This window comes from Lampetra fluviatilis, chromosome 46 (assembly GCF_964198595.1).
Source record: "Lampetra fluviatilis chromosome 46, kcLamFluv1.1, whole genome shotgun sequence".
Classification (NCBI taxonomy): Eukaryota; Metazoa; Chordata; class Hyperoartia; order Petromyzontiformes; family Petromyzontidae; genus Lampetra; species Lampetra fluviatilis.
The window spans coordinates 472,319-616,497 of NC_136320.1; the positions used below are offsets into that span (position 1 = coordinate 472,319).

The window sequence follows — 144,179 nt, forward strand, 5'->3', positions numbered from 1 at the left end:
AACTTAATTATAATTGCAATGAAACGAAAAACAAAAAAATAGCAATTACGCGATTACGAGTGCGGTGGGATTAAGCCGATTCTCGAGGGAGAAGGATCCCGGGATCGCTCCGAACGCTTCCCAATCGACCGCGCGGACGTCCGGGGGGGGGGGGGGGGTGTAGTGGCAGCGGGGGGCGACACCCGCGCGTGCGATGAGCCGTGAATGGTCCCAGGAGCCACGTGCAATCTGTAATTATTTTTCATTTGAACTGTCAAACGGCGGCTCAGAAAATACAATCGGTGTGGGGGGGAGGGTTAGCGAGACATAAGCCGTCATTGTCCATCCCCCCCCCCCCCTCTTCGGCGGTGGTGCCTTTTGTCTCAGAATCCACCTCCTGGCGTGCGCTTCATCGGTGGTCGCTAGTGGCCCACGTCCCCCCCACCCCAACAGTCTGTTAAGGCTGCGTCGGGGGAGACAAAGGCGCGCGGGCGTGGTGATGACCACGCCAACACTTCGTGTGCCGTGTCGGCCTTCATCGGTGTCCGCTAGTGGCCCACTTGCCGCCCCCAACAGTCTGTTAGGACCACGTGGGTGATCTTTTTTTTGTTAGCATACAAATGACGATCTTGTTGAAGGATGGATGGACTGGGCCCTGTCATAGGCAAGTGGATTTCCCCACCCACCGCTGGCTCAGGGGCGCCTACGGAGATCAACGCTGCCGCCGCTGCTCTTCCTTCAAGCAGGGAGACGAATCGTCATTAACAGCAGCCACGATGTATCCACAGCTGGGGCGAAGGCCTCCGTCGACAGAGTTCCCACCTGTCCCGGATGTAACCGGGACGGGCGGGTTAATTCGTCTCGTGTGTGTACGGGTGTCGGTGACGTGGATATCGTGTTGAACCTCATCGCGGAATCCTGCACCAGCTTTGATGATTGGTCCGGACAGATTGTGAAATAACGCCGTTTTTTTACTGGACATCTGCCCCCCAACAAAAAGAGCTTCATAGCTCATCGGACCCCCCCCCCTCCGGTATAAAAATAACGACTCTGTTTGGCCTATATTAGAAAATAATATGGCAATCTTCCTGCTAATGCAGACGGAGTATGGGTCCGCCTCCCCTTCCCACTGAGCCGAAGTTGACTGAAGGCTTCCACACTCTCAAACTAGCCGCTATGAAGGGACCCAACAACAACCCACTTCATCTTCTTGGTTCTTTCGGTAAAGTCACGTAGAAGGAAAATAATAAAACATAATAAAATAATTCTCACGACGTTTCGGCCACAACGCAAGCAGCCGTCCTCAGGTGGAGAACAGACCTGTTCTCCACCTGAGGACGGCTGCTTTATTATGTTTTATTTGTATTATTTTATTATTTTCCTTCTACGTGACTTTACCGAAAGAAGAAAGAAGATGAACCCCTGCAGTCACGAAAGAAGCTTTACATCGAAATAAAACAACCCACTTGCTGCGCTGTGCCGTCTCGTGGTCATCTCAACGGAAACATCGGCGCAATGTCTGTGCGATCCGCCAACCCCCACCATGACGGGGGTGAAATGCACCACCCCCCCCCAAGCCCCACCCCCGCCCCCAACGAGATGCAGCAGGAACACGAGAATCAGAGGAGCATTAGCAAGAGCGGCACCGTCGTCATCATTGAGATCGTGAGAGTCTTCTCCACCATCTGTTTCCGTATAATTAGCAGATTGAATCAGCTGTAGCCCTTTCAGCAAAAGCTTCGGTAACAACACAATGATCATCATCGGCAGCTTCAGTGACGGAAGCATCGTCGTCACCATCAGCAGCAGCACCAAAGGGACGAATTTTGACTGAACCAAGAATACCATCGGGACGGTGAACTTTCCGAGCCGTCTGTTTTAAACCTTTTATTTTTGTTGCCAGTTCTAATCGGGGTGAACCTTGCTGGCCACTGGTCAACATGTGAGTGGGTTTCCAGGTCTCCTCCGCTGCGGTGGAGTACGATGAATTATCACATGGCTCTCGCACGGTGGGAATAAAGGGGAGGAAAACAATGAGCATGATGGTGGGGGTGGCACGAGTGTTTTTCTCTCGGTGCCAGTTGCACATCTCCGCCGCCAGGGGGGGGCGAGACCAGTCTTCTCGCTGTGAAAAAAAACATTTGAATGCTGTCGGCATTGTGCCCTTGCTGGTCGAGTTGTGGTAAGATGTTCAAACACCAAATAGACACGAGAATAGATTTTCCCCTTTTTTCTAGTAACAAAACAGCTGTGAATTTAAATTTAAAGCTTTTCGTGACTGCAGGGATTCATATTATTGGTTCTTTCGGTAAAGTCACGTAGAAGGGAAATAATAAAAATGAAACAAAATAAAATTCTCACGACGTTTCGGCCACAACGCAAGCAGCCGTCCTCATGTGAAGAAACAGCTTAGCAGTGTTCATTCGGACGCTGTCTGTCCGACAGCTCTGTTTCTTCACCTGAGGACGGCTGCTTGCGTTGTGGCCGAAACGTCGTGAGAATTTTATTTTATTATGTTTTATTTTCATTATTTTTATTATACGTGACTTTACCGAAAGAAGCAAGAATATAGAAAAACAGCTGTGTTAAGATGTTAAAACAAACTGAAATCTTTTACAAGGAATCATGTCTGCATTAACCACAATACTTGTGGTCAGAATGCAAACAAAAAAACATCCTCTGATAATATATGCATTGTCTTTGAAACTGATTGGTCCACACCAGAGACAGCTTTCTTTTGAGCCTCGTCTCAATCGGTGTTAGACCAGAGGACGCCAAAAGGCGGACAGCACAAAGACAATGCCACCATCAGAGTAACGAGAGCTCGGGGTGAGCAGCGACATCGCGGGACCTTCTTTAACACAGCTGTTTTGTTTCCAGAAAAAAGGGGAAAACCTATTCTAATATTTTGGGCCTGGCAAAGGAGGTCCCATGAGGTCCCATTTTGTATCCTTCTCACTGCCCATAACAGAGGGGGGGGGGGGGGGTATATCGCGTGAATACAAATGTGTCGTTAAACCCGCCACCACCCGGGCACAGCCAATTAGTAATGCCTTTGTGTCGAGGCCTTAGAGAGAGAGGGGGGGGGCAGAGAGAGGTGGGTCTGCTGAATGTGTCGTTGAACCCGCCACCACTCTTCGCACCTGATTGACTCACGGGTGACGCCATCACACGTGACCCTCTGTGCACGAAGCAGGAGGATTTCTCCACGACTCTTGGCTGCCCGCCTGATGATGCCGGTTGTTGTAATTACTGGCGAAACGTCACGGCACTCGAATTGTCAACGTTGTGGGTTAGCTCTCCAACACACAACCGGTGTAGTGCTGTGCTAGTAACGAATTGGCACGTTCTGTTTACGTGACAAACCTTACTAACACTAATTGTTATAACAACACTCCTACAACATCAGTGCAGCGCCACATTAAATACGCACTACAACGACAATAGTTTAAAGCGATTTGAAGCATGTTTTATTTTCAAAATGGAAATATGGTTTGGGGGGGGGGGCAGAACTTTGTGACGTCATATTTGAGGGGGATCTGACTTTTTGTGACGTCATATATGGACGGCCCCGAATGCCGGCACAGCGTACGAGAGGGTGGCGTGTGATACGCAGCACGGCCGGGCCGCCTTTGTCTCACCAGCGCCGATGTTTACACACACACAACCGCACACTCGCTACTCATTTTAGGCCGAGTCGGACTAGAGGAGGACCCCAACATCAGGTAAGATTTACACTGAGATCTCCTTTACCAGTGGCAAAATATAGTAATAGGTGTTTACCCTTTCAACTGGTACAACAACTGACACCTTTATACAAGGGATCATGTTTGCAATAACCACAACACAAGTAGTCAAAATGCAGACAAAAAGAAACAGCTCTGATAATGATAAGCACTGTCCTTGAACTCTGCTCGCCAGGTTCGTTGTGGCAGTAATCTGCGCCTCCCACGGTCCCACCTCCACCCTTCCAGGCTTTGCTGCACACAGGAGGCCCGACACCTCGTCGCGGGGTCGAACTCGGCCCCACTCTGTTGAGCGGGGGGTCAAATGTCACGGCACCGGAGGTCAACAAACCCGGGCGAGGCGGGCGGGCGGATCGACCACGGGCGACGAGGGCCACCAACTACCCCCAACGCCCTGGCCGTGGCACGTTCCCACTAAACAGTCCTGCGGAGGGAGCTGGTAGGAACGTTGGGTTGCTCGGTCAATGGCCAGGGTCAACGGCGGCGTGGTGTATTCCGCAAATATGCCCGACTGTGAGGGCGGGCACAAGCCGGCGTGAGTAGGTTAAACGTTGAGTTTTATAAGGGCACCACGGGGTGACCAGCCCCTCCCCAACCAGCCCCACCCCTCTCCACCCAGCCACTCCCTGCACGACGGAAGGACGGACACAATAATCCCCTGTGGGCTGGTGTAACCAGGTTCCTAACAGTAATATGCCAACCGTAGGCTCAACGTTGGGACCGTTAGGCCCGCTAACTTTGGCCAAGCGTTCATCGTTTACCGGCTTGGGCCACGGTGATTTTGCGAAATGCGATTTTGGTTGTTTACGATCCGTAAAATATCGTGCACCTTCATTCCCGTGTTTGCGCAAACACGCTCTAAGGGGCCGTCCATAAATGACGTCACGCGATTTTGGACGATTTTTGGCCCCTCCCCCCTCGTCACACGACGTCACAAAGCTCTGCCTCCCCCCCCAAAAAAAACATGCTTCAAATCGCTTTAAACTATTGTAATTGTAGTGCGTTGTTAATGTGGCGCTGCACTCTTGATGTTGTAGGAGAAAACATTTATTAACAAGTCTACTTAATCAAGTAGAACGTGTTTATATTTATTTAAAGTTGCGCATTTTTATGTGACGTCACATTTCCCAACCCCCCCCCCCCCTCGTCACACATCGTCACAAATGTCTGACCCCCCCCCCCCCCGGTGCGTGACGTCATTTATGGACGGCCCCTAAAGCCGTGGACAAAGCAGTTGTTTTTCCCCAAGCTCCGTTGTGCACCGGCTTAATCCACGCACGAGGATGGTCACCGCCCTGAACCATCCCAAAGGTCACGATACAGAGAGAACACACAGAATCCACAACCGCAATACATTATCAAACTTTTTTTTTATTTACCATACCATGGCCGCAGTAATCGGCTAAACAACATTTATACTTTATAAAACTGTAACTGTTACATAAATAAAATTAATATCACAGTGTCGCCTTTCCTTCTCCTAAGTTATTTTTTTAATGTGGGGGTTCTTTTTTTTCTTTCTCCATTTAAGAATTTTTATCGATCTTTTTTTTCTCAACTTTTTTTCTCGTTTTACTCTGGAGAACATTTATACAGAGTGGCGGGGGGCCGGTGGGAGGGGAAGGCGGGGGGGGGGGGGGAGTGCGTGATTGAATTAAAATGATAATAAATAACACATATTTGTTTTTTTTTAGATACAAAGTGAGAGAGAGACAGATTTTGTACAACTTACAGCGACAAACATCACCTAACCCATGCTGCTGCTGCGGCTGTTCTGCGTGTTGGTCAGCCCTCCCAAACCCTCGCGTCATTTTAAACCTCTCCCCCTTTACAACTTTCAAACAAAGAATTAAGACGACAACCCAATTCCACTTCTTAATTTGTAAGCATAAAAAAAACACTGACGTTATTATTCGTATTCACTATCGTTTTGTAATATATATCCTTATATAATTTTGCTTCCCTTCCTGTTTAATACAGGGCGCGAGCACGCACGCACGCACGCACGCGCCAATTTCTGTCCAACACGGATCGCGTCGCAAACGCTCTGCCAGCTGCCCCCGCGTCAAACAGAACGGCGCGACCGCTGAGAGACCGGAGAAGAAAACAAATGAAACGTGCGTTGAGGAAAGGAACGCGGGGAAGGAAGGAGGGGTAGGAAATGAATAACCGTCAAATTTCAACCAACCGTACAGCAAATTTTAAATAACGAGTTGTCCCAATTCTCTTAAGTCCTGAACTTTCTCTTCAACCCTTTCCCGTTCTGAGACGTTTGCAAGTCGCAGGGTGTGGGGCATCTCGTTCACCGCTCAATCTCAGAACGCGCGAGTGGTTCAGCGTTCATGTTATTTAGAGAAGCGTAGCGCCGATTTTTCTAAGAAAGACACTGCACTCACCGCAGACAACCGTAGCAACACGACCGCTCCTCCTCCCTGCGATAGCTGGCGCCGAACTGTTCCACACGCCCTCTCGCGCGTGGCCTTGTGGGAGCCTCGCTAACCGATAAGGTTATTTTAAATTTCAATTTAAAGCTTTCGTGACTGCAGGGATTCATTTTCTTGGTTCTTTCGGTAAAGTCACGTAGAAGGGAAATAATAAAATAATAAAAATAAAACATTTAAATAATTCTCAAGACGTTTCGGTCACAGCTGCTTGCGTTGTGGCCTAAACGTCGTGCGAATTATTGTATTGTTTAATTTTTATTATTTTATTATTTCCCTTCTACGTGACTTTACCGAAAGAACCAAGAAGAAAAAAAGTTATTTACTTTAGTTTTTCTTCCGGTGCCTTTCCGATGACGCGTGTACGTCATCGTAATGGGAAAGGGTTCAAATTGACAGCCCCTGACGATAGCAGGCTCCAGTCAGTCGTGGCCTGAATCGGCGTAAATTTGGACAGCAATTGGTTGCCGATTAATCGAAGTCGCCGAGTCTGTAGGAGTGGCTCCCACCCTGGCAGTCCGCGCGTGGTGCGTGCCTGGTCTGCGGACCCCGTTGCAGACGCTGTCACGAGTTGGGAGTTAGTTTTAACATTTTTGAACAAACAAAAAAAACGCAAACGATTGGTGCAACACAGCGGGTCGCGCGGTGGTCCGTCACAAAATGAAAAAAAAGTTGAGGGTTTTAGCCTTGGTCCAGATACAACGTTGGGTTACCGCTGGTTCCAGTCGATGACAATCTGCGGGATTTCAGTCAAGTTTGACGCGCCCCTGTGGATTTCAGTCAGATCGACTGAAGCAAGTCAAATAAAAATGACAACACTGCGTTGACTAAATATCTTAAACACTGTGCCGCTGATGCCACCGAAAGAGGCAACAGACGGGCAATCATGGGATGAAACTCAAGGAACCCGGGAGGGAGAATACGGCGGTGGGGGGGGCGGGGGAGGGAGGGGGGTGGGGGGCGCCCCCCATTCCCACTTTCCTATTTTGAAATCTGACAACCAGAACCGAATGTTATAAGAGGAGCTGCCCACAAAGCAGCCTCTGTGCAATCTGCAACGCGTAGGGGGGAAAGGAATGGGGGGGGGGGGCGGCGAAGGAACGATACAGCATTGTTAAAAAAAAAAACTACCCCACGACTAAATAAATAAAAATAAAACAATCAAGTGATGTCCAGCTGCGGGAAGGAAAATAAAATAACAAACCGCACTTAACGAAAACTGCTGATGGATCGCTGGGGGGGGGGGGTCAAAGGTCGTGGTTTAGCCCCTTCGTGAGTTCAGCAGCACAGCTGGGATCTCCTTCCTCTTCTCGTCCTGGATGGTGATTGGCCGAGCACCGATGGCGCAAACGTCGTTCTCCAGCACGCCTCATCAGACGGTGTTGTTCAGGGTGAGAGAGGGGCATGGGGGGGGGGTTCCACGTAGATTCTGGAGTGGAACCACTGCGGTTTTCACAAAAATCACAGAAACGGAATCGACAGACGCTGCCCACGGAGGCTCGTCTTGAAACGCAATGCAGACGTGGGGTGATGGTTGTGGTGGTTGTGGCTGGCGGGGGGGGGGGGGCGAGCTTTGCCACGAAAATAAATCCAGAGGTCGAAGGCGTCAAACGCGTAACTCGCACGACGCGTCTCTTGCGTTCTCTTATTTACTTATAGTCAACTTCGTCTTCTTAATATCTTCACACGCAAAAAATAAAAATAAATTTCAGTCCCGCCCCCCCCCCCCCCAAAACTATCGTGAAAAATAAAATCACTCCGACGTATAAAACCGGCCGCGGCATTGAGGTTGTCAGATTATTATTTGGAACGAGGAAATGAAAATTAAACGTTATAATATCATCATCATCATCACAACAATCACCGTGAGCGAGGCGTGTGGCTGGGGGTTGGCGTCGCGGTGTTCGTCGCGATGCGGGACAGACTTTCGTGTCCGAGGAGTCGGAGTCGAGTACCCAATTACCGACCACCCCCCCCCCCCCCCCAGGGTCTCGTTTTTACGAAGGACAATACTGTACTGTAGAGGCTGTGTAACAGTCTGTGCGATCAACGTCCCCCACACACACCTGGATACAAGATGCCACGCGATTACAAACAAACACACCAACTGAGGAACACAATTTAAACAAAAAACATAGAGGGGGGTGGGGGGGAAACAAAGACGCGGAGAAATCTCCAACCTGCGACGACGAGAGACACAGGACGTAATCATGATAATAATTACTTTCATTATTTTCTCACGGTGGTTTTTTTTTCGTGTCCTTCGTCATAATCCCATGTGTTACCATCATTATCATTTCATTTAATTTTTTTAAAGTCACAATTCTAATTTACAGGTCCCGCCGCCTTTCTCTCGGAAGCGGGCCGATCATAAATACAAGTTGACACGCTCGCCGCGTGCCCACGTCCCCACGACGTCCACACGACGTCCACACGACGTCCACACGACGTTCCTACGGACGTGCCCACGACGTCTCCGGCACTACCGTGCCCCCCCCCCCAAATTTCCGCGCACATAACCGGCTCAACGTTCCTAAAGCCCCCCCCCCCCCCCATGGCAGCCAATCATAATTATTCTGCATAGTTACATCTTCTGGCTTTTTAATTATTGGCTGACTTGCTTCTACTGTCGTATTCGACAAGACAAGGAGAGAGGGGGGGGGGTAGAGAATGGAGGGGGGGGGTAGAGAATGGGGGGGGCAGAGGAGGGAGAGGGGGGGCACAGAGATAATTGAACAAGTCGGCCACCCCCCACAACCGACCCCCCCCCCCAACCCCGCCTTGCCCCCCTCTCGATAAACTGAACCCCAATTAGGAGATGGCCCCCCAAACTAAATCCTAAAATCCTGCTAACCCTAACAGTGCCCCCCACCCCCCACTGCTGCCACCCCCCCCCCCAACCCAGAAACCCGACAGAACTGTAGTCATTCTGATATGTGCCATGTGCCCAGCCCCAACGGATTCAAGTATGTTATTCTCTTTATTATAAATTAATATACTTTTTACATTAATTACTTCAAACCTTTAATTGTTTGTTTTACGTGTATCAGCTTCCTAGGGTTATATATATACAGTATATGGTAATGCACATTATGCACACTGGTTTTCCCTGAGAGTGTACATTCTCAATGACCGCCCTACTTGGTGTGTTATAACGGTTCGTGGTGTCACGTGCGTTGTCGTTTAGATTTGAAGATTACATTTTTGTGAGTGTTTTTTGTATTTTTTTTTCCGACAGTTTTTTTCGTGTTTTTTCGCCGTTTTCTTTTTTGCGTTAATCACCGTTCAAAGATTACAACTTTGCGCGTGTGACCGATATTTCTGTTTTTTTGTTTTTGTTTTTTTCTCTATATATGTTGTTGTTGTTGTCCGGCGCCGTAGCACACGCATCACCGTCGTACGCCATCTCTCCGGGAGGTAACATATCTTACTTTTGTTTGTTACGCATTGCTGCTGTAAGCTTCAAGTCAGGCAAATGGAGATAGGAATCATTCTCTTTTCTTTTTAAAGCCTTCTATAATGTTAACAGGAGGTATTTTGCTTATTAAATCATCATCATCATCATCGTCGTCATCGTCGTCATAATCATCATCATCACCGCCGCCGCTGACGCACGCACATTTTGGTTTGTGTTATAAAGTCGATCAATCGACCGCGCCGTCGGTCACGACCCCATGGCGCTCGCCCGCTGTGCCCCGTGGGTAGGGATCTTCGACGCGAACGCCACGCAACGCCCGCGGAGACTTGTGCCGGCGAACGAGGGTGGGTGGTGGTGGGGAGGGGGGGGGCTGGGGGGGCTCCTACTACCCCCCACACCCCTGCCTCCCCCCCCGGGAGGTAAACAGGAACGAGAGCGAGAGAGAGCTTCGCGGCCGGACGCGTTTGCGATGCGGACGCGGGACCGCCGAACGGAACGGGGGAGCAGCGCGGATGAAACGAAGGTCGCTTCTCTGTCGCGAGACAAAAGAGCGACGAGGCGGAGAGAACTTCTGCGGGGGAGACCGTGGGAGGTCCTCCTTGTATCTTCGCGAGTCCCGGTGCTGCGGGCTGAGGTGGAGGGGGTATAAAGCGTGTTCGCGCGCGCGGAAGTTCACAAAACGACAAGTGAGAAGTCGCGGAGGCGGACAGGAGGAATGACGAGGTGGGGGGGGGGGGGGGGCAGAACGAGGTGGACGAAGTTAAACGACAAGGGTGAAGCGTTGGACAGGCACGCGAACGCCGGCGGTCGGTTTTGAAAGACCCCAACGCGCAACGCAAAAAATAAAAACCTGTTAACGATAAGCGCGAAAGTATCTATGAACGCAGATGAAGAGGTACAATGAGGGGGCGAAGAAAGTAAGGAAACGATGAAACGGGGATGGGGGGGGACGTCCATAGCGAAGAGAGCAGCAATGCTCGTGGTGACAGCAGCAGCAGCAACAACCATGGTGCGTGACGACGATAACAACGATAAATTATGAAAAGCAGCGGCGAAGGAGACGAGTAGAACGTAATGAAGATGACGGCACGGACGAAAGGCCGAGCGACCATCGGCTTGGTCCTCTCTGCGGAGTCGGGTGGGAGGGGGGGGTGGCAGTCGTGGTCAGAATTGGCGGAACGATTCTCACTCCCTCTCGAGCGGAGCCCAGTGCCCGCGTGAAAAGGTGAAAGGTCAAAAGCGTCGTTTTCGTCTTTGACGGCGGCCTCCCCGGGAGAGGGGGGGTAAATCAGCGCTGGAAATTCCACATTCCCATGGCCGGGGGCCCGTATATCCAAAAACCAATCGCTGTCGACTTCCCGCACAGGGCGGTTCTTTATTTCATTGACCCAGGCGTGTCATGATGGGCCGAGTTGGGGGGTGGGGGGTGATTGAACTTGCGACCTCCAAAAAGCGACGGGGCCGAGCGACTCCGGGCGAAGTGGAAGTAGAGTGGCGAGGGACGGAGTTTCACCTCCACAGTCCTCTGAGATTTCGAAAAGATCAGAATTATCTTTGCGGTTTGAGTCACCGTCCGTCGGAGTCACCGGCCGAGGGTCGTCATCATTATTATTGTCATCGTCATCGTCGTCGCGTTCATCAACATCATTCAAATACTGTGTTTCCGCGGACCGTTACCGCGGCCGAATCATTCACGCGGAGCGATCCATTTACAGGAACCCCGCCGACGCAAATCGGGAGACGCCGACGGGGAAAACCGTCACCCTCGCTCGAAGACTCGACGCGTCTCCCACCGAACCTCAATATCCGCTTGCCAGAAATCTCCCGACGCTTGCCCGCCCTCCCCCCAATGATGCGGAACCATCTCGCTTCCATGGTATCCATCGCAAATAAAGTCGGGGGGGGGGGAGGGGGTGTTCCGTGAAAAGGAAATCAGCGGGGTGTCTAGAAATGGATCGCCCAGTAGTGTTTCCTATGATCTACGCTCGGCGCCTTGCCACCATCATCGGCGTCATCGCCGCACGTCATCGCGGTGGGGTAACGCCGCGTCACCACCATCGTCATCGTCGCGGTGCGGTACCGCCACGACGCGGAGCGGCGGTAGCCCCGCGCGCGCCGCTCTCTCTCTCGTGTTGCCGCCGTGCTTCTCTCTCTCAGTGGTGTGCGACGTCGCGATTTTGAACCGGAGCGTAAGGAGAGCGACGGACGGTTAACAATCCGCTGTGAAGTCACGACACACACCTGCACTTGTAAACAAAGCAGCGTGGTTAAGGTTTGCATCCTATGCAGGTAGGAGGACGGGTGGGGGGGGCGGGGTTTCGTTTTTTGAGTTCGTACGTTCGTTTCGTCACGCTTTTTTCTTTTTAAAACGATTCCGCTGCCTCGCGATTTATACGCCAAGAGGCCTGGTCCGGTTAGGGCCGCACCGTTTGCTCCAAATCCTCGCGCACGTTGAGCGGGCGGGCGGGCGAGCCAAACAAGCGAGCGCGGTACGGTGATCGGCGCCCACCGCCGCCGTCTATGCCATCGTCATCATCGGAGGGGTCCGGACTTGCGCTCGGAAATCAGGAATGTCGCCTGGGCCCCCCGTGTCGGCACGTGATTCCAGTGCCAGAGGGGAGGAAGGAAGAACAAAAATAACGTGGACAAAACGTGAGGGCGGAAACACAAAAACCAAGAAGAGGTAACGGCGGTGGACCGTCGTTACGGCGACGGTGGCGTCGACGACAGCCCCGGCGGGTTTGGCGCCGGCGTTGACGCCGTCGAGTTTGTTTCGCCGTGTCCCGGGAGAGAACGGCAACCAACAACAACAAAAAACATGAACGAAAAGTAAAAAATACTTTACCGGAGCGTGCAAGCTACGTGTGGGGGTATATATAACATTTATATATATATGTATAGGCTTCAGAGTTGCTCCGCCAAACACCATCGCCGGTGCGTCATCATTGATCTGTACATGTAAACAGTGAGTCGTCAGGTCGTCCCACACGCACGATCATCGCCCTCCTCCTCGCAGCACGGACGTCGCCCCCCGGCCGCTCCGACACGGCGGAGGGGGGGGGGGGGCCGAGGGGTCAAGGAAGGAACCCGGCTGCCGCCGATCGCCGCCAATAGACGCCAAACGCCGGCGTCAGCCGAAGCGCTCGCGCACCAGCAGCATGAGCTTCTTCTTGCCCTTGTACGTCTGTTTGAGGCCGTCGAGGAACTGCGCAAACTGCGCGTGGCCGTCGGGCGCCAGCAGGAACGCCTCCCGCGCCTTGCCCAGGAACTCGACGAACTCCCCGTAGTGGCGCGGCGAGATGTGCGTGAGCCGCGAGTGCGCCGTGCTCACGTACGCCGCCAGCGTCGCGTCCAGCAGCTGCCGCAACGGGCCGCCCTTGTCCGCCGCCGCCGCGGCCGCCACCGACGCCGCCGCGGCCGCCGTCGACGACGCCGAAGCGCCGCCCCCGCCCGCCCCGCCGCCCCCGGACTTTCCCGCGGCCGAAGCGGCGGCCGCAGCGGCCGCGGCGGCCGCCGCGGCCGCTGCCCGCCCCCGCATGGCGGCGCCGAGGCCTCCCGGCGAGGGCAAGCCGGGGAGGCTGGCTGCGCAGCGGCGCAGGATGTCGGAGAGCACGGTGGCGCACTGCACGCCCTTGACCACGAGCGGGATCATGGCGGCGAGCTCCTGCTTGCCCAGCGAGTGGCTGAGCGCGCAGGCCCACAGCACGTCGTTGATGGCCGGGTGCGTGTCCTGGTTGTACGCCAGGCTCAGCTGCGCCATGGCGAGGCTGGCGAGCTTGTAGGCGCGCAGCGGGTACCCGCGGTGCTCCATGTAGCGCGCCACCGTGAAGAGCTGCGCGTGGCCCATGCCGGAGCCGCCGCCGCCGGCACCGCCGCCGATCCCCACGCCGATGCCGATGCCGCCGCCGCCGCCCACGGTGCCGGCGCTGGCGGCGTCGAGGACGATCTGGTAGGCGGTCTCGAAGGCGACGGGGTCCTTCTCGCACAGCGTGAGCGCGGAGAGCGCGCAACTCTGCGGGTCCTTCATGGCGCACTGCAGCGCCAGAGTGCGGGCGCACTGCGCCAGCTCCTCGCGCTGCCCGTAGTCCAGGCTGAGGCGCAGCGCCGTGGGCGGCGAGAGCACGCTGGTGGCCACCAGGCTGGTGGCCTCCGTCGGGGTGAAGAGGGTGTACCAGCTCTGCATGATGCTCACCAGCGCGCACACGCCTGCACCACCCCCCACCGGTGACAGAGAGAGAGCGAAGACGGATAGGGAAGAACATCAGCACAGGGGAGACAAAGGCGGCCACACCGCCGGCATCGTCGTCGTGCCGGCTGACCTCGCGAACTTAGCGACCCAACTGTGCATCATCGTCGTCACCGTCGCCATTATCCGGCATCATCATCATCGCTGTCGTTAGTCACCTGTCCATCATCGCTGTACAATGACAGTGTAGTCATCGTAATCATTTACAGCCCTTAGTCAATCCACTGATGGACGAGGGGCCTCCACACGGCGTGCGAGTCGGGGGGTGGGTCATTGTCTGACCGTTACCTTCACCCAGGCTGCTCCGTTGTGAATCGGTGACACAGCGTCCCAGAACCGGCCTGGATGTCACTTCGCCACTGACGGGAAATGGAACTCGGGTGTCCGCTGCTACCTGCCCCGTGAAGGCGAAGCAGCCAGCGGAGTGAGCTCGCCAAGCGGGGAATCTCTCTAAGAGAGGCCCAGCGATGGGAAACGACGGCTCGGGGGAGAGGCCTTCACCCCAGCACCGGGTAGATCACGGTGATGACATGGAGGCGGCGGCGACGACGATTCGCAAACGGGTTTGGCGAAGGATGAGGTGGGGGGAACGGTGGGGGGGGGGGGGCAGAACCGGCGACGGCACAAAACTCACCGACTTCCGTGGCGCAAGTCACGAGCCATCGCACCATCTCCCTCCGGCGCCAGTTCAGTGTGGACAGCGTCATCCGCATCACCTGCGCACACGCGGCGTGGCAATCCCTGCGTCACGGGCGACTCACGAGTTCGCATGGTTACAGTCACACCGCCGTGCCTTGGCTTTAATGTATCTCTGTGTATCTCTATGGGTCTCTGTGTATCTCCATGCGTTCACGATGTGGTCTATAGTTTGGCTTGCATGTCCACAATCGCACTGCTGTGGCTTGGCTTTTGATTTTCCGCTGTGACCATATATGGGTGCTGGGTGCTTTGGACATTCGCCGATATCAAAGAGGCTCAAGTGACCCTGACAGGGCCCGTTACAATCTTCTTGTTTCGTGCGGCTGCTGATGTAGACGCAGAGCAACAATTACGATTTCACATTCAGCCGGTCAAGCCAGACAACCCCGTCAGTAGCAGCGGAGTCGATCATCGCCGCGATGTCTCCTTAGTATTTGCCGATCGGGGCATTGCGTCGTTATATATGTTGTACTGTCGGTTCTGGATGACGACGGTCGCATACCGGAGAGTTTTCCAAATTTTTTATTTTAATTTTACCAGGTAATCGCAGGGCTGCACCTTTACCCCTTAGGTTCGTGTGACAATTTTCGTGATACTTTAGCCACCTATTTGCGCAGTCTGCTTCTGCCTCTGCGACTTGCCCACGGAAGTCGCGTTTGTAAACTAAACTATAAAAATATACTTTACCAGGTAAGGCCCACTGAGCTATTAGCTTCATATTCAGAAGCGACCTGGCCACAAACGATAGCTCAACAAAGCTGTGTGGGGGCGGAGGGGGTGACGGGGGTTGGTGGGTCACGGGGGTGATGGGCGAGACCTGTAGGCCCAGTTCGAGTGCCACGTTGAGCAGCGTGATGTCGGGCAGCCCGTCGGCCGGAGTTCCGATCTTGAACGCGTCCTGGGCCAGCTTGAAGAGGTGGGACGACGATGTGGACGTGCTTCTGTATGGAGTCCAGCACGGCCCGCAGTCTAATCACGTCCCCTGCGGCGGGCGAGGAGACGAGGAGAGGAAGGAGGGGGGGGAAGAGGAGGCGGTGAAATGCGAAAACGAGATCCAGGGGTCGGCAAACCTGCGGCTCCGGAGGCAACATTGCGGATGTTTGGCTGCCCCCCCCCCCCTTGCGCTCTTTGGCTGCCCCCCCCTTGGGGCTCTTTGGCTGCCCCCCCCCCTTGCGCTCTTTGGCTGCCCCCCCCTTGGGGCTCTTTGGCTGCCCCCTCCCCTTGCGCTCTTTGGCTGCCCCCCCCTTGGGGCTCTTTGGCTGCCCCCCCCCCCTTGCGCTCTTTGGCTGCCCCCCCCCCCTTGCGCTCTTTGGCTGCCCCCCCCCCCCCTTGGGGCTCTTTGGATGCCCCCCCCCCCTTGGGGCTCTTTGGATGCCCCCCCCCCCCTTTGCGGGCAGCCGCTGAATAAAAAATAAATATAAAAGTAAACCTTAAACGTAATTTAACGTAAAGATAATTGATTAAATATGGCAGGGAACGGGGTTGCTGTGGATGTCTTTGGCGACAACAAAATCGACAATAGTCGAACTGTTATTCTTAAAGATTAACTGAAGCGGGGGGGGGGGACTAAATAGCCGCAGTTTATTCCATCACCTGCTTTGTTGATTTAAGTCAGATTGCGTTTGTCGTCCGCCGTATACCAGCGGTGTTTTGTGTACAAGTAGCTCTGCCGCGTGCAATGCGGCTCTCATAACGAGATTGGTCAAAGACAAATGGCTCTACTTCTTCTTCCTCTTCTACTCTGAGAGGTTGCCGACCCCTGAGCTAGACAAACTCTCTCCGCAAGCCCTCTCGTGGCTAGCAGACATCACTGGCGTCTCAGCTCGTGGGCACATTGCCGCTGCTGTCATCAGCCTGCTGGATGAAGGCCCCCCCCCCCACCCTCCGTGCCGCTGTCGCCAAAAGGAACTCGGGAAGAGAGCGAACGAAGTGGAAAAATAACAAAACCAAGGACAACAAACAAGCCCCAATGCGTGGAACGCGTCTCTCGTAAAAGCGATTGCCAAACTGAGTGTGCTCGTGCGTGCTTCTGTTAGAGCGTGCGTGTGTGTGCGAGAGCGTGCGTGTGTGTGCGAGAGCGTGCCTCAGCGCGTGTGTGTGCGAGAGCGTGCGTGCGCGAGAGCGTGCGTCAGCGCATGTGTGCGTGCGTGCGTCCGTCCGCGTGAGCGCGTGTGCGTGCGGATTTGAGCTGCGGAGAGCGGGTGGTACCACGGGCTGGCACACTGCGCCAGTGTGTGGCGCAGCATTGCGAGGGTGTATCGTGCCCCAGTAAATCTCCATTTAAAACGAATTTCCTTCGAACTGCTTTGTGTGTGTTAGTTCGTTGTCCCTTCCCCCCCGCACATCTGATCAGCACGGCGAAATAAGCTCAACGCACATGCGGCGCATGCCATACTGGCGGCTGTGCCGGTGCGCCGGTGCTGCGTGGGTGCCGTACCCTTGGCGGCGGTGAGCATGGTGGAGGCGAGCTCGCACTGCTGCGACTCGATGTGCGCCAGCGTGAACCAGCGCGGGTAGCGGTTGGGCACCACCGAAGGGATGTGGTACGGGTGAGACGCCTCGCCGGGGCCCGCCGATGACTCCAGCACTGGCAGCCTGAGGGGGCAGCGCCACAGCGTCACCGCGGTGATCGTGGTGGCCATGACGACGTTGGCGGTGACGGCAGTGGTGGTGGTGGTGATGACGACGTTGGCGGTGACGGCAGTAGTGGTGGTGGTGGTGGTGATGACGAAGTTGGCGGTGACGGCAGTAGTGGTGGTGGTGGTGATGACGTTGGCGGTGACGGCAGTGGTTGGTGGTGGTGATGACGTTGGCGGTGACGGCAGTAGTAGTGGTGGTGGTGATGACGTTGGCGGTGACGGCAGTAGTAGTGGTGGTGGTGATGACGACGTTGGCGGTGACGGCAGTAGTGGTAGTGGTGGTGGTGATGACGTTGGCAGTGACGGCAGTAGTAGTGGTGGTGGTGATGACGACGTTGGCGGTGACGGCAGTAGTGGTAGTGGTGGTGGTGATGACGTTGGCAGTGACGGCAGTAGTAGTGGTGGTGGTGATGACGACGTTGGCGGTGACGGCAGTAGTGGTAGTGGTGGTGGTGATGACGTTGGCGGTGACGGCAGTAGTGGTGGTGGTGGTGATGACGACGTTGGCGGTGAGGGCAGTAGTGGTGGTGGTGGTGGCGATGACGACGTTGGCGGTGACGGCAGTAGTGGTGGTGGTGGTGGTGATGACGTTGGCGGTGACGGCAGTAGTGGTGGTGGTGGCGATGACGACTTTGGCGGTGACGGCAGTAGTGGTGATGACGATGTTGGCGGTGACGGCAGTAGTGGTGGTGGTGGTGGTGATGACGTTGGCGGTGACGGCAGTAGTGGTGATGACGATGTTGGCGGTGACGGCAGTAGTGGTGGTGGTGATGACGTTGGCGGTGACGGCAGTAGTGGTGGTGGTGGCGATGACGACGTTGGCGGTGACAGCAGTAGTGGTGATGACGATGTTGGCGGTGACGGCAGTAGTGGTGGTGGTGGTGGTGATGACGTTGGCGGTGACGGCAGTAGTGGTGGTGGTGGTGATGACGACGTTGGCGGTGACAGCAGTAGTGGTGATGACGATGTTGGCGGTGACGGCAGTAGTGGTGGTGGTGGTGGTGATGACGTTGGCGGTGACGGCAGTAGTGGTGGTGGCGATGACGATGTTGGCGGTGACGGCAGTAGTGGTGGTGGTGGTGGCGATGATGACGTTGGCGGTGACGGCAGTAGTGGTGGTGGTGGTGATGACGACGTTGGCGGTGACGGCAGTAGTGGTGGTGGTGGTGGTGGTGATGACGACGTTGGCGGTGACGGCAGTAGTGGTGGTGGTGATGACGTTGGCGGTGACGGCAGTAGTGGTGGTGGTGGCGATGATGACGTTGGCGGTGACGGCAGTAGTAGTGGTGGTGGTGATGACGACGTTGGCGGTGACGGCAGTAGTGGTGGTGGTGGTGATGACGACGTTGGCGGTGACGGCAGTGGTGGTGGTGGTGTAAAGGTTGGCGCACCGCGCTAGAAACCGGTGTTACCCGAGTTAGATTCCCGCCATCGCCCAACACCAGTGATGATTACCGGTCATGGGCCTCCCCTAGGTCGACTCAGCCTTAAATTAGTACCTAGTGCGGTGTGTAAACATCGCCACTAGGGAGACAAAGGCGGTCGGGGGCGTGGTGCCGGCCACCCACCCCTCGTGTGCCTTGCCGGCCTTCATAGGTGCTCGCTAACAGCACTTGCCCCAACAGTCTGTTAAGGCTATACGAGGGGTCTTTGTCTTTGGTGGTGGTGGTGATGATGATGATGGTGGTGGTAGTAGTGTTGCGAATGTTGGTAACAGTTGTGATGGTGGCAATGTTAGTAGTGGCGGTGATGGTGATGACGTTTGCGGTGATGGTGTCGATGTTAGCGGCGATTGAGTTTTGACGCTTGTGGCAATGTTTTGGCGCTGTCGACGGTCGCTGCGTTCGACGGCGGCGGCGTCTCACCGCATGGCGCGCAGGGCGACGCGGTAGGTGAGCTCTGAGTCGTGCGGCAGCAGCGCGGTGAAGAGGAACTTGGCGAAGGTGTGCATGGGCACGCTCTCGCGGTGCACCACCTCGCCCAGCCCGCTGTACGGGCCGCCTGCTCGCGCGCGGTCGTCGCCAAAACGTCATCGTCAGCGTCGTCATCGTCGTCATCGTCGGTTTCCGACATCGTCGTGGACAATATCATCGTTGTCGTTGTTATCGTCGCTGTCGTCATTACTGACAGCACAATAGATGTCGTAATCGTATGGGGTGGTCACTGAAATCATTGTCATCCCTGTCACGATCGCTGCCATTACCCCGGGGCATCGTCATCGTTGGCAACACTCTCATCACTCATGATCATCATCACCGAAGTCGGCATAATCATCGTCGGCACCATCATTGCCAGCAATATCATCAACACTGCTGACATCTTTGCCATCATCATCATCTTCGTCGTCGAACAATCAACATCATCAACAATGACATCGTCGTCATCATCACTCCGTGGGACGAGGTCCGTGTCTGTGGGCAGCACGAACCCTGCAGCAGCAGTGTGGCCTGGCGGCGCAGCACGCCGATGAGCGCCGGCGTGAGCTGCAGGTCGCCCAGTCGAGCCAGCAGCTGCTCCTCCTGCCGCCCCACCTGCACGGGGTCAGGGGAAGCGGTGAGGTGAGCGGTCGGCAAACTACAAGTCCTAGGCCAGGGGCGGGAATTGCAAGGGTAAGCAATCTTGTAAGATATGAACGTTGGTGTAGTTCAAGGGTCGTCAGGCTTGGAGCTGTGATGTCAGGGGCGGTAGTTCAAGGGTCATTCGGCTGGAGCTGTGATGTCAGGGGTGGTAGTTCAAGGGTGGTCAGGCTGGAGCTGTGATGTCAGGGTTGGTAGTTCAAGGGTCATTCGGCTGGAGCTGTGATGTCAGGGGCGGTAGTTCAAGGGTCATTCGGCTGGAGCTGTGATGTCAGGGGCGGTAGTTCAAGGGTCATTCGGCTGGAGCTGTGATGTCGGGGGCGGTAGTTCAAGGGTCATTCGGCTGGAACTGTGATGTCGGGGTTGGTAGTTCAAGGGTCATTCGGCTGGAGCTGTGATGTCAGGGGCGGTAGTTCAAGGGTCACTCGGCTGGAGCTGTGATGTCAGGGGCGGTAGTTCAAGGGTCGTCAGGCTGGAGCTGTGATGTCAGGGGCGGTAGTTCAAGGGTCATTCGGCTGGAGCTGTGATGTCGGGGGCGGTAGTTCAAGGGTCATACGGCTGGAGCTGTGATGTCAGGGGCGGTAGTTCAAGGGTCATTTGGCTGGAGCTGTGATGTCAGGGGCGGTAGTTCAAGGGTCATTCGGCTGGAGCTGTGATGTCAGGGGCGGTAGTTCAAGGGTCATTCGGCTGGAGCTGTGATGTCAGGGGCGGTAGTTCAAGGGTCATTTGGCTGGAGCTGTGATGTCAGGGGCGGTAGTTCAAGGGTCATTCGGCTGGAGCTGTGATGTCAGGGGCGGTAGTTCAAGGGTCATTCGGCTGGAGCTGTGATGTCAGGGGTGGTAGTTCAAGGGTCATTCGGCTGGAGCTGTGTTGTCAGGGGCGGTGGTTCAAGGGTCATTCGGCTGGAGCTGTGATGTCAGGGGCGGTAGTTCAAGGGTCATTCGGCTGGAGCTGTGTTGTCAGGGGCGGTAGTTCAAGGGTCATTCGGCTGGAGCTGTGATGTCAGGGGCGGTAGTTCAAGGGTCATACGGCTAGAGCTGTGATGTCAAGGGCGGTAGTTCAAAGGTCGTCAGGCTGGAGCTGTGATGTCAGGGGCAGTAGTTCAAGGGTCATTCGGCTGGAGCTGTGATGTCGGGGGCGGTAGTTCAAGGGTTAATCGTCTGGAGCTGTGATGTCGGGGTTGGTACGCGAGTGAGCGGTGAACGAGACTTCCACGAGCAGTGACCGACTACCACTCTCGCTGAGCTCTCGCCAGGTTTCAAAAACATATTTCAGTCTGTCCGGAAAGCCAATCATCACACGCGGTCACCAAGTAACAGAAAACTATTCTCCGAAGGGTCAAGGTCTCTCAACACACACGCGCTCATAACCTACACCTCGCCGTTCATCGTTACACTCTGCGGCAGAGACACACTGCCGGAAAGAACACCGAGCAACCAGGAGTCACGGGGCAGCAGCAGCAGCGGTAAATGCAGGAGGTCAGCAATAGACCCAAGAGGAGGGCAGTGGGGGTGGGTCAACAAGATACAGCAGGAGATACTGAAGGGGGGTAAGGAGACAGGGGGTACAGCCTAAGACACTGCAGGGGGGCAATAATAGACACAGGAGTGGGGTATTTTTTACCCTTCTATCTGGCAACAAAGCTGACACCTTTTTTACAAGGAGTCATGTTTGCATAGACCACAAAACCTGCAGTCATAATGCAAACAAAAAACATAACTCTGATAATGTGCACTGTCCTTGAAGTTGATTGGTCCACACCCGAGACAGCTTTCCTTAGAGCCTAGTCTCACATGGGTTGGACCAGATGACGCCTTTTGGCGTCTTTGTTTTTGTTTGCATTCCGACTGCAGGTATTGTGGTCTATGCAAACATGACTCCTTGTAAAAAAGGTGTCAGCTTTGTTGCCAGATAGAAGGGTAAAAAAACAATTATCATATTTTTTACTGGCAAATGAGGTTCCAATGGTGAGGAGTGGGGTAAGCAAGAGACACAGGAGGGCAGTAGCAGAGGGCAGCAGCAGGCGGATGAGAAGTGGCAGCAGCAGAAGCGGTAGCAGCGGCGGTAGCGGCGGCGGCAGGGGCCCACCTTCTCCTGGGCGTAGAGGCCCTCGGGCATCGTCCTCTGCTGGCCGAGGCCGAGCAGGGCCACCTCGACGGCCAGCGCGAGGCACGAGTCGGGCGACACGCCGCCCACGCCCTCCCACCAAGGCCACGTGTCCGAGCCCGCGGCCGCGGCGGCCGACAGCGGCAGGGACGGGCCCGAGGAGGGCGGTGGGGGGCCGAAGAATCCGCTCACCCCCTCCCAGGGGCACGCAGGCTCCGAAGGGTCCCCGCCGTGCAGGCCGTCGATCCCCTTGGGGTCCCCACCCAGGGGGTCTGCGGACGGGCGGACGGACGGAGGGGCGGGCGTGATCATTGGCATCGTCGGTCGGCGTCTGTCGTCTGTCGCCTGTCTAAGGTTCGAGGTCTCTATCGCGTGCGTCCGTTGTGAGACAATGCGCGCGGATGGAGGCATGGAGGGGTGCGATTATCATCGTCGAGATCGTCATCGCCGTCGCAGTCATTATCTTTTGTCTGAATAAATTAAAACCGCTGTCATGTGACCATCAAACGTCAGATATACAGATGGAGGCATCGTAGATGGAATTTAGGCGGCAGCAGCAGTGTCGGTGGTTGTGACAGTGTTGGTGACAATGGTGGTGGTGTTAATGAAAGTTGTGGTGGTGACGGTTGGCGAGCTCGCACGCCGCACCGGTCAACGCGCGACATCCCGCTTGGAGAGGATGCTGGTGCATGCGTGCGCGTCTAATTAATAAGCTTGTGCCGGAGGCCCCGGGGGAACAGGCGTCTATGACGTCTCCTGGCCAAACCACATTTGGCGGAGCCAGGAGATTGAATCTTTACCCTCGGAGCTCCTCCAGAAACAACAAAAAAACACTGAGGGTGGCTACGTGGAATGTTCCAGTCATCTCAAGTCACTCGACCCGTGGCACCTGGGTCTGCACCGTGACCTCCTGCCAGCGGGCGTTCGACACTTCACGTGGCCTCAACGTGCACATAGCCTGGCACAAACATCGTGGTGACGTCACCGCCACTTAGTGGTGAATGGCGGTTGTTGTTGTTGGTGTGTCTGTGTGTGTGCATAGTTCAGCGGTTAGCGCACAACGCTACGAACCCGGCCGCCCGAGTTCGATCCGTGCTCATGGCCAACACCAGTGACGAATATCTGAACCGGTCCTGTGCTTCCCCTAGGTCGAACCCAGCCTCAAATGAGTACCTGGTGCGGTGTGTAAAAAGTGGCCCTGGCCACTCAACCCTTGGTGGGCCATTCTGGCCTTCACAGGTGCTCGTTGAAAGCACTTGCCTCCAAAAGTCTGTTAAGGCTATACAGGGGGGGGGGTCTTTGTCTTCTTTGGTGGTGACAGTGTTGGTGAAAATTTGGTGGTGGCGGTGTTAGTAATGGTGGTGGTGGTGATGATGGCGGTGTTGGCAGCGGTGACGGTGGTGGCGATGGAGTGGCGGCTGTCCCCTTGTGGCGCTGCGACTGGCGCGGGGTAGGAATGGCGTGGAGGTTGGGTGGGGTGATGAAGGGGGAGCACGGGGGGGGGGGGGGGCGGGGGGGGTGAGAGGGGAGGGGCGGCGCTGACCGCTCGTCTTGGACGCGCTGCTGTGCGACGAGCCAACGGCTCCCTCGGTGAGCGTGGTGAAGAGGCAGCCGATGGGATCGAGGGGGTGTCCCACCCACCCCTCCACGCTCGTCACCGACGTAGTGCCCTTTTGCAAGATCTCTGCGGGGAGGGAGCGGCGGGCGGGGTTGGTGGGGCGTGGCACGATCGCGAGGTGATGTCACCGCCACTCAGAATCAGAATATTTATACTGGAGGAGAAATCCGATGAACTATAAAACTCATCTTCTTGGTTCTTTCGGTAAAGTCACGTAAAAGTCTTCTACGTGACTTTACCGAAAGAACCAAGAAGATGAATCCCTGCAGTCACGAAAGCTTTAAATCAAAATTTATAAAGCTCTTTTTCACACATGTCCAGTCGGGGCAGGTCAGAACGTTACAACAAACAGTACAAAAGTAAGCTAGCAGTGCAAATTATAGGAAAGACAAACTAAAAAGACACACAAACACAACTAAAACATGCTTTACCAGGTAAATCCCACTGAACTATTAGCTTCTTTTTCAGACGCGACCTGGCCACAAATGATAGCTCAACAAAGTGGCTTATAATGTGGAAATTTATAGCAGAAGCCAAATAACATAATCTAAATGCATTTATCAGTGGGCGGACGGTGGCTGTCGCTGCTGCTGCTGCTGCTCCTGCTGTTGTTACCGCTGCTGCTGCTACGCTGCTGATATTGCTGCTGCTACTGCTGCTGATGTTGCTGCTACTGTTGTTGTTGTTACCGTTGCTGCTGCTACTGCTGCTGATGTTGCTGCTGCTACTGCTGCTGCTGATGTTGTTGTTACCGTTGCTGCTGTTACTGCTGCTGTAACTGCTGCTACTGTTGCTGATGTTGCTGCTACTGTTGTTGTTGTTACCGTTGCTGCTGTTACTGCTGCTACTGCTGCTGATGCTGCTGCTGCTGCTGTTGCTGCTATTGCTGCCGCTACTGCCGCTGCCGCGTGTGTACACGCCAGCAGACAGGCCTCACCCTTCTCCTGCCGCCTGTACAGCTTGTGCTGGCGCTGCTGCTGCAAGCGCAGCGTGCTGACGATGGCGACGGCGAGACGCAGCGCCTCCTTGGGGTAGCCGTGCGAGCGCAGCGCGTCCACGCGGGCACACGCCGTGGGCACGTGCTCTACTCCGCGGGGGGGTGGAGGAAACATGGAGAGACAAGGTGGGGGGGGGGGGGAGGGAACACGGGAGAATGATGGGGAGACACAGGGGGGGTGACAAGGGAACACGGGGGAGGGAGACAGTGCCGGGTTAAAGTGATGACAGAACGCTGTGTGAATTTGTACACTGTGGACATGTGACAGCATCTGAAGTCATATAGAGGCAGTTTTATAGACAGTAAATCATAGGTCTCTGTGTGAGTGTACGGGTCTCTGTGTGAGTGTACGGGTCTCTGTGTGAGTCTACGGGTCTCTGTGTGAGTCTACGGGTCTCTGTGTGAGTCTACGGGTCTCTGTGTGAGTCTTCAGGTCTCTATGAGAGTCTAGGGGTCTGTTTGAGTTTACGGGTCTCTGTGTGAGTCTACAGGTCTCTATGAGAGTCTAGGGCTCTGTGTGAGTCTACGGGTCTTTGTGTGAGTCAACAGGTCTCTATGAGAGTCTAGGGCTCTGTGTGAGTCTACGGGTCTCTGTGTAAGTCTACGGGTCTCTATGAGAGTCTAGGGGTTTGTGTGAGTCTCGGGGTCTTAGGCAGAGGAGAGGAGGAAGGCATCGAGTCTGGGGCAGGGAGATGACAGCACCGACTAAAAATCCCATTCCACAGTCGGCGAGCAGGACCGCCGCCTCACCGTTCCACAAGGGTCGCCCTCGGGGGTCAAAGAGGGGGTCGTCGGCGTGGCGACAGTTGCCGTGGTAGCCGGGGTTGCCCAGGATGCGCTGGAGGTGGCCGTCCTGCCAGTGCAGGCCGCACGCGTCCACCGCTCGCGAGAACACTGTCCTCCGGCCCCTGGACAAGGGGTCTGCGCAGGGGGGGGAGGGGGGCGAGGGGTCAAGAGGTCATCAAGAGGTCAAGGGGTCAGCGCAAACGGCAAAATTTCACCGATGATGTCTCGTAATGCGTCACGTCACTGATGAGATGCCGGGAAAATCGAGCCGAGGGCTTCATCCAGCAGTGGATAGATCTTTCTTTTGGTTTTTAAATCAGGGTCAGTGGTTACCAGTACAAAAGTTGAAAACGGCAAACTTGGGGAAAAAAAGAAGAGGCTGGGAGGAGGGAATTCCAAAGCGGATCAGAGGGAAGAAGGAGGCGAAAGACAACTGTTGTGACCTCCAGTGTGGTGAGTTACTGAGCGAGTAGGTAAGTGGGTAGGTGAGTGAGTGGGTGAGTGAGTGGTTAAGTGAGTCAGTCAGTCAACCCATGGCACCTGGGTCTGTCCCGTGACCTCCTGCCAGTCGGCGTTCAACACTTCACGCGGTCTTAAAGTGCACCTAGCACAAGCGCCGTGGTGACGTGACCGCAACTTAGTAGCGAATGGCGGTTGTTGTTGTTGAGTGGGTGGGTGAGTGAATGGGTGGATGAGTGGGTGAGTGTGGTGGATGGACATGGTGCAGACGAGACAAAACAGACAAGAGTGATATCCATCCGGACAAACGTCCAGACGGACGGACGGACGGACTGACTGACGATGCTGACCGCACCTCGGCTGTGGTGCGAGGGAGACACGCTGGGCAGGTCGCCGACGCCGCTACCGTCCTCCAGGGGACACACGTCCACCTCGTGCCAGCGCCGCAACAGCCGCAGCCAGCCGGACTTCTCCTGCAGGCGGCAGTGCGGGTTCAGCACCACGCACGTCCACAGGGCGCCTGCGGCACAGGGGTCGGAAGGGAGGGAGGGCAGGGGGGAGGAGGTCACGGTCAGTGGGTCAATGTGTCGGAAGGTCGGCACCCAGAGAAAGAGTGTCACGATCAAGAACACGATGATTCGTCGATTCTTGGGGGGCAGCCGGGACTGGGTCAGGGCGCTGAGAACCTGGCACAGGGGTCACACGTGAAGAGACACAGATGGACGGACCGGGTCAGGTTGTCTGGATTGGGCACGTTATGATGTATCGATACAAAGAGGGCGCCACGGTGGAGAGATGTTAACTACCTCTCCTGGTATACAGGAGGATGTGGGTTTGATCCCGACCCTTGCATATTTGGAGTTTGCGTGTCTCTCTCCCCATGGTCACGTGGATTTTTTTCCCCACAAAATGTATAAATCAACGTGCGTTTTGAGTATTTGGCTGCTATAGATATTTCCACGTGATAAGCCACTTCCTTGAGCAATCATTTGTGGCCAGGTTGCTTCTGAAAGAGAGCTGTAGTACAGTTCAGTGGGCTGTAAAATAAAGAGTTTTAATAGTTTTAAAACATTTTCTTCGAGTATCCACATGGGGATCATAGTTCAGGGCGCAGAGCCGGCAGCCGCGGAGATCGTGGGTTGGGGGGGCGGAATGGTCAGGGGTCAGGGGTCAGGGGGGTCAAGAGGCAGGGGTCAAGGGAGAGTGAGGGTCGGGTCGCGTGACAACTCCTCGAGATTTGAAAACAATGATCACGACAATAATAATAACGAAGACCAGATATACACAAGCGTCGTAAACATTACATTATTGTGTTAACGCTGCATTCCTGGGTGTCCAGCACAGATTCGGAGTTCGTTTGTAGCCAGGCCGGAGCGTGTCGGCGACCACCAAGCGAGTAAATAATAATGATAATGACGACGATGACGACGATGACGACCACATCGTCCACCACACCGCTTCCCGGCACGGTGAAGCGGCCGGCAGAACAGCGAATCGTCGCTCCACTCGGCTCGCAAACTACAAACCTTTAACACCGGGTCGCCCGGGATGTTCAGCCGTGTACTTCACCGGGTGGTGGGGGGCAATGGGGGGGGCTGTGGAGGGGTGGGGGGGCCGTGTGGGGTGGGGGGAGGTGGGGTGGGGAGTGAGAGGTGGGAGGGTGGGAGGGCTGTGTGGGGAGGGTGACGGAGTGGGGGGTAGGAGGGTGGGGGGCCGTGTGGGGTGGGTGAGGGGTGGGGGAGTGGGTGGTGGGAGGGTGGGGGGGCCATGTGGGGTGGGTGAGGGGTGGTGAGTGGGAGGTGGCAGGGTGGGGGGGGGTGGGAGGGTTGTGTGGGGAGGGTGGCGGAGTGGGGGGTAGGAGGGTGGGGGGGCTGTGTGGGGTGGGGGGACGTTCAACGGCAAATGTCGGAGGCCTGCGCCGGACGCCACGGTAGTCAAGATCAGACACCATGAAACCGTCATCCATCTGGGGGCCGGGGTTTAAAAATACAAACACAGAAACACCACAACGCCGACAACATTTCTCGATCGAGCCGAGAGGATAAAAAAAAAATGAAATCCCTTCCCGGACGCCCGGCGATAGTTGTCTGGCGGATGAGCAGGGCGAGACGAGGGAGGAGGTGGTGGTAGGGGGTGGAGGGGGGGGTACGGGCGGCATCAACGTCCTCAGTGGTTGGCTCGGGGTGGAGAGAGGGTGGGGGGGCAGGGGAGATGGGGGGGGTTGAGGGGCAAGCGCTGCTTGTCAGGTTCAGCGTTCTAATTAAACGGATGGATAACGAGGGGGTGGGCGGGAGGGGGGTCCTCTCTCTCTACTGCCCGATTCAAATCGCATTGATCGACGGTGCCAGTCGCACGGCCCTCACATCCGTGCCGCTCCGTTCCGGGTGCTCCAGACGCACGTCTGGAACGGCGCGGGGGGCGGCTGAGGGAGCGGAGGGGCCCCCCCCCCCACCGAGGTGTCCCACCACCAACGCTTCGAGCCACGCAGCCCGGGCGCAACTGTTGACGCGGCCTGTGCGGGTTCGTAGAGCGGTGGAGGAGGCTCGTGAAGGACGCTGCTACTTGCCAGTTGGAGGCAGTCGCCCTCCAATAGCAACGGAGGGTAGAGGAGCGACGCTCACAACAACTGACGGAGCGCCGGGCGGATAAAATGCAGCGGAGTTTGCAGAGTAGGGGGCAAAGCTGGTGAATCTGCAAGTCATCTCAAGAAGTCAACTCATGGCACCTGCTGGGTCTGTCCCGTGACCTCCTGTCAAAGAGTCTTCGACACTTCACGAGGTAGCCTCCAAGTGCATCTGTCCCGGCACAGGCGCCGTGGTGATGTCACCGTTACTTCGTGGCGAATGGAGGATATTGGTATTGGAGCTAACCACTCCGCAACAACGCCCCCCCCCCCCCCCGCACTGACAGACACACACACGCACGAGACATAGATTCCCCCCCCCCGCCCCCCACTATTATAGCCTCAAGGACCGTTAGGGTGAGTGCTTAGCGAGTGCCTATTAAGCACGACCGAGGAAAGCTGCGTAGGAGCATTCGGAGGTCGTTCGATTAATTTGAATTTTTTTTCTTTTCTAAGAGGTGGCGGTGGAGCCGAAGCCCGGCCTCGAGAGATTTGCCGACCGCTCTGTCAAAACATTGAACGGCGGTGGGGGGGGGGGGGGGGGAACAGAGCCGAGATTATTTAGATTTGAAACGTCGTGAGATTTTTTTGACGCGTCAAAGATTTTGCGGCGTTATTTATTCATTTGGATGGCGGGGCGGGGGGGGGGGGGGAAGGAAGCCGACGCATTTCAATTTGCAAGGCCGCCCATTAACCCGGACCCTCGCACGTCATCCAGAAATCCGACAAGGTCAGTCACTTTGAAACGTAACGCATTTGCTGCGGCAGCTTCCTGAAGGTTCATGGACTTAACCCGGCGAAGCATCCGAAAGTCGTGCAGAAGCACGTGGCACGCGATCGTCGTGTTGCGATGCGGGGGGGGCGGGGTGGCATGCTGCCACGGTGGTGGTAGCGTGGCGAGTGAGCGAGCTGGACTTGTGATCCAGAGGATCGCCGGTTCGACTCCATCTCCCTGTGACGCGGCGGTTGAAACCGAGGGGTAAGTTTTCTAAATCCTCCCACAACCGCCCTATCCCCTCCCCCACTCCACCACCGTCACTCTCCACCCAGCCGGCGTCTAAATGGGTGCCGCCACCACAGTAGGCCTATGATCGGTGGGTCGCGTGCGATCGCGCAGCTTGTGGGCATCTCTCCCACCTCTTCCAAGACGGACTCGCACCAGAATCAGAATATTGATTTATGCTGGAGGAATCCGTCCCGCCAGTAGTGGTAGGTCACACCCACGTGGAAGACTAGGCCAAAACAATCCCCTGCGGAGGGCTCCTCCTGTGGAGGGCGACGCAACTGAAAGACCGACGCGGTCCATCCATCCCAACCGCAGCAATGCCCCTTACACGCTTTGTCGAGAATCTCCGAGCAAGGCAGAGGCTCGCGAAACACCGCCGGGACGTGCCGCGCGTTCGCATCGCCACGCGCTGGCTGCCGGTTCCGTTTGTTTATCTCGCGGTAGGCACATATTTATTTATTTCTCGAGAGCGAATGGGGGGGGGGGGGGGGCAGTGTTTCGGTGGCAATTTTCCGGAGGCCTCTTTTGGAAATGAGATGTCAATCTCGGCAACGCCGTCCGGGCTGAAATTTGAATTCGCCAAATTAATACGGAGCAATTGCTATGCAAAGACTTTTCTCGCTATACGTGGCAGTCTCTCCCCCCCCGCCTTCCCCCTCTCTCGCGCTCCCTCTCCGCGTGATGTTTACTAACCGTTGTGGACACGCGCAATGAAAGGAGCCTAAATTATAATTTTCAACCTTTCTTGCTGCTCTCCCCATAACCTTTCTGCAATGGATGCGTCAGGACTCCCGATACTTAACCCTTTCCACGAACTTCAGAACAGAGGTGTCAAATACTTCTGGCTCACGATGGTGCATCGCCCGCACCCCCCCCCCCCCACCAATGTTGTACTGCGCTCGCCACGCTCCCAACGCGTTCGCTCTCCCCGCGTCTCCACCGACCGGGGACTGCCCCAGGATGGTGACGCCCCAATCATCCAGCAGTGGATCAACATGCCATGACGCAGCACTGCCACCTACTGTGGGGACCGGTGGGAGGGGACTTGAAGCGAGGCATCTCGGAAGTAGCTCCGTCATATCCGCCTCCGTTCGGGAACTCCGCGGGAGATCTCTCGCGGAGATCGCCAACGGATGCTTCGTCTCGCCACGCGGCGCCGGCGGACGGTGATATCGGAATAAAATTGGGGATAAATTACTAAATATTTGTGTGTGTACATATACGGTGGTGCGCGGCCGGGGACAAGGTCGGGAAGAAGGGCGGACGGGAGCCGCCGGTTCTGCCAGTGGCGTCCAAAGGGCCTCGCGCGGTTAACGAGCAATCAATTTGCTACTCCAACGCACCCGCCCCTCTCCCACGATGGCCGCTGGCCGGAGGGACCGGTCAACACGTATCCGAGCGGCTCCCTGGTCCAGCGGTCACAACAGGCTTGCCGGCCGCCCGCCTGTCGCAGGTTCGTAACCCTGTTAAGGCTGTGTGTGGTGGTTCGTTTTGCAGTGGATTCATTTAATCGAAAACCTTTTTGCGGTCAATTCCTCAGGGCCCGCTTTAAACATCACGCCCGTGCCCGAATCCTGCCTCCCGCCTACAAGGCACGCCCAGCGCGATGCAAGTGCGTCTGTATGTATGTTGAACTTCTTTCGCACCGTACGTAGAGCCAACCGTGCTGAATCGGAGGTGCGGCCGATGATGTCATCAAATTCCGCCCCATCACCTCCCGTCCAGCGGCGCACGCGGGTACATAGTTGAGACTATTTTCCTGTTATCCGATTAGTCGAGCGATGGAACCGACTATCCGCCGAATAGGAATCGATCGCTAAAGTAACCGGATTACATTCGGTGGTGGGTTGGGGGGGGGGGTAGGCATGGCGGTAGCGGCGTCTGCCGCAGAGCGGACGGCACAAACCGCGATCGAGATTTGGCGAGTCCTGTGCTCGGCTGCAGGTCAAAACGACCGTGGGAATCCAACGGAGGCACATGGCGAGCAGGAGAAACGGACATTAACCGGGCGAGGACCAGGGCAGGGGAGGGGGGGGGGATAGCTGCTGCCCGGTAAATGGCCGGGCGCGGCGTCTCTCACCGAGCTCGTCCCACAGTTGCCGGCACTTGTCCGTCATGGTCGTCCCCTGCTGCCGCCACAGCCCGAGGCGCGGGTCGGCCATGAACTGCTCCGTGATGAGCGTCAGCATTCTCGCCCCATTCGAGTCCCGCATCTTCAGCATCTCCCGCACCTGCGGGCGAAAGGAGGGCGAGCGGAGGAGGTCGAGGGAGCGAGTGAGAGGGCAAGCAAGGGAGCGAGAGAATAAAAAAATGTAAATGTCAAAAAACGGTTCCGGTGGGTCACGCATAATTGCTGTTTTATTTTTTTTATTTTGAGGTTAGATCATCGTGCAGCGTGCAATGTCAACATGTAACTCGAACACTTCACCACCCGGCGACGGAGCTAACCAAGAAAACTTGTCACGTGGCGGGCGAACGCGAAAAACAGATTTGGTTTAGCGGCACAACCGGCGGAAGAGGAGGAGAGGAATGTTGAAAGGCAAGCGAGATATTGAGGGTAGGCAAATTGTCGAAATATTTGGCGACACCGACGTATGAAATGAGACTCGTTGAGGATGCCCTCCGGTCGAACACTCGCGTTAACTCCCTCGCGGGAGAAACCAAAGGATGAATGGGGGGGAGCGGATGAGCGCTGCAAATCCCTCGATATGGACAGCCGGACAGACAAATGTAGGGAGGGAGCAACAGACAGTCGGACGGATGGAGGGAAAAACAAATAGGAGGGAGCGAGGGAGGGACGCACGCACGCACACACGCACCTTGGCGAACATGGAGTTGAGCTGCTTGCCGGAGCCATAGTAGCCGCCCTGCGACAGGAACTGCTTCACCTGCTCCTGCACCTGCTCCTCGTCCAGGTGCCAGCAGTTCACGTCGTCCACGCTCGCGCCCGCCGTGGGGTCCGGAGCGCCTGCGCAACCACGCGGGGGGAGGCCACAACGTCAAGACGTGAACACGCAAAACCGCCGCGCGAGAGCACACGCGTGTTGCTCGTGCGTGCCACAAAAATACAACTGGTCTCCCGAACGCGGGAGAGAGGGGTTCGGTTTTCCAGGCCACAAGCACCCTGCCAGCCACGTTGACCGATACGATCGTTTATGCCGAAACTGCCAGCGTCCCACCCTATCAACCCGGCAAACCCTGTTTCACCCTTCTGGCATCACTACCGGGGTCCCACCATGCACCCAAGAAAATATCCGTATCGCCGATCCGGAATCAATGGTCTGGTATCACTACCAACATCTCACTCTGGATCCGGCAAGTCTGTATCACCATTCCAGATTCACCATTTGGCATCGCTTCCAGCGTTCCGCCATGCATCCAGTCCATCTGTATCGCCGATTCAGCATCAATGATCTAGCGTCTCACCCTGCATCCGGTTAACGCAGATAATGACCCAGGCATCGCCGATCTAACTATGCGAGCAGCATCTCACCGCATACCCGGTTAACGCCCCATCACTAATCCAGCATCGCCGGCCAACATGTCACCATGCGCCAAAGTTCCGCTCACATCGCCGAACCCGGCAAACTCGAATCCCGAATCTCACCGCTCGACCCGATTCCGCTGACACCGGCGCTCCCCCCCACCCGTCCCCCACGCCCCGCCCACCGCCCCCGACCGCCGGCGGCTCTCACCGTGCAGCTGGTTGATCTCGGAGTCTGCCGAGAGGATCTCGTCGGCGAGCCTCTGCGCTGTGGGCAGCACCTCGGTGTGGTGCGCCGCTATCAGGTACTGGCAAAGCTTCTGGAGCTGGTCGCGGCTCAGCTGCGACAGTGTCTCCGAGATGGGCAGCCGCAGGCGGACGCGCTCCGCGCGCCGGATGCGGTAGAGCGAGAGCGCGGCGACGTGGGCGCAGTAGACGATGTCGCGCTCGCCGCAGCCGCAGCACACCGACGTGATCTTGCAGCGGTCGAAGCTGATGGCGACGCTGTAAACGCGCTCCGGCTCCGACTGCGACGCCGGTTCCGTCACCGTGCCGCTCAGGTGGAAGCCTGGCGAGAGGGACAGAGGGGGGGGGGGACAGGGTTTATTGTTACATTTAATTTCTTTTAGTCTGAAAAATATATGTTGAACCTGGAAAAATGAATTACGATGGAACATCCCGTTTGCAAAGAACTTCCTCCCACACGCCAAAAACAACAGCAACGACATCGACAGCCACAGTTCGTCACCAAGGGAGCATACGCCAGGCTAAGTGCACCTTGCGATGACACGCACGCACACATGCACACACATGCGTATGTACACGCACACTCACTTACCAACCCACCAGTACCACCCCCCCCCCCCCCCGTATAGCCTTAATGGATTTCTTTGGCAAGTACTGTTAGCGAGCGCCTATGAAGGCCGGAACAGCACACGAAGCGGTGGGTTGCCAGCACCACACGCCCGCTCACCAAGTGGCGATGTTCATACGCCGCACCAGGTGCTCATTTGAGGCCGAGTCGACCTAGGTGGATACCCAGGACCGGTTCAGTTAATCGCCACCAGTGTTGGCCGCGAGCGGGAATCAAACTCGGGCCACCGGGTTCATAGCACAGCGTGCAAACCGCTGCGCCACCGCTCCCCGGTGACCCCGCACCGACCAGCGTGGCCAAGTGCATAAAAAATAATCCCCCATGACCCATACGGCGTTGGAAGGCCCTCATCCAGCAGTGGAGTGACCAAAGAACCGGACTTGCGCGTGGCAGCAAGAGGTGGCTCAGGGGGGTCAGAGACGCTGAGCCCGGGACCAACGACAACCTCCGAGTTTCAACCGCAGCCGATTAAACTGATTTACAAGCAGAACTGAGAGATGAGATTTAATGTAGAGACCCATAGAACGACACCCGGAGCAATGCAAAGAAACCCATAGACTCACAAAGAGAGTCCCATTAACTCACATGCGGACCCATTAGACTTCACCCATTAGACTTCACAGCAACCCGTAATACTTCTGTAGACGCTAGCAGACTTCCACGGCGCAAGGCGTTGATGGCCTCACCTCGGTTAGCAAAATTTGGCTCTCGCTTAATTTGGCCGAATTCCAGCCCTGGGAATTGAAATGTTTGGTTTGATTGACAGGTGACGAACACTAAGATTGGAGCATATCCACTGCATACGGTGTGACCTCCAAATGTGGATAACAGAGAGGCCAAGTTAACTGAGCTCTGACGTCACGCGACGGGATGCGGCCTATTATATCGATCCACTACTGGCCAAAAGCCTTCCCGCATCGCGTCGGCCGCGGGGACTGTTTGACCATACTTCACCACGCTGGTCGGTGCGAGTTGGTGAAAGTGGGGGGTTCAGTGGGAGGGTGCCCAGGAAACGGTTCAGTTACCACGCGCAAGCGGCGTTAGCCGTGACCGGGAATCCAGCTCAGGTCCCTCCAGGTGATTGACAGTGCGCTCACCACTGGCAGCCACCACGCTCGACCCGGCGTTCGTTGTTGTGCGACACCGGATGGTGCACTGCTCGCTGGGAAGAGCTCCCAGCCGGAAGACTCTTTTGTCTCGCGGCTTGACACCACCGATCCCGAGTGAATGACCGCTCGGTTTCATTTGTTTTTATATATATACAGGAAGAAAAATAAACGGACGGCAACATTGAATCGGGACGTCTAACAAAAAAAAGCTTTTGAAAGAAACACACACGCCGCAAAGACAAAGATTCCCCGTATAGCCTCAACAGACCGTTGGGGCAAACACTGCTAGCGAGTAGCACACATGAAGGCCAGCACGGCTCACGAGGGAGTGGGTGGCAGGCACCACCCCCGCCGGCCTTTGTCTCCCCAGCAGCGATGTTTACACACCACACAAAATACTCATTTGAGGTTGAGTCGACATAGGGGGAGGCCCATGACCGGTTCAGATAATCGTCACCGGTGTTGGCCGTGAGCGGGAATCGAACTTGGGTCGCTGGATTCGTAGCGCAGCGTAGCGCTGACCGCCACGTTGCCGCTCGCGCACAAAAACGCGCGCGATGGCGACGCGGACACAAAATAAAAAATATTTCCCAAGCAAATGTCACATTTTTACCCGCCGTGGAGATCGGCCACTTAACACGCGCGGCCTTAAAAGCAGAACACAAAGAGGACGGCTCCGTGACACCGATAGCGCATTCACGCCAAACAAAAAGCCAGCGCCGGGTGATAGTACCGGCGGTGCCGGCGACGGCAATGGTGGCGCGGGAGCGTTGGCAAAGAAACACTGAACCGCAGTCGGTGGTGACCCTGAGAAAGCTATTATTTTACATTTCCAAAATCGCCCGTCCGTGTTGTTCACTTTGTGGCAGTAATTAAGAGGCATTAGCTAAGAGGCTTACATTTAATGCGTACGCTGGCGGATTTCACATTTTGTTATTTATTTATTGTCCTTCTCGTCTGCGTGCGTGCGCTTTAAACAAAGGCGTCCTCGCGAGGTTCGTCTGTTCTGTCAGAGCGAGACGGTGAGTGCCGGGGGAGGGGTGGGGGGCACACAATACCATCTGGGAGAAGCTATCGGTCGATAAGGTGGCCCTGAGTGACATGGGTGGCCTTTGGTGGCTTGGCTGCCCTGGCTGGCCCAGGGTGGCCCGTGGTGGCCTGGGGTGGCCTGGGGTGGCCTCGGTTGGTCAACGTTGGCTTGGCAGACCTGGCTGGCCCAGCTGGCCCGCGTGGCTCGGGTGGCCCTGGGTGGCCCTGGGAGCCTGCTGCTTGGCTTGGGCTGTGTGACCGTAGGGTCGTGCGTTCCACCGCTCTTCTATTGCGTCGTGAACGGTCCCTCCGGGTCGCAGGCACCGTGGCGATTCACCGTTTAAACTCGACGATGGCGATCGCGCGCGAGCGAGGATCGATCCGACACATTCACACCACTGCGAACTCCTAAAAAAATAAGATGAAAGTACGGCCGGGGGATTCACTCCAACTATATACTGGTGTTATCAATTGCCACGTATTCCGTACATTTCCAATACAACAGATTCGATAGAAGGAGGGCCCTCCACTCGAGTATAACCACACGACTATACCCACACGACTATAACCCACACTGGGATCGGACCGCAACCTCTGGATTGCAAGCAGAGTGCGTTCACCACCACCACCGTGGCAACAGCAGCAGCCCTTAACTGCGCAGGTGCGGCACAATAACCGTGGTAATGGCTGGGGGGTGAGCGGTGCAGAGAGAGGTTTTGGAGGAGCGGTGGCTGCCAATCGCGATAATCAAATTCCTCCCCCCAACACGCACCACCACCCACCGCCCGGCACCCCTACCCCTACCTAATTATCGCATCGGCAAAAAAAAAAACCCATAAACTTTACGCTCGCAACATTTGGGCCGCGTATTTAAGAGGTTCTCCTAACAAAGGCGGTTCGTTAAAACGCTACACGCGCCCCCACCCCAACACCCCCCGCCCACCACCACCACCCAATCCCCACCCACCACCCAATCCCATTACATCCAAACCCCCCAATTGTCTCTCACCCCCCCCTCCACGACTCTCTCTCTCTTCCTGCCCGACACCCCCCCCCCGAGCCCGCCCCCCCAAACACATGAGCGAGACATCCTCCTTCTCTAACCAGGGCGGGGGGGGGGGGCGTCTGTATTGCAGGGGGGGGGGGTGATGCCATATTGTAAGGGGTCCCAGGGGGAGCACTTCTCTAATGAATGCGGCCCCCCGAGAGCGCGTCTAATGAACATAGCCATCAGTGCTGATGAGGGGGTGGGGGGGGCGAGCTCTCTATCCCGGTGCCACGTTTGTCGGGTTCTTCCGTGCGACGAGACGCCGTCGCAGCCGTAGAGGCCGCGGGGGCCTTCGGAGCGGTTCCCGCGGAGCGCAAAGCCGCACGGCCACCATCAGTGGCGCCAGGAATGTCGTCTACAGCGGCAGCATTGTCGTCGCCGAGAATAAGAGCGAATGCGCCGCGTCATCACCGCTAACGTTAACACAGCACCGCCACCGCCAGCGATAACACGCAACCAGCAGCACTATTAACACGACGCGGTCACCACTATGAACACACCACCACCAGTAACATGACGACTACACCACCAGTAACATGACGACACCACTGCAAACAAACCACCACCATAAGTAACAAAACACCACTATTAATGCACCACTAACATCACCACTACTAACACACCACCACCACGACTAATACACACCACCACCACCAACACACCACCACCACTTCTACACGACCACCACCACTAACACACAACCACCACCACTACTAACACACCACCACCACCGCTAACACACCACCACTAACACACCACCATCAAAAAGTCATTCGCCACTAAGTGGCGGTGACGTCACCACGGCGCTTGTGCCAGGCTATGTGCACGTTGAGGCCACGTGAAGTGTCAAACGCCGGCTGGCAGGGAGGTCACAGGGCAGATGCAGGTGCCACGGGTCGACTGACTGAGATGACTGGCAGATTGCACCACCTGTGCCCCCTACTGTGCCAACTTGCTGTGCTTTAGGCATCCGGCGCTCTGCTCATTGTTGTGAGCATCGCTCCTCCGCCCTCCGTTGCTGGAGGGTGATTGCCTCCAACTGCCCAGTAGCGTCCTTCACGAGCCTCCTCCACTGAGGCCGATCTTGACACCGCTGGTACCAGTCATCGGCAAATCCACTCAGCTCCACGTCCTCTTGTACCACATCACTCCATCTCTTCTCTAGCCCGTGCCGCACCAACCAGCCAAACAAAAGCGGTTTAGGCATGCGGTGGCTGGGCATGCGGGCTACATGATCCAGCCACCACCACTACCAACACACCACCACCAACACACCACCACCACTAACACACCACTACGAAGACACCACCAGCAAAGACAATTGCCATGGCCAGGTAGTCCCACGACAAAACAAACGGGGGCGGCAGGGGTGGGGATTGACTCATCCCATCATCCCTCCGTGATCGATAAAAAGTAATACCAGTTTGAGGGCAGGTGAACGGTGGTTGTCAAATGGATATTCTCGCCCCCCGCCATAGGAATGTGGAAATTCTACCACTGGCTCAGAGCTTTGAACAGGAAATGAACATCAATGCACCAATGCTCATTTGAGAAGGAACTCAACACTTTTGACTCTGAAAGGCACACAAAAAAACCACAACCATTGACATGCAATCACCACCACCACGGCCGGAACGCGTCTGGTCTTGTCTGATTTTGTAAGCTAAGCAGCTTTCAGCCTGCACAGTGCTGGGACCGGCGGCACACCAGGCGTAACAGCTGTCACAATCTCCTGTGTGGCGACACTTCTTGCAGTACAACAGGGGGCAGTGCGGCGAAACCCATTGCCGCAGTGCGATTGTACGCTTCCCCGTCCTTCACTCACTAATCCCCCACTGACCAGCGTGGTGAAGTATGGTCATACGACCCCCGCGACCCTCACGGCGTGGGGAGAAACCCTCGTCTAGCAGCGGATTGCCAAGAGGGCTGTCCGCGAACAACGTATTACGATCATCATCGTTGTTGTTATTGTAATAAAGTGGCGAATGCACAAGCGCTGGACTTAATGAAATTAGCTACGTAGTGCAGGTTAGAGCCTGGGTTCGGTGGAAGGTTACAGCCGGAGGCAGGCTGAGTGATCGGGGGGGCCCTAAGAGGGGCACTTCGCCGGGCGTATTGATTTCCCAGAAGCCCCCCACCCCCCCCCGGCAAGGAGGCGGAGGAGGGCCCTAATTTGCGCTAATTAAGCCCCGGGCCTCATTTGCTGACGCGCGCCGAGCTGAAACCGAATACTAAACGCACCGAGCAATGAGAGACGGTGGAGGAGCGATGGGGGATGAGGTCATCACCATCGTCGTCATCATCATCATTATCATTGGTGACGTCATCGTCATCAACGTCGCCACCGCAATCGTTATAATCATTGCCACTTGCTTTTGCTCATTGTCATCGCCGTCACCGTGACGCCGTGGGTGTAACGGTTTAACAGCACTGCCAGACTTAGCGATCGGGACGTCGCCGGGCCAATTCCATCTCCCCGGCACGTGAGTTCAAACACCGTGGAGGGGGGGCGAGGTTCTTAAACCCCAACCTCCCCCACCCCGAGTCTCCGTCCACCCAGCCCGCAGTGTTAATGGGTTCACCACGGCTAAGTCTGTGATCGGCAGGGTGGAGTGTGGCACGGTTAAGTGTGGGCACACTAACACCCTTTTTTCCAAGACGCGCTGGCACGGCGTGGAAGAGGAGGCCAAATGGCTGCTCGAGGGGGCCTCCCGCTGGACTCCAGAGCTCCCTCTGGTGCAGGCCTTGCGGACAGCAGCGGAGCGAGCACGCAACTGCAGGGCTGCGCCTTCGACTTTTCTTCCGCGATTATCGTCGTCAGCGTCGCCGTCACCATTACGATTGCGCTCCGTCAGTTTCTTCTTTGTCGCCATCATCCTCGATATCCGGGTTTCCCGCGCTCTTTGCGGCAGATGCGTTCCGAAAAAAAAAAAAAATCGGCGCACGGAGCAAAGCCGCGCAGGATGGAGCGCAGCCAACCCACAATGCAATGCGCGAGACAGCTGCATGCCGAGTAGCGCACAGAGCACATAGACAATGTTGTCCCACGTCCGACCACATAGCCCTGCATGCAGAGTGAATTCACAGCGCGTAGTACAGCGCATTTTGGGTAGAAATAGGTTGGCAGCACACACAGCGCGAGAATCGCGTGAACTCAAACCCGCGTAGAGCGAGGGAAACCATTGCAGTCATTGTCATCATCATTGCCACTATCATCACCAAGTAAATGATACGCAATATGACGTGCACAGACCGCGCTTAATTTCAGCCGAAAGTCTGAAACAGAGTTCCGAGAATTATCTTGGCACGCCACATCCGTCCAATGTAGGATTACTATGGATAGACGTGTACATTGCACTTGTGGGAGGGCGCGTTGGGGTTCGAAAATCCCCCCACTACTAAAAAAGCGAGCGAGCAATTAAATCATCTGTACAAGTGCACAAACAGCCCCTTAGGAAACAATTCCTCCCGCGAGCAAAACGAAAATAATCTTGAGTGGACAAAAAAATTATAATCACGGAACCGACTAAAATAAAGATCTGCTAAACTTCGTTTGTTCTCTTGAGTTGGTGGTCTCGACAAGGCTGGCAGCATTGCACGTGCAATGTGCAGGTCACGTGACATGTGAAGCCGTGGCCGCTGCTGCTCCTCCCCCACTCCGCACTCACCAAACGGGCCGCTTTGGCAGCGGAGATGGAGTAATCCGCCGGTATTGAATACCAAACCCTGGCACGACTCGATTCCAAAATCAATAACGTATTCAATCAGAGCTGAAGAATTCCCCCCTCGCCATCCCCCTCCCAGCCCTACCCCCGCCCCACCCCCCACCGCAACCATCCACGTGATGCGATGATTTGTCACGACTCTGTTCACGAATCGATCGTGCGTGGTCGCGCCTCTAGTCGCTGCAGCGGTGGCGTGGGCCCCCATCGCGCACAACACGCATCGAAGCCTTCGACCAAACCACCTGGGACAGTGCCCCGTCCCCCCCGCCCCCCGGTTCCTCTCACGTCCTCGCAGCTAAGCAGGGTTTTGAGCCTGGACGTCGCTCTGTTGGGCGACCACCCTGCCACCAGGAGTTGGCGAGGGCAGTGGTGCAAAACGTGGATAGGCGCCGCCTTGGCGAGATGTTAACTCCCTCGCCTGGTATGCAGGAGGTCGTGGGTTCGATCCCGACCCCGACGCCTGTTGTATATTTGGAGTTTGCGTGTCTCTCTCTCCCCGTGGGAGCGTCGATTTTTCTCGGGGTCCTCTGGTTTTTCCCTCGAAGTTTAGAATCCACATCACGCGTTTCAGAGTCTTTGGCTGCTGTACATTTCCCGCGTAAGAAGTCACTTCGTTGAGCTATCATTTGTGGCCAGGTCGCTTCTGAAAAAGCAGCTAATAAAGCTCAGCGGGCCTCACCTGATAAAAATACCAAAATAGTAACGCATGGAACGATCACGAAGCCCGTTCAATCTTGCCTCCCAAATTGTGACAATTCATTGATACATGGGGCGGGTGAATGACCACAGACCCCCCCCCCCCCCCCCCCAATTGCGTCGCCTCCTTTAGCACGCACCTTCGAAGAGCACGGCCGGCTACGTATGGGGCGAAAGAAATTCAACATACACACATACGTACAATACCACCCGCGTTTCCAGACCTAGGCCTTTGCGACGGCGGGGGGGGGGGGGACGCCTCAATGGGACGTATTAAATGAGGGAGGCCACGAGATATTCACGCCACGGTAAGCCGCCGCCGCCGCCGAAGCCGCCGCCGCAACAAAGAGACGGACGGAGACGCGAGCGGTGGCAGACGATCGGTAAAACGCACGGAACCAGGAGGGGGGAGGGGGGGGGGGAGGGGGGGGGGGCGGTGGCGAGCGGCACTCAGGTGATTCATTAAGGCGGTTAAACGGTCCCGCACGCTCGCTCGCTACCGGTCCTCGCAAGAAACATCTGCGATCGTTCCATCACGCTCGCTAAACGGCGGCACAAAAGCCCAAGTGGTCAACTGCTTAATCGGCGGCTTTTTAAAAAGGCCTAATTAAATTATTGCGTAATTGTTTGGATTTATCACCGGCGCGCGGCGCAAGTTTTCGGCGTTTTCCTCCGAGGGGTGCCGGGCTCGGAATGAGCGGCGGCTTTAACCGGGGAAGATTGCACGGTACTGCCAAGGCGTGGTGAGGCCCAGTGGGAAGGTAGCATCGTGGTCCCTTTTACCTTTGACCTAACCAAGTCTGCTCTCCTCAGCGACGCAGCACAACAGCCAATGGGCAACCCCCCCAATGGGCCCCCCTACCAGCCCCCTCCCCCGCCACCACAAAATAGTGATCGTTACAGCAAGAAGAATTGTCTGCGAGCGTGACGACACTTCAAGGAGGCATCGGAATAAACGGGGCAGCTAGCCGACCTGTTTTCATCAAGGCAAACCGAGCCCTCGTCTCTTCTCCCCTCCTCTAACCCCTAACCCTGCCCACCACCTCCTGTCCAACGAGACATCCCATCACCCTAATGACTCGCACAACCACCCATGCAACTCCTCCTCTTCCCGTACGTTCCCCTCCTTTCCCGGCGATATTTTCCGCCCGAATTGTTCTCCCCGATTGTGCCATCGGCGTCGACGGAAAACAAAAAAGCATCCCATCGGATCTCGAGCAAACAAGCGCGACTCGCGATACTGCGCACTTTTCCACTGCAACATCTGCCGGGCCAAGCCAACGCAGAATCCCGAAGAGCAGTGGGTGCTAAACCGGGGGGGGGGGGGGGGTACCCGGACCCCTGGGGGTACACGTGGCATGTCCCACGGGGGTACCCTCAGGTGATTTATAAATGTGTGAAATGATATGCTACGTGAGAATAATAATCATGTTTGAGTCTGCCAATATAAAATAACTAAGATAACGTTTTAATGCAAACGGTAACCTAGAAGCGTATAAAAGACATTTCTCAACTCAATGATCGTAAACATTGCGGGTTTAACAAGAGTAACCAGCGATCGCGAACAAATTACGTCACGCACGCAGAGCGTCCGTTGAATTAATTTTTATTCGCTAATAGTTAATAACAGCTAGTTAGGATTACCTCACAAAATGGACAATTGATGTAAATTTTTCATACATTTATTTCACAGCAATGTTAGGTCAGGCAAGGGGGGGGTGGAGTTAACTCGGCTGAAACAAAATTCAACAAGGGTGGTACACAGTAGCTAAACATTTTTTGAGAACCACTGCCCAAGAGTCTGGGTGATTTTCCACTGGCGACTTACCGTGCCAAACCAAGCCATGCCACCACGCTGGCCTTGCGAGAACCAGCAAACTGGCTCAGGGGGGCGAGCGGGGGCCAGGAGCTGAGGCCTTCAGGGCGCATTTGTTTAAGTGCGAGATCGGTCGGTAACGGCACGGTTTCTGTTTAACACGTAGGCTTTCGCGACCAAAATTATTCATAATAAACGTTTTTGGGTTAGATCGCGTTATTTACACGATTTCTGCAGTGGGAAACACAACCCGGTGGTGGTGGCGACGCCTCCTGACCCATGCTGCGGCTGGCTGGGCACAGTCCCGGCATGAGCAAAAGAGGTTTCGCAGTGGAACAAAAAAAAAGAGACATTTGAGAACGGTGCACGGAAGCGGATATCTTAGAACTAGGTCCGGCCCAGATCCCTTTTCAAATGACCTCTGGTCGGTAAGGCAGCGGGGTGGGCAGCGTCTCATCTGCTCTACCACGAGACAGTAATGTCCCCTTGTTATTTAGAGATCACGAGCGAGGAGGGGAAGAAGAGAGCTGGGGAGGAGAGAGAGTGCGGCCGGGAGAGGAGAGACGCTCCCTCCTCCCTCTTCCGCTCTCTTCCCCTTCCCGGAGAGCTCCCCCGTCGCTCTCCGGGAAAGCTGTGAACTCTCCCCAATTCTCCCTCCGTCTCCCGTCGCCCCTCTGGGATTCATTATCGCGTTTGTGAGGAGGTGAGGACAACTGGCCCGGCGGATTTCCACCGCACGCAAATAACACATTTTAAATGAAAGACTTTTTTAAAAAACGTAATCATTTATAGCCGCCCTTTGTCAATCCACTGCTGGATGTAGTTGTCCCCACCGCCACCACCGCCGCCCACAACAGCACCGCCACAAACACACCCCCCACCCCCATCGCTGCAGGCCCCCACCGTGTAGCATCGTAGACTGTTGGGGACAAGTGCTGCAGGGCAGACCTGAGGTCCATTACAATAGTAATCGTGTCGTTCTTAACGAGCGTGAATTTACCACAGAGAGACGGCGGGGGGGGGGGAACAGATGCGGATTTGGTTTTGCTCCGTTAGCCCAAAGTAACATTAGCGGAGCATTTGCATACGATTTGCATAAGTTGCGTGCAATCGATTGCAGTTCGCCCGGTTTATTCGACGCGTGCGAAGGAAAAGGAAACGTCTGAACAAAAGAAGCGCCTGCTTGCAATGAATAACTGTTTTTATTTTATACTCCTTGGCTCTTTCGGTAAAGTCATGTAGGTGAAAAAAATAAGAATACATAAAAATTAAATTTTTTATTTTTTCAAATTATTATTTATTCTTATTTATTATATTTTTATTTCTTCTTTTTATTTTTATTTTTTTCACCTACGTGACTTTACCGAAAGAACCAAAGAGTATGGATCCTTGCAGTCACAAAAACTTCAAATCTAGAATGTTTTTATTTTACCAGGAAAGGCCCACCGAGCAAAATAGATCTTTTTCAGAAGTGACCTGGCTATCATAAATGACAGCTGAACGAAGTGGCTCATCGTCACTTGGAAATGGACAGCCAGCCAAACACTCTAAAACGGGTGACGTTGATTCTAAATGTGGAGGGAAAAACCGGAGAAGACCCGGAGAAAAATCCACGCGACCACAGGGAGAGCGACACGCAAACTCCAAATATACAGAAGCAGGCGTCAGGGTCGGATTCGAACCCACGACCTCCTGTACACCAGGCGAGGTAGTTAACATCTCGCTATGGAGAGACGGGAAGAGCGGCGGCACGTGAATCGGAGAACGCGGCTCAAGCAAAGAGGCATCACATGGCCCGGAGAGGCGAGTGGGGCTAGGGTGGGCCGCGGCACGCCGAGGCTGGGATGGAAGATAAAATTGACGGCCGAGACTCACGATGAGAGTGACAGTAAAAGGGAAGCGTAGGCGTCCTGGGAGCCCGTCTGCCCAAGATGTGGAGCGATGAAATCGGCTCATGAGCACGGGTCCTGGCCGGATTGTTAGCGTTGTGCGGTCGTTAAAAGGTACCAAACGGCATTGGAGAGCCCTTCATCCAGCAGTGGATTGAACATGGTGGTGATGATGACGTGGGTCACAATAGCACGAACACTCGCAGGCACAAAGACAAAGAACCCCCCTCACGTAGCCTTTAGTAGCCTGTTGGGGCAAGTGCTGTGAGCGAGCGACTGGGAAGGCCGGCAGGGCACACAACGGGAGGGGTTGCCAACACCACGCCAGGCCACTTGTGTACATAGTATATGATATTAACATATGATATATTAACATATTCTAAATTAATATAATAACAGTGATGATTTATACACACCGCACCAGGTACTCATTTGAGGTTGAGTCGACCTCTGGGAGGCCCAGAACCGGGTCAGATAATCGTCACTGTTAATAGTCGTGAGCGGGAATCAAACTCGCGGTGCCGGGTCCGTAGCGCAGCAAGCTAACCACAGCGCGCGCAAAAAGAAAAAGATCCCTTGTGTAGCCGTAACACACTATTGAGGCAAGTGCTGTTTGCGAGCACCTTTGAAGACCAGCATGGCACACGAGAAGGTGGGTGGCCAGCACCACGCCCAGCCGCCTTTGCCTCCCCAGTGGCGATGTTTACACACTGCACCAGGTACTCATTCGAGGCTGAGTCGACCAAGGGGAGGCCCAGGACCAGTTCAAATAATCGTTACTGGTGTTGGCCGTGAGCGGAAATCGAATCCAGGTCGCCGGGTTCATAGCGCAGCGCACTTACCACAAAAACCGCCGTCACCACGGCGCTTGTGCCAGGCTAAGTGCACATTAAGGCCACGTGAAGGCGCGAATGTCCGCTGGCCAGGTCAAGGGACAGACCCAAGGTGCCATGGGTCGACTGGCCGAGATGACTGGCACACACGAGCACGTACACAGGGGTACGCACGCGGGCCCCAACAACGCACCGGAGCTGGGGGCGTCAGCACCAGACAATCCTCCCTGATGAGAGCGTAGAGGGAGAAACACGATCCGCTTGGAGCATTTCGGGCAACGACTACTCCCCCCTGCTGGCGGTGACCGCCGGAGTATTAAATAGCCACGCTCGGCCCGGCACGGTGGCCCGCGACGTCTACACGGGCGGAGCGACACGAAACAAACCGGAACGCTCGCGCGCTACCGTTTCATCACGGAGGGGGGGGCCGCGCCGCCGGGCCTCCAAGCCCGAGACTGGCAGGCGGCGAGTTTAAATTCCTAGTTGGGGTCAATTATCGTAATCGTTGTCGTCGTCACCACTGTCATCGTCATTGCATCGTCACTGGAACCACAATTATAATTTGCGTTACCAAAGACCCCCCCCCTCTCCTAGCCTGAACAGGCTGTTGGGGCAAGTGCTGTTAGCGAGCACCAATTAAGGTCGTTACGGCACACGAGGGGGTGGGTAGCCAGCATCACGCCCGGCCGCCTTTGTCTCACTGTCATCGCAATTGCATCTTCATTGCTACCACTATCATCTTCATTACCACAAATCCCCCACCGGTGGAGCCTTTACAAGCTGTTGGGGCAAGTGCTGTTAGCAAGCACTAATGAAGGCCGGCACGGCACACGAGGGGGTGGGTGGCCAGCACCACGCCCGGCCGCCTTTGTCTCACTAGTTGGCGATATTTACACATCGCATGAGGTATTCAATTGAGGCTGTGGCGACCTAGGAGAGGCCCAAAACCGGTTCAAACAATCCTCACTGGGTGTTGGCCGGGAGCGGGAATCGAACTCGGGATGCTAGGTTTTACCGCAACACTCTCGCTCCACCCATCACCAGCAGATCCTTGACAACTATCATCATCATGACCACCGTGAACATTTATATCATCATCACCACAACTATTACCTTCGCTGCTAACATTAACTCTGCCGTCATCGCTCACCAATGAACACCACCCCACTGCGGATCACCGCCATCGTCACCAACGATCATTGCCACCACGACCACGACCACCATCATCACGGCGGTTGCTTCCAGGACCAGTTGTTCGGGCACCGCTTCGCCGCTGATGTTAGCGCCGAATCAAAACACAGGGTGGTCACTGGGCCCATCGGCACAGCACGCGAACCCACTCGCTCCAACGCTTCCCCCCCCCTTCCACACGACCGGAAAGACATTTTTATACAGAGGGCTTCAGTGCTGCCACAGGAATGTGGAATTTCCGCTTGTGATGGGGGGCCATGAAAAATAAAAACGCGTAGATGTTTTATTACACGTATATAGAAATCTCCCGTGTTCTTTTGTTGGTTACGTTTTCACCGCGGTAATCGAGATTTTCACGACGAAAAAAAACAAACAGCGGAAGAAGAAGAAGAGGTTGGGGGGGGGTGACAGAGAAAATCGCTTTGTTGGAACGCGAATGTTAAGAGCCGTGTCAAGGCTTGCCGCAAAAGAGAGAGAGCAGTGGACGTTGTGGGAGGGGGGGAGTAAGGAATAAAGCGAGCGCATGACAACGACACAATTAGAGGTTGGGCGGTTTCGTTCTTTTTTTGAAAGATGAAAAGTCGCCCCCTCGAACCTCGACAAAGAGCCCATTGCCCAAAGGGGGGGGGGGGGCGCGGGGATTAATGGCGGCCGTGTTGAGGAGGAGGGGGGGGAGCCGTTGTCATGGCTACTCGGCAGTCATGTGACACAGGCCGCCGAGCTGCCCCCCCTCCACCCCCCCCCCCCCAAAGCGACCCTTGCCCTTTGACCTCGCGACAAAGGCTCCAACATGACACGACAGTCAATAGCTTTGTAGCGGATCTAATTAACAGGTTGAAGTTCAAATGGGTAAAGATACGCGTGTGTGTGTAGTGTAGTGGTTAGCTGTAGTGTAGCGGTTAGTGGTAGTTTAGCGGGTAGCGCGCTGCGCTACCAACCTGACGACCCAGAGTTCGATTGCCGCTCACGGTCACCGACACCAGTAGTGACGATTATCTGAACCGGTCCTGGGCCTCCCCTAGGTCGATTCGGCCTCGAATGAGTACCTGGTGCGGTGGATAAAAACATCGCCACTGGGGAGACAAAGGCGGGCAGAGGTGGTATTGGCCACCCACCACCTCGTGTGCCGTACCGGCCTTCATAGGTGCTCGTTGACAGCACTTGCCCTAACATCCTGTTAAGGCTATACGGGGGATCTTTGTCTTGTTCACATGCTGTGAGGGGGATGTGGGAGAGCGGTAAGGTAAGTGGTTAGCGCGCTGCACTACGAAACCCGGCGATCCCCAGTTCGATTCCCGCTCCCGGCCGACGCCAATGACGAATATCTGAACCGGTCCTGGGCCTCCCCTAGGTCGACTCAGCCTCAAATGAGTACCTGGTGCGGTGTGTAAATATCGCCGGGGGGGGGGGGGTGACAAAGGCAGCGGGGGTTGTGGTATCGGCCTTCATAGTTGCTACTCGCTAACATCACTTGCCCCAAAAAGTTGACAAAGGTTACAACAGGGGATCTTTATCTTTGGTGAGGGGAATAAAAAAAACATTCGTGGCATGCTGCGTCGTGAAAATAAACGTCCAGTAAAAGTTTAATAGTGTGTGGAAGGTGCAGCTGTGTACGTGCTTGCTACCGCTGCTGAGAAAAGTGGTAGAGGACCCACATTTTACCCCACCACAGGCGATGAAATGTGGTGTTTATCCACTTATACTGCTGAGTGGACAGGTGGGAGGGGGGTCTAAGAAACTTCAACTGTTGTTTCAACTGCCGTGGCCAGGAACTGGAATCCAACTTGCAATCGAGAAGTCGCAAGTCCATTGTGCTCACTATCATACTAAACTAAACAGTAAATATATATATATTTTTTTATTTCACTCTGGAAGACTCATATTCATGGTTCTTTCGGTAAAGTCACGTAGAAGGGAAATAAAGAAATAAAATAAAAAAATAAAAAAATAAAATTCTCACGCCGTTTCAACTGCAACACAAGCAATCATCATCAGGTGTGAAATCCACAGCAAGAAAGTTTGAAAAAAGTGAGAATTTTATTGTTTTATATTTTGTTATTTCCCTTCTACGTGACTTTACCGAAAGAACCAAGAATATGAATCCCTGCAGTCACGAAAGCTTTAAATCAAAATTTAGGGAGACTCACCGAGCGAGAGCTCTTTTTCACAAGTGACCTGGCCACAAATGATAGCTCAACTAAGTGGTTTATCGTGCTGAAATGTATAGCAGCCAAATACCCTTCAACGAATGTTGATTCTAAATGTGGAGGGGAAAAAGCGGAAGACCCGGAGAAAAATCCACGCGACCACAGGGACAGAGAAAGACAGACACGCAAACTCCAAATATTCGGCAGGCGTCAGGGTCGGGATAAAACCAACGACCTCCTGTATACCAGGCGAGGTAGTTAACATATCCTAGCCACCGTGATGATGGTGATGAGAGAGAGACACGCAAACTCCAAATATTCAGCAGGCGTCAGGGTCGGGATCGAACCCACGACCTCCTGTATACCAGGCGAGGTAGTTAACATCTCCTAGCCACCGCAGTTGTTCCCTTTTATCCAGGAAAAAAGCGCCAAAAAGAAGAAGGGAGCGGTGGTGCAGTGATTAGGGCACTGCACTGATCGCTACCTCACCGGCAAGCCGAGTTTGATCCCCCACCCAGTGGCGAGCGACCTCTGAACCGACACTGTGTCTCACACAAACAATCTTCACCAACCCACATTGGCCAGCGTGGTGAAGTATGGTCAAACGAGCACCCATCATCAACACGGCATGGGAAGGGCCTTCGTCCAGTAATGCGATCCCAGCAGTGGTCGTTTAAACAAGCCTGATTGAGAACCCAGAAGGTTGAAACCAGAGGTGTGAAAAGCCAAATCGGCAAATGGACACTAATGTATGTTTTTATTATAATATATGTAGAAACGTAAGAACAGAGAGTTACACTGTATATACATTCGGAACCATCCAGTCACCTCCGTTCATCCGCTCGTTTGTTCCATTTGGCTGTGTGCTTTTGTTGCGCACGAGCAACCGGACCAACGAGGCGGGGAACGAGAGCGAGCGAGCGAGGAGTTTCAAGCACGCGGCAGTGAATTGCGCGTCCATCCGCGTTGCGGCGCAAACACATCCCCCCCGCGTCGGAGTCCCCTCCTGTCCAGCGATGGCATGCCAAGCATGTGCAAGGCCACATTTCATGAGCCTCTACTCGCCGCTAGCTCGCATGCCAAGACGGAGAAATTCTAGATTGGAAGCTTTCGTGACTGCAAGGATTCATACTCGTAGTTTTTTCGGTAAAGTCACGTAGGTAAAAAATTAAATTAAAATTAATAAAACTAAAATAATAAAAATCACGACGTTAATACAGCAAATATACAGCAGATACAGCAAATCTGGCTGTGACGGTCCCACCTGATGACGGAGACTTGTGTTGCCTCCAAAACGTCGTGATTTTTATTATTTTTCGATTTAAAGCTTTCGTGACTGCAGGGATTCATCTTCTTGGTTCTTTCGGTAAAGTCACGTAGAAGGGAAGTAATAAAATAATAAAAATAAAACATAATAAAACAATTCTCACGACGTTTCGGCCACAACGCAAGCAGCCGTCCTCGCCTGAGGACGGCTGCTTGCGTTGTGGCCGAAACGTCGTGAGAATTGTTTTATTATGTTTTATTTTTATTATTTTATTACTTCCCTTCTACGTGACTTTACCGAAAGAACCAAGAAGATTTTATTATTTTATTTTTATTAATTTTAATTTCATTTTTCACCTACGTGACTTTACCGAAAAAACTCAGAGTAAGACGGAGAAACTTGGCGAGCGTGCGTCGGCTTTTTTCTCGGCGAGCAAGATAAAAAAAATATATAGATATTGCGTCGCGGATTCATAATGGCCGTGTCGCAAACTTGCACGAAGTCCCGTACAAAGACCCCCCCCCCCGCCCCGTATAGCCTGTAACAGACTGTTGGGGAAAGTGCTGTTAGCGAGCACCTGTGAAGGCCGGCACGGCACACGAGGGGGTGGGTGGCCAGCACCACGCCCGGCCGCCTTTGTCTCGCGAGTGGCGATGTTTACACACCGCACCAGGTACTCATTTGAGGCCGAGTCGACCTAAGGGAGGCCCAGGACTGGTTCACATAATTGTTACTGGTGTTGGCCGTGCCCGTAACGCAGTGCCACTAACCGTTGCACGACCGCTCCCATACCCTCACGTAGGCAACCACAGACTTCCAAAGGCTCGCGTAAACAAGCAAACACTCACGTAGCGATCCAAAGACTCGAGACCCACAAGACTTACACGGAGACTCGTATATTTACACAGATATCTGCAGAATTTTGTTGACTCACATATGTAGACTCACCAGAAAACCAACGTACTTACATTGAGACCTAGAGACTTGCATGGAGATTCTAATAAGTAAAGAGACACCCACATACTTCCAGAGACACAGAGACCCTACAAGGAGACTCGTACCATTACAATGCCATCAAGTCGATTGGGGGTGGCTCCATAATGGTCGTGTCATACGAACTGGGCTCCGAGTCTGGGTTTTCAGTCTCTCTCTCTCGCTCTGAAAAGGTTCATCATAATGGCCGTGTTGAAATCATTGCGCGCTGCTGAGATGACAGGATTTGAAACCGAGATTCAGCTGCCCAGGCACGATCAGGTGGAGTGAGATGACGGTGTCAGACGAATTACGAATCATTTCAACTTCAACTAAACCACTTTTATTTATTTTTTTACCAGGTAAGGCCCACTGAGCTATACGTAGCTTTTTTCAGAAGCGACCTGGCCACCAATGATAGCTCAACGAAGTGGCATGTCACACAGATATTCACAGCAGCCAAATACTCACAAATGTGTGACATTGATTCTAAATGTGGAGGGGAAAGTCAAGAGCACCCGGAGAAAAATCCACACGGCTACGGGGAGAGAGAGACACGCAAACACCCAAATATACAGGAGTCAGGGTCAGGATGGAACCTACGACCTCCTGTATATCAGGCGAGGTAGTTAAGATCTCACCACCTGTGGCGCCCTTCAAGGGGACCCACAGACTCACATGGAGACCCAGGGAGACAAAGACACACAGAATGGCATGCAGACTCAAATTCGCAAAGACACCCACAGACTCACATGGAGACCCACAGACTGAAACAGGAGACCCATGGACTGACACCCATAGCTTTATAGAGAGACCAAGAGGCTCACATAGATACCCATAGGCTCATGCACCCCCAACAAGTACAAACAAAGAACCCCCGTATAGCGTTAACAGACTAAAGGAGCAAGTGCTGCTAGAGAGCACTTAAAGGCCGGGACAGCACACGAGGGGTAGGTGACCAGCACCATGCCCGGCCGCCTTTGTCTCCCCAGTGGCAATGTTTACACACCGCCATTGGTACCCATTTGAGGCCGAGTCTACCTAGGGGAGACCCAGGACATGTTCAAATAATTGTCACTGGTTTTGGCCATGAGCGGGAATCGAACTCGGGTTGCCGGCTTCATAGCGCGGCACGCTAACCGCTACACTACTGCTCACCATTCATAGACATGCAGAGAGGGGGAGCATTGGCTTTCAGATACCCATAGGCTCACAGAGATCCGCTGACCAGAGACCCAGTGACTCGCATAGAGAGACCCACGGACGACCCACAGCATCACCACCTCTGCCCCCATTACAAAACATCACGGTGACGCTCACAGAAGAATGGCTACTCTGACAAGACCACGGTGGTCAGAACGCGCACCAGACGCAACACTCATCTCCTTTAAGTCTTTCGTTGGCAATTTGACTATGGCCAGTCCAATAATAATCTGCCCGAGCCCACTTGCGCGACCGGCAATTCATTACTTAACACTCGTTTGTAATCGCGCAAATGTTGTCGATTGCTCCACGTGAAACGGGTCGTCGATTTTGTTCAGATTTCCATGTTTTGCTACACCGCTGTCACTTCATTTCGTTTCCCTCTACGGGTAACCAACGCTTTGTACGCGGGGTCTTTATTGAGCTCTCTGTGAATCACTGGACCTGTGTGTGTCTACGGGTGTCACCGTGTAAGTTCCCTGGTGGGAATGTGCCCGCTGCACCGAGCCGTGCATTTACGACCGGTTACGTCCGCATGACAACAGGAAGACGAGCGGTTAAAAAAAAGTAATGCGTTTCTCGAACGTGCGGAGGAATCAACGGGGACTCCCACGTTTTCTTGCATGGTTCCTCCTAAAAGCACGCACGCACGCCACGGGTGTGTGGCGTTACAAACAAGCACTGTTGTCACACCACCACCACCACAATACCACCGCCACCACAACGCCACCATTACAATGCCACCACAACACCACCATCACAACACCGCCACAACGCCGCCGCCACCACCACACCACCATCACAACACCGCCACACCGCCACCGCCACCACAATGCCACCACCACAATACCACCGCCACCACAACGCCACCATTACAATGCCACCACAACACCGCCGCCACCATCACAACACCACCTGTACAACACCACCTTCACAACACCGCCACCACAATCACAACACCGCCACCACGCTACCATGGCATCACCGCCACACCACCGCCGCCGCCGCCGACTAAGCCAGTTCAGCAAGTCCTAAAGGAATGGGAGCGATGAAGGGGAGGGTGGCGTTGGGGAGGAAGGGAGGAGGTGCCCAGCAGTGGCGGCAGCTGTCCACGGTACAGGTGTGACCTTCTGATGACCGCGTGTGGTGGTGCTGTGTTCGTTGTGATGGCACAGATTGTGGTGGGGATAGTACCGGTGGTGGTGCTGGTGGTGCTAGTCGTGATGCTGGTGCTGCTGGTGGAGAAGAGCTGCTCGTGGTGTTGGTTGTGGTGTGGTGGTGGTGGTGCTAGTAGTGGTAGAAGTTCTGGTGGTGCTGGTGCTAGCGGTGGTGTTGGTGGTGATGCTGATGCCACTGGTTCTGGTGGTGGTGGCGGAATTGGCGGGGTGGGGTGGGTGGCCAGCACCACGCCCAGCCGCCTTTGCGATGTTTACACACCGCACCAGCTACTCATTTGAGGCCGAGTCGACCTAGCGGAGGCCCAGCACCAGTTCAGATAATCGTCACGAGTGTTGGCCGCGAGCGGGAATCGAATTCTGGTCACCAGGTTTGTAGAGCGGTGCGCTAACAGCTGCCACTACCGCTTGCCACACACATGCACACACACACATGAACATCACACACATGAACACACACGTGCACAACAACAACAACCGCCATTCGCCACTAAGTGCCGGTGACGTCACCACGACGCTTGTGCCAGGCCAAGTGCACCTTGAGGCCACGTGAAGTGTCGAACGCCCGCTGGCAGGAGGTCACGGGGGCAGACCCAGCAGGTGCCACACACACATGAACATCACACACACACATGCACTCCGGGACCCTCGAAACTGGCTTTCATGGAATCGCACGCACTCAGTCACACACGCGCGCACACACACACGCACACACACACACGCGCACACACACGCACACACACGCGCACACACACACACGCGCACACACACACACGCGCACACACACACACGCACACACACACACACGCACACACACACACCGACCGCAACAGACGTCACCAGCAGCAGACGGGCGGCGAGACAGACAAGGAAGTTAAAACAAAACACACACCACGCAAACAGAAAGTGCGAAATCCCCCCAGGTGTGGTCACGGCGTACACGCAATAAATAATTAAATAAAACCTCCGCCGCATTGAACCTTTCCCGCACCGACGGTGATGTCACAGTCATCTGGGTCGTCACCACGGCAACCGGTTTCGGGTGTTTGGCAGCCCAAAACTACAGCAACCCCCCCACACCACCCTCCCCTCCCCTCCCTCCGGCCAGCGGCTGAGTTGACTCAATTATCAGGGCGCCGTCCCTCAACACGGTGGCTAGGAGATGTTGACTACCTCGCCTCGCCTGCGGGAGGTCGTGGGTTCGATCCCGACCCTGACGCCTGCTGCTGTACATTTGGAGTTTGCGTGTCTCTCTCATCATTTTCATCACGGTGGCTAGGAGATGTTGACTACCTCACCTCGCTTGCGGGAGGTCGTGGGTTCGATCCCAACCCTCACGCCTGCTGCTGTATATTTGGAGTTAGCGTGTCTATCTCTCTGTCATTGTCATCATCATCACGGTGGCTAGGAGATGTTAACTACCTCACCTCGTATGTGTGGAGGCAGTGGGTTCGATCCCGACCCTGACGCCTGCTGCTGTATATTTGGAGTCTGCGTCTCTCTCTCTCTCTCCCCGTGGTCGCGTGGATTTCTCCTCCAGGGCTCTCCACATTTAGAGACAACGTCACCACGCGTTTCGAGTGTTTGGCTGCTATACATTTTCACGTGAGGATAAGCCATTTCGTTGAGCAATAAATTGTGGACAGCCAGGTCTCTTCTGAAAAAAAAATCTACATAGCTCTGGTCGGGCCTTTTCTGGTAAATTAACTAAATATTTTAGTTTAACTCCGATGCAATTGCCACTTCTGTCCCACTCCACACGGTTTTGTTTTCACCGTCGATCACCCTCCTCCGAGTGGAGACCGACGCCGTGAGATGTTTGGGGTGACGACCAGTGACACGGCTCTGGGTGGCCGGGTTTGGATAGCGATGGTGGATTCGTCAGGCCGAGGTTGCGTAAGTACGTCAAGCCGAGCTTCTTTCGCACCGTACGTAGCCAAGCATGCTTAAATCGAAAGGTGCGGGAGGGAGGGGGGGGGACAACAAAATAAAGAAATGAATTTTCAATCTAAATTTAAAAGTGCGTAGCTGCAGTGGCTTGTTATATTAGATGAGGATAAGTCCAGTTCAGTTAGTTTGACATAGGCTAGGCCGTTTTATATTAGGTTGGGAGAAGTTAATTTGGGTTAAGTTCGGCTAGGCAGTGCTAGCTTAGGTTGGGTCAAGTCAAGTTTGGTTAACTTAGAGCGAAAAGGCTGTCAATTATGTGGCCGGGTTGCATGAGGTGAGGGTTACCCCCAGCCTGGGCCGGTTAACAATGCTGCATAGTCACAATACAACAACCACGCTGCTAATAACCGCGATAAATAACCAAGGGCCTGCCATCGCCAAGTACTGCAGAAGGATTTAAAAGCACAGCGTCTCACCAGCGTGGTGCAGAGGTCGCAAACGGGTTTTGATTCCTTACCCGTACCCGGCCGCACCAGGGTTGCAAACGGCTAGCCGGTATGGGGTGTGGGGTGGAGGGAACGAGGGTGGGGGGGGGGGAGTGCCGGGGGAATCATCATCCTGCGTTCCAGATCACCAATGCATAAAAACGGATGATTCGCAGGTGCGTGGTTAAAGGGCTCTAATTACGGTGCCGACAGTTTCGCTCTGCGATTGCACCTTCTCCCAATTAGTGGGGGACGGCCGCGGAAAGAGGCCGCGGAAAGAGGCCGCGGGAGATCACGGGGGATCGCGAAAGATCGCTGGACATCGCGAGAGACCGCGGGAGACTATGGGAGACTGCGGGAGATCGCTGGACATCGCGAGAGACCGCGGGAGACCGGTCTCCGTAGGTCTGACCACTTACCTGAACGCGCCGCGCGGCCACTGGCCCGACACGGCGCACGCACAAAGACAAAGATACCGATACCGCTCCCCCTCCCGCGTATAGCCTCAGACTTTTTGTGGCAAGTGCTGATAGCGAGCAACACCTTTGAAGGCCGACACGGCACACGAGGGGTGTGCGGTGAGGTGGTCAGCACCACGCCCGGTCGCCTTTGCCTCCCCAGTGGGGATGTTTACACACCGCACCAGGTGCTCATGTGAGGCTTAGTCGACCTAGAGGAGGCCCAGGACTGGTTCCGAGGACTCCCCTAGCGACGTTTGGTGGCCGTGCGCAGCAGGAAATCGAACACAGCGCGGCGAGCTGACCCCTGCGCCACCACTCCGACGTAAACAAGTGTGCGCGCGCACACGGGGCTGTGATCGCGGCTGAGTGGACAAAAAATACTCACGCGTGCGCACGCACGCACGCATCAACACGCATGCAAACACAAACACAAAGACTAGAAGCTCGGCAAATACACTCGCACAGACAAACACCCTCCTCGCACGGATACACACACACACGAGCCACGCACAACAACAACGGCTGATATTCATGACGAAGTTGTGGGGATGTCACCACAGTGCTCACGCCAAGCTAGGTACACCTTGACACTACGTGAAGTGTTGAAGGCTCGCTGCTGGCAGGAGGTCACGGGACAGACGCAGGTGAGATGACTGGCGGATGCACCACCTGTGCTCCTCACTGTGCCAACTAGCAGCATCGTTAGCGCCGCTCGTGGTTGCGAGCGCCGCTCCTCCGCCCTCCGCCGTTGCTGGAGGGCGACTGCCTCTCCAACTGCACCAGTCGTTGCGTCTATCACGAGCCTCCTCCACAGAGGCCGATGTGAACACCGATAGGTACCAGTCATGCCCGAGTTCACTCGGCTCCACATCCTCAGCCCACGCCGCACCCGTTTAGCCGCCTCGATCTGGCTGAAGGCCGAAAACATATTCCATATTCCCTTCGCTGGCAAAAAAAATGCACTTAGCCCACCCCCCCCCCAGTAACCGGCTGCTGCGTGCTCGCGATTTTGGAATCGTGCCGGCCACGTGCCAGTGTGCCCCCCCCCACCTCCCCTTTGACGCAGCTACCGAACTCCCGCTCACCGCCAGCCAGCGCCCCTCTTCTTTCCCCTGCCCCTCCGTGGGTGGGATGGGCAGGGGAAGAGAAGAGGGGCAGCTACCGAGGAAGGGGCAGCACCAAAGAAGTCTGCAGGCGTGCAAACGACGACCGCGCCGTCCCGACCCCCCCCCATCTCCACTTGATACCCCCCCCCCACACCCCCCCCACCACCACAAGAGGATTTTTTCTGGCTCCACGCTCTGGTCCCGTGACGCCGGCCCACAGATCGCGTTCACCAAAATTGCCGCGGATTCAATATCGAACGCTAATAGCGATACCCACTTAAGAGCCATAAATACGAACATTCACACACACACCACCCCACCGCAGCACTCCCCATTCACCCAACTCCACTGCTACTACCTTGACCCCACCCGACCACTTTGACCCCACCCGACCACTTTGACCCCACCCGACCACCTTGACCCCACCTGACTACCTTGACCACACCCCCCACTGCGTTCACCAAGTGCTGTTAGCGAGCACCTATGAAGGCTGGAACGGCACACGAGGGGGTGGGGGAGCCAGCACCACGCCCGACCGCCTTTGTCTCCCCAGTGGCGATGTTTACTACACAACGCACTCAGAACTCATTTGAGACTGAGTCGACCTAGGGGAGGCCCAGGACCGGTTCAAATAATCATCACTGGTGTTGGCCGTGAGCGGGAATCAAACTCGGGTCAATGGGTATCGTAGCGCAGCGTAGCGCTAACCGCTACACCACCGTTCCGCACATGCGTGCGCGCACTGAAAACTGCGACCTCCGGCTGAACCTAAATAAAGCCCTGGGTAACAGTGTGCGCAAAAAATTTACGAGACCAAGTGACAACCTCTGTTTACGATGCCCAGCTGCCATCATCGTCGTCGTCATCAACATCATCGTTGTGATCATGATTGAGTCAACATCGATGTTTTAATATCACGGGTATTTGTTCCCTTATCAAGACCAAGCTATACACACCGCCGTGCTATGGCCACGGGCGTTTTCCCACACACACACCGCGAAGGGTGGACAAGCGATTACCGTGTGAAATTGCGGTGCCAATCATCGGTTTGACGTTCAGAGTCCAAGTAAACGAAGCCACTTCACGACTACGCTCACGACTACGCTCACGACCACGCTCACCACTACGCCCACGGGCTTCAACGTGTCCGTGACGTCTGAAATCACGGAACCGCCGTTAAAATTATTATCATCGCCATGAAACCGATGCGCACCAAATGCCTCGGCAGGAAATCACTCCGACTCTTTCGACTTTGCCGCGTGTAAAAAGTTTGCGTGTGCACGTGTGTGTGTGTGTTCTGCGGCGGAGCAGTGGCGCAGTGGTCAGAGCACTTGGCTATAAACTTGGCCATCCGAGCTCGATTCCCGCTCACGGCCCAACACGCGAGTCGAATATCTGAACCGCTCACGAGTCTCCCCGAGGCCTTAAATGAGTTGACCTGGTGTGGTGCGTGCACACCGCCAACGGCCGCTAGTTGTGCTGGCCACCCACCCTTTCGTGTGCCGTTCCGGCCTCAATCGGTGCTGCTCGCTCACAGCGCTTGCCCCAAGCCCCAACAGCCTGTATGGGCTACATGGGCGATCTTTGGTCTTTGTATATATGTACATATATATATGGATATATATGTACAACCCTTGTGTCAATCCACTGCTGAACGAGGACCGTCCCCCCGTGCCCATGCGGGGTCACGGAGGCTAACTGACCAAAGTTTACCACGCCGGTCAGCGCGAGTCGGCGAAGGCTGGGAAGCATAGAAGTACAGCGCAACTAGTGGATTTTGCCGCAGCGCCCTCCACTGGCTGCCCACCGCGCCAGGCCCGCCTGCCCGCACGGACGTTTGAAATCTGGACATCTGTGAAACTACTGGCCGTCTATGAAGAAGAGTCTTGAGACTCAATGGATTCCTCCAGTATCAATAAATATTCTAATTCACATTTTTTTTTTCAACTGTCTTTTGATGATGGCTGTCGCCACCAGCCGGACTCTTCTGGCATTACCGACTTGAGCCATATTCCCGCAGGGCCTGAGAGGATGGCAGAGGGAGGGGGCTTTGGGGAGGGGTGATGGTTGGGGCCTGAGGCATTACAGAATCCTGAGGATCTTAAAGGGCACCTTGGCCTGGCTCTGTGAGCCTCAGGCATTACAGAACCCTCAGGATCTTAAAGAGCACCTTGGCCTGGCTCTGTGAGCCTCAGGCATTACAGAACCCTGAGGATCTTAAAGGGCACCTTGGCCTGGCTCTGTGAGCCTCAGGCTTTACAGAACCCTGAGGATCTTAAAGGGCGCCTTGGCCTGGCTCTGAGCCTCAGGCATTACAGAACCCTGAGGATCTTAAAGAGCACCTTGGCCTGGCTCTGTGAGCCTCAGGCTTTACAGAACCCTCAGGATCTTAAAGAGCACCTTGGCCTGGCTCTGTGAGCCTCAGGCCCCGAGGATTTAAACAGCGGTGATAGCAGCAGCGGCAGGCGCGCGAGTCCGTCACCGCCATCGCCACCGCCTCACTCGACTACGCCGCTCGCTCACGGGTGGTTAAGTTAATTACGTTAATCACGATGGTTTAAGTTGTCCGGGTGCCGGGCACCGGAGTGGAGTTCTCGTGCGAGGGATCCGGAGCGCGTCGGCGACCGCCGTTACCGATAACCCGGACCGGATGGCAGACTCGTCGGCGATTCAACTTTATGGATTAAGTGGTTCTCTTTTGGCGTTTGACGTCAAACCAAGGGAGACTAGGGCTTAGATATATATAGTTTTTATTATTATTTCACTGCTCTTAAAGAATTTCCTGAACAGAGACTCTCTCGGCCGCGAGATTACGACCGCCCCCGCTACGCGGGCCGTTGGCCGCTCAGCGTCATGTGGGTCTCATTTAGAGATCTCTCCATAGGAAGAAAAAAAACGCACAACCAAAACCACCACCACCGCATTCTCTCTCCCTTCTCCTCCCCCCTGCCACTCCCGGAGCACCACAGCCGCCGCCGCCAGCGACCACCACAACACATACCAAGCCCCCACCATCGCCGCCAAAAAAGTTACACGCACACCACCACCACACACACTGACCACCCCATCACTACCGCAACCGCCACAGTTACAAAGAAAATCGGAATATCAAAATATGTGTTTATACTGGAGGAATATGATGAGCTATAAAGCTCTTTTTCAAATATGTCCACCACCATCCCATGACGACGGCAACCACCAACCATTACATACACCACGATCACCACACCTACCACCACAACTACCAGTTAGATATAAAGATACCCCCCTCCCCCCCCCCGTGTAGCCTTAACAGACTGTAGGGGCAAGTGCTGTTAGCGAGAACCTACGGAGACCAGCACGGTACGCGAGGGGGTGGGTGGCCAGCACCACGCCCGGCCGCCTTGGCCTCCCCAGTGGCGATGTTTACACACCTCAACAGATACTCATTAGGGGCTGAGTTGACCTAGGGCAGGCCCAGGACCGATTCAGATAATCGTCACCGGGTGTCGGCCGCGTGAGTCAGAGCGCTGCTAACCGCGACACTACCGCTGCCCACGCTCGGCACCACCGCCACCACACCCACCATCATCATTCCGACAGGAATTCCCTTCAAATTTCCTACAAACGGGCAGGGGTCTGGGCAGTGTTGTCCACACAAGTAGGGGGGGAAGGGGGGAGGGGCCCTGGTGGGGCAGGAGGCAGTGGAGGGCAGTAAGGGGAGGGGTGGGAGGGAGTGGTAGGGGGTGGGGGTAGTGGGAAGAAATAAAAACCTGGCCAGACAATTGGCTCGTCGGCCTGCACCCGATAACATATGGGGTCTGCATGGCTTCATTTACAAAGAGAGCGGCGCCGGAAATGGGAATTTTTACTGCCAGGCTATTTCATTACATCTGCTTTGTTCTGACAGCTTCATTTTTCTCGCGGCACGCGGCGCGCAGTGGCAGCGGCGGAGGGCGGCCCGGTCGCTATTCGGGCTGCCCGATGCCAGCGAATCGGACGGTCGGCCCGCAAGCACCAACCACAACTAGCTACACTTTGCCCAGCCGGTGTGGCGGTGTTGCCACCACCCCCCCCCCCAAAAACGCCTTACTCGAGACGTCGTAGATTACGGGGATTGATTGAGCGCGGCCGGACCGGCGCCGTAGATTCGGCACGATTCGGCGCCCCGCTCTTTGGTGATTGTAATAATAACAACAACAGCTCCACGCTTGCGCATGATGATGGCAGCAGCAATCTGGTTCAAGAGATGAATGCCAATGAAGCCTGCTGCTGCTGCCACGACGAGAGGGCTTCAGCAGAGAGAGAGAGTTCGTGTGGTGCTGCTGTTCCTGCTCCTCCTCCATTGAAGGAGTTGTGTGGCCCATAGACTTACATTTCCCGTACACTTACATTACCCATAGTCTTACATTACCCGTAGACTTACATTACCCATAGACTCACATTGCCCATAGACTTACATTGCCCATAGACTTACATTGCCCATAGACTTACATTGCCCATAGACTAACATTACCCACAGACTAACATTACCCATAGTCTTACATTGCCCACAGACTAACATTACCCATAGACTCACATTGCCCATAGAATCACATTGCCCATAAACTTACATTGCCCATAGAATCACATTGCCCATAGACTTACATTGCCCATAGACTAACACTGCCCATAGACTAACACTGCCCATAGACTCACATTGCCCATAGACTAACACTGCCCATAGACTCACATTGCCCATAGACTTACGTTGCCCATAGTCTTACATTGCCCATAGACTAACATTACCCATAGACTAACACTGCCCATAAACTCACATTGCCCATAGACTTACGTTGCCCATAGTCTTACATTGCCCATAGACTTACATTGCCCATAGTCTTACATTGCCCATAGACTATTCTATTCTTGAGTATGGTGGCGGTGGCAGTGGCAGAAATCTGTCCAGGGTCTGGATGCCAATGTAGAGGTGCTGCTGCTGCCACTGCCACGACGAGAGAGTTTGGGGCTGCATGGCCACAATCGCCCCCACTATCTATGGATTGTGTGTCGTTAATTTTTTTCCCATCTAATGAAGCACACGTGTGTGTGTGCGTGTGTCTGCGCGCGCATCGGTGTGCGCGAGATGGGAGCCCCCTTCACGCGCGGTGGAGCTGCGCAACGAACGCCGGCCGCTGGATTCGGAGCGACGTGGGGCGCGTGCTCGTACGCTGTAGCAAGGCGCAACTTTTTACCTGCGGGGGGTATGCACGCCCCACAACCTCTACGGTCAGCCACGGCGGGCACATCGTTCGAACGGCAGCGTGGCACGCGCGGCGGTGCAACGCGAGTCGGAGCGGGGGGGGGGGGAGCCAAAGTAAATAAAAACACAATTTAAAATTTTATTATAATAAAAACAAAAACATCCATCTTGGCCGGCCCGAGCGGTGGCGTCAGCAAAAAATGCGCTGGCACGGGCCACACCCGGCGGTGCGGCGGTGCCAACGGCGCGACCTCAGCCGCGAGTGGGACGGCGAGCGACACCCGCCACGATCGCCGGCGTAACGGCGACATCACCACGATCACCGGCTAAAGTAAACAATTATTTTTTACCAAGTAAGGCCCACCGAGCGATATGTAGCTTCTTTTCTGGAAGCGACCTGGCTATCACAAATTATAGCTCAACAAAGTGGCTCATCACGTGGGAATATTTACAGCGGGAGGCAAATACTCTCACCGCGTGATTCTAAACGTGGAGGGAAAAACCGGGGGAATCTGGAGAAAAAACTCTCACCGCGTGATTCTAAACGTGGAGGGAAAAACCGGGGGAATCTGGAGAAAAATCCACGCAACCACAGAGAGAGAGACAGGCAAACTCCAAATGTACAACAGGCATCAGCGTCAGGTTCTAACCCATGACCTCCTGTATACCAGGCAAGGTAGTTAACATCTCCGAGCCACCGTAGCCCCCGAAACGCCGATCTCACCGCAATCACCGGTGCGCAACTGCGATCCGACCGAGATCAGCGGCGGCGTGGAGGAACACGCGGCTCCCGCTCAACGACCAGGGAGTTCCGGAAATCACCTGCCGAGATCCGGACACTGCCGGATAGATATGACATCCGGGCGAATAGTGGCAATGGGTCCTGGATACTGCAAGATGAGATCTACATGCTGAATGCTGAGTATGTGGGAAATCGGGCCTCACTCATCCTGCCTGCAAAAACAAAGGATCCCCCCCTCTGTGTAGCCTTAACAGATTGTTGGGCCAAGTGCTGTGAGCGAGCTGCACCTATGAAGGCCAACACGGTATCGAGGGGTTGGTGGCCAGCACCACTCCCGGCCCCCTTCGTCTCCCCAGTGGTGTTGTTTACACACCGCATCAGGTACTAATTTGAGGCCGAGTTGACTTAGGGGAGGCCCAGGACCGGTTTAGATATGGCTACCAACACCAGTGATGAATGAGTGAGAATTGAACTCGGGTCGCCGGGTTCGTAGCGCAGCGCGTGAAGCGCTCCACGACCGCTCCCCACACACACACGTCCCACCCAGATAGCATTCAGGTACTCTGTAAAATTAAATATTTTATTTTGGGTATCTTGGGGGCCGGCGGGTGAAGTCTTATAGAGCTAGCAAGCTCTCGTTCAAGGGTGACTGCGAAAAATCCAGATGATAAGGATTACTATGACGACGGCGACGACGATTGATTATCATGCTGGATGTCCTGCACAAGCTGTCATCTTTGCGCGGTCCTCCAACCCACCCACCCCCCCACCCCAAGTCCGGGGATCAGAAGCTGTGCGTGCGATCGCGGGACGTGGTGCATCGCCAGCGCCGTGCGCGCCTGTCAGCTGCTGCGGCGGGCCGGGCTTGTCGCGAGACGTATTAGCCTATTCTCATCGCCGCTTATCTTTCACGGGAGATAATTTTCCGCGGCGTATAATCCAATCCCGCGCAGCGGCAGTGATTGAACGAGCTTTCCTTGAGCACGACCTTGGAAATTTCTAACGACGCGTTTCGAGAGGGGAGAGAGAGGGGAGCGGGAGAGAGCTACTGGATATGCAGAGTTGTAATGTGATTTAACGGAAATTTAAACACGAGGAAGAAAAAGCATGCACGTGCATTGCACGCCAGAAGGATATTTCCCCAACACGGATGGAGTTTCAGATTTACCGTTTTGGATTTTCGCAACCGTAATTGAATTGCGGCGTCGCCCAGTGCCCCGAGCCCCCCCCCCACCACCCCCTCCTGGCGAGGACGCCACGCGAGATGAGTGATGTCACTTCCGCTGACATCATACTTTCGGATAGATCCGGAAAAATTTTTTTGACTCGTTTAAATAATTTCGCGTCCACCTAGGACCCATATGTTCAAGACAGCATCCTTTCTCTTTGGTTCTTTCGGTAAACAATAAAAAAAAATCACGACGTTTCAGGCGCAACACAAGCGTCCGCTATCAGGTGGGAAAGCATGGTCCACGGCATCTGGGAGCTTGCCAGGATTGATTCAAGACAGTGAATGTGGAAACCGGTCCCGAGCTTGCGTGTACTGAATCAATGCTGCTCAAATTATGCTCTCCCAGAGTGCTGTGCAGTCGATAGGTTGTGTAACAGATACTTTCATCTATTAATGTGGAGAAATAAATACGTGGAGGAGGAGAAAAATTTGGATCGTCCGAAATGAAATATCTAACTTTTAGGAATATTCGGATCAACCCAAACATCGGCAGTGCATCCCTAACTTTCCAATATGCGGTTGTCCAGGGAACTATTTACTTTCATCGGCAGTAACAAAGCTGGCGGGCAGCTGTCAGGACCAAACACGGCGCATTTGCAAATATGTTCTGTCATTGCTTGTTTTATCTCTCCCAAGTCTTGGGCAATGCTTTCATCAATTTGATCGGTTTTCCAGACTGCGAGTCCCCAATAGCAACACAACTTTATACGAAAGTTTAACTCACACTGGATCATCTTTACGAATTATTTAGCTTTGTTTACCCCCGACCCATAGTACCGACACTTAACCTCTAACCCCCTGCTCGTAACACCTAACCTTTGACCCACACCACCAACACCGAACCCCAAACCTAAACACCTCTGCCCTGCACCTGGCAACCCCTAACCCTTGGTCGGGGCAGACCGCATCCAGATTTTAAGGCACGCCACCGCGAGCCGCCCTCCCAAGGCTCGCCATAATTTCCCATTATCCCTTCCGGCGGAGATATCATGTGTGAAGGGCGGTGGCGGAGAGGGAGGAAGACGGATCTTGTGGACAGACTTACAATGCACCTCACCCCCCCCCCCGCTCCCCTACTGCGGCCACCTCGCTGCGTTTTTGACTCCCGTCGCTCCGCTCGTTCTTGCGAGCGACGCTCCTCCCACCCTCCGTTGTTGTTGCTGGAGGGAGTCCCCTTCCACGACTGCCCACGCAGCACCGTCCGTCCACTACTGCTTTTGATATCACTGCTATACCAATCGTCAGCAAGTCCACTCAGCCAGAAATCCAGCGGAACACCACGTCAGGCCATCTCCTCTCCAGCCCGTGCCACACCCATGAAGCTCCCTCTATCCGGGCCAAACAGAAGTTGCTTGGACCACCACACAAAGACAAAGATTCCCCCGATTAACCTACTTTGGTTGTTGGTCTTTGTCTCACCAGAGCGGATGTTTACACACTGCGCAAGGTACTCATTCATCGCCGAGTCGACCTTCGGGAGGCCCACTCTCGCAAGTTGACAGGCCCACTCATCGGCTCTCGGACAGGAATAATCGGATCACGGTGCAGGAGACGGGGAGCGGGGGTAAACAAGAGGGGGGTACGGGGGGGGGGTTCAGCTGCACGTGCAGGGCCCCCCCCTCACCTCCCAATGCCATCCCCCCCACCCCCCCTTGCCGTTCCAACGCACGTTGCGATTGGCCACGGCACCCAGCCACGGGCGGGAGGAAGTGGGCAGACGCAGGTCACCCCCCCCCCCAACCTAAGTGGGGTCGACCGCAGGGCAGACTTCCCGCTCTCTCGCGCGCGCGCTCGGAAGCTATCGCGCTCGTTTCGTTCATCGTTTTTTTTCTCGTTGCTATTTTCCGTTCCTCCGCGCCGGCAGCTAAATTTGGCGTTTGGGTCCGTCGGCGGCGTGTCAGCGGCGGCGGCGTCGCAATTCCTCGTCGCGATCATTGTTTCATTCTTTTTTCTGTTTCCGTTTCTGGGTCCTCTCCCCGAGGCACAGCGTCGTCGGTGGAAACTGCGAGCGGCGCTTTGCCGGCGATGGCCGCGCTCACACCGCCCCGAGCGGTGGGCATCAGACGCTCTGCCCGCCCGCCACATCGCGCAATTGTCGGTTCGTTCACCCGCGATAACTCACGCGCTCACCCACCGACTCGCCCACTCGCTAATACACCTGCCCACCCGCTCACTAATTCACTCACTCATTAATCCACTCGCTTGCTCATTCATCTGCTCATCACTTGCTAATTTGCGCACCTACCAACTAATTCACCAGCGAGCTCACTCGTCAATCCATTGTCCATTCGCTCGCTCGCTCACCCTACTCGCTCACTAAATCACACACTCGCACACTCATTTGCATACACGCTTGCTCAGTCACTCCACACAGGCTCGTACATTCGCCAGCTGGTAATAACTCTCTCCCCCTTTGATCTCGCAAGCTCGCCCACTACGCACGCGAGACGGGCGCCCGTCGCACACGGCGATGGGAAGTCAAAACCGATGAAAGAAAAAGCACGACATTCGAAAACCCGGCCTTAACCGCAGACGGACAAAACCGAGAATCGAACCCAGGCTCTGAGCGGTGGAAGAAGCTCAAGGTTCTGACTTCCGAACCCACACCGGCCGCAAACGGGCAAACATGTCTTGCCGCTCACCGTTGCCAGGCGCCTGAATGGAGGAAGATGAGGAAGAGGAGGAGGGGGGAAGGATGCGTGGAGGTAAACAGCCGTGCTTGGGGAAATCTCGTCGTTTTATCTTTTTTTAAAGATATAAAAGCGGCGCTTAAGCGTTGCGTGTTTAGCGTTCAAAAACGCGAGCGGAATCGCGGGGGCCATGAATTATTCCGCGGCGCGCTCGCGCATTATTCAGCCACTCCGGTGTACGCTTATTTATTTACTTATTCACCTGCTCGCCGGGCTGCTCGCTAGCCCGACCGCCCGCCCGCCCGCCCGCTCACACCGCCGCACTCACGCGGACACAACACCGTGCAGCTGGTTAATGAACTCCTCCCTGACCGGAAGTCTTACGCGACCTCGGGCGCAGAAGGCGGGGCGGGGGGGGGTAGTGGGAGGGGGGGTTTGGGGGGGGGGCGGTAAACACAGAACACGTGGGCAGTGCAGCAAAAATCCATCGATGTAGACGGACTGTACAGTAAGTCCTCGCTTAATGCGCGTTTACTCAATGCGATTTCGCTGTATCGCGGGGCGCGCACCGTTATAACACGGGGAGAGCACCTTTATAATGTGTAACGTGCGCCGTTATAACGCGGAACGAGCACCGTTATAACGCGGTTTCTGAGCGGTGGATGACGAACTACTTTCTCGAGGTGCGCTGCTGAGCCGAGCGATAGAGCACGCGGAATGCTACGGTAACGCGTCGGCGAAACCTAAATCCCTTGTCCCACCGTCTCACCGCGTGTGGGTGCGTGGTAGTACATCGTGCCTTGAAAAAAATGTACCGTTACATTTTTATGGGGAAATAGTTTTTTTTTCGCTCAACGTGGCGAGCTAAAACGAGGACCGCCTGCACTTCTAGCTCATTGGTTGCGCAGCCGCCGGTGGCGTAACGGCGGTTGCGGGCACGCCGGACTTTGCAGTCCCAGAGATTGGCGGTACGGTTCGATCTCGCGCCGGAGTGGCAGCGGGAAGAGCCGGAGCGCTCTCCAGAGCTCCCTCTCGTGGCAGCGGCAATGCCCCCCCCCCCCCGCTCTCCCCGACCGGCACGGTGAAGTATGGTCAAACAAGTGAGGGATGATGGTGATTGGGTTGGCAGAGGGGTGGCCTTCATTCAGCAGTGGCTCGTCAATGGCTGCTGAAGATGTTGATTTTTTTTTTTAAATTGCAGCCACGTTTTGTCAATCCACTGCTGGATGAAGGCCTCCCCATGCTGTCCGAGCTTTTTTCGCCGCGTGACGTTCCCCGCTTCACCGCGCACGAGACAAAGATCCCCCACGCGGCCTACACCGGCTGTTGGAGCAAGTGCTGCCACTAAGTGCCCACGAGGGCCGGTACGGCGCACGAGCCGGAGGGGGTGACGGTGGAGTGGCCGGCGCACCAGTGCCGGTGCTTACACACCGCACCGGGCCCTCGTGATGCACTCAAGGCCGAGGTCAGCCTCGGGGAGACTCGGGACCGGTTGAGACATTCGTCTCCGATGTTGGCCGTGGCCGGGAATCGAACTTTTGGGCGACCGGGTTCACGGCACGTTGCGCCAGGGTCGCTGTGTCGAGCCACGCCACCCCTAGGCACGCCGTCGCATGCACCACACCGCACACACCACGCCGCACGCACTACGCACAATGCACCACACAGCACCAACCACCACGTCCAGCGGCCGCATAATCGCCAAAATATGCGAGCGCCCTCAACAGCGAACGCAGCTTTCCGAGATCCGGGCTTTTTCTTCTCTTGCTTGGCAAAATAAATAAGACGTACATTACTTGGAATTCGCTTTTGGCCGCGGCAAGCAAAAAAAAACCCCTCACGCACGCAACGACCACAAGCCCGGTCTACCCCCACTTGGTCACGTGACAGGGGCGGCAGCTTCCCTCCCTCCAGGAGAACCCCACTCCTCCCTCCCACCCCTGCCGGGGTTTCTCCTCTTCCTGCCGGCATCGCCCATCCCACCGCCTTTCTCCGGTGCTGTCACCAGACCGAGCGCCACCACCGTCCCCTCCATCGCTCCCCGTCCCGTCGCTCCCTCCCACTGCGTCGCTCGCTCCATCCGTCAGCCCCCCCACCGCCCACCCTCGCTCCACCATCCCGGTTCTCTCCATCGCTGCCGCCGATCTCCACGCCTTCTCATCCCTCTGTCAAGCTCTCTCCTCTCATCACCTCTCCCCTCCCGCATCGCTCCACGACGCCCTGCACCTGACTCAACCGTCTCCTAACCTCATCCCACCTGTCCTCTCTTCGCATCCGATTCGGGTATTCACTCCGTTCTAATCCTGAAGACGAAGACGATGACGATTTATAACGAGGGGGTGGGTGGCCAGCACATGTCACCCCAGTGGCGATGTTTACACAACTCACCAGCTACTCATTTGAGGCCGAGTCGACCTAGGGGCTGCCCAGGACCGGTTTAGATAACCGTCACCGGTGTTGGTGGACGCGAGCAGGAAATCAAACTCGGGTCGCAGGGTTCGTAGCGCAGCACACTAACCGCTGCACCACCGCTCCCCGCCATGCTTACACCGCCCGCCCCCCCCACCCCAAGCTGGAGCCGAGTGTCGGTGCCGCAATCCCCATGCCGGCGCGCGCTGTCGGAATTAATATTCACGATCGCGGTGAGAGAGCGCTCCGGTGCAACCCGATGACAAGACGCATCCTGCTGCTGCTGCTGCCTCTCTCCCTCCTTTGCAACCCTCTCCTTCCCCTGCACCTCTCTCTCTCTCTGTGTTCGACTGTCTCTCGCTCGCTCACTCTCTGTATCTCCGTGTGTCTCTGTGTCTCTATCTCCTTGGTCTCCCCCCTCCCTGTGTCCGTCTGTGTATCGGTCTCCCTGTGTGTGTCTCTCATTGATCTCACCTCTCACAGACATCTCCTGGTCTCTTCTATGTCACCATCCCCCCCCCTTCATCACCATCCAACCTCCAAATGCCTCTCAGTGCCTCCAACTCTCTCCATACATCTCTCTCTCCGTCTCCATTCCTCTCTTTCACTCTCCCCCTTTCTCTCCCATCTGTCTGCCAAGCTCTCTTCCGGTGGAAGGACAACAAACTAACCATAAAACACAGTTCTGAAGAGATGAATTATCCATCTAGTTGATTTAAAAGTGCATAGCTCCCAGTGGCTTGTAAGACTGGAAGGAAAAGCGTTCCAGACGGCCGCAGAAGCGCAATTGCAGTGACCGTCTCTGTTCGACGGCCAGCCAAAAGCCGCCGCCGCCGCTGCTGCTGCGACGATGACCGAAGTTCGTGTGATGATGGTTGATGCTCCTTGGCGAGACCGCTTCGCCACCGTCTCTCCCCGCCACCACCTCCACCTTTCTCCCCGCCACCACCGCCACTCACGCAGCCGGCCCCCGCGCACAGCGAGTGGGGAGATGCCGCTCACCTGTCGCGAGCGTCGTCCATCTCTGCCCCCCCTCTCTCTCGCACTCTGCCCCCCCTCTCTCTCGCACTCTGCCCCCCCTCTCTCTCGCACTCTGCCCCCCCTCTCTCTCACACTCTGCCCCCCCTCTCTCTCACACTCTGCCCCCCCTCTCTCTCACACTCTGCCCCCCCTCTCTCTCACACTCTGCCCCCCCTCTCTCTCTCACTCTGCCCCCCCTCTCTCTCACACTCTGCCCCCCCTCTCTCTCACACTCTGCCCCCCCTCTCTCTCACACTCTGCCCCCCCTCTCTCTCACACTCTGCCCCCCCTCTCTCTCACACTCTGCCCCCCCTCTCTCTCACACTCTGCCCCCCCTCTCTCTCACACTCTGCCCCCCCTCTCTCTCACACTCTGCCCCCCCTCTCTCTCACACTCTGCCCCCCCTCTCTCACACTCTGCCCCCCCTCTCTCACACTCTGCCCCCCCCCTCTCTCTCACACTCTGCCCCCCCTCTCTCACACTCTGCCCCCCCTCTCTCACACTCTGCCCCCCCTCTCTCACACTCTGCCCCCCCTCTCTCACACTCTGCCCCCCCTCTCACACTCTGCCCCCCCTCTCTCACACTCTGCCCCCCCTCTCACTCTTCCCCCCTCTCACTCTCCCCCCTCTCACACTCTCCCCCTCTCTCTCCCCCCCCCCCCCTTCTCTCGCACTCTCCCCCCTCTCTCTCACACTCTCCCCCTCTCTCTCTCTAGCGCACTCTCCCCCCTCTCTCTCGCACTCTCCCCCCTCTCTCTCGCACTCTCCCCCCTCTCTCTCGCACTCTCCCCCCCCCCGTCTCTCACACTCTGCCCCCTCCCTCTAACTCTCCCCGCTCTCTCTCTCTAGCACACTCTCCCCCCTCTCTCCCCCCTCTCACACTCTCCCCCCTCTCACACTCTCCCCCCTCTCACACTCTCCCCCCTCTCACACTCTCCCCCCTCTCACACTCTCCCCCCTCTCACACTCTCCCCCCTCTCACACTCTCCCCCCTCTCACACTCTCCCCCCTCTCACACTCTCCCCCCTCTCACACTCTCCCCCCTCTCACACTCTCCCCCCTCTCACACTCTCCCCCCTCTCACACTCTCCCCCCTCTCACACTCTCCCCCCTCTCACACTCTCCCCCCTCTCTCTCTCACTCTCCCCCCTCTCTCTCTCACTCTCCCCCCTCTCTCTCTCACTCTCCCCCCCTCTCTCTCTCACTCTCCCCCCCTCTCTCACACACTCTCCCCCCTCCCCCGTCTCTCGCACTCTCCCCCCTCTCTCACACACTCTCCCCCCTCTCTCTCCCACCCCCTTCTCTCGCACTCTCCCCCCTCTCTCTCACTCTCCCCCCTCTCTCTCGCACCCCCCCTCTCTCGCACTCTCCTCCCCCCCCTCTCTCTCTAGCGCACACTCCCCCAAATCGGGAAGCGAGGACTCCGCCTCCACAGCGCACGGCCGCCCCCCGCCACACGCAATGGTACACACTACCCAGCATGCACCTCTCTGCCCCCCCCTCCCCATCTGTTTCCTTCCCAGTGGAGATTCACCTGATCCATTCCTCTAGCAGCTGCTTCCATCCGTGGAAGGGGCGGGGGAAGGCGGGAGGGCGGGAGGGGCAGACCGCATGTGAACCGCACCATCACCAAGAAATCCCGATCGTAAAGGGCGCCTTGGCCTGGCTCTGTGAGCCTCAGGCATTACAGAACCCTGAGGATCGTAAAGGGCGCCTGGCCTGGCTCTTGCGAGACTCGACTGGACACATGGAAATTAAGAGCTTCATAGCTCATCGGCTTCCTCCAGTCTAAAGAAATATTCCGATCCTAATTTTTCAGACTCGTGCCCAGAAATAGGAAGAGGGCTGGGGGTGGAGTGGGGGGGGGGGTTCCCACACCTTACCCCCACCTCATGTGACCTGCCGATCAACTTACCTGCGGTGTTGGTACCCATTTTGTGTTTAGTTTGTGGTCTTGGCTTTCATGACTGCAGGAATTCATATTCTTTGGGTCTTTCGGTAAAGTCACGTGGATAGGTTCAGAATAATAAAATGAACAAAAACTATGCTTGGACTTCCCCCGCACTTCCGATCAACGAGGTTGGCTACGTACGGTGCGAAAGAAGTTCAACACACGTACACACACGCTGGGTGGAGAGTGGTGGCGGTGGTGGTAAGATTTAGGAAACTTACACCACGGTTTCAACCGGATCGCTCGCTCGCCACACCGTCAGGAAGCCGTCGCAGCAAATGTGTGGGGGGGGGGGGATTTAATGTGATCTAATTTATATTTATTTGTATATAGAGAGCGCCTTCACTGAAGGCTGCGCCTTGACGCATCTGACAAAAGGGTGACACAGAAATTGAACGATGAAGACGCCAGCGTTGAGAAATGAGATGGAGGGCTACTTGGGGATAATGAAAGGGCGACAGGGGAGGGAGGGACGGGGAGGAGAGTGGAGGGGCGAGGGAACAGGAAGAGGAAGAGAATGAGCGACAGAGAAGAGGTGAGGCTTCGTGAGAGGAACGGAAGGGAGGGACGGCACTGTTTAATGTACAGGGGAAGTCGATTCCATTGGAGGGATGCTACCTTGCCAGAAGGTGGAATTGAACCAGCGAGTCCTGCATTTGGAAATTCTGTACACTGACCGGTACACTACGGGGCAGGGTGAATGTTTTTTTTATTTTTATCGTCAGGCCCTTTCGCCGGAGCGGTTATTTAGTTTGGCTCGGGGGTCTCGGCGTATCGCTAACGCAGAGAAATATCAATTTTGCACACTTACTCAGTTCAAAGCCTCGCCAAAGTAAAAACAATTCACCCCCCCCCCCTTAACTCGCGCAGCCCAGGGGTCAGGGTTCAAAACAACAGAGCCACCGCGTTTACGATTTCAACCGTGCACGGCGTGGATATTAAATGCGTTGGCCGAGTTTCCGTGCCAAATTGCGGTTATTTACCTAAAGGGATCGTCTCAATTTGAGTCGGAATCCTACCCCCCTAACCCCACCGAGTCACAGCCATCGGTTTAAACCCAGGTTCACCGCGGTTAGTCGACGAGTGGCAGGATTGCGGTGCACGAGAGAGACCGGGGGTGAGAGAGGGAGAGAGAGGGAGAGAGGGGTGGGAGGTCGGCGAGAAGATGGGAAGTGCCGGCGATACCAAACACACGGCAGCGGCGGCGGCCGCCACTAGCACTCTGTGCCGACGCTCCGACCCGCCGCACCGCGACGTTCACACCGCGCACGACGCGTCTCTTCAACCGCCTGCGTCTAACGCGTCCGTCGTCCCGAGCCGAGATGACAAGGGGAAAGGGGGGGGGCGGGGCAGGGGGGAGCCAAGCACTGTGTGCTGCTCCCTCCGCTACTCTGAACGCGGGAAAAGGTAACGCGGGAGCGGCCCTGCAGACGCCGGCTCACACCGCTGCTGGTGGTGGAAGGACCTCCATTAAGAGACAGAGAGACCCCAGCCACCACCCCCCTCTCCTCCTCTAGGAGGCTATTTTGGCCTACTCTTCCACGCAGGCCAGACGTCTTGGAAAGGTCGCGAGTACCCACACTCAAAACGCACCACACGCGACGCCGCTTACCAACTGGACTGCTGCGATGGACTCATTTGGCACCGCTGGGGGGGCCGAGGCGGTGGTGGTGAGGAGTTAAGAAACGTGCCAATTTTGCTATGGCCGCGCACAGGGGGGGGGGGTGCAGATGGAATTGAACTGGCGGCATGTGCCGACCAAGTTCCAGAGCCATCACACTGTGGCGGCAGCTCCCCGTCGCCACCAATCCCGTGTCTCGCGCCGCTCGCCGCCCCCGCCCCCCATGGAACGCAACGAGCGTCGGACAACGCTCGCGTCCGTTTCAGCGGCCCGCAGATGTTCCTGCGGCAGGAGGAAACTTGTCGTCCACTTGGGACAAACTTACACGTTGATTTCCCCCCAAGTGGGAAATGTTTCAATCTGGTAGCGATGGGGACTGCCGGGTGGTCAGAGATAAGAGATACAAAAAATAAACGCGAGAGAAACTCGCCCGTCAGACGGGGAGCATCCGAGCCGCGCGAAAGACGGAGCGCCGACAGAAATCGGCTCGCAGAGCGGGAGCAGGATGGATCGAGAGATGGCGATGGCGACGAGATGACGTCGTCATTCACAATAAAGGGGGGAGGGAGGGGTTTTGTTGGGTTATATCGCGTAAATATGAATGTGTCGTTAACCCACCACCACCAACACAGCCAATTTATAAGGTTTGTCACGTAAACAAAACGTGCCAATTAGTTACGAGTTCAACACACTGCTTGTGTGTGGGAGAGTGAACCCACAAAATGTACAATTTGAGTACGATGTTTCGCTGGTTATTACAACATTTATATTACGTGACCTAACCCAAAAAGCCTTTATTATGAATGATATTGTTCGCGAAAGCCCACGTGTTAAAAATTTACTTCATTACCCGGCAGCGGATAGATCATGGCTGATGATGGTGATTATGAAGACGATGATAACCAAGATAGCGAATCTTCTTGGTTCTTTCGGTAAAGTCACGTAATAATAATAAAATAATACAAATAAAACATAATAAAATCTTATTTTATTTTATTCTGTTTTATTAGATTTATTTTATTATTTCCCTTCTACGTGACTTTACCGAAAAAACCAAGAAGATGAATCCCTGCAGTCACAAAAGCTTTAAATCGAAAGATAGCGAATATTTTCAAAATCACGTTGAAGCGTAGTAACAATATAAGATTGAACAGTAGATTTGTATCATCCCGACGTAAAAGCTCGAGAGAAGCCGCGACGCCACATTGCTAAGAATGCGAGCGATGCAGCTGGGTAAATCGAAATAAACAAACTCAAAGCGCTCGTCAATATAACACCACCGTGGCCTTAAAAGAGAAAAAGAAAAACGTACAATCGGCGAAGTTTCGGGCCAAATCGCAATTGCCGGGAAAGTGTTTTTAAGGGCCACTGCTTGAAACGTCGTGCTACGCGCGCCACGAACGTCGCCCGTTTCATATATTTCATTCATTTCACGGCCACAAAAACACAAAGCCACACGCACGCAGTCTTTTCTGATGCCTGTCGCGCGTTTTGTTGCTGTTGTTGTTGTTTGTGCTCGTGCCCCACCGCCGCCAAACGCAGCAGCAACATCATCGCCAGGCAATTTCAAGGTTGCTCGCGATGCTGCGGGCGGGTATGACGACACCGTGACTGTACTACGTTCCGTGGCCAACGGGTATTGGATCGTCCGTTTCGCAAAATATCGTCACGTCGCGATTACCGTTGAGCGGTCATTCATTTTTTTCTTTCTTTTTTAATCCCTGTCATCGTTTCTCATCCCCCCCCCCCACCCGGCCAAAATATATTCACGAGATAACGATCGTCGGCGGCGGCGCCGAACAGCGCCGCATTCGCCGCTCACTGCGCTAACCGCTGCGCCACCTCTCCCGCAAAACCGACACTATTATCAATAAATTACAACCTGGCTTTGGGGGGCAGCAGGGGGCAGCTGGTGTGGGGGTGGGGGGCGAGCGGTCGCCACACCTAATTGGCGGGCGCGCGGGAAGTGGGGGAGCCAGCCGCCACCCTGCCTGGCTCCCAGCATCCCCTGGGGCGGCGCCAAAGGTCAAGTTTGCGTGGATCGATAGCTCATTACTTAGCTATGACAGGCGCCCAAATTGCATTCTCCTCCCGTTTGCGGGAGATTGGGATGGGGCCCGATGTGTATGTGGGTGGGGGGGGGGAAGCTGCGGTGAGTTGGGGGGGGGGGTGCGGAAAAGACAGAGCGGTGGAAAGGGGGGGGGGGCGGTAGTTCGGTAGGTGGACGGTTACAGCGGCGGTGGCTGCGAAATGTGCGGTGGAACAAAAGAGAGTAGGGGGCGGACTGCACGCGCAACCCTCGGCGAAACGAGGAAGAAAAATCGGGCGCACGCACAGATGTCGAAACGCGCATGCACGCGTCCCCCTGCAAAAATATTTCACCGCTCGTTTGATTCACTTGTGCGGCCCTTTTTGCAAAACCCCCCTTGTGACCGACACCGCCGTTGTCGGTCACAAGCGGTTGTTGTTGTTGTTGCCGCCGTTGTTTGACCGTACTTTGGAACCGTTTAGCCGGCGACAATATCGGAAGCGCTCGCGCCAGAGGTCGCAACCGGGTACCGATACCCGGCTACCCGTACCCAGCCGGGTACGGGTACGGGTACCCGTTTGCGACCCTGGTGCGGCCGGGTATGGGTAGGCCGTGAGTCACTGGTGAGTAACTGTTTGTCACTCATTTCCCAACGTCTTGTCTCTGCTCACAATTCAAGTTCCTAGAATCAACCCACCCGCGCCTGCAACATGGCTTCATCCCAGAGGTCGCAATCGGGTACCCGATACCCGTACCCTACCCGATACCCGGCCGGGTACGGGTAGCCGGGTATCGGGTACCCGTTTGCGACCCTGGTGCAGCCGGGTACGGGTAAGGAATCAAAACCCGTTTGCGACCTCTGGCTCGCGTGCAGGAGACGTCGCCGAGGCCGGGATGCCGAGAGACGTCGCGGCCCGGACAGTCGCCCCCGCCGGGCCGGGGGCCGCGCGGCGCTCCGAGCTCAATGTGGCGGTTCTCTACAGGGCGACGAGCGCCAAATGGCAACAACAACAACAACAGGTTTTGTTCAAACCAGATCCACTTGGTCCGCTCACCCCCCACCCCACTGTTGTCACAGACAGACAACGGGCAGAGCTGATGCATCGGTAACTCTCCAGCGCATTGGGGAACGACAAACGCTTGGATGCTGACAGCCGCTGCCAATCCTCCCTCTTCGGCCCTTCCCGGCTCACCGCAGCCGCCCCCCACCAACCCCCTCCCCCAAAAATGATATAAAAATATAAATAATTAACTCCGACCCACTCGGCGGCCAGGCGGCCATACAGTGCGCATAAATATTTGGGTCTTGGAACGCGGAGCGTGGCTGACCGGCATGGGCGAGACGCGGGGCGAGGGGCGCTGGGGGGGGGTCGGGAGGCACGCGCGCTGCGAGCACGTCGAGAATCGTGCGCCCGCGACATCCAAATATTTACGATGTTACTCCGGCGCAAGCGGCTAACGATTTTGCACGCTCGGCATTCGCGTGCCATTCTCATAGAGCAGCAGCAGCGCTGTCATCGTGACGGAGGGCCGCTACGTTTCGTGGTAGTGGTGGGGAGGAGGGGGTTGGTGGTGGTGGTGGTGGGGGCGATGTTGGCAAGTGTAACCGCGCCGTCAATTAGCCCGGCTGGCGACGTACGGTGCAAAGAAGTGAAACACACACGCGCGCGCACACAACTTGCGGTGAACGAAAAATTTGGACGACAACGCCAGCCGGCTCCCTTTGGAGTGACGTCAAGGAGATGTTTTGCGAAGACAGACGGCGCGTGCCAGCGTACCGCAGCGAACGCGTGGCGGAGCAATAACCGGGGCGGCCGGCCGGATTCGAACCGCGAACCTCTGCGGCAGGCAGCGAGCGCGAGACCACCGCTGGGCCCGCGGCCTCCAACCCAAGAGGCAGTGGCCGCTTGGGGACGGATGGACAGGGGGGGGGGTTAAGCCTTCATCCAGCAGTGGATCTATCACGGACGATGATGATGATGGCGATAGTTGTGTGTCGTTGAGGAGGAGTGGTAGGACGGCGCGTTGGGATCATCTCATCACTCTACGAGCGCACCGTGCCGCCAACGCGGCATCCCGAGTTCGATTCCCGGCCACGGCTAACATCTGTGACCGGCGTGGTGAATTACGGTCGAAGAACTGCCGCTCCCCAATACGACACAACACAGAGCAGAGGGATACACAAAGGCACCGCAAACATTTTTTTGTTAATTTGTCTTGGCGATTTTAACTGTCGACTCGTTTGAAACGTCTCCTTCCGACGTGAAAACAAAAACCACTCGTCCTCATTTCTGGGACGCTGCTGCTGCCGCGGGGTGCAGTGGTCAGCGCACTGGTGGACTTGCAATCGAGGGGTCGCCGGTTCGATTCCATCTCCCGGCGCGGCGGTTAAAAATTAAGATAAAAAATTCGGGCGAGTTTCTTAAATCACCCCCCCCCCCCCCCATCGCAGTGTGAACGTGCACAACCACAGTTAGTCTGGGCACGCGTGCGGTGGGTTAAAGTGTGCGCAAGTGCTCCCCAACCTCTTCTCTATCTTAGCCGACAGCAACCTCCGATGAAGTCTGGGCGAGCGTGGAAGAGTAGGCCCCACAATACACCTCTTTGGCTCGGCTCCCTCGAGCTCCCTATGGCGGGAGGCGTGGGCAGACACTTGCAGGCCCGCGCCTTTGCCGCTACACCTCATTGCTATTTGGGACGAGCGAGCGAGCGTGCGTGGGGGGGGGGGGGCACCCTAAGTTTTAGCGGACGGCAGCAATAATTACACTAATGCGGCGAAATCGTTACTCAAGCGCGGAGGCGTCCCCGGAGCTTTGGCTTCTCATTTACAAAACGCGACTGCCGCGGGAAAGTCGCCGAGGCAGAAGCGGGTGGAGGGCGCAAGTTGACGGCTAAATTGTCGCGCAAATTGTCACGAGGACCCAAAAGCGGGGGGGGGGGGGGTAGGAGGGGAGGGGGAAGAGGAGGGGGGGTAAAGGCACAGCCCTGCGATTGCTCGTTCACACCACCGCCTCTGCCAGGGGGTAGATCTGGAGAGCCCCTCCAAAAAGGGGAGGTACTTGGCCTCCTCTTCTAACGCGTGCAAGATATCCTTAGGCAGGGGTGGGAGGACATACGCTGCGTCCCACTACATCCGGGGTGCAGCCGGAGAGTATGCTGCATGAGCGGGGGGCCAAGTGAGCAAGTTGGTGACAGGGCGCGAGTGGGAGTTAACCAGCGGTCACGGAAGCAATTATTAAGACGAAGGGGTGAGTGAGCGGGGTGAGTGAAAGGTTAGTTACCGGGTGAGTGAACGAGCGAGTGGGTGAGTGAGCAGCTGAGTGAATGAGTGGGTGAGAAAGAAGCTGAGTGAACAAGTTGGTGCATGAGTAGCTGAGTGAACGAGTTGGTGAGTAGGTGAGCGAACAAGTGGGTGAGTGAGTAGCTGAGTGAACGAGTGGGTGAGTGAGTAGCTGAGTGAACGAGTGGGTGAGTGAGTAGCTGAGTGAACGAGTGGGTGAGAGAGAAGCTGAGTGAACAAGTGGGGTGCATGAGTAGCCGAAGTGAACGAGTGGGTGAGTGAGTAGGTGAGCGAACGAGTTGGTGAGAGAGTAGGTGAGTGAACGAGTGGGTGAGTGAGTAGGTGAGTGAACGAGTGGGTGAGTGAGTAGCTGAGTGAATGAGTTGGTGAGTGAGTAGCTGAGTGAACGAGTGGGTGAGTGAGTCACTGAGTGAACGAGTGAGTAGCTGAGTGAACGAGTTGGTGAGTGAGTAGCTGAGTGAACAAGTTGGTGAGTGAGTCACTGAGTGGGTGAGTGAGCAGCTGAGTGAACGAGTGGGTGAGTGAGTAGCTGAGTGAGTAGCTGAGTGAACGAGTTGGTGAGTGAGTAGCTGAGTGAACGAGTGGGTGAGTGAGTAGCTGAGTGAACGAGTGGGTGAGTGAGTAGCTGAGTGAACGAGTGGGTGAGTGAGTAGCTGAGTGAACGAGTGGGTGAGTGAGTAGCTGAGTGAACGAGTGGGTGAGTGAGTAGCTGAGTGAACGAGTGGGTGAGTGAGTAGCTGAGTGAACGAGTTGGTGAGTGAGTAGGTGAGCGAACGAGTTGGTGAGTGAGTAGCTGAGTGAACGAGTGGGTGAGTGAGTAGCTGAGTGAACGAGTTGGTGAGTGAAAAGCTGAGTGAACGAGTGGGTGAGTAAGTAGCTGAGTGAATGAGTGGGCGAGTGAGTAGCTGAGTGAACGAGTGGGTGAGTGAGTCGTTGAGTGAACGAGTGGGTGAGTGAGTAGCTGAGTGAACGAGTGGGTGAGTGAGTAGCTGAGTGAACGAGTTGGTGAGTGAGAATCTGAGTGAATGAGTGGGTGAGTGACTAGCTGAGTGAACGAGTGGGTGAGTGAGTAGCTGAGTGAACGAGTTGGTGAGTGAGAAGCTGAGTGAACGATTGGGTGAGTAAGTAGCTGAGTGAATGAGTGGGTGAGTGAGAATCTGAGTGAGCCACGGCGTCTCTGATCCGGACAGACCTGATCTAGGGACGAGACACGGCAAATGTTGGCCGACCCGTTTATTTGTATCGTCTTTGGAGGGTGTCCTTCTAAAACATTTCCTCTGCCCCCCCCCAACCCCACCCCACCCTTCGTTCCCTGCCACCTTTATTTCTTTCACGATCTCGACTTTCGGGCAGCGGCACAATAAAGCCTCGCACAGAGGCCTGCGGCAAACAATGCGAGCGACAAAGAGGTGACGCGGGGGGGCTCCTCCTTCGTTGCGTGCGGGGGGCAGCGTGGGGGGCAGCGCGGGGGGCAACCCGGGGGGGCAGCGCGGGGGGGGCAGCGCGGGGGGGGGGGGCGCGGGGGGGGGGGGGGGGCGCGGGGGGGGGGGGGGCAGCCCGGGGGGGCAGCGTGGGGGGGGGGCAACGCGGGGGGGGGGGGGGCAGCGCGAGGGAAGACAGGCTTCACGCCGGACGCCCGATGGGAGCATCTCCCCACACCCAACACCAGTGGGAGCCAAGAAGGGTTTCCTCCGCTTATTAACATTCGCAAGCCCGGCCACCGCCCCCCCCCACACACCAACAAAAATAACTCCCCCCCCCCCCCGCCACCCCGCGCGTGCTCCTCCGAGAGTCCGCCGATCTCGTCAGCGGGTTTCCTCCAACTCGACCCCACACCGGCCGGGGGGCTCACCGGCCGGGAGGCTCGCCGACCCGTCGCTCGGTCGTCGCCCATCCACTTTGCCGTCGTCTCCCCAGCGGCGATGTTTGCACAGCACCGCACCGGGTACTCGTTTGAGGCCGAGTCGACCTAGGGGAGGGCCCCCAGGAGCGGTTCGAAATATCGTCGCCGGTGTTGGCCGCGAGCGGGAATCAAACCCGGGTCGCCAGGTTCGTAGCACGGCGCGCTAACCGCTACACCACCTCTCCCCACACACACCACTACAAAGAGAAAGATCCCCCGTATAGCCTGAACAGACTGTTGGGGTAAGTGATTTTAGCGAGCACCTATGAAGGCCGATACGGCACACGAGGGGGTGGGTGGCCAGCACCACGCCCGGTCGCCTTTGTCTCCCCAGTGACGATGTTTCGCTTATGGCAGTCGTATCGACAGTTGCGTTCAGAAATGTTTACTTGTTTGCTGGAATGTTTACTTTGTTAACTTATTTACTGCAATGTTTACTTGTTTACAGGTTTACTGCAATGTTTACTTGTTTGCTGGAATGTTTACTTTGTTAACTTGTTTACTTGTTTACTGAAATGTTTACTTGTTTGCTGCAATGTTTACTTTGTTTACTTGTTTGCTGGAATGTTTACTTTGCTAACTTGTTTATTTGTTCACTTGTTTACTGCAATGTTTACTTGTTTGCTGCAATGTTAACTTGTTTACTGGAATGTTTACTTTGTTTACTTGTTTGCTGCAATGTTTACTTGTTTACTGGAATGTTTACTTTGTTTACTTGTTTGCTGCAATGTTTACTTGTTTACTGCAATGTTTACTGCAATGTCTACTTTGTTTACTTGTTTGCTGCAATGTTTACTTATTTACTTCAATGTTTACATGTTGACTTGTCGACTGCCAGGCACGCAGGCACAAAACCAAACGAGGGGGCACGATCGGCACCATCACCGGCGTGGACGGGAAAAGTCGCCTCTCGTCGGGGTTCGTCGCACGTGAGCGCTTCCCCCTTTTGCCGAGAGCGGCAGACAAACATTTCTTTAAAATTAATGAAAGTAAAATAAAAAATTAAATAAAAATCACGACGTTTCGGAGGCAACACAAGCTTCCGTCTTCAGGTGGAACAGTCACAGCACGATAGCTGTATCAAGTGAGAGAAATTCCAAGAACACAGTATTTGTATATATACTGGTTGAGGGTGGGAGGAGCCAAGGTAGGCCTTGAATATTATTTTTGTGAGGTTCGGTGCGGCTGAAGCAAGCTGTTAGGAATGAGCCTTTGTTGTGTAAACTAGGTGTGGATGATGGAAAGGTGCGTGTAAAAGGGACTGAGCCTTTTTGTTATGTAGACATGATGCGGCTGAAATCGCTGCCAGGAAATGAGTCTTTGTTGTGTAGAATGGTTGACTGTGTAGAATGGTTGACTTTCATTAATTTGAATTTTTTACCTACGTGACTTTACCAAAAAAACCTAAGAATATGATTCCTTGCAGTCACGAAAGCTTCAAATCTAGAAATAATTATTTAATCGGCAAACATCACGCCGGTCACGGCTTGTAATGGGGGGGGGGGTGGGGGTAGATTTCCCTCCTTTGCAAGGCAGGATGCGGGATTCCCACCTTCGCGATTGATGGGACTGTTCTCTCTGTGTGGTCTTGGCTCGTTCCTGCTGCTGCTGCTGCTGCTGTTTCTTTGCACCTGATGACGGAAGCTTGTGTTTGCCTCCGAAACGTCGTGATTTATTATTTTATTTCTATTATTTCAATTATTTATTTTTACCTACGTGACTTTACCGAAAAAAGCCTAAGAGTATGAATCCTTGCAGCCACAAAAGCTTCACATCTAGAATGTTTCGTTGCTGTTTTGCCCAAGCATTTGTTTTATGTTTTGTTTTCATTGACTCGCTTAACTCTTCTCCACCTTACTATCTCATCTGTTATTGTTTTTTGTTGTTGATGTCACTTGCCGACCCGCTTCCTTCTGGATATCTGTCAAACGGATTTCTCCTTTTCCGGGCTAAATAAAGATTCTGGTTATAAAGGGGCCCGAAAAATCGACTTAATCGTTATCGATTCATCAACTTACCGTCATAGATTAGATGGTCCCATCATCTCCAGCGAGTAAAACGGGTCAGGCTTCAACTGAGCTGCGTAGATCTGTTTCAGAAGTAACCTGGCCGTCACAAATGAGAGCTCAAACGAAGTGGCTTATCGTCATCACGTGGAAATTTAAAACGGCAGCCAATTACTCTAAATGCATGACATCGATTCTAAATGTGGAGGGCAAAACCGGCCGGAGGACCTACAGAAAAGTCCACGCAACCACGGGAAAAGAGAGAGAGAGACACGAAAACTCCAAATATACAGCAGCAGGCGTCAGGGTCGGGATCGAACCCGCGACCTCCTGTATACCAGGTGAGGTCGTTAACATCTCCTAGCCACCGTGATGATGATGATGATGAGAGAGAGAGACACGCAAACTCCAAATATACAGCAGCAGGCGTCAGGGTCGGGATCGAACCCGCGACCTCCTGTATACCAGGCGAGGTCGTTAACATATCCTAGCCACCGTGGCGCCCTCGAATCTCGCTAGCAAGGGGAGATGCAGAACTTAACATCGCAAAATACGACGAAAAAAAATCTAAACTAGACTATTTTTCATTTGACCAGGTAAGGCCCACTGAGTTATGTAGCTCTTTTTCAGAAGCGACCTGCCGATAAATGAAAGTTCAGCGAAGTTGCTCAACACGTGGACATTTATCGCAGCCACGTCCTCTGAACGCACCTCGATTCAAAATGTGGAGGGAAAACCCGGAGAAAATCCGCGCGACCACGGGGAGAGAGGGAGAGAGACACGCAAACTCAGATCACACAGCCAAGGGGGTACACATAGATGCCTCCCCCCCCCCCACCGGAACTCGGTTCAACCGTAGAGAGTAATATTATTTTATGATTTACTTATTTATTTTTGCGTTCGCAGAACAAACATAGAAAGGCGTGGGTGAGAGCAGATTGGGTGCGTGGGGGGGGGAAACCCGAGCGGGGGTTTGCGATTCGCTGGAGTGACGACACACCTCCTGGCCTGCCCCTAGCCTGGTGGGTGGGTGGGCGAGTGGTTGAATGGGTTGCTAGGTGAGCGAGTTAGTGGATTGGTGGGTGGGTGAGTGAGTGAATGGGTGGGCGAGTGGTTGAATGGGTTGCTAGGTGAGCGAGTTAGTGGATTGGTGGGTGGGTGAGTGAGTGAATGGGTGGGCGAGTGGTTGAATGGGTTGCTAGGTGAGCGAGTTAGTGGATTGGTGGGTGGGTGAGTGAATGGGTGGGTGGGTGAGTGAGTGGGTGGGCGAGTGGTTGAATGGGTTGCTAGGTGAGCGAGTTAGTGGATTGGTGGGTGGGTGAGTGAATGGGTGGGTGAGTGAGTGAATGGGTGGGTGAGTCGGTGGTTGAATGAGTTGCTAGGTGAGCGAGTTAGTGGATTGGTGGGTGGGTGAGTCAGTGGATTGGTGGGTGGGCGAGTAAATGAAGGGGTGGGTGGGTGAGTGAGTGAATGGGTGGGTGGGCGAGTGGTTGAATGGGTTGCTAGGTGAGCGAGTTAGTGGATTGGTGGGTGGGTGAGTGAGTGAATGGGTGGGCGAGTGGTTGAATGGGTTGCTAGGTGAGCGAGTTAGTGGATTGGTGGGTGGGTGAGTGAATGGGTGGGTGGGTGAGTGAGTGGGTGGGCGAGTGGTTGAATGGGTTGCTAGGTGAGCGAGTTAGTGGATTGGTGGGTGGGTGAGTGAATGGGTGGGTGAGTGAGTGAATGGGTGGGTGAGTCGGTGGTTGAATGAGTTGCTAGGTGAGCGAGTTAGTGGATTGGTGGGTGGGTGAGTCAGTGGATTGGTGGGTGGGCGAGTAAATGAAGGGGTGGGTGGGTGAGTGAGTGAATGGGTGGGTGGGCGAGTGGTTGAATGGGTTGCTAGGTGAGCGAGTTAGTGGATTGGTGGGTGGGTGAGTGAGTGAATGGGTGGGCGAGTGGTTGAATGGGTTGCTAGGTGAGCGAGTTAGCGGATTGGTGGGTGGGTGAGTGAGTGAATGGGTGGGTGGGCGAGTGGTTGAATGGGTTGCTAGGTGAGCGAGTTAGTGGATTGGTGGGTGGGTGGGTGAGTGAGTGAATGGGTGGGTGGGCGAGTGGTTGAATGGGTTGCTAGGTGAGCGAGTTAGTGGATTGGTGGGTGGGTGAGTGGATTGGTGGGTGGGTGAATGAATGGGTTACTAGGTGAGCGAGTTAGTGGATTGGTGGGTGGGTGAGTGAGTGGATTGGTGGGTGGGTGAATGAATGGGTTGCTAGGTGAGCGAGTTGGTGGACTGGTGGGTGAGTGGTTGAATGGGTTGCTAGGTGTACGTGTTAGTGGTCTGGTGGGTGGGTGAGTGAGTAAATGGGTTGGTAAGTGAGTGAGTGAGCTGGTTCATGGTTGAATGTGTGGGTTGCGAGGTTAGCGAGTGGGTTTGTGGGTGGATGAGTCAGTGGTTGAATGGGCTGCTAGGTGAATGAGTTGGTGGATCAGTAAGCGAGTGAGCTTGCGAATGAGTGAGAGAGTTGGTTGGTTCGTCAGTGATTGAGTGGGTTGCTAGGTGAGCGAGTTGGTGGGTGGGTGAGTTGACGGAGTGAGTTAGTAGTTTAACAAGTGGGTTGGTTGCAAGTGCTCGGTTCACTTTGCAAACACAAAAAAACTAAACAAAGATGCTCCCGTATAGCCTTTAGCAAACTGTTGGGGCAAATGCTAAGCGAGCACTTTGCACACACGCACAGACACACAAGACAAAGATCACCCGTGTAGCCTTAACAGACTGTGGGGCAAGTGCTGTTAGTGAGCACCCATGAAGGCCGGCACGGCGCACGACGGGGGTGGGTGGCCAGCACCACGCCCGACACACACGCAGGCCCACACGCAGGCCCACACGCAGGCCCACACGCAGGCCCACACGCAGGCCCACACGCAGGCCCACACGCAGGCCCACACGCAGGCCCACACGCAGGCCCACACGCAGGCCCACACACAGGCCCACACGCAGGCCCACACGCAGGCCCACACGCATGCACACACACAGGCCCGCACACAGGCCCACACACAGGCACGTCTTCCGCCACAGCGACAGCTCATCAAACCAAGCAATTCCCTACAGTCGGCGCACAACGGCGCAACAACAACAACAGCAGCAGCAGCACCGGGCCTTCACCACCACCTCCGCCACCACCACCACGGGCCTTTCCCACGCTCCCCGAGCCTCCGCGTGCCGGCGGCCGGGTGGTTTCACTCCGCAGGGAGAGAAAACGCCGAGAGCGAACGCAACCCAACGCCCTCGGATTTTGGCACGGTCGGTCCTCCCACCACCCCCACCCTACCTACCCCGGCTAACCTCCCACTCCCTTCATCCAACACAACCCGCATCATCACCGCCACACAGCACCCCACCCCACCCCCCCAGTGTCACCGCAGAGCCGCACAGCTGTTCGGTCACGGGGGTGGGGGGGGGCTGGGGGTGGGGTTGGGGTGCCGGCGTGTGACGGCGCAAAAACAGAAACAAGGAGGGAAACGTAAACAGAGGGAGCCGCTCGCAGCAGGCCGGGGACAAAAACCAACGTGCACACGCAGGCATGCACACGCAGGCATGCACACGCAGGCATGCACGCGATCCGCCGCCACCGCCGCCACCACGGGCGCCGCCCGCCCGTAATTGAGTATCGCGTTGCACGAGGAGGCCAGCCGATGCCAACGCCAACGAGACCGCGTCGATTTTCGGATCAGATTGTGCGTTCGGTTGAGAGGCGCAGGTGCAGCAGCAGCAGCAGCGGCGGCAGCGGACGGATCGGCCGCAGCAGCATCCATCATCTCATCAGTGGCAATAGTAACAGAAACAGCGTCAATGGCATCAATAGTAGCAGCAGTTGCAGCAACAGCATCAGTCGCAGCAGCTGCAATAGCAGCAGCAAGCATGGCAGCAGTAATAGCGGCAGCAGGAGCAGCAGCAGAATCAGCATCAGAAACAGCAGCAATCAGTAGCAGCACCATCGGTAGCAGCACCATCATCAGCAGCAGCACCATCAGGAGCAGCAGCACCATCCACTGGAGAAGCAGCAGCGGCAGTCAAGGAGGGCAGACGGCATTTGGACCACGATAGCATCGACTGGGCTGCCGCTATCGCTTTGAACGTCGCCGCCTCTCACGTGCGTCTCATCGCCGAGTCACGTGCGTCCGGGTTGCGCTGCGAATTCGGAGGGGAGGTGGAGGGGGGAGGGGTTGAAGGTGGGGGGAAGGAGGGGGGCCAGCCAAGAGGAACTCTTTCGGTCCGCCGCGTAACGCGACAGAGATCGGATAGAGAGGAGAGGAACGTGCACCTCTCCGGATGCTGTCTGAACTGCTCCGGCCAGAACCTGTTAATGTGCTGGACACGGCTGGCTACCGACTGCTGGTAGGGGTGGCACTTCGCCTCACCAGCGAGAAGAACCTGGGTTCGATTCCCGACCCGGGCACCTGTCTGTTGTGGAGTTTCTACGTTCTCTCTCACCACCCTCTCCTGCACGAATTTCAGACTCAGAAAGTGTATTATCCGAATAAATAACCCGGTCGAGCCATGCGGGTCTCTGTCACGGGTGCCTCGGACAGCAGACAAACACGGCAGCAAGCGTGATGCAAATTCATAAGTAAACACGATGTAAAAATGTGAAACCACACAACGGCATTGGGGTTGGCCAAACATCCAACTGCAGGAGAACCCTCTTGATAGAGAGCCTACACAGACTCAAGCGTAAATAAGTAACCGTAATTATACATGTCGTGTGGCAAGTTCATTCTCCTATACACGCGGGGGTTCCAAAGATCAACCGTTCCCCTAACCGTATCCCCCCCCCCCCACGCCACCTTCACGCCGTCTCGAACATTCCCCCACCGGTTGGACTCGGCACACATGCCGGAGGTCCGGCTCATAGGAACCACGCACGGGGCTCAAAGAAACCCAAGGATCCCACGGGTGCCAAAAGTCCGGCCCTGTGATCCTCTTTCATCGACAGCGGATGCCAAGGTCCCCTTTATCCACTTTAAAACGATAAAAACTGCGAACTCTTCTTTGTTTGTTTACCACGTAAGGCCCACTGAGCTATGTAGCTCTTTTTCAGAAGCGACGTGGCCATCACTAATGAGAGCTCAACGAAGTGGCTCATCACGTGGAAATGCATAGCGATTCTAGATTTGAAGCTTTCGTGACTGCAAGGATTCATACTCCTAGGTTTTTTCGGTAAAGTCACGTAGGTAAAAAATAATAATGAAATAAAATAACAATAAATGAAAATAACTAAATTAAATCACGACGTTTCGGAGGCAACACAAGTCTCCGTCTTCAGGTGGGACCGTCACAGCCAAATTTACTGTATCACTTGATACAGTAAATTTGGCTTGGATAGAAGTAGAGATAGAGGTAGTGATAGGGCTTAGGGTAGACATCGCCGTAGCTGCATAGCAGGCGCAGGGAGCAGCAGTAGCAGAACGGGCTCCGGAGGAGAGACGGGATTTGAGGGAGGCGCGGAAGCTGCGTGTCGCGACAGCGAAGACGACTCCCCCGGTGTGATGCAGTGGGAGTTGGCTCCTGCAGTGCAGCGGAGCGAGAAAGGGGAATAGGACCGAGGGAGCGAGACTGTGGCGCAGGCAGTGCCGGATTAAGCTAGTGCGGGGCCTGTAGCACAAATTTAGGGACCCTAAATTTAAGAAAAGAACACGCAAATATTAAAACGCAAATTTTGAACTCGCATAGTAAAGTCATTGTATTTTTTCATTTGCTATGCAGACAGATAATACGGGAAATCGCTAACCTTAAACAGCCAGTTGTTCGTAAAAGTTGAAGGCGGTATAGTACTATGGTAATAGAGCAAGTGCAGAATCACTGAACCGGAATTGATAGCTTGAAAGCATTTAGTGCGGGGCCCTTGAAAGTGTGGAGCCCGTAGTTATATATGTAGCTACTTTTGCTACTAGGATCATCCGGCACTGGGCACAGGGGCGAGGGAGACATCGGTCACCGTGGACCACGTGGAAGCTGTCGTGGCGCGCACGAACACCGACGGGGCCACTGGCAAATGCAAGTGGAAAAAGCGAAGTCTCAATTGTGCTTGGCGCTCGCTCGCGCGCCCTCCTCTCGACTCGTCAGCGTCGGTGTAAAAATGTCTGACAGCCGAGAATGTCGTTTACACTCTGTAGCGTGGTTACCGGTTACTCAGGATCACCCCCTCCCCTCCTTCGCCGAGTCTATGCTCCCCCCCCTCCCGCCCCCTCTGGACGAGTGTGTGGATGACTGCAATGCATTGTTCGACTCCGTGGAGCACCCGGTGTAAAGTTTAAGGCCTAAACAGGAGGGAGGATTTTCTCCACAATTCTGGCTGTCGCCTGACGAGGCTGGATTTTGTTAGTTGCCGGCTAAACTTCACGGCACGCGAATTGTAAATGTTGCAGTGGGTTTGCTCTTCAACACACGACCGGTTTAGCTGAACTCGTAACGAATTGGCACGTTTTGTTTCACGCGACAAGCCTTACTAATTGGCTGTGTCGGCTGGTGGCGAGTTTAATGACACGTTTATATTTACGCGATCTATCCTAAATAAAAAACCTCTATTATGGGTAACGTTGAGCGATTGTCTCAAACTCCGCAGCGACTTCAGTTTCCGGGCAGGCGAATACAACCAGGGGGAGGCATGGGCCTCGAAAATAACCAACTTGAATGTCGAGTTGGCACCCTAATCTACATAATACATAATACAAGATTGATTAATAATTTACAGCAATTTATCAATCCACTGGTGCATGAAGGTCTCCCCCATGTGGTTGTCAGTCATGAGGATTGTTTGACCATACTTCCCCTAAACCGGTCAAGTCAGCGAGGATTTTTTTTTGTCTATGTGGGGTTGGCACAGAACCGGCTCCGATGTCACTCGCCACTAATGTGAGCCGTGGGCCGGGGATCAACCTCAGGCCCGCCGGGTTCAGAGCGGTGGTCATCTCCTATGAAGAGTCGCAGTGGTTACAAACGCACGCAAAAAATGTAGCGCCGTGAACAAAGTTAAATGTAAATGATCGTGATAATCATTTGTTACCGCCATCATTCAATGCATGTATCATGATGGAAAGATATGGATATTATAATCGACGAATTACCATACAAGTCCACAGCCACTACATTCACACTTGCAGCCACAGCCAGCCGATGATGCAGAATCCCCCCCCCCTCCCCGTTGACCCCCACCCTCCCCTTGACCCTCCCCCCGATGCAGAACCGCTGACCCACACAGAACCTCCGACCCGTCTGATACAAAGCCCCCCGTCTCATTAGGCAGGGAGAATTAGCTTCGTGCATACACAACCGCGCGCGCGCAAACATGGCCTCATGCACAAACACAACTACACGCACGAATGCGAAACGAGCGCGCCGACGAACAATCGTCAGCGAAAAAAAAAAATCACGAACCCGCACATTGTCCACCACGACGGAGGTGAATCGACCCTCCCGATCGATCGCTGGCGGCGGCTCCCCTTGTGCGCCGGTTTGCACCGGTTTTTGATTCGTCGACGCTTCGCCGTCCGATAGACACGAAGCTCGCCGGACAACTTGCAAAAAAAACCGCAACGGGCCGGGACCCACCGCGGCTCTCCCGCCGGAGACCCTCAAACCACGCCGTGGGCGCGCGTCAACTCGAAGGCCGCTACTCCATCTCTCTCTCTCTCTCCTTCCGGGGCCTCCGTTGAAGCGACGCTGGAAAAAACTATTGCGGCGTTTTCGTGTTGCAGAACCCCGCAACAACAACGCGCAATTAAAACAAACGACGGCAAGAAGGGGAAAATACATCGCCGGGGTTCCTACACGGCCGGCGAAGCTCCACCTGCTCGGTAGGCCGGCGGCATCGGCCTCCAAAGCGGGGCGGGCGGGAATGTGCCGCGCAAGCAAGGACCCGACGCGACGCGAGAGCGGGACCTTGACTGTTGGGGTGTCGCCCCCAGTAACAACCGCACTGGATCTGTCAGGGAGCAGAAAGCGTTGTGGCGGGGCGAGGTTTTCGCGGTGCTATCAGCAGTTGTGGCCGCGGTGACCTCTCGCCCTTGGCCTAGAGATGCACGGTCACCGACTGGGCCTCGGTCCGGGCTCGCGGCAACTCAAAGATTGTCCTCGCCGTCATGCACGAGCCTTCACGGACTCACGCCCCTGCCTCCCTCTCAACTCATTATACTCCCCTCCACGCACTCTCCTACCTCTCCCCTCTCTCCACTCCACTCACTCTCCCCTCTCATCTCACTCTACATCCCTCCATGCACTCTCCTACCTCTCCCCACTCATCTCACAGTGGCCGCCCATCCAAGCACGGTGCAGGCTCAACCCCTGCTTAGCTTCCGAGGCCTGCCGAACTCGGCTGCGTTCCGGGAGATTTGGTCAAAAGGCAGCGACCATGAATAAGGTGGTGGAGCGGTGGCGCAGTGGTTGGCGCACTGTGCCACCGCATTAAATTGCCGCCCATGGCTAACATCAGTGGCGAGTAACATCTTACTCAATCCAACGCTGGGTCTCCTCATTACGCAACCATTCACCAACCGGCGTTGACCGGCCTGGTGACGTGTGGTCAGGCAACAGGCACGGCTTGGGGCTAGGCCTTCATCCAGTGGTGGGATTGACAAAGGGCTCTCGCAAATGTGTGTAATGCAGAAAAAATAGACATGTATTTGCATGATAAAACCAGACCCCCAAGGTCAATAATATTAAACAAACGTTTGATCGTTGCAACGCGACATAAAGGGTAGGAGGGTGGTGGGGAGGGGGGGCACGGGCTTTGCGTTTCTTAGAGATCGTCAGCAAGCTGTGGCACGACGGGGAGCCGGCGTGTTCACGAACGCAAACAGTGACGTGTGACGCAGACGTGGCTTGGCACAATGCAAAACATGGCAGGCACGTGCAAATGATTGGTACCAAAACGCACGCACAAAGATGCCTCGTGTATCCAGGACACAGGCTGCTGGGGCAAGTGTCGTTCACGAGTGCCTACCGAGGGCCCGCATGGTACGTGTGGGGGGTGGTGGTGCGGGAGGCACCACGCCAGAACGCCTTTGTATCCCCATTTCAGTTGTGCACACACAAAGACAAGGATCCCCCGTGTAGCCTTAACAGACTGTTTGGGGCAAGTGCTGTTAGCGAGCACCTATGAAGGCCGGAATGGCACACGAGAGAGTGGGTGGCCAACACCACGCCCGGCTGCCTTTGTCTCCCTAGTGGCGATATTTACACACCTCAGTAAGTACTCATTTGAGACAGAGTCAACCTAGGGTTCAGATAATCGTCACTGGTGTTGGCCACGAGTGAGAATAAAACTCGGGTCGCCGGGTTCGCAGCGCGCTAACCACTACGCTACCGCTCCACACACACCACGCACCCCACCAGTTGACACTTCTACGGCATTGTTCATGCCTACCCAGACCAGTCACAAACATGGCCACCCGAGTTCGAACCCTGTTCACGGTTAAAATCAGTGTCGGATATCCGGACTAGTCCTGGGCCTCCCCGAGGTTGACTCGGCCTTCAATGAGTACTTGGGGTTAACAAAGGCGGCCTTCATAGGTGCTCACTTACCAGCACTTGCCCCAACATTCTGTTAAAGTTATACGGGGGAACTTTTGTTTTTGTATGCAGTGGGAAGCGGTAGTGTAGGCGTGAATACGCTGCGCTACGAATACGGTGACCAGAGATCCATTTCGATTTAAAGCTTTCGTGACTGCAGGGATTCATCTTCTTGGTTCTTTCGGTAAAGTTACGTAGAAGGGAAATAATAAAATAATAAAAATCTAACATAATAAAATAAAATTCTCACTAGAGAATTTTATTTTATTATGTTTTATTTTTAGAGAGAAAACAGAGTTCCATTTTCACTCACGGCCAACACCAGTGACGATTACCTGAACAGGTCCTGCCCCCCCCACCCGAGATCAACTGGGCCCGAAATGAGAACCTGGTGTGGTGTGTAGTAAAATATCGGCACCCACACCCTCGGTGCGCCGCAGACGGCCTTCATAGGTGCCACTAGCCAACAACACATGCCCCAACAGTCTGTTACGGCTGTACAGGTGATCTTTATCTTTGTATTTATGCGTATGTGCGTACTGGCCGCCGCGAGTTGCGAAATCGCCGCGCGCACTTTGGCACGCCGTTGTCGCACGTGCGATTAGCACGGTTGGCTACGTACGGTGTGAAAGAAGTTCAACACACGGTACGTGTGTGTAACAAGCGTCTCAAATAGCAGCGGCAATCACGTCCATAATTGATGTCTGGTGTGGGCCACGTGATGATCTGGCCAATATTGTCGGACCGCCCAATGTGGTGTACGAGCGTCAAACGCGCCAAATGCTGTCGCGGCAGCCCAGCCCGTAAGCCGATTGGCATCTCTCACAGACAAATTAGCAAATTGGAGAAGCGACGATCCGCCTAGCAACTGCTCGAAGCAACTTCAGGAAACGTCCAGAAGGTCGGGATAAAATCCGGCAAGGTTGGAATGATCGTTTACGAGTGCCGATCCAAAGATCAATCACGAATCGTAATATCGGCGACGAATACCCAAAGGCGATAAGAAAACCATTACATCGTCACCATTTGTGATTAGCGTCACGTTAAGAAGTTACGTTGCAATTATGAATCCACGTTGCTCCGTCGTCGTTGTTGTTGTGGAGTTGTTGTTGTAGCGTTGTTGTGTTGTTGTTCCGTTGCATCAACAAGCGGAGCTTCACGTTCGTGCGGTTCACAGGGAGGGGGGGTAAGGCTCCCCCCCCCTCCCAACGCCTTCAAATCCCCCGCCCCCGCATTACAAAGAGCGTCTCACGAACCAGCAACTACTGCTCCCGAGAGCGCTCCAATCATTCGATAATCCAATAATCACGAGAGAGACACGAGAGCGCGCAGGGAGGCGAGGAGGGCCGGAGTAGTCGGAGGAGGAGTGAAACTCTGGGCACACAATCCCCCCCCACCCCCCCCACCGCCCCCCACCAACCCCCCCCACCGCCCCCCACCACCCCCCCCCCAACACCCCCGGCCCAGCTCACCCTGGCCACGGCATAACGAAGCGGTCGATGAAGGTAATTGTGCTGTTAATGCTGCCCTCATACAGACTCTAACCCAGGGTTCAGGTTGGAGCTGGGGTTAGGGTTCAGGGTTCGGGGGTTTAGCTTAAGAGGCATGGGGGGGGGGGTGTGGTGAGGGGGGGGGGTTAGGGTTTCAGATCTAAGTAGCAGGACACTTGGACGAAAATACCAGGAGGCTGAATCTTGATTTGAAGCTTTCGTGACTGCACGGATCCATACTCGTTGATGTTGGTAGTAAGATGAGGTCCCCCCCCGCCCCAACTCGCCCTGCCCCCCAATGCTCTCGGCACCACTCGTCAACATCCTGAACCTCCCGGCACCTCCCTGCCAATCCCCCGCACTCTAAACTAAACTATTTTTATTATTTTACGAGGTGAGGTCCACCGAGCGATGAGCTTCGCTGTCATACCTATATAGCAGTAGCCAAAGACTCTAAAATGCCGGTTGGTTCTCAATGTGGAGGGGAAAACCGAAGGGAACAGGGAAAAATCCACGAGACCACGGGGAGAGTGAGAGAGATACGGAAACTCCAAATATACAGCAGCAGCAGGCGTCAGGATCGGGATCAAACAGACGACCTCCTGTAGACCAGGCGAGGTAGTTAACGTCTCCTAGCCACCGCAGCGGCCACAAGCGACCTGGCCACCCACCCCTTCACTGGCAGTACCCGGCCTTGGCCTGCACTCCCTTTCGATGCCCGGTGTCCCTCTCCAACCCCCCTGCACTTCCATGCACCCAGTCCTGACTCCCTGTACCTCCCCACTCACTCCCCACACCCTGGCCGCGCTCGGGTGCATGTGTTTGCGCGTGTGCATGTGCGCCCGTGAGTGTGTGCACGTGGCATGTATGTGCGTCTTTGTATGCGTGCGCGTGGGTTAGCGTGTATGTAGGTGCATGTGCGTGCAGGTGGGTTTGCGTGTTTGTAGGTGTGTGTGCGCGTGGGTTTGCGTGCAGGTGGGTTTGTGTATGCAAGTGGAGTGTGTGCGCGCGTTTGCGTGTATGTAGGTGCGCGCATGCATTTGTCTCCATTGCGTTCCATTCGTTTAATGCCCCGTGTTGAATTCAACACAAAAAAAACGAGAAGAGGTGGAGAGAAAAGGGACCTGGGGGAGGGAGATACAGCAACCCGCACCCCACCCACCCACCCGACCCCATCGCATGCCTCTTTTTTTTGTACATTCAATTCAAAAGGCAGCTCTCGCGGAGCACAAGCAACTGGGAAGCCGGTTATTGTGCAAAGAGAATTCTCCTCTTTTAGAGAACGTACAAAAAAAACCGGGGGGGGGGGGGGGGAAAGAGAGAAAGGGAGAGCGAGCGGGAGAGCGAGAGAGGAAAAGGCGGAGGGGGGGGGGTGAACACGCAGGAAGGCAGTGCGCATTATAAACACGGCACGAAGGGGGGGGGGATGGAGACGCAGGGATTGGGGGGGGGGGCGTGCGGAAAGGGGGTTGGGGGGGGGTCAGTGCGGGAGCCGGGGTAGAGAAGAAAAAAAGGAACGGGGGTTTAAACTGGGCATGCATCTTAGAGGCTTGTTGTTCGTAAAGCCGCCGCTTTAATTGAGACGCAACGCGAAAAACTCTTGCAGCGGCACGTACGGCGCCGGGGGGGGGGGGGTGCGACTCATCCAGTGATCGCTTTTGCGAGAAGTGGAGATGGCGGCAGCGACGACGACGACGGTGGGAAGAGGGAAAAAGCGAAGAGGCGATGACAATAGTGGGAAGAGACGCGAAGGAGGGAGGTGATGACGAAAGAGGGAAGAGAGGTGCCGCGGAGGTGAAGAGATACGTGGGATGTGGAGGGATGAGAAGAGGTGGTGATGGAGCGGCAAGATGAAATACATGAATAGGTGACTGATGATGACGATGAAGATAGAAGAGGAGAGACGTGAAGAAGAGAGGCATGACGTGGGAGGAAAGATGTGCAAGAGGCAACAATGATGGTGGTGGGCAGGAAGAGACTATGAGGCCGGCAGAAGAGTTAGAGATCGAGAGTGCAGTGTGCCGGCGGCGTCAGCTTGAGGTGTGCGGTGTCAGGAGGAGTAATATTTGGGTAGGAGATATTAATAGTCGGTGCGTCCACCACCACCACCACCCTCGCAGAGTCTCAGCGACTCCCGCTACACGTTGCCGTGGTCGGCACGGCAAAAATAAAGCTGGTGATGCTGATGAAAGCCAAACGCGGCGTAAGATTCCGACCCATAACCCAACACCGGCCCTTGATGTGCTGCCCCCGACAATACACAACACGTGACAACACCACCTATCATCGTGCTGGTGTCAAACCTCAATGGTTTCAAATGTGTGGCGGCCCTCTCAATGATGGTGTCTTATGGGCGAAAGTACTCCACCCCCCCACCGCCTCTGAAAATTAGTGAAGAACACTGCACTAGACCCAGCCACAAGACAAACTTTCCCAACCCTACCCCTGTTTCACGACATATTAACCATGCTGCTACCCCTGTACCAAACAAACTAAGCCTAGCGCTGCCGCTACCCGTTCAAGACAGGCTAACCCCGATACTGATCCAGTACTTCACACACGAGGCCTATCCAGAACTCTACCCCTGTTCCTGACACACTTACTCTACACTTCTCAACCTGACACCCTACCCTTTACCATAGGCCTACCCCTCGCTATAACCCGACGCCTGTAGCTGCAACGTAAGCTCTACTACTGACCCCTTCCATAGCCCCGTTCCAGACACACTCCAGGCCCAACTCTGGCCCATGTCCCTGACCCTAACCCTTACCTCTGTACCTGAAACACCTGCCCCCAACCCAAATCCAAACCCTTGACTGTAACCTCACCCATAACCTTACCCCTTACTCCTGTTCCTGACAGCAGCCCTACACCCCGACCACCTAACTCTACTCTCCCCGTTGGTGACGTACGCACAGCCAGGCCTAGCCCCTAACCCCTGACAACCCTTGACCCCTAACTCCTCGCGGCCATCGCGCATTCCTTCCCCTGGTCGCAGCCACCCCCCCCCCCCGCCGAACACAATCGGCCGAAAAATCTGCCTCCGCCATTCGCTTCATTCTCACCACCGCACGGCGGCCGCCGTGGCCGAGAGACAACAACGGTCATGGGGGGCGACGACGACGCGCCAGCGAGAGCAACGCCACAATGTCAACGTCGCCGGTGTGCGGAGGTCACGGGGAGGTGCCGCCCGCCACCGCCGCTCTCGCCGATTGCGATGTGGCGACGATGTGGGGGGGGGGGGGGTCTCTCGGTTGTTTTTTTATGCGCAAAAACCGCGGGGCCCCCCCCCACCTCTCTCTCTCTCCGTCTTTATTGTTATGAGAACCGTGCGGGAGTCGGGAATCGTCCTCGCTTCTGTGCCGCCCCGGTGTACGATCGCCATCGCCGCCCACCATCATCACCATCAGCAGCAGGCGTAACGGTGGAAGCAGCAGCGGTAGCAGCAGCATATGCGGCATATGTGATAAGTAGCAGAGGCTTCGACCAGTAGAGTCGTGAGAGACCGTCAACAGCGGCAAGGGTAGCGGCGGCGATCGCAACTGTCAACAACAGCATCGTCAGCAGCATCGGCTGCAGCAACAGCAGCAGGCAAACACGGCACCAATATCACTCACGAGCACTAACACCAAAAATCAGCAGCATAGGTGCACTCAACAGCTGTATCGACAAGGGTAGCATCAGCCCCAACTATGGCAACACAAAGAACCATCAACAAGAGAAACAGCAGCATCATCAGCATCCTACCACATTGGCTTCATCAACATCAAGATCAATAATCATCAACAGCAGCAACTGCATCAAGGAAATCAGCAGCATCATCATCATCAGCAGACACGATATCATAATCAGCACATTCAGCAGGATAGGAACATCAACGTCACAGCCATCACCACCATCAACAACAGTACGTCGTCACCATCAACAATTCTGAACCATCATCATTCATCGACATCAACCATGCTAACAACTACAGCGGCTCTTATCAAGAACACCATCAACAACAGCAGGGGAAATAAGGCCATAAACACCATCGAGAACACCAGAAGAAGTGACGCAACTGCATGCATCATCAACAGGGGCATGAACTATGACCAATAACCTAATCAACGTCATCATGACCACCACCAATAGCATCACACCAAAAGTGAATAACCACAACCTTCACCACCACTCCAACCTTCACCACCAAAACGCACCACGCACGAACACACTCACCAGCACCGACACCGCACACACCTACCACCACCACCACCAATCGCATCACCACACACGAATACTCTAACCATCACCACCACTACCACTCTAAGCATCACCACCGTTAACAGCACCACACATGAACACACTAACCACCAACCACTCCGACCATCAACACCAATAGCATCACCCACACATGAAAACACTAACCAGCACTACCACTCCTACCATCACCATCAAATAGCATCACCACACATGAATATACTAACCACCACCAACCACTCCGACCATCACCATCCAATAGCATCACCACACATGAACACATTTACCGTCACCACCACTCCTTACTGATACCATCACCACCAAAAAAATTACCACCATAACCACCAACATCAACACTACAACCATCGCCAGTAATGCCATCACCACCGCTACAACCACGTCACCACCACAACTACGCATCCAACATCATCACCACCAACACTACATCAACTACCACTATCTCTACAATGATCACCATCATCAACCACTGCCAACATCATCATCATCCCATAAACTATAGTGACCACAATCACCACCACCACTAACGTCAATATCACTCTCCCATCATCACCACCACCAACACGACCATCACAATTGCTACCACCACAACCACCACCACCACCACGGCCTCCAACAACAGTACAATTAAGACCATTATCACTGCCACGGTCAGTCGAACACCGCACGACTCGTACCCATCGCTGCCACTAAAACCATCATCAATCCAAACAACAGAAGCATAAACAACCAGCATGAGCAGTAGCGGCAGGATAGCATCCACCATCATCACCACAACCACCACCACCACCATCCCCCCACCCCCATCATCACCACCACAACCACCCCCCTCATCACCAGCAGCAGCAGGAAAGCAACCACCCCCCCATCATCATCACCATCATCATCAGCAGTATAGCGACCACCACCATCACCACCACCATCATCAGTAGTGTAGCGACCATCACCACCACAACCACCACCCCCATCATGATCACCACCATCAGCAGCAGTATAGCAACCACCACCCTCACCAGCACCCCCCCCCCACCACCACCATCCTCAGCAGTATAGCGACCACCACCATCACCACCACAACCACCACCCCCATATACATCACCACCACCATCCTCAGTAGCATAGCGACCATCACCACCACAACCACCACCCCCCATCATGATCACCACCATCATCACCACCACCACCCCCCATCACCACCACCATCCTCAGCAGTATAGCGACCATCACCACCACAACCACCACCCCCATATACATCACCACCACCATCATCATCAGCAGCAGCAGCCCGGAGTGCCAGGCCCACCCTCGGGTGTTCATTACGCGACCAGCAGACAAAGGGATCGCGTTATCCGCAGAGCCTAGCCTAGCCTCCTCGCCAGGAGCCCCCCCTTCTCTCGAGCCACACCGTGAAACAAGACCCCGACAGGCCCCTGGCCATTACACAGACAGACACACACGCAGATAGATAAGAGAGCAAGAGAGAGAGACAGTCACACACACAGAGACACACAAAGAGAGAGACACGCACAGAGATGGAGAAAGGCACACACACAGAGAGGGATGGCGAGACAGAGGCACACACAGAGACAGACATACACGAGATATAACATAACAGACAGACACACACACAGATTGCGACACACAGAGACACACACACAGAGGTACAAGCAGAGAGAGAGACGCACATCGACACAGGGAGTTAGATAGAGACAAACATAGCAGCGACAGCCGCACATATACACAGTATCAACAAAGACCCCCCCCCCCATATAGCCTCAACAGACTGTAGGGGCAAGTGCTGTCAGCGAGCACCTATGAAGGCCGGCACGGTACACGAGGGGGTGGGAGGCCAGCACCACGGCCGCCCGGCCGCCTTTGTCTCCCCAGTGGCGATGTTTACTACACACCGCACCAGGTACTCATTTGAGGCCGAGTCGACCTAGGGGAGGCCCAGGACCGGTTCATATGAATAGTCGCTGATGTTGGTGGCCGTGAGTGGGAATTGAACTCGGGTGGCCGGGTTCACAGCACTCACCGCTGCCCCACCGCTCCCCATGTAAACACAGAGACAGGCACACAAGGAACACAGGAGCAGACACAATAAACACAAAGATAACACAACGTGTGTGTGTCTATCTTACTCTACCCGTGCCATGAACCAAGACCTGGGCCGCTGTGATCATTGCAGAGGGAGTGATATAACACAGGCAGACAGACACACGTACAGACACACTCACAGAAACACATACAGTACACAGACAAAGATGCCCCGGATAGCCTTAGCAGACTGTGTGTGTATGTACAAAGCCACAGAAAATACAAGACAAAGACCCAAACACACACACAAGAGACACGGACAAAGCACACGGACAGTAACGCAAGCACAGAGACAAAGACACACACACGGGCTCCATCGCAGAGAAGGCGATGAAGAGGTGGGGAGGAGGTGTGTGGGTAGGATTAGCAGCGGCAGCGGATTATGGAGGTAATGCAGATAGGAGAATCAATAGGAGCAGGAGGACAGTGTACGAGGTTGTAAGAAGGTGTTAGATGAGGTGGGCAAGGTACGCTAATAAGGATGAGATTTTGTAAAATCGTAGATGGATGAGGCGGAGGTATGGGGCAGGCTTCAGCAGCAGGATGATGAGGATGGGTAGATGTCAAAAAGATGCAGAAGGGATATACCCTCTCTCTGTATAGAATGAGGTGGAAACAGCAGATGCCGAAGGATGTGTACATGGCGGAGAAGAGGAGGTGGTGGTGTGAGTGTGCTGCAAGTGTATATGTAGGAGGTGGTGATGTGAGTGTAGATGGAGGTGGTGGTGTTAGTGGAGATGGAGGAGGTGGTGTGAGTGTAGATAGAGGTGGTGGTGTGAGTGTAGATGGAGGAGGAGGTGGTGTGAGTGTAGATGGAGGAGGTGGTGGTGTGAGTGGAGATGGAGGAGGTGGTGTGAGTGTACATAGAGGAGGTGGTGTGAGTGTAGATGGAGGAGGAGGTGGTGTGAGTGTAGATGGAGGAGGAGGTGGTGTGAGTGTAGATGTAGGTGGTGGTGTGAGTGTAGATGGAGGAGGTGGTGTGAGTGTAGATGGAGGAGGTGGTGTGAGTGTAGATGGAGGAGGTGGTGGTGTGAGTGTAGATGGAGGAGGTGGTGTGAGTGTAGATGGAGGAGGAGGTGGTGGTGTGAGTGTAGATGGAGGAGGTGGTGGTGGTGTGAGTGTAGATGGAGGAGGTGGTGGTGGTGTGAGTGTAGATGGAGGAGGTGGTGGTGGTGTGAGTGTAGATGGAGGAGGTGGTGGTGGTGTGAGTGTAGATGGAGGTGGTGGTGTGAGTGTAGATGGAGGTGGTGGTGTGAGTGTAGATGGAGGTGGTGGTGTGAGTGTAGATGGAGGTGGTGGTGTGAGTGTAGATGGAGGTGGTGGTGTGAGTGTAGATGGAGGTGGTGGTGTGAGTGTAGATGGAGGTGGTGGTGTGAGTGTAGATGGAGGTGGTGGTGTGAGTGTAGATGGAGGTGGTGGTGTGAGTGTAGATGGAGGTGGTGGTGTGAGTGTAGATGGAGGAGGAGGTGGTGTGAGTGTAGATGGAGGAGGTGGTGTGAGTGTACATAGAGGAGGTGGTGTGAGTGTAGATGGAGGAGGTGGTGTGAGTGTACATAGAGGAGGTGGTGTGAGTGTAGATGGAGGAGGAGGTGGTGTGAGTGTACATAGAGGAGGTGGTGTGAGTGTAGATGGAGGAGGAGGTGGTGTGAGTGTAGATGGAGGAGGTGGTGTGAGTGTAGATGTAGGTGGTGGTGTGAGTGTAGATGGAGGAGGTGGTGTGAGTGTAGATGGAGGAGGTGGTGTGAGTGTAGATGGAGGAGGTGGTGTGAGTGTAGATGGAGGAGGTGGTGGTGGTGTGAGTGTAGATGGAGGAGGTGGTGGTGGTGTGAGTGTAGATGGAGGAGGTGGTGGTGGTGTGAGTGTAGATGGAGGAGGTGGTGGTGGTGTGAGTGTAGATGGAGGTGGTGGTGTGAGTGTAGATGGAGGTGGTGGTGTGAGTGTAGATGGAGGTGGTGGTGTGAGTGTAGATGGAGGTGGTGGTGTGAGTGTAGATGGAGGTGGTGGTGTGAGTGTAGATGGAGGTGGTGGTGTGAGTGTAGATGGAGGAGGAGGTGGTGTGAGTGTAGATGGAGGAGGAGGTGGTGTGAGTGTAGATGGAGGAGGAGGTGGTGTGAGTGTAGATGGAGGAGGAGGTGGTGTGAGTGTAGATGGAGGAGGAGGTGGTGTGAGTGTAGATGGAGGAGGAGGTGGTGTGAGTGTAGATGGAGGAGGAGGTGGTGTGAGTGTAGATGGAGGAGGTGGTGTGAGTGTAGATGGAGGTGGAGGTGGTGTGAGTGTAGATGGAGGTGGAGGTGGTGTGAGTGTAGATGGAGGTGGTGGTGTTAGTGGAGATGGAGGAGGTGGTGTGAGTGTAGATGGAGGTGGTGTGAGTGTAGATGGAGGTGGTGTGAGTGTAGATGGAGGAAGAGGTGGTGTGAGTGTAGATGGAGGTGGTGGTGTGAGTGTAGATGGAGGAGGTGGTGGTGGTGTGAGTGTAGATGGAGGAGGTGGTGTGAGTGTAGATGGAGGTGGTGGTGTGAGTGTAGATGGAGGTGGTGGTGTGAGTGTAGATGGAGGAGGAGGTGGTGTGAGTGTAGATGGAGGAGGAGGTGGTGTGAGTGTAGATGGAGGTGGTGGTGTGAGTGTAGATGGAGGTGGTGGTGTGAGTGTAGATGGAGGTGGTGGTGTGAGTGTAGATGGAGGTGGTGGTGTGAGTGTAGATGGAGGTGGTGGTGTGAGTGTAGATGGAGGTGGTGGTGTGAGTGTAGATGGAGGAGGAGGTGGTGTTAGTGTAGATGGAGGAGGAGGTGGTGTGAGTGTAGATGGAGGTGGTGGTGTTAGTGGAGATGGAGGAGGTGGTGTGAGTGTAGATGGAGGTGGTGTGAGTGTAGATGGAGGAGGAGGTGGTGTGAGTGTAGATGGAGGTGGTGTGAGTGTAGATGGAGGTGGTGGTGTGAGTGTAGATGGAGGAGGTGGTGGTGGTGTGAGTGTAGATGGAGGTGGTGGTGTGAGTGTAGATGGAGGTGGTGGTGTGAGTGTAGATGGAGGTGGTGGTGTGAGTGTAGATGGAGGTGGTGGTGTGAGTGTAGATGGAGGTGTGAGTGTAGATGGAGGAGGTGGTGTTAGTGTAGATGGAGGTGGTGGTGTGAGTGTAGATGGAGGAGGTGGTGTTAGTGTAGATGGAGGTGGTGGTGTGAGTGTAGATGGAGGAGGTGGTGTGAGTGTAGATGGAGGAGGTGGTGGTGGTGCGAGTGTAGATGGAGGAGGTGGTGTGAGTGTAGATGGAGGTGGTGTGAGCGTAGATGGAGGTGGTGGTGTGAGTGTAGATGGAGGAGGTGGTGGTGGTGCGAGTGTAGATGGAGGAGGTGGTGTGAGTGTAGATGGAGGTGGTGTGAGCGTAGATGGAGGTGGTGGTGTGAGCGTAGATGGAGGTGGTGGTGGTGTTAGTGTAGATGGAGGAGGAGGTGGTGTGAGTGTAGATGGAGGTGGTGGTGTTAGTGGAGATGGAGGAGGTGGTGTGAGTGTAGATGGAGGTGGTGTGAGTGTAGATGGAGGAGGAGGTGGTGTGAGTGTAGATGGAAGTGGTGTGAGTGTAGATGGAGGTGGTGTGAGTGTAGATGGAGGTGGTGGTGTGAGTGTAGATGGAGGAGGTGGTGGTGGTGTGAGTGTAGATGGAGGTGGTGGTGTGAGTGTAGATGGAGGTGGTGGTGTGAGTGTAGATGGAGGTGGTGGTGTGAGTGTAGATGGAGGTGTGAGTGTAGATGGAGGAGGTGGTGTTAGTGTAGATGGAGGTGGTGGTGTGAGTGTAGATGGAGGAGGTGGTGTTAGTGTAGATGGAGGTGGTGGTGTGAGTGTAGATGGAGGAGGTGGTGTGAGTGTAGATGGAGGAGGTGGTGGTGCGAGTGTAGATGGAGGAGGTGGTGTGAGTGTAGATGGAGGTGGTGTGAGCGTAGATGGAGGTGGTGGTGTGAGCGTAGATGGAGGTGGTGGTGTGAGCGTAGATGGAGGTGGTGGTGGTGTGAGTGTAGATGGAGGTGATGGTGGTGTGAGTGTAGATGGAGGTAGTGGTGTGAGTGTAGATGGTGGTGTGAGTGTAGATGGAGGTGGTAGGAGGGGGGTGTAGATGGAGGAGGTGGTGGTAGGAGGGGGGTGTAGATGGAGGAGGTGGTGGTAGGAGGGGGGTGTAGATGGAGGAGGTGGTGGTAGGAGGGGGGTGTAGATGGAGGTGGTGGTAGGAGGGGGGTGTAGATGGAGGTGGTGTGAGTGTAGATGGAGATGGTGGTGGTGTGAGTGTATATGGAGGTGGTGGTTTGAGTGTAGATGGAGGTGGTGTGAGTGTAGATGGAGGTGGTGGTAGGAGGGGGTGTAGATGGAGGAGGAGGGATGGAGGGGAGGGGAGACAGGAAGGGCACGCGTGAGCAGCTGAGCGGGGGTGGAAACCCGGTTAAACCCCCAACACACACAATACACACACATAATACACACATTACACACACATATACAAAATACACACGCGTCTACACAAAACACATACATATTCACAACACACACAACATAATACAACACGCGATACAGAATACATACGGACAATACAATAGGCAGACAAATACACAATGCGCAAAAATGCACACGCAACACGCACACGCAACACAATATACACACACACACGAGACGAACTGCACACACACGTACAAACACACACACAGTACGGTACATACAAAGCTTCGATTCCCCCCATTGCCTTAAAGCAAGCGCACACAGTACATACACATACAGTATACTAACACACACACACTGTACAAAGACAAAGATCCCCCGTGTAGCCTGGACAGATTGTTGGGAGCAAGTGCTGTTAGCGAGCATCTATGAAGGTCGGCACGGCACACGAAGGGGGTGGGTGGACAACACCACGCCCGGCCGCCTTTGTCTCCCCAGTGGCGATGTTTACACAACGCACTTAGGTACACATTTGAGGCTGAGTCGACACACACACACCACAGCATATCGACAACACACCAAACGGCATATACACACACACGACGCTAGCTTCCACCGCCTTTGGGAGGCCCAGGTCATGGAACGTCAGGTCAAGCGCACGTCACATCACCACCAAAGGGGCGGCCTCAGCATTCTGCCTCACGGCCAGTGGTCCGGCATCGTTCTCCGGCTTACGTGGGATCGGCGTCTCTCCTCGTCGACTCACGACCCGGAGACACCACACACACACACACATGGCCAGGTCAAGTAGGGTGACGCCACACAGAGTCCAGGGTCAGGTCAATCGGTCATTACAGGTCACTCCCCCACCCCCTCCTCCTCACTCTCGACTCACCGACTTGCAGTACGTTATCCACGCATCCGCCTTCGAGGAGTCGCACGCCGCGATTGAAGGGCAGCTTGCTCTCCTCCTCGCCGTCCTCGGCCGAGCACTCAAGCGACGAGTACATGCACACCTCGCGCTCGCTGCGAGGGAACGACCAAAACACGATCCGCCTCTGCACGGGCTCAGGAATATGCGTGAAGCGCTCCTCGACGCGCTGGAACGGCCACTTCTCGGCCACCCGCTTGGCGCTCAGGTCCAACAGCGACTCGGGACTGTGGCCGGCGCCCGACGCCGCGGTCCTGCGCGGTGAGAGAGGCGCCGGGAAGGGCCGACAGCACGGCCGCTTCGCGGGAGGCTCCGAGCGCTCCGCCATGCTGCCTCGCTCTGAACCCGTCCGCACGGAAGCGAAGCGGCTCAAGGCGACGCCCCGCCCCCCAACAACGATGCCCCGCCCACAAATTGTGGACACGCCCTCTCCCCCCTTTATTGGACACGCCCTTCCCCCCCTTTAATGGACACGCCCTCTCCCCCCTTTAATGGACACGCCCACTCCCCCTTTAATGGCCACGCCCACTCCCCCCTTTAATGGTCACGCCCTCTCCCCCCTTTAATAGCCACGCCCCCCCTACATTTTCCCCCACCTTCACGGTGGACACCACGCTACCCTACCACCACCACCCCCACCACCCCCACCTCTGCAGTGGACACTGCGCGCGCCCTCCCCACCGCTCCCCTATGCGGTGGAAACCCCCCCAGCCCCTCCCCCATCCCCCACCTCACAGCCTTAGTCACGCCTACTAGCTAGCCACACCCATCTATGGACTCCGTTCCGCTTAATCAAATATGTAAATGAGAAACCCGAATCATAACAGAATAACAAAACTAATTAGAATACTGTGTATAATAAGCGATGTTCTGAGCGATAAGCACTTTGTGCTGCGCGGGACCGTAACAGTAAAACGTCGTCCGTTTATTTATATTTTAGTTTTTTTTTAAAGGCCACGCACGTTTTTTGTTGTTGCTGACGAACGTGTTGTGTTGAGTTTGTTAGTTATGCCAGGGCACCAGTGTCAACGCAGCAGCATAATCATCATCTCCAGGTCATGTCTAACAGGAGAATAGTGCAGGCCGGAAAACGGAGGTTCAAACAACGCACAGGGAAACGTGTACACAAAGCTGTCAGCAAAATGGGATCTAATTTCTATTGCCAGAAAGGGTAAATTAACCACTTCTTATTTTGCCTTTTCGCATTACGCAAAAAAAAACCATCTGCAGTTTTGAGATCACCATCAAAATAAATGTAACGTTTTTTTGTCAATAAGTAATTTTACTTTTAATATGAATTCAGCGCTATGAAGAAGGACCATTGTCCCCGAAACGAAACCTCATTTATACTTCACTGCCGTTGACAGGTTTATTGAAGAATGTGTTCAGCTTTCGTCGTGTTAACTACGGCTTGGTGCGCCAGCAGCAGCAGCACCAACACAATCTATCCAATACAGCAAACTGTACATCAAAAAAACAAGCTTCAAACCAATCCAATCACGTGGCAGAGGAGTAAATTCTAGATGTGAAGCTTTCGTGACTGCAAGGAATCATATTCTTAGGTTTTTTCGGTAAAGTCACGTAGGTAAAAAATTCAAATTAATTAAAGTAAAATAAAAGAAAAAAGAAAATAAATATCACGACGTTTCGGAGGCAACACAAGCTTCCGTCTTCAGGTGGAACCGTCACAGCACGATAGCTGTATCAAGTGAGAGAAATTCCAAGAACACAGTATTTGTATATATACTGGTTGAGGGTGGGAGGAGCCAAGGTAGGCCCTGAATATTATATACAAATACTGTGTTCTTGGAATTTCTCTCACTTGATACAGCTATCGTGCTGTGACGGTTCCACCTGAAGACGGAAGCTTGTGTTGCTTCCGAAACGTCGTGATTTTTATTTTATTTTATTAATTTTTATGTTTTACCTACGTGACTCCTGGGCTCAGAGCGTCTATTTAAGCTAGGAGAATTATTTTATTATGTTTTATGTGTATTATTTTATTATTTCCATTCTACGTGACTTTACCGAAAGAACCAAGAAGATGAATCCCTGCAGTCACGAAAGCTTTACATCGAAGGGATGGGGGTGGTTTCGATGTCATTGACAGGCTGTAATAATTGCCGTGTCCGCCTTATTTAAGGCACGTGGGATGATTATAGACGCACCCTCGACGTTTGATTTAAAATACGGTGGTGGTGTTGTGCGCCTGACTAACTCACTGTTCATGGGAACCACGGGATAGCGTGGTGTGGCCGTAAGGCAGGGGTGGATATTTATAACATCATTCGCGGGCCATAGAAAATTACCAACTTCAAAATTAGCCTGTTATATTTGTATTCTTGGTTCTTTTCGGTAAAGTCACGTCGAAGGGAAATAATAAGATAATACAAATATAAAACAATAGTTTTATAAAACAATAGTTTTATATTTGTATTATTTTCTACGTGAACCAAGAATATGAATCCCTGCAGTCACGAAAGCTTTAAATCAAAATCTGTTATATTTGGTCAAACATTTAATTAACTCAACCCCAAATGCGATGGGCTGTAACTGCTTCTCTTTGATAATTGGTTCTTTACCCTTCTATCTGGCAACAAAACTGACACCTTTTTACAAGGAGTCATGTTTGCATAGACCGCAATACCTGCAGTCATAATACAAACAAAAGAACATAACTCTGATAATGTGCACTGTCCTTAAAGTTGATTGATCCACACCCGAGACAGCTTTCCTTAGAGCCTAGTCTCATATGGGTTGGACCAGATGACGCCTTTTGGCCTTTTGGCGTCATCTGGTCCAACCCATATGAGACTAGGCTCTAAGGAAAGCTGTCTCGGGTGTGGATCAATCAACTTTAAGGACAGTGCACATTATCAGAGTTATGTTCTTTTGTTTGTATTATGACTGCAGGTATTGCGGTCTATGCAAACATGACTCCTTGTAAAAAGGTGTCAGTTTTGTTGCCAGATAGAAGGGTAAAGAACCAATTATCATATTTTTTACTGGCAAATGAGGTTCCCATAGTGTAGATGCTTCTCTTTGGTGAGGCGTGTGATGTCAGCTGGTATTGATGATGTTGCTGCTACTCGCAACTGCTTTTCCAGGTTTGCTCCTAGAGATTTAGTGAATTTCGAGTCTCGCCTGCAGTTGTCTTGGCAGGGCCCTAAGGGATGGGCAGGCCCCTGGGGGTCGAGACTCAGCACGGAGCGGCAGTCAAAGGATGACAATAATCCGCGACCTTGTGAGTGGACGTCCGCCGCAGGAGACGGAGCGACGAGGTCAAGCCTCGTGGGCGGAATCCTGGGTGGATTGTTGGATCGCGGGATACGTGGGAGAGTTGGCAGCAGCTTGGGAGGGGATGCCTTCATCCAGCAGTGGAGTGATGATGGGTTGATGGTTGATGAACGCGGTGAGTTTATTTAAATTTAATGTTTGTGCTCTTTTGCCACTGCCAAAGCATTTGGGTTCGTCTGTTTGTGTTCCTCGTGCCGCTGCGCGTTCTACAAACATTACAATGACAAAATCATCTCAATGTTTACAATTGACTCTACTGTCCTTAGACCGAGGGTGACGTCATCTGAGGACAAAAAAGTAACACACGTAAACGTCATCACATTTCGGAACAACGACGCTGTGTCGTAGTGACGTAACGGAACGGTGTCAACAAAGCGACGTGACGTCATCTCAGAGCAATGCGACGAGTTGGGGGAGAGTTAAACGTCATCGCGTTTTTTTTTAGCTCTGCGGTGCGTGACGCAACGGCGTCTGATTGGCAGTTGTCGCGACCTCGGACGCGAGCGCCTGCCGGTGACGTCACGGCGCCTCTGTGTTTTCCGACCAGAGTGACGTCACTATGCCTTGTTCCGTAGAAACCACGCCCCCATAGCCGTGAAGCCACGGGCCGCCAGTGACAAGCTCCGCCCACCCGTATACAAGCTCCGCCCACCCGTATACAAGCTCCGCCTATGATTATACCACCCAGCCCCCCCTCTCAATCACGTAAGCTCCGCCTATGATTATACCACCCAGCCCCCCCTCTCAATCAAGTAAGCCCCGCCTATGATTATACCACCCAGCCCCCCCTCTCAATCAAGTAAGCTCCGCCTATGATTATACCACCCAGCCCCCCCTCTCAATCACGTAAGCTCCGTCTATGATTATACCACCCAGCCCCCCTCTCTCAATCAAGTAAGCTCTGCCTATGATTATACCACTCAGCCCCCCCTCTCAATCAAGTAAGCTCCGCCTATGATTATACCACCCAGCCCCCCTCTCAATCAAGTAAGCTCCGCCTATGATTATACCACCCAGCCCCCCTCTCTCAATCAAGTAAGCTCCGCCTATGATTATACCACCCAGCCCCCCCTCTCAATCACGTAAGCTCCGCCTATGATTATACCACCCAGCCCCCCTCTCAATCAAGTAAGCTCCGCCTATGATTATACCACCCAGCCCCCCTCTCAATCAAGTAAGCCCCGCCTATTATTATACCACCCAGCCCCCCCTCTCTCAATAAAGTAAGCTTCGCCTATGATTATACCACCCAGCCCCCCCTCTCTCAATAAAGTAAGCTTCGCCTATGATTATACCACGTAAGGACACCTTTATAAGGCGGCAACGCGTCTAAATCATTAAATGTGTATTTGTTGCGCGGAACAAAGTGAGGTTTAGCCAGTTGCCCAGCTAGGAGTTTGCAAGGGAAGATTCGTGGTGCATCGGTACAGAACTGTAGTTAGAATATTTATTTGTATTGAAAGAATCCGATGAGCTATGAAGCTCTTTTAAACACAACGTAAGAAGAACAACGTACGGATGAAGAGGCAACAACGGAGAGGGAACACGTGAGAGATGCGGGCTAAAGTTGTCTTTAAGGAACAAAAACACATTAATGTTAAGAAAATATACAGCAGGCACATCGCACCAACAACAATGACGAGGTTGATGAGACGAAGCGAACGCGATCCAGCGAATAAAATGACAACAACCATCACGGGACCGGGATACGTGCATTATAACATGAATTACAAATACATGTATACTGTAAGGATACATTTCACTGTTATCTAATTTTAACGTATATTTTCATTTTTCGATTTGAAGCTTTCGTGACTGCAGGGATTCATATTCTTGGTTCTTTCGGTAAAATCACGTAGAAGGGAAATAATAAAATAATAAAAATAAAACAATAAAATTCTCACGACGTTTCGATTGCAACACAAGCAATCAAAACCGCCACTTTTTTTAAAAATGTCTTGCTGTGGTTTTCACACCTGATGATGATTGCTTGTGTTGCAATCGAAACGTCGTGAGAATTTGATTGTTTTATTTTTATTATTTTATTATTTCCCTTATATTTTCATTTTAAGGCCACACTGTTTGACGATCGTGTTGAGGTTATTGTACGTGATTTGGCAAACAAAGATCCCCCCGAAAAGCCTGAACAGACTGTTGGGGCAAGTGGTGTTAGTGAGCACCAATGAAGGCCGGGCACGGCACACGAGGGGATTGAAGGACAGCAACCACGCCCGGCCGCCTTTGTCTCCCTCGTGGCGATGTCTACACACCGCAACAGGCAGTCATTTGAGGTTGAATCGACCTAGGGGATGGCCATGGCCGTTTCAGATAATCGTCACCGGTGTTGGCCGTGAGCGGGAATCGAACTCGGTTCACCGGGTTCGTAGCGCAGCGTAGCGCTAACCACTACACCACCGCTCCCCGCTGTTGCACCGCTGCCATCACAGTAATCACCAAACATAATCTGCTTTAACCTTAACAACAACATCAGCTGGCGGTGCTACGTGTGTACATTGAACTACTTTCGCACCGTACGTAGCCAGCCGTGCTAATCGGACGCTTTAAAATAAACAAAACATAGGCGACGTTTCGGGCAATGACCCTTTTTGTGATAGCAAAAGTCAACGTTATCGCACAAAGGGTTATTGTTATGACGAAGGTCCATTTCCCGAAACGTCGCCTCTTGTATATTACATAACTGTATATGTTTCAAGTACTTTGTTTATATTTTTTTACAATCCCTTTTAAGGACACGGCGGTGCTGTCACTGGCAACCGTGTTGATGTTTGTTTTGTTTTAATTTAAAGGGATTCCCATCCACTTCCCACGTAAAGCTCCACCCAAAGCCCCACCCCCCACCACCCAAATCCCCACCCCCCACCACCCAAAGCCCCACCCCCATTACTCAAAGCCCCACCCCCCATCACCCAAATCCCCACCCCCCATCACCCAAATCCCCACCCCCACCACCCAAAGCCCCACCCCCCACCACCCAAAGCCCAACCTTCACCACCCAAAGCCCCACCCCCACCACCCAAAGCCCCACCCCCACCACCCAAAGCTCCACCCCCCAAATGGTGGTGGGGTGGGGGCCCAAGGCTCCCGCCCAGTCGCCACACCATATAAGGACACGCGCGCCTAATAAGGACGCGCCATCGTTCTCAACGTAACGCCACCGTATAGCAACAGCCGTGGTTGAAAATGTAATCATTAAATTGAATAGGAGGGGCGTTAGGGGGGGGGGCACCATTCCTTCTATAGACCTTCACGAGACAATGGACTCGCAAAACGAGTTCCCTGCAGGATCTAATGCGTTTAGGGTTGGTGGTGGTGGTGGTAGTGGGGGATTTGTGTCTTGGGTTTAGCTGTGCGAGTCTTGCGTGTTTGTGTGTTTCTTCGTGTGTGTTTGTTAAAACGCGTGTGTGTGTGTATGTTAAAATGCGTGTGTGTGTGTCTGGGGTCCCCTAGGATGGGGAGCGGTGGCGTAGTGGTTAGCGCGCTGCGCTACGAACCTGGCGACCCGGGTTCGATTCCCGCTCACGGCCAACATCGGTGACGATTATCTGAACCGGTCCTGGGCCTCCCCTAGGTCGACTCAGCCTCAAATGAGTACCTAGTGCGGTGTGTAAACATCGCCACTGGGAAGACAAAGGCGGCCGGGCGTTGTGTTGGCCACCTACCCCCTCGTGTGCCGTGCCGGCCTTCATAGGTGCTACTCGCTAACAGCACTTGCCCCAACAGTCTGTTAAGGCTATGGGGGGGGGGTCTTTGTGTGTGTGCATCAATGTGTCATCCTGTCCATTTGTCAACGTCGTCACGTGTGTGTGAGTGTGTGAATGTCGGTACAGTACCGTATATGAAACGTGTGTTATTTTGTGGTCTTATGTGAATGTGTGTATGTAGGTGAGCGGTGGCACAACGGTTAGCGCACCGTGCCACGGACTCTGTAAGTTGCGTTCGACCTAAAATGATTGCCTGGTGCGGTGTTTAAGCATCACTCTGTGTATTTTATCGGCCTTATAGTATCTGTGTCAATGTGCGCAGTGTTTCAATGCTGTCCCATCCTTGAGTGCTTGCATAGCAGCAATTGCTAGTAGCTTCCATGAAAGGCATCCTACAGAAAAGGCTCAGTTCCTCTCACTGCTGCCATGCGTAATGCTATTTTGGATTGCTCACTCGATTTCCATTGTGCACAGCTTTGGTTGTTAATTATATTATTATGTATTCGTCACGTTTATAAAAAAAAACGTCCACGCTTTTATATGCAGCCCCTGGAAAATCCTCCCCATGTAACATGCTGGTAAACGTGGTATCAGCTGTTGTGTGCGGCCCCTGTTAACCTTCCCCATGTAACATGCTGGTGAACGTGGTATCAGCTGTTGTGTGCGGCCCCTGTAAACCTTCCCCATGTAACATGCTGGTGAACGTGGTATCAGCTGTTGTGTGCGGCCTCTGTAAACCCTCCTTCCTATGTAACATGCTGGTGAACGTGGTATCAGCTGTTCGTGCAGCCCCTGTAAACCCTCCTTCCCATGTAACATGCTGGTGAACGTGGTATCAGCTGTTGTGTGCGGCCTCTGTAAACCCTCCTTCCCATGTAACATGCTGGTGAACGTGGTGTCAGCTGTTGTGTGCGGCCTCTGTAAACCCTCCTTCCCATGTAACATGCTGGTGAACGTGGTATCAGCTGTTCTGTGCAGCCCCTGTAAACCCTCCTTCCCCATGTAACATGCTGTTGAACGTGGTATCAGCTGTTCTGTGCAGCCCCTGTAAACCCTCCTTCCTATGTAACATGCTGGTGAACGTGGTATCAGCTGTTCTGTGCAGCCCCTGTAAACCCTCCTTCCCATGTAACATGCTGGTGAACGTGGTATCAGCTGTTCTGTGCAGCCCCTGTAAACCCTCCTTCCCCATGTAACATGCTGGTGAACGTGGTATCAGCTGTTCTGTGCAGCCCCTGTAAACCCTCCTTCCCATGTAACATGCTGGTGAACGTGGTATCAGCTGTTGTGTGCAGCCCCTGTAAACCCTCCCCATGTAACGTGCCTGCCGCTTTGACCGGGTCGCCAGTGAAAACGAGCTTCTTAGTTCAATGGACCTAACCTGAAATAAACACTCACTGTACTACTGACTTTTGTTGTGTGTGGTGTATTGAGGTAGATTATAAACCGGTTAGGTGGGCAGCTTTACCCGAAACGGTTAATCCAACAGATTACACAGAAGAGATTAAACACACATCCTACACCAGTTGATGATGAGACATAGCAACATACCAACAACCCGCCATTCGCCACTAAGTGACGGTAACATCACCACGGCGTCTGTGCCAGGCTAGGTGCACTTTGAGGCTACCACGTGAAGTGTCGAAAGCTCGCTACTGACAGGAGATCTCGGGACAGACCCAGCAGGTGCCATGGGTTGACTGAGATGACCGGTAGATGCACCACCAGCTGTACCGCCTACTGTGCCAGGCTAGGTGCAGGAGATCTTGGGACAGACAAAGCAGGTGCCATGGGTTGGCCGACTGAGATGACCGGTAGATGCACCACCAGCTGTACCCCCTACTGTGCCAGGCTAGGTGCAGGAGATCTTGGGACAGACAAAGCAGGTGCCATGGGTTGGCCGACTGAGATGACCGGTAGATGCACCACCAGCTGTACCCCCCACTGTGCCAACTTGCTGCATTTTAGCCGCCCGGCGCTCCGCTCGTTGTTGTGAGCGTCGCTCCTCTGCCCTCCGTTGTTTCTGGAGGGCGACTGCCTCCAAATGCCCAGCAGCAGCGTCCTTCACGAGCCTCCTCCTCCACAGAGGCCGATCTTGACACCGCTGGTACCGGTCATCGGCAAGTTCACTCAGCTCCACGTCCTCCCGTAGCGCATCACTCCATCTCAGCAACATTCCACACCACATTTTACACACACCCGCCAGTTTACAGCTTGCATTACACTACAGCGACACCCCACACATAACATGCACAAGTGACACAGGTTACACGTTCAGAATTAGAACCTTTATCCCGGGGGGAAAAAAATCCGATGAGCTATAAAGATCTTTCCCCACAAATGTCCAGTAAGGGCGGATCATAAAGTTCCAACAACAAACAATACAACGAAAACCTGATAGCAGTGCAAATTATAAGAAAAGTAAGCAAATCACAAAAAATAAATGAACTGTTTTATTCTACCAAGTAACGCCCACTGAGTTATCGGTTATTTTTCATACCTGGCCGCAAATGATAGCTCAACGAAGTGACGCATCATGTGGAAATGTCTAGCAGACAAATAATCTAAACGCATTTTGATTCTAAACGTGGAAGGGGAAAAAATTAACCCGTAAAAACAAAGTTTTTCACTATAAATCCTTTATATGCGTGGCGGCTAGAGTCCTCTCGTCCTCTGGCTTGAGATGGCTGCCACCTATGGGTCAGATGATTGTCTGCCAGCATTAAGCAATTGGTAATTAAATATTTAAAAAAAATTCCCTAAACAGTGTTAAATTTTGGAGAAAAAAATGTAACGAAAATTAATTGTCACGCACAACGAGTCTGTGTGGAAAATGTCAACTCGATTGGATCACGGGAAGTGGGTTAAAAAACGACCGAAAGATTTGCACGGTCCTAAGCAAGCAAGCAAGCACGCAAGCACGCAAGCGAACTTAATATAAAGGATTTTAAAAAATCCACGCGACCAGCGGGGAGAAAATGGGAACTCCAAAACACACCACAACATCACCATACACTTGATAATTATTCATCACATTATCACACGACGATGGGCACACCACGGGTGGTGCAAACACACCACAGCTCGCACGCAAAACACACCACAGATCTCACACAGAACAATGTGACGTATACACACATATAGCTCACACATATACACACACACATTACATTCCACATCACAAAGACACACACACACAAGCACGCCAAAGATCACACAGTCCACATCTCACACACACACGCCATACATCACACACACTCCACATCGCAGTTCACACAGACACGTATACTACAGATCACACACACGCAGCCCACATCAGCTTACACAGATACACCATAGATCACACAAATGCACACTCCAAATATCACCGTTCAGAGACACATACATACAGACCATTTAGATCACACACGTATTCTGCATCACGGGTCAGAGACATACACACCATAAATTACACACACACCCTCTGCATCACAGACACATGCACACGCCGTAGATGACACACAACATCGATTACACACACACTACACATCACAGCTCACACACACTCATCATAGATCACACACTCACACACAGCCCACAGATCACACACACACACAACATAGATTACACACACACTACACATCACAGCTCATACAGACACATCATAGCCCATACACGCACCACATCACAGTACACACACAACCCACAGATCACACACAGTCCACATCACAGCTCACACACACACACTACACATCACAGCCCACATAGACACAGCATGGACATGACGTCACACCACATCTCTCACACGCACTGTCCACACGCAAGTATATTGTCCTTTGACGTCACCGACAGGACAGTGCACCGTGGCCTACGTCACTCGGCACAGCATTATGTGTGACGTCACACATACAACAGCGTAGTGCTGCGCGCATTACGTCACAGCGCGCCGTGTACTGTCGGCGATGACCCACAATCACCGTGACCCAGATGACGAACCCCCCCCACCGGCCCATTCCCACAATACCCCCCCCCATCCCCCCGCCCATTCCCACAATACCCCCTCCCTCATCCCCCCGCCCATTCCCACAATACCCCCCCCCCTCATCCCCCCGCCCATTCCCACAATACCCCCTCCCTCATCCCCCCGCCCATTCCCACAATACCCCCCCCCCTCATCCCCCCGCCCATTCCCACAATACCCCCCCCCCTCATCCCCCCGCCCATTCCCACAATACCCCCCCCCCTCATCCCCCCGCCCATTCCCACAATACCCCCACCCTCATCCCCCCCCCCGCCTGCCCTGTCTGCCGGGCACATTATGATGGCGCGTGTAGGAGAGGGACGATGGCGCGAGGGGGGTGGGGGTCACACGGGGACTGATCAGTGTTAGAGATGTGGATCGGCTAGCGATAGGCACGCATGCGGCTCGCAACTATTGTGTTTGTGGTAGAGCTAGGGCTTGTGTGAGTGTTAGCGGTACGGCTATGACTTGGGCTATGGCTAGTGCTAGGGCTCGTGTGAGTGTTAGGGGTACGGCTATGACTTGGGCTACAACCGTAGGGCTAGGCTAGCCTTTCGATCTACGGCGAATGTTCGCGTCAGGGCGATTGTGAGTGATTTAAGACCGCGTCTATTATTCGAGATTGGGCTATAATTAGTGTTAGGGGTAGACCTATGACGTGTCAGAGTTAGCAATACGTCTGCGATTAGTGTCAGGGTAGGGATGTGAATTCCGTTCGAATTAGGACTATCATTAGTAGTGTGGTTAGGGATAGAGCTATGGCTATAGCGTTGTGGTAATGGTAATTACGTCTTGGATTGGGGATAGTGGTATGGGTGTAGTGTTATAGCTGTAGTAGGCATGCGTCTGAGAGTCTGGGTAGAGCTATGGGTACACAGTAGTGTTATGGCTATGTTAGGTAAGAGTCTTGTATTAGGCATCTGGGTATGGCTATCGTGTTATGGCTACGGTAGGCTTGACTCAAAGTCTTGCATTCGGGCTCGTGTTTGGATTAGGGTTGCATCGCTCGGCTCTGAATTTCCTAGAAAGAGACTAACAGACCTCTTTGTCTGTGCATGTTCAACACGTCACTACCGAGTGCTGTCTGAAAATGCCCACGGGAGCATCCACGAGGTCAACTCAACCTTGCATGAGCACGTGTGTAAGACAACACCGGTGGGGAGACAAAGGCGGATTGGCCGTACTAACCCCTCCTCGTTTGTTTCGTCAGCCTTGCTTAATAGGTGCTAATAGCACCCCTCTCCCCCCACCGAACCGTATATGATGCGGAATTGGTGATCTATGTGTGTGTGTGGTGCGGAGGAGCGACGCTCACAACAACGAGCGGAGCGCCGGGTGCCTAAAGCACAGCAAGTTGGCACAGTAGGGGGCACAGATGGTGCATCAGCCAGTCGTCAGTCAACCTGTGGCACCTGGGTCTGCCCCGTGACCTGCCAGAGGGCATTCGACAGTTCACGTGGCCTCAAGGTGCACATAGCCTGGCACAAGCGTCGTGGTGACGTCACCGCCACTTAGTGGCGAATGGCGGTTGTTGTTGGTGCTCGCTAACAGTGCGTGCCCCAACAACAGCCTGCTAAGTCGATACGAGGGATCTTTGTTGTACGAACCGGTTCTGGTGTCTTCACAAGGTCAACTGAAACATGAGTACCCGTTGCAGGGTGACATTAGAACTGGGAGGGAGACAAAGACGGCTTTGGGGGAGAGAGGGGCTGTGTTGACCACACCACCTCCTCCTCGTGTGCTGCGCTTATCATAGCCTTGTATACAAAACACACTTATCACGATAATTGTTTTTGAGAATAAAGTAAATAATATAAATAAACGTGTTTCGCTTAAATAATAAAAGTTAAATTATTACACATTGCATCAGGCGCACGGCCGATTTCAGCAGACATTGGTTCAACACAAGCAGATCTCTGGACCGTTGTCTCGTCAGCAGTCACGCTGGGTGGCTTGAATCAATGCTTGTCTACTGCCAGATGTTTATCGACAAGGACCCTCCCTGAGAGTAAGACTGTGGGGTCCTGCTTGGACGCAAAACCACGTAAGACAAAACCAAAATAACCATCGTACTAATCCTAGCTAGCCTTTAATAGGTGCTCGCTAACATCGCATACCCCAGCCGCCTAATGCAGGCTATCCCAGGGGGCTAATCGTTGTCTTTGTTCCATACGATAATTACACAGAGGAGAGGCTCTCGAGCCTGGGATTTAAATCAAGTGGCCACGGGTCCACGTGTACACAGCGACCGCGTGTGCACGTGTGCTCTTCCACAATGACCTCACCGCTCCTCCTACAGACACAACGCCCATTGAGTGGATTGATTGATGGGCACCCCCCCCCCCTTGTTTCAATACCTGAGAGACACAGAGCGCGCATTGAGATGATGATTATCTTCTTTGATTTGGGAAGGGGACGTGGAATTCTGCAATTACACGTGTAGCGTGTATAGACCGGTAATTTTTTTGTCTATCCACTGCTGGATGAGGGTATCCCCAACGTCGTGATGGTCGAATGGGTTTATTTGACTATAATTTAGTTAATCTTCTTGGTTCTTTCGGTAAAGTCACGTAGAAGAGAAGTAATAAAATAATACAAATAAAACATAATAAAATAATTCTCACGACGTTTCGGCCACAACGCAAGCAGCCGTCCTCAGGTGAAGACCAGGTCTGTCGTCTGTGCATATCAAGATATGCAAATTATTTTGTCAAGGCGCCCTTCCCCCCTTACAACCCAGCCTAAATATACGCTCCAAGCACGGTGGTGTTTAATTCAGACGCTGTCTCCCCGACAGACCTGGTCTTCACCTGAGGACGGCTGCTTGCGTTGTGGCCGAAACGTCGTGAGAATTATTTTATTATGTTTTATTTTTATTATTTTATTACTTCCCTTCTACGTGACTTTACCGAAAGAACCAAGAGGATGAATCCCTGCAGTCACGAAAGCTTTAAATCGAAATATAATCTAGTTTTGAAGTTTTCGTGACTGCAAAAGGGCTGCTGTAACAAGAGGCTAGCTAAGGCTGGCCTCTTGTCACAGCAGCCCTTTTGCCCACTTCAGCAATTGTTTGCTTGCTGTGGTTGTCCCACCTGATAACGGACGCTTGTGTTGCGCCCAAAACGTCGTGATTACATTTATTTTACTTTTTTTTATACCTACGTGACTTTACCGAAAGAACCAAGAGTATTGATTTGACTAAACTTCACCACGCTGGTTAGTACGGGTTGGTGAAGGAGGTGGGCATAGATGCGGGAGCATAGTACAGTACAGTAATGTAACATTTTTACATGGCCTAATTGTTCTTTATTAGACATTAGTAGAAGGCGCCTTACACATAAATGTAAATTATTATTCGTTTTTTTTATGTTTAAATTATTTAGCGTCTCCGACACAGCCATAATGAACCCAATGCAGAGCCCGCTTATACATCTCACAGGGGGCCGTCTAAGCTGATGGGATGTGTAAAACAAAGTTACATATTTTTTTACGTGGAGGGAGGCGTATTGTCTGCTTACTTATGTAATACTTTTATATTCTCCACAACGACGACAATAATTACGTTGTTACATTCGTCAATAACATTGCCCGTAAAGGCAAAAAATATATAGGCGACGTTTCGGGCAATGACCTATTCATTACAGTATTCGAAGCCGACAATCCAAGCTCGTCTCCCCGCCGGCTCGCATCGAGCCCCCTGCAGAAACAAACCCCACGACTCCAATTCCCCTCGGGCCATCTCCGAATGCGTCCTCACCAGAGGCCGTGTTGTTCGCTTGAAACGACGGTGCTGCCGCAGATTTCTAAACTCATCAGAGAGTCCAGCGGCGGCTTTGAAGCGTCGCTTGCTCCATTGACAAACAGCGTAAGCCCCCCCCCACCACCATTTCCTCCTGCTCCTCATCATCCCCGTGCATCACACGGATACACAAGTGCAAAGCAAGCAAGTGTTTCTATAGACAGATCATGAAAGCCAGTGGAATAATGGATGTTTTGATTTCTCTCCTTGAGATGTGGATCTAGATTTTGCAAACGGTGTTGCATTATTCATAAAATCAGGCAGCTCAAAAAAAAGATACAATTCGTTGCAAACAACAATGCGCTAGGAAACCCGATTATTTGAGTTCGATTGCCGGTCACGGTTGACTTAACATCAGTGGCGATTGATATCTAAACTGGTTCCTCGGTTTTCCCACCTTAGTATGATTAAACCCTCAGCACCAACACGGAGGGGAAGAGACACTTTAATCCAGCAGCGAATTAATAGGCGTAAGAAAGTCTAGATTTGAAGCTTTCGTGACTGCAAGGATCCATACTCTTTGGTTCTTTCGGTAAAGAAAAATAAATAAAAGAAAAATAAATATTTTTCTTTTATACCTACGTGACTTTACCGAAATAACCAAAGAGTAAGCGTAAGAGAACCACGTGTGTTGTTTTGAACCACACGGGGATGGTGCCATGGGGTGTTTCGATTTTCACGCTGGAGTGACAATCGAGAACTCGCCAGTTGGTTCTGGGGCCGTCCATAAATGACGTCACGCACCTAAGGGGGGGGGGGGTCAAACATTTGTGACGATGTGTGACAAGGGGGGGGGGGGGGGTTGAGAAATGTGACGTCACATCAAAATTCGCAACTTTAAATACATTTCGACAAGACGTTCTACTTAATTAAATAGACTTTTTAATAAATGTTTTCTCCTACAACAGCAGAGTGCAGCGCCACATTAAATACGCACTACAATGACAATAGTTTAAAGCGATTCAAAGCATGTTTTATTTTTGGGGGGGGGGGCAGAGCTTTGTGACGTCATATTTGAGGGGGGGGTCTGACTTTTGTGACGCCGTGTGACGTTGGGGGGGGGGGGTCAAAAATCGTCCAAAATCGCGTGACGTCATTTATGGACGGTCCCTAAGCTTTCCTGACGCGGCTTTCTGGTTTGACCGCCCGCATGTGAAATTTTCGTTGTTGCTCTGCATCGTACAGAAGAAGAAGATTCGATGGGAAGTTGTGGGGTAAAGTGTGGGTACTCTCCCCCCTCTTAGAAAGCCGTACTGGCCAACGTCACGTTACAGAGGCTCTCTCGGGCTCCCTCTAGTGAAGGCCCCCCTCCACTGGCAGACGGGCGTGAGCAGGCAGAATCAGAATCTTTAAACTCGAGTGTCTTGTACGCATGCTGAACTACGTTCGCACCGTACGGAGGCCAACCGCGCTATAAATCGAAGGTGCGCGATTTTGGCGGATAATTAATTAGCCGCTGCTGACGACGACGACTACGACGACGAGAGTGCGGCAATTGCGATTCCGTACGAAATAAATCACGCGTGAATGTAATTAAACGTGCTTTGTAGGGAAACTGCAATAAGGCAATGCACAATCCAGACAGATGCACACACCGCGAGCAGAGGCCAGCCCCAAACAACCTCCTCCTCCTCGCGTGTTAAATGACCCAGCTAGGCCCACGTGCTCACTCCGCTCACCACGCGAGCCCCTACCGCCAATCCCCATCCACGTGGTCGTTCCTTTTAAACCCCCTCCAATATCCCCTCCCCCACCCCTATCGCCCCTCCCCCACCCCTATCGCCCCGCCCACTCTTCAATCGCCCCGCCCAGTCCACCCATCGCCCCGCCCCTCTCCTCATCGCCCCGCCCATTCCACCCATCGCCCCGCCCACTCCTCAATCGCCCCGCCCACTCCACCCAATGCTCTGCCTCTCTCCTCATCGCCCCGCCCTTTCACGCCCAACTCCCCCCCCCTCCCTTATCCTTGCGCAGCCAATGACGGCGCACGCCTCAGTCACTACTCTCGCGTGCAGAGGGAACGTCAAGATGTGTAAGGGGTCGCGGCGAACTGTTTGTAAATTCATTTAAACTCAACACGGTCGTCAAGATCACTGTGTGTGTGTGGCCTTTAACATGAAATATATGGTAGGCAACGTTTCGGGCAATGACCCTTCTTCATAGCACATACGTAGAGCGGCCAGAGAGCTAGAGTGGATAATAAAAGTTGGAGACTATTTTACTCCCAGGGGCCTGATAAGAATGACATGAACATGTTTTCAAATGGACAGTTTTTTAATTGACCTATGCAGTTAGCTATCGATTAAATTTGAGTTAAGAAAATAACTTTATATCTCCTTCGCATGTCTGTCACTCTGCAAAATGAATAAGAGTACTTTAGTACACATGCCACACAGCCTTTTTGTAGCGGATAATGTGCATTTTGGTTTAGGGGGCGTCCATAAATGACGTCACGCACCTATTGGGGGGGGGGTCAGACATTTGTGACGATGTGTGACGAGGGGGGGGGGTGAGAAATGTGACGTCACATCAAAATGCGCAACTTTAAATAAATATAGACAACACGTTCTACTTCATTAAATAGACTTTTTAATAAATGTTTTCTCCTGTAACATCAGAGTGCAGCGTCACATTAAGTACAGGCATTGTGTAGTAGTATTACGACCGTGGTCATTACACCCCGCAGAATTAATCAGGGGGGGGGGGGGGGGCTCTGGATTCGAACCGCGAACCTCTTGCAAGGAAGCCGCGAACGCGCTACCCCGAGGCCACGTTGGTCGACGCGAGACGGAGGAGTCGTGATGTGTTCAAGACGGTGCAGTCCTCATCCAGCCGCAGATTGACCGTGGCCTGACGGTGATGATCGTGGATGATATATTATTGATTCTTTCGGTAAAGTCACGTGGATAGAAAATACAATTTTTATTAAATAATCACATAAAAAATAAATGAAAATTTAAAATGAAAGCAAAAAAACCACGACGTTTCGATCGCAACACAAGCGGTCTTCTCTCCGCCTGATGAAGACCGCTTGTGTTGCGATCGAAACGTCGTGGTTTTTTGCTTTTATTTGATTTGTATTTATTTTTTCTATCTACGTGACTTTACCGAAAGAACCAAGAATATGAATTCCTACAGTCACGAAAGTTTTAAGTCATCGTTGATGATGGTGGTGATCGTGGATGATGGTGATCGTCAATGATGGTGATGATGGTGATCGTGGTTGACCGTGAATGATGGTGATCGTGGATGATGGTGATGATGGTGATCGTGGTTGACCGTGAATAATGGTGATGATGATGGTGGTGATGATGGTGATCGTGGATAATGGTGATCGTGGATGAAGGTGATGATGGTGATCGTGGTTGACTGTGAATGATGGTGATGATGATGGTGATGATGGTGACCGTGGATGATGGTGATGATTATGGTGATCGTGGTTGACGGTGAATGATGGTGATGATGGTGGTGGTGATGGTGATCGTGGATAATGGTGATCGTGGATGATGGTGATGATGGTGATCGTGGTTGACTGTGAATGATGGTGATGATGATGGTGATGATGGTGACCGTGGATGATGGTGATGATTATGGTGATCGTGGTTGCCGGTGAATGATGGTGATGATGGTGGTGGTCGTGGTTAACCGTGAATGATGGTGATGATCGTGGTTGCCGGTGAATGATGGTGATGATGGTGGTGGTCGTGGTTAACCGTGAATGATGGTGATGATCGTGGTTGACGGTGAATGATGGTGACCGTGGATGATGGTGATGATGATGATGGTGAACGAGGAGTGGTTGGCCGCGGTCCCTTACCTCGTGAATCTTCCCGTCGCCAACTTCCCTCTCCCACCCCGCTTCGCGCCGGACCTTCGCCTCGGTTAGGTGAGAGTTTGGAGTTGAACAATTTTTTTAAAATTTAAATAAAAACAACATTTACAACTTCACCAAGCGTCGCCTTGAAGCGGCGCGTGTAAACATTTGTTTTGTTATTTTGGTGTCACAGTTGGATGTTTAATAATAACGACGAGTTCTTTTTTGGTTGTTAGGCGCAGCGAGGTACAGTGAGGTAGGCCTCTGTGGTTGACTAGGCCGCTAAAGATTAAAGTTAATTGACGATTAGTGAGCAAATATTTACATGTTTAGAATGCCGTGCCGCGTCAGTCCAGCAGTGGAGCGGCCGTGGATTATGATCGTGGTTCATAAAATATAAAAGTTCAATGTCAATCGCGAACCCCGTTGATTGTTGTGCGCGTTTGAAATGACGCAATGCGACTTTGCTAATTCCGCGTCGTCTCCCCAAGTTACTTTATCGACCTTCGTGAAAGTTGGTTCCGCAGTGTCAGCATCGACAATTGCCGACGGCAAGTTTATTGGGGTTTTTTTTTCTTTCCCGCGCGCCGTTGTTACAAAACGCAACTGGGCATGTTGATTGAGCTTTAGCGGCGAGCGATAACCCGAACCAAGCCCATGGCAAACCTCTCCCATCACCACCAGAACTTTGCGCAGCAGATGATTTGATGCAGGGCTAAACAAAAATGATGCTGGTAGGAACCTCCTGGTTACACCAGCCTACAGGGGATTATTGTGTCCGTCCGTCCGTCCGTCGTGCAGGGAGGGGCTGGGTGGGATGGGGCTGGGTGGGGAGGGGCTGGTCACCCCGTGGTGCCCTTATAAAACTCAACGTTTAACCTACTCACACCTGCTTGTGCCCGCCCTCACAGTCGGCCATATTTGCGGAATACACCACGCCGCCGTTGACCCTGGCCATTGACCGAGCAACCCAACGTTCCTACCAGCTCCTTCCGCAGGAATGTGTTGGCTGACCACGTGGCTTTGTTTTATTGCTACTAATCACTCCAATTCAAACAACATTTATCTGCCGCTGCCATAAGTAAATCATGCCCGGCATTCAGCACTTAAAAATATATATTCTTTCTCGATTTGTGCAAACTGTGCACAGTGTACACAGTATATGCTTTCAATTGTTTACTGTGTTGTCTCCTTACCATTGTAACACTGGATGAGTATCCTTGGCTGTCCACAGCTGGGCATGGATCACCGATGTGCCCCTATAATGGTAGACGTACACTCCCATTGTCTATCTACTGCTGGATGAGGGGTCCTCTTTCATTCATTCATTCATGCGGGTCGTTTGGGTTGTGTGACCGTGCACAAGCCTGGCTTGGTGAAGGCGGGGAGCGTAGACAAGGGAGCGTGGTTGCACAGCAAAACTAAATACTGTAAATTTCGATTTAAAGCTTTCGTGACTGCAGGGATTCATCTTCTTGGTTCTTTCGGTAAAGTCACGTAGAATGGAAATAATAAAATAATAAAAATAAAACAGGGAAATGTTCCAGCGCCGGGTGTGTCATTCAGACTCTGTCTTCTCGACAGACCTGTTCTCCACCTGAGGACGGCTGCTTGCGTTGTGGCCGAAACGTCGTGAGAATTATTTTATTATGTTTTATTTTTATTATTTCCATTCTACGTGACTTTACCGAAAGAACCAAGAAGATACAGTCTGTATATTTCTGCAACTGCCTGCTTTGTAGTCCCCGCAGCCTGTTCACGCCTGTTATACGTAGAGTGGTCGTCTCGGAGCTATTCAGGCTCCTCACAACCCTTCTTCGCGTACCGAGGACCTGACGAGATGGGTCACATTGCGGGTGATTTGGTCATCGAGCCGGAAATGATTCCGAGGACCCATATTACGCTCTAGACTCTGTACTTGGCCACGGCTCGTAGATGATCCCAAATTAGAGCGGAATTCATCCACGTCTACCATGATTTGTAATGCCTGTATTAAAGGCCTGTCGTGGGCTGATAAATGACGCAGCATTGTAATAGCTGACACTCTGTAGACATTCTCTACTCACGTATTATGTGTCATTTTATATTTAAACAGTGATCTCTCTTTGGTTGTAAACACGACTATTATTTTCTTTATGCGTGGGAACAGCCGAATGATGAGTAATTCTCTCTCTGTGACTCCCCCTGACTTAATGTCCGGTAATTGTCAGCGTACATTTTTTTTGTTTTAGAAAGTGTCGAACCATTGAGCGCGTTTTGCAACAACAACAAAAAGAGCCGCCGCGTGATGACAACCTCCAGGGCGGCGTTAATACGCGAAAACTATCGTCCCGAACCAATGACGTGAGATAGAGGGCCAAAGAATTCACGCCCGGTACGTGTCACCACCACGTTCAGCAAGAACGGTCGTTAACATAATTGCCACGTGCGGCTCGGGATAGGTGGTGGGTGGGGTGGGTTAAAGTCAGACAGACCTAGCCGGCGCCGGAACAATTCCCTGGTTCGAGTCCAGGTTTCAGCAGCCCGTGATTAAGCCGGGATCTCTGGATTAGCCAGGTTGATGGTCTCAGGCCAGGTCCGCCAATCACAGCATTGCGCATTGACACCCCCATAGACTTACATAAGAGACTCGTGGCCATGTGTTTTACCAATTGAGTAATTTGCAAGTTTTCATTTTGCAGATTTAATAAAGTCAAGGGATCATGAACAGCCACTGTGAAGCGGATTGCGAGTATTTTATATTTTAAGAGTGAAATTGATACCCTGCCCTGACCCAGTGGTAGAAATTCCATATTCCCATGGTGGGGGTGAATTAATGTATAGGACAACCACTGTTGACTTACCCACCAAGAGGTACGTATTTTATCAACCCCGGATGGATGATTGTGTGAGTTAGTACCCAAACCAGGAATCGAACTCGCTAACTTCCGATTGCGAGCTGCTCGCTCTACCCCACGGCAGCCACGTGGTCAGCCAACACATTCCTGCGGAGGGAGCTGGTAGGAACGTTGGGTTGCTCGGTCAATGGCCAGGGTCAACGGCGGCGTGGTGCATTCCGCAAATATGGCCGACTGTGAGGGCGGGCACAAGCCGGCGTGAGTAGGTTAAACGTTGAGTTTTATAAGTGCACCACGGGGTGACCAGCCCCTCCCCACCCAGGCCCACCCCTCCCACCCAGCCCCACCCTCCCTACCCAGCCCCTCCCCACCCTCCCCACCCAGCCCCACTCCTCCCATTTTTGGATGCACGACGGACGGACACAATAATCCCCTGTGGGCTGGTGGAACCAGGTGGTTCCTACTAGTATAACCATGTTACATATCATCCCGCAACGCTAACGTTGTCCCAGATCATCTCTGTTGTTCGACACGACCGTGTTTCAAGGATGAGACTGAATGGCAAAACCAGTCCCGATTTGGCTTGCACTGAACCAGTCCTGTTGAAAGTATGTGTGCTTCTCAGAAGCCCGTGGCATCAATGGGTTATGTAAAATACTTGTGGGTTTTTTTTATTTTACGCTGGAGAGACGGATATGTGCGAATTGAGATATTGTGTCTGCTTATCTTTTTTTTGAGTTATCTATTTTATTAGTCAACCACCCAACCAGTATTTCAACTTCGCAACACAAGCCACATGGCCGGTTACTACACCCGGAATTACTAACCAGGGCAGCTGCGGGTTTCGAACCTCAGGTTGGAACATCGCGTGCTATCGGCTATGGCCACGTCACCGCCCCTGGGTGCTTGCGACTACTGGGGGCTGTCGGTCGCGAAGCAGTGAGCCCCCTCGATGGGTTGAACGATCGGTGAGGGCGGCAAATGACGGAACAGCTGACGTGTGCTTTACGAGCGCAGCCCGTGGTGGAGGAGACTCGTTGCACTGTTCGCCGTTTTCCAGAAAGCGCCGATTCCTTTTTTTTTGTTTTGGTTTGCCCAACACGTTTTGTTTTGCCAAATTTGTAACCGATTCCCTTGGGTCCTTCTGTGCTTTGTGTTGAGTTTCGACAAAGTTTGGCCAGATCCCTGCGGTGTGGGGGAGAGCGGTAGATGGAGAGAACTGCTGGTTGATTGTGTTGAGTGTCTTTCACTACAGCCTTATCAGCTTCTTTATGTGCACGGCATATTACACATTTTAAGCATTGCAGAAGAGAAATGCGTTCGGCTGGTTTCAAGGAAGACGCGTGACGTTTAAGATTGTTTTCGCAATTGCACAGCAGAAAGTATTCACTCTTGCGGGTCGGTGGTCTAAACCGAGCGTGCGTGCACGATACACGCAGTATGGTGGGCACGCCGCAGTTAGTCGATCGACAGGTCGTGTATGGGTAATCCCACCTGCCCCAAGACATCTGACCAGCGTGGAAGAGTAGGTGGAGGCACTGCAGCTAGTAGTGGCGTGAGCGAGCAATTGCAGGGCTGCGTCTTTGCCTCGGCATTGATGTCACGTGACATGCAAGGCATTTTGGGTGACTGATTCCGTAATCACAATCCTGCTTTGTGCTGTCTATAAATCACCGCTTACGTATTTGATGACTTAGATTATATACTTTGCAGCCTACACAGGCATTTTTTTGTTCGATATGATGTTTTTCTCGTTTGCGGGAAAGCATTAGAATCTGTTCAGACTGCACTTGATAAACAATTAAATTTTTGGGAAAACGTTATATTACATTGATCCAGTTTGATCTTTTTTTTTATTCCAGCTAATCTCAACCCACCAATGGATAGAAGGCCTCACCACTACCATGTTGGTTACAAACAATTCTTATGTTTCTTCGCCACGCTGGTCAGCGCTAGTTGGGTCAAAGGATAGGACCGAGGCCTAAGGACCGGTTCTGACGTCACTCGCAGCCGCCGATATGCGATAGCCACGTCTGAGACTCAAACTGAGGTCGCCGTGTTCGCACCGCGGCACGCTGACCACTTGACCACCGCTGCTGCACCCCCCTTCGATGTATCTGCTGCTCGTATTTTATCAGCCGTGCGTTTCTGTCGCTTCGCAACCTCACCGTCAGAGTTTTAACTCCGCTCTGTTCTCTTTGCGCAGCGTTTGTTGTTGTTTTTTTGTTAACGCCCAGCCTCGCTAATAGAAATACGATTGGTCAAGCGGAAAATTGGTTTAAAGCAATGGGGGATGGGGGGGGCTTTAGATTAGCAACGATGCTGTTCCCCTTTGTATTAGCACACACAGCGCACATCGCAACAAAACAAAGCCCGACTTGCCAACAAAAATGTTTAGTATGGCCCTAACCAGCATAGTGTTTGGACTCTGGCTGCTTTACAATTTGGACTTTTAACTCGCTTGTGGCTTTTTTTTTGGAATGGTCCTCAGCGTGGAATTCGGCCCATTGATTGCGATGGAGGCGTTGGATGTAAGCGCTGGTTTGGGCTCGTGCGAATCATTCCAAGTCATACCCTTGCTAAGGGTACGCTTGGGAAAATTATTCTGCGTAGGTTCGGCTTCGTCAGAAACGTCACCGCCGCATCTGTGACCGGTTCTCCCCGCGATCGAGAGCTCGGTTCGAGGGAGACGGCTGCCGCTTTGTGGACGCGTCGCCCCGTCTCGATGCGCAAGCTCGAGCAAGTCGCGCACTTAGATTCACGGTTCGACGTGCAAAGTGGACTGTGACCCTCATAGGAATGGCGCCTGCCCCCCCGTGCTCTCCCCCGTGATTCCGTGGATCAAACAAATCACTCGAGACACCGATGTATGGCGGCAAGAACAGTTTATGCGACTGCTGTCGCAAGAGATCACACGTTTGACGCAACGGTCCTCCGTCGCCGACTGTTGCGTGACGAATTAATTGAATTGTAGGTTCGGTTTGAGTCGGCCGTCGCCCTGGCTGCAACGTTGAGCGAGCCTGGGCCAGCCGCCCCTTTGTCTACCCGGCGGCGTGAATGCGTATGGCGCAGTCGGGCGATCAGTCGGCAGGCCATTCGTGTGTGGTGGGCATTATTATTTTTATTATTGCACGTGATGGCAGCAGCATTGTGGTTCAGGAGGTCGATGCCAATGACGAGGGTCTGTTTGCTGCTGGTCACGACGAGAGGGCTTCAGCAGCTACAGATATTCAGTTTTGTTGCCATAAAAAAGGGGGAAAACCCTGTTCTTTCAGCTATAGAGAATTTGCGTGGTGCTGCTGTTACTCCTCCGTTGAAGGAGCGCAGATCACAGTGGTGTTTACTGTGCGGGCCATAGTTTCGGTTTTATGGCCACAGTCACACTGCTAAGGAGATGTAGACGTCACCCTGATGATGCTCTGATGCTGTTCATTCGTTACACCGGTGTTTTGGTGGGTTAAAGTGTGGGCACTCCCACAACTTGCAAGACATCTGGGTGGCGTGGAAGTTCTGGAGAGGGGCTTTCTGGAGCTGCCTGTGGTGGAGGCCCTTCTGCTAGCAGTGTCATGAGCAAGCAATTGCGGGGCTGCACCCTTACTGGTTTAGATTATTTGCCCACTGCTATAAATTCCCACGTGGTGATAAGCAACTTCGTTGAGCTATCTGTTTGTGGTGGCCAGGTCGCTTCTGAAAAAAAAGCTAGAAAGCTCAGTGGGCATTACCTGGTAAAATAAGCAAAAAAATAGTATCGTATAGTTTGAGTTAGGATGAGGTCAAACATTTAATGGTAAGATATAACTTTGGAAACACATTTTTTGAGTAGATTGGGTTTATGTTAGGCTTGGGGCTTAGTCAGACACACTTTAATGTTTGGAGTAAATTATTTATCGATCAAATCGATACTTAGGCTGAAGGTACATGCATGCGTCAAGGTTGGCAAGACGTTAACTCCCTCGTCTGGTATGGAGGAGGTCGTGGGTTCGATCCCAACCCTGACACGCCTGCTGTATATTTGGAGTTTGCGTGTCTCTCTCATCATCACGGTGGCTAGGAGATGTTGACTACCTCGCCTGGTATGCAGGAGGTCGTGGGTTCGATCCTGACCCTGACGCCTGCTGCTGTATATTTGGAGTTTGCGTGCCTCTCTCTCATCATCATCATCATCACAGTGGCTAGGAGATGTTGACTACCTCGCCTGGTATGCAGGAGGTCGTGGGTTCGATCCCGACCCTGACGCCTGCTGCTGTATATTTGGAGTTTGCGTGTCTCTCTCATCATCATCATCACCATGGTGGCTAGGAGATCTTGACTACCTCGCCTGGTATGGAGGAGGTCGTGGGTTCGATCCCGACCCTGACGCCTGCTGTATATTTGGAGTTTGCGTGTCTCTCTCTCCCCGTGTGGTCGCGTGGATTTTTTTCTAGGTCCTTGGGTTTTTCAACTCCACATTTAGAATCACCATCATCTGGTTTGAGTATTTGGCTCCTATTAATTTCCACACGATGACGATGAGCCACTTTGTTGAGCTATCCATTTGTCAAAGCCAGGTTGCTTCTGAAAAAGCTACATAGCTCAGTGGGCCCTTACCTGCCAAAAAATATTTTTTTTTTATTAATCGTTTGTTCTGTGGGGGTAATCTCTTATTTACGTTTTGTGTAAAGTCGCACGCAAACAAGGCGCCCGCGTTCCCTTACAGCCGGACGAAGCGAACAAAAACTGTGGAACCCGAGACAAAAAATTAAATACAAACGTGGCGGTGGAAACTGGACAAAAAGGGATCGATTCTCCAATGGGATCATGACCCCTCAATTGTGCCAAATCTTTTGAATCGCTGAGAGGGGCGGAATTGGTAAATGGCTCTTTTGTTTCTTCTTGCGATAGCGGTCGAAAGACATTTTGTGCAGATTTGGTTCTTGTTTAGTGTCGGGGCGGGTTTTAATTCAAACGCATCTCTTTTGTAAGCTTTACATTTCAAAGCGTTTTGTGTACATTTGGTTCTGGTTAGTGTTAGGGCGAGCGCTTATGCCAAACACATTTCTTGCAAACACTTAAGTCTCAAAGCAATTTTGTTTAGAGCTTGAAATCGCATTCCATCCGACCGTTGTGTTGCAGATCGCCAGTTGCGTGTGCGGGTCGCCCGCGCCTTTTGCGTTATTCATCAAAGATGTGTGGTGGCGGGGGGTGAGCGGTGGCACAGCAGTGGTCCGCACCACGCTGCAGACCCCCCTTCGGCATGAGTTCGATTCCCGCTCAAGGCCAACGTCACACAGGGAATATCGGGAAAACGGATCTTTGGCCTCGGACGGATTTGACTTGGCGTCGAATAACTTCCGACACTGTGCGGGGAGACAAAGGCAGCCAGAGACGGTGCTCACCACACCCAATCCCCTCGCGCGGTCTACACTCCGGCCTTTTAATAGGTGCTCGCCAAGAGCACTCGTCCCAGCAGTCTGCGTAGGCTATATACGTTGGGGGGATCTTTGCGTGCGTGCGTGCACGCGAGTGGTGTGTTTTATTCATTACTGTGCCACTCCATAGCTCCACCAGCCTCGTGGTGCTGGCGAAAACATTGTTAAGAAGCCCTTCAGCCCAGTTTGATGTGTTGGGGGCCAAGGGGGCGCGCACGGTTTCACAAAACTAGATTTTATTCTTTTATCCGACGGTGAAACAATAAAATAAACAAAATGAAGAGTCGTTGCCGGTGTGGCCTCTTCCTGGGCACCTTAGCCTGCGTAGGGTTACTGCTTCGGTGAACGTTTGCAGTGAATAGCAGAGGCCACGAGAGTTCCAGGAATTGTATTGTCACTCGCAGGAAGGAAAGATGTCGACATTCTGGCTGACTGACTCGGCCTTGTAAAGAATGATATATTTTTTTAAACGTCTCTACGGTCGGTCGACTGTGAATCCCCCCACCAGAGTGATTTGTCGAAAACGATGCAGTGTTTGCTTTGCGCTAGTCTTAACCACGGGCCACCGTACCTTACACCGATGCTGCTTGCTGCCCAAGCCCACTCGACCAGCGAGCCCGACTCTGCCGATGCGACGCTGTGTGTTGAAACGGGGCTAGGTTTTTGCTTGTGTCAAGCAAGTGCTGTTGAAATTATACATCCCCTCAAGTCCACCCTCCCACCATGCCACCCTACCGCCCTGCCGTTCTGCCGCCCTGCCACTTGACCGCCCTGCCAACCTGCGGCCCTGCCACTCTGCTATGCTACCACCCAGCCGCCCTGCCACCCTTCTAACCTGTCACCCTGCCACCCAAACAAACGCTGTCACAATCGTGCATGGACACTTTGCGTTTTCACCTTGCACGCCAAGTAATTTCAAACCCTGAAGTGATGTCGTTCTTTCAACGCTCGCCCGCGTGTGCAGGAGAGATTTTCGAGATTTGCAGTGAGCCCTCCTTGTGTGCGACAAAATCCCCATCAGTCACCACGGCCTTTCTGGGAGCGCGTAACCTCAGCAGCATTGGTTTAACACTCGCAAAACTCTGGACCGCTTTCAACATACGGCATCTCGCTGGCAGTCAAGCTTGCTTGATCCAATGCTGGTGAACTGCCAGATGTTTATAGGCATCTGTGCGCGAGTGAGGTCGTGATAACCTGGTCCCTTATCTGATTGCTGGGCACGGCCTGGGATACATTCCCCCCCTATCCTCCTCCTCGAAACCTCTTGTCTCAGGAAGCCCGGCATTCCTCAAGCGCACGGAAAATCTCTTTTAAAAAAAGATCCCGACCTATAAACGGAACGGGCAGGAATTTAAAACTCCGTCTTGCGTTCCCCGGCAGCCGCTTAGGGCGGCCCCATACTGAGTGCCGCCGTTTATTTTTTTTGGTGGGGGGATGGTGGTGGGGGTTTGAGGGAGGGGCAGGGGGGGGAGGCGAGGTGAGGGAGTGGGAGGGGGCGGCGTGGTGTGAAATGTGCTGACAGCCTCTCGTTGGCTGGCTGGCTGGCAGGCCCGTCGTGTTTTGGAGCGCGGAGTTATCTGGCGAGTGCGCGAAAAACTCTTGCGGAGTTTTAAAACGCGGCCGGTTGTGGCGGTGGCGGTGTTTTTTTTTTACTTTTTTTGTTACTTACCGCCGCCAGTTTCTGTTGCTCGGGCGTCAAAAAACTTCGATGGCGAATGTTCCTTCGCGAGCCCCACCCTCGCTCACCGTCGTGTGTACATGCCACGGACTTAGCCGCGATCGAGATAATCGCGGCTATTGTCGTTTGATTAAGACGCTGCCGGTTAACCGGGACGGCAGCTTCTGATCAGATGGCGGGCGGGCGGGCGTCACGTGGCCACCCAGAGGTTGTGCGCTCCAGAGACCAGTCGCTGTTCATCGAGCATGCTTTTAAACAAACTCTGAAACAATATTTATTCATGCTGGAGAAATCCGATGAGCTGTAAAACTCTTCTCCACAGATGTCCAGTAGGGGAGAGTGGTTAACAACGTTACAAAAACAAAGAATACAAAAACAGGAGAGGAGTGCAAAGTATGGAAATTGTAAATTAATCACTTTAAAAAATATATATACAAATAAAACCAAAATTTTTTTATCTGACCAGGTAAAACCCACTGAGCGATCAGCTTATTTTTCATAAGCGACCGGGCCACAAACAACAAAGTGGCTCATCATATGGAAATGTATGGCAGCTAAATAATCTAAATGCACGTTTTTGAAATGTAAAAACTCTTTGTTTCGGTGGCCAAACACCGACTCCCGTCACTCTACCGCATTGCCCTACCAGGTCATCGCAACAGCGCGCGGCAAACGCGTCGCCGGTGACTCTTACCGGTGGCGATCGCCTGAAAATTGCCTCGCCTTGCGCCACACCGCCCCGTCCCAGTTTTTAAGCAAGCGCCGTTGCGATTTCGTGCGAGCAACAGGGTCCTGCTGTGACGTTGCTGCCGGTGGTGTCGTCCGGTGGTGTCGTCCGTCTCCTCCGCTCGACCGCCCGATCGACCGACCACCCGCCCGCCCCGCCAGCACTCCCGCCGGCGCTACGAGACGGAGGAGCGGGCCGAAGCGGCGGCGGCGGCGGCGGCAGCGGCAGAATGTGGGAGACGCTCCAGGGCTGGCTGCAGTACTGCGTGGAGTGGGCCGCCAAGGACCCGTACGGCTTCCTGTCGACGGTGCTGCTGGCGCTGTCGCCCTTCTTCCTGGCCAGCGCCGCCCTCTCGTGGAAGCTCGCCAAGGCCATCGAGGCGCGCGACCGCGACGCCAAGAAGAAGGCCAAGCGGCAGGAGAACGTGCTTCGCTCGCGCAATAAGGGACGCAAGGCCGAATAGGCCCCGCGCCCCAGCGGCCCCTGGAGGTCTCTCGTGTTGGCCGCTGGGCGCGGTCTCACGGCGGTGAGCTACTGGCGATAGTGTCGTGGCGGCGTCTATGGCTTCCGTCTAACCTTCACCGGTCTTCCTGTGCCGCCACCGCTGTTTTTGTTGTTGTCACGTTACTTGGCGATGTTCGGCGTTAGGCGGCGACGGCGATGGCGACGTAGGCGGCGGTGGTGGCAGAGGGATGGTGATGATGGTAGTTTAGCGGGGGGGGGGGGCGTCAGTGTACGTGGAGGAACGTGGATCGGCCACGATGCGTGTCTCGACGAAGAATAACGACCGTGTGTTAGGCGGTTCCATCCAAAATTCTGGGGGGAGGGAAGTAATTTGTTTAATGAAATAAATCTGTGAGTCAGCCCAATAACCTGGGACCAAGCCCCGGATCGAGTTGTCATCGTGGCCACAGCTTTTGATGCCACCATCACCACCATCACCACCACCATCATCACCATCACCACCACCATCACCACCACCATCACCACCATCACAACCACCATCACCACCACCATCACCACCACCACCATCACCACCACCATCACCACCACCACCATCACCACCATCACCACCGCACCTCATCCCCAACGCATTCTCTCCCTTCCGCCAGATCCCGCAGCTGCTTCATAGTCAACTCACAGCCACCTGCAAGGTCTACCCTGAGAGTCTCATTCCACCGTCTGGCGTTAGACTCGCACAAAGACCTATAGACTCATGCAGAGACCCATGGACTCATCACACAGAGACCCATGGACTCATCACACAGACCCATAGACTCACACAGAGATCCATAGACTCACGCAGAGACCCATAGACTCATGCCGAGACCCATAGACTCATTCCGAGACCCATGGACTCATCACACAGAGACCCATAGACTCGCACAGAGATCCATAGATGCACACAGAGACCCAGGACACACACAGAGACTGGACATCTGTGAAAACGAGCTTCATAGCTCATCAGATTTCTCCAGGATAAAAAATGATTTTTATTCTGAGACCCATAGACTCGCGCAGAGACTCATAGACTCAGAGAGGTCCTGACCAGTCTCCCACCATCTGCTCTTTGGCCTTCTCTTCCCCTTGGTCGCTGGACTCGAGGAAGGCCGCCACCCCAATGCCTGTCTGGGTAATCGGCCCTCGCCCCCCCCATGCAGCGCTATCGTCCCACCCAGCGCCGCCGTTTCTGCCTCGCCGTAGGACCACCACTGGAGCCATTAAACAACAAAAATGAAGATAAACATTTTTTTGTTTAAGACCTGCCTGTCGACGACGGACTTTCTTTCACGATACGTGTACATTGTGAAAAGAGGATGATCAACCCGCTTCGCACGCTGCTCCCTGTTCCACGATAAAGCAAAGAAATGGCAGCAGCAGCAGCACTCATTCTCACCTCTGTACATTACCGCGCTCCCCACCAAAACCCCTACAAGTCCCACCCCCCCTCGATGGCACGGGAAGCTTGCGCCACCGCGTCAAGGAAAAAATGAACGGGGCAACCGCGGCGGCGGCGGCGAGGAGACGTCATCTCCCTCGCCTGTTCACGCAGGAGAGTCCGTGGGTTTCGCTCCCGGACCCTGACGATGCCTGCTGTTGCAGATTTGGAGTCGGCGTGTTCTGTCTCTTCGCCCGTGGCGGTCACGTGGATCGTTTATCCGGCTTCCTGCGGTTTTGCCCCCCCCCCTCCTCCGCCCTCCCACCACATTTAGAATCAACACACGTTTAGATAATTGGGCTCGCCCGTATAAATTCCCACGTGTGATGATCATGATGATATCAGCCACTTCGCCGATGAGCTTTCGTTGTGTGTGTCCAGGTCGCCTCTGAATAGTGGATATCTCGTAGAGGTTTTACCAGCTAAATAAAAATTTTAGTTTATAAATTCATTATTATTATTCTCGCGATGCGTGCATAGGTTCACGCGTGTGAGAGTCGAATCGTCATCAATTTATACAAACGGTAAACTTTTATTTTAAATAGCGGCTCCTGAGTGCAAGCCCGCAGACCCAAATGGCGAAGAGGGAATCACAGAGTGAGGCAGTGCGTGGGAAGCAGAAAGAGAAGTGGTGTTGGGACCTGCAAGTGTGGTGAGTGGGTGGGTGGGTGAGTGAGTGGGTGGGTGGATGAGTAAGTGAGTGGGTGAATGAGAGTGGTGAGTGGGTGAGTGAGTGGGTGTGTGAGTGAGTGGGTGAGTGAGTGAGGGCGGTGTTATGACCTGCAGTGTGGTGGTTGATCACGGTGCGGAGGATGAGCCGAAACGGCCCGTGTCCTGTAGACCAAATCCTCACCGTGGGTGGAGGAATCCGTGAGCGAAGTTCTTGTCCCGTAACCATGGTCGGTGGCTGGACTGGGAGTAAATCAGTGCTGGAGCGTCATTCATCGGCTAATGGAACAAACCGAACCATACAAAGGAGATGTAAATTACAGCAAGAACAATACAAATGAGGTGGTAAAAATGAGACCAAACAGCATCGAAACTCCGATCCTGAATCCTGACGATGACTAGAATCACTGTGGGGGAGGGATGTGAAATGTCTCGTGATGTCTGCTCTTGTGCGTGACTTTTCTCCGTTGTTCTACCAGCACCACACTCATGAATGAAACTGGCCAAACATCTCAATGCAGGATGATTGGAAGCTAAGCAGGTGTGTGAACCTGGTTGGTTACAGCGTGGATGGGAGACTCCTGTCTGGGAATGCCAGATATCAATGTCGGTTTGATTTGCGATGGATTCTAGAATCATGAGGTTAACAAAATGGAATCGTATCGCTGATTGGGGGTGAATTATTAAACGGCAAATTTTTACGAGTCGATTCACAATTTGTTTTTTGTTGTTGTTGCCGGTAACGATCCGGCAAAATTTGTGCCGTAAGACCCTCCACCATACGACACGGCCCAGCAAATAATATCTGCCGCGCGGTGTCCACGCGTTTTTGCGACGCACACGGATGATTGCTGTGGTCAGCTCACTCACCGGCGAGTCTGCAGAACGGATCGCAAACCCAAAGTTCAAAGTGGTTCGATGCGCGACGATGTTTGCGTGGACGCTGCCTCGAGCATCAGGAAAGTCGGCACGTACACGGCCACTTGTTTGGCGATGACGGGACTGTGGAGGCTCTTCAAGACACAATTATGGCCAAGTCGTTCCGTGGCCAAAACCAGACGTAATTTTTTTACGCTGCGGAGAATTGCGCGTTAAGTCAGTCCCCGAGTCCTTGGGCGGCGTGAGCCTGAGTTCGAACCCAGGGCACGCGCGGCGTCATGCAACCTGTTTACTCTCATTCATTGGATTCTAACGGGTTGGAAGCCATGCCGAAATCAGGAATCGTGAACTTCAGAAATTGCGCGACACACGCACAGACACACAGACGCACGCACGCATGCGCTTTGTCTCTCAACCCGACCCCGCTCACCTCGTAATCATCGACTATTGATTCCAGTCCAATTCTACTCGTCGACGAAGGTGAGCGGCCAAGTCTGGTGGGAAAAGATACACCGTGCTGAGCTGTGTGATGGACTTGTGTTCTGTGTTGCCTTGAGTTGGCTGGGGCTGTATCCTGTATCGGCTGGAGCTGTCTTCTGTGTTGGCTGTGTTCTGTGTTGGCTGTGTTCTGTGTTGACTGTGTTCTGTGTTGGCTGTGTTCTGTGTTGGCTGGGGCTGTGTTCTGTGTTGGCTGTGTTCTGTGTTGGCTGGGGCTGTGTTCTGTGTTGGCTGTGTTCTGTGTTGGCTGTGTTTTGTGTTGACTTGTGTTCTGTGTTGGCTGTGTTCTGTGTTGGCTGGGGCTGTGTTCTGTGTTGGCTGTGTTCTGTGTTGACTGTGTTCTGTGTTGGCTGGGGCTGTGTTCTGTGTTGGCTGTGTTCTGTGTTGGCTGGGGCTGTGTTCTGTGTTGGCTGTGTTCTGTGTTGGCTGTGTTCTGTGTTGGCTGTGTTCTGTGTTGGCTGGGGCTGTGTTCTGTGTTGGCTGTGTTCTGTGTTGGCTGGGGCTGTGTTCTGTGTTGGCTGTGTTCTGTGTTGACTGGAGCTGTGTTGACTGTGTTGGCTGGAGCTGTGTTCTGTTTTGGCTGTGTTCTGTGTTGGCTGGAGCTGTGTTCTGTGTTGGCTGGGGCTGTGTTCTGTTTTGGCTGTGTTCTGTGTTGGCTGGGGCTGTGTTCTGTGTTGGCTGGAGCTGTGTTCTGTGTTGGCTGGAGCTGTGTTCTGTGTTGGCTGGGGCTGTGTTCTGTGTTGGCTGGAGCTGTGTTCTGTGTTGGCTGGGGCTGTGTTCTGTGTTGGCTGTGTTCTGTGTTGGCTGGAACTGTGTTCTGTGTTGGCTGGGGCTGTGTTCTGTGTTGGCTGGAGCTGTGTTCTGTGTTGGCTGGGGCTGTGTTCTGTGTTGGCTGGGGCTGTGTTCTGTTTTGGCTGTGTTCTGTGTTGGCTGGGGCTGTGTTCTGTGTTGGCTGGAGCTGTGTTCTGTGTTGGCTGGGGCTGTGTTCTGTGTTGGCTGGGGCTGTGTTCTGTGTTGGCTAGAGCTGTGTTCTGTGTTGGCTGGGGCTGTGTTCTGTTTTGGCTGTGTTCTGTGTTGGCTGGGGCTGTGTTCTGTGTTGGCTGGAGCTGTGTTCTGTGTTGGCTGGGGCTGTGTTCTGTGTTGGCTGGAGCTGTGTTCTGTGTTGACTGGGGCTGTGTTCTGTGTTGACTGGGGCTGTGTTCTGTTTTGGCTGTGTTCTGTGTTGGCTGGAGCTGTGTTCTGTGTTGGCTGGGGCTGTGTTCTGTGTTGGCTGGAGCTGTGTTCTGTGTTGGCTGGAGCTGTGTTCTGTGTTGGCTGGGGCTGTGTTCTGTGTTGGCTGGGGCTGTGTTCTGTTTTGGCTGTGTTCTGTGTTGGCTGGAGCTGTGTTCTGTGTTGGCTGGGGCTGTGTTCTGTGTTGGCTGGAGCCGTGTTCTGTGTTGGCTGGAGCTGTGTTCTGTGTTGGCTGGGGCTGTGTTCTGTGTTGGCTGGGGCTGTGTTCTGTGTTGGCTGTGTTCTGTGTTGGCTGTGTTCTGTGTTGGCTGTGTTCTGTGTTGGCTGGAGCTGTGTTCTGTGTTGGCTGGGGCTGTGTTCTGTGTTGGCTGTGTTCTGTGTTGGCTGGGGCTGTGTTCTGTGTTGGCTGGGGCTGTGTTCTGTGTTGGCTAGAGCTGTGTTCTGTGTTGGCTGGGGCTGTGTTCTGCGTTGGCTGTGTTCTGTGTTGGCTGTGTTCTGTGTTGGCTAGAGCTGTGTTCTGTGTTGGCTGGAGCTGTGTTCTGTGTTGGCTGGAGCTGTGTTCTGTGTTGACTGGAGCTGTGTTCTGTGTTGACTGGAGCTGTGTTCTGTGTTGGCTGGGGCTGTGTTCTGTGTTGGCTGTGTTCTGTGTTGGCTGGAGCTGTGTTCTGTGTTGGCTGTGTTCTGTGTTGGCTGTGTTCTGTGTTGGCTGGAGCTGTGTTCTGCGTTGACTGGGGCTGTGTTCTGTGTTGGCTGGGGCTGTGTTGGCTGGAGCTGTGTTCTGTGTTGGCTGTGTTGGCTGGAGCTGTGTTCTGTGTGGGCTGGGGCTGTGTTCTGTGTTGGCTGGAGCTGTGTTGACTGTGTTGGCTGGAGCTGTGTTCTGTGTTGGCTGGAGCTGTGTTCTGTGTTGGCTGGGGCTGTGTTCTGTGTTGGCTGGGGCTGTGTTCTGTGTTGGCTGTGTTCTGTGTTCGCTGTGTTCTGTGTTGACTGGAGCTGTGTTCTGTGTTGGCTGGGGCTGTGTTCTGTGTTGGCTGTGTTCTGTGTTGGCTGTGTTCTGTGTTGACTGGAGCTGTGTTCTGTGTTGGCTGGAGCTGTGTTCTGTGTTGGCTGGAGCTGTGTTCTGTGTTGGCTGGAGCTGTGTTCTGTGTTGACTGGAGCTGTGTTCTGTGTTGACTGGAGCTGTGTTCTGTGTTGGCTGGGGCTGTGTTCTGTGTTGGCTGTGTTATGTGTGGGCTGGGGCTGTGTTCTGTGTTTGGCTGGGGCTGTGTTCTGTGTTGGCTGGGGCTGTGTTCTGTGTGTAATGGATCTTGTTGTAACTGGAGCTATTGTTCTCTATCGGCTGCAGCCGCCACGTGCTCGTTTCGTGCATGGAGCTCCCCAACAGCTGCGACAACCAAACCGATGGGGGCACGGCAATTACAGCGAACCCTGGCAATCCCGAGCATGTGTGCGCGCCTGCGTGGGGAGCGGTGGTGCAGCGGTTAGCGCACTGCGCTACGAACACCTCCCCCCCCCCAAGACCCGAGTTCGAATCGCGCTCACGGCCACCGATACCAAGTGACGATTATTCGAACCGGTTCTGGGTCTTCCCCCTCCCCCTAGGTCGACTCAGCCTCAAAATGCGTGCCCAGGCGCGGTGTGTAAACATCGCCGCTGTGGAGACAAAGGCGGCCCGTGCCGGCCTTTAATAGGTGCTACTCGCTAACAGCACTTGCCCCAATAATGTGTTGAAGCTATACGGAGGATCTTTGTCTTTTCTTGTGTGTGCGTGCGTGCGTGCGTTACCAGAGTCTGCTCCAAGCTGCGCGTTCCTCCTTTTTACCAATTGCGGGTTTTTGCATCACATTTTGTTATCCGCGCAGCTGAAGTCGGCCTCATGGCAATCGGTCCCGTGGGTTATTGTTATTATTGTTGTTGTTGTGTCGCCCTCCTTGGTAAACAAACACCCGCACGTTTGATTCTCCCGCTCAGTCACGGAACGCGATCCCACCCTCGCGTTGCGTGTCGCCGTCTCTCCGTCCCCCTCCCTCCCCTACTACTTTTTATGCCTACGGAATAATAAGAATAGCGATTAAAACACGTCTTCAACGTTCGTAACAAAATCTGCTTTTGCACGGTGCGAATTATGTTGATCGTTGTCATCAGCCATGATCGATGCACTGCTGGATGAAGGCTTCCCACAAGGCACCACCACCGACACCACCTCCCATGCTGCTCTACCCTGCACACGAACGCGATGTCCGTTTCGATTTTAGATATTGCTACGATTACACTGGTCAACAAAAAAAATCATTTTTTTCTGGCCTGGACTTTTGCAGCTGTTTTAGACTAATTTCAGGGTGCTGATTCCAAATCTGATCTCAGATTTGCTCTATCACATCTCATTTTTATGCTATCGGTATACCCCATTTTCACTGATTTTACCCGAAATTAACTCTGTCACTTATGATTGCAAGTTGTTGCGAGTCAGTGACTGCTTTAGTGTTAAAATATGGTGCCGTATTGTTAGGATAGTGTGTTTATAATATCATTTTATGTAGATATCCACATTTATTTAATATTTTTCTTCTGCAGTTATTGAAAATGCAATATTTGATATCTCAAAAACCTGATGTGATAGACAAAAACTGATGCCAGATTTGGAATCAGCACCCCAAAATTACCGTAACACCGTTTGAATACTTTATGCCAGAAAAAGTGTGTTGACCAGTGTAATGTATTGCTCAGAATCTGAATATTTATACTGGAGGAATCCGATGAGCGATAAAGCTCTTTTTCACAGATGTCCAAGCTGGTCCCCAAAAGCCCAGGACACACAAGGGGATATTATATGATTTAAACAAATAACAGAAGGTGATTGAATTTTTAACAAACGGACGTATTGGCGGTGCACGGCGACGCGGCGTAACGCAGTCTAAACGATGTGGCTGTTGCTCCTTGAGTGACCTGCAGGACTCCTCCATCAGAAGTTGACACTTTTAGATTCATACAGCCGCAGTTGTCCCTGTTCGAACGTGGCGGTGGTGACACCCATCGCGAGTCGTCATCGTTTGATGCCACCGTCCGGCCAGAAACGATTCGGGTAATGAATCAAGGAACCGTCCGACACGAGTCTGGGGGGACGCGAGGAGTCGGACGTTGCCCTT

The 144,179-nt window shown here is 53.8% G+C and overlaps 2 protein-coding genes across 2 annotated transcripts; one reads left to right on the forward strand and one right to left on the reverse strand.

Moving 5' to 3' along the window:
- Positions 1-9,079: 9,079 nt before the first annotated feature.
- On the reverse strand, positions 9,080-106,872 carry ZSWIM5 (zinc finger SWIM-type containing 5). Its single transcript, XM_078876844.1, is given in 17 exon segments — positions 9,080-12,960; positions 13,081-13,790; positions 14,465-14,546; positions 15,347-15,457; positions 15,459-15,511; positions 16,967-17,124; positions 19,034-19,169; positions 19,597-19,699; positions 21,833-22,122; positions 23,394-23,534; positions 24,406-24,552; positions 25,216-25,386; positions 26,066-26,230; positions 31,420-31,570; positions 32,159-32,307; positions 33,035-33,391; positions 106,504-106,872. Coding segments are annotated over 17 exon segments (3,534 nt in total). The 5' UTR covers positions 106,868-106,872; the 3' UTR covers positions 9,080-12,714.
- Positions 106,873-125,176: 18,304 nt separating this feature from the next.
- On the forward strand, positions 125,177-139,130 carry SMIM15 (small integral membrane protein 15). The gene is made up of 2 exons (XM_078876845.1): positions 125,177-125,243; positions 135,883-139,130. Exon 2 carries the CDS (start codon positions 136,051-136,053, stop codon positions 136,282-136,284), a length of 234 nt encoding a protein of 77 aa, XP_078732971.1. The 5' UTR covers positions 125,177-125,243; positions 135,883-136,050; the 3' UTR covers positions 136,285-139,130.
- Positions 139,131-144,179: the final 5,049 nt, after the last annotated feature.

Excerpts from the sequence above, each read along its gene's own strand:
- SMIM15 (XM_078876845.1), top strand. The coding sequence starts at position 136,051 with ATGTGGGAGACGCTCCAGGGCTGGCTGCAGTACTGCGTGGAGTGGGCC.